The following is a 109,061-nucleotide window of genomic DNA, read 5'->3' as shown; positions in this document are numbered from 1 at the left end:
AGCAGAGACAACTCTATGTTTAATGATGAGGAGGTGGGGATATTAGCTCTATACTATCCACACTATCTCCTTCATATCATGACTCCAGTTTGCATGCTGTATAAAGAGGTAACATGTAATCCACATGGTGAACATGAAAAACACCCTAGTATTAAATGAACAATTTAAAATATTAATACCCTTCACTGAAAACTGGAGTCAGTCCTCTAAACACATCTCAACTAGAACACTAAGAACAGAAGGAATCACTGAACAGTACAGAGAAGCTGCAGGCAGATGCCATTTTTGCACGGCTGTTTGTTTACAGCTTTAGCTGTATCATTCTGTTGCTATAGATAACTGTCTTGCAGCACCCACATTGACACGCTTGTCTGCACCGTGCCTGGAAAGCAGAAAGCACAGGTACTGATCATATGTAGCTGAGGCTGGCACAGTGCTTAGAGTACTGAGCAAGACCCACCAAGAACTGCCTCAGCATGTGGCTGACTCCAACACAGAACAACTTTTGTGTATTTCAGTTATATTGCAGTCCCCTGAAGCAGCTGGAGATGGTTTCCTAGAGGCACTGGCAAGAGGAATGCTCCTAAAGCTTGAGTGATCAATTCATACCATGCATAGATAAATTAGTTATTACCACACAATAGAGGACAACAAGTAAGCCCACTGGCTAGTGAATGGAGTTTTGGCAACATAGCTTAAATAGCTCCAGGCAGCAGATGCACACAAGTGGCAAAACCAAGCAGCACAACTGGCTCAGAGGGCTGCTTGTGTATGATGCTGACCTGAAGTGAAAGGTTCAGTCGCTAGAGAACCACAGTGAGATGAGACCAGCAGAGATGTGAGTGAAGGCCAACACAATTATGGCTATGGACAGCAGATATGTAATAGTGAATGACAGATCAGCATGTCTGCTCTAATGCCAGTCTCTAGCAGGAAGCTGTTCTAGATCCCCACAAAAAAGAAGTACCTGATCCCCACATCTTCAGCAAATGGTAAGCACAGAGAGATTATCTCACAGGACCTGACAGAGGAATGGCCTCTGGGAAGCACACACACACCAAGTAGAAAAGAGAGTCACTGTGTCCCTGGGCCCACACTGGTAACAACACCTACCAAGACCTTGAGAAGGCTGTCCAGGTAAGTGAGTTTTCACGACGGCTATTGCATTCCCAGTTACCTGAAGCCTACAGCACGTTACACACACTACAGGCTTCAATACCTCCTCAGGCTACTCAGTGAAGCTACACTATACTTCAGTTCAGCTCTAATATATGACTGTGTGTGCATTTACTAAAGTGAACACTAAATGGTACTTCTCTTACCCTAATCAGTGATGATTATTTTAGTCTTTTAGCTTGCTGTTAAGTAACAGTCCAACTGTGATAAATTAATCACAAGTAAAGACAATAAGAAAAGTCTGGCATCAAAGGTAATGGTTTCAATGACAGAAAAACATCAGTATAATGTAATACCACCTCAGGTGTTCTCATTCCTCTTTTATATGAGAGTGTAGCTGCTGAAATTCAAATGCCTTTTAAAATAGGCTTTGGCTGAATAATATAGGAGAAACTAAGCTGAAAACTTGCTCTACAAACTGTTTCCCCTTAATTCATTCTGTCCAAATACTGTTGAACTAAACTCTGAAATATTTTGACTCAACTTTCTAGTACTTTCTGTCCTCCCACAGCAAAGGGCTCCTTTAACAGAAATCATCTCTCCTGTGTTTTGTATTTTTCTCTTTATGGTCGTACTGTTTCAGTGCTGCTGTTTGGACTGATCCAAGGAGTTTTCAGCAGCTCATGTCTTTGCCCTTTTCTAGCTGGGAGGCACACATACTGATTTATGGAACAATGCACCAAAATTTATCTATGGAATGGTTTTCTTTAAGAAACAGCTGGGAGGAGGGGAAGAGTCTTTGTAAAGGTAGATCAGAAATCTCAGCATCTTGGAACTTCTGTTTGGCCTCAGTTTCTATATACATGGAAAAGTAGGAAATAGCTTATGGAAAAGCAACCCAAAGTAAACATTTCAGATGTGACAAGTGGTATATAACAGTTATTTTTAACAATGAGGCACTATCTTTGAAAGACAAAATAGAACTTGATACTATCAAAATGTAATGAAAGGCACGCTCATAAGCAACTCTCTTCACTAGCTGTCTGCACTCTGTTTTACTGAGCCATCTTGGTATCTAAAGTAGGTCTGCTGCATCTCTTCTGAGCACAGGTCTCCACTTAGCGTCCTCCTTCAGAGATGGACATATCCCCTCGCATCTCTTTCATGCTTCCAGTTTTTTTCTGTTTCTTGGATTTCTTCAACATGTGGACCTAAAATAGAAAGTTTAAATGAAAGTGAGCAATTAAGTATCTGTAGTCACCTATAAGCAGACCTAAGGCAACTAACACAAGTAAAATGTTGGAACTGCAACAGAAAAGCGTTTAAATACAAACTACCAGAATCACCTATCCTTAAAAAGCTACAGGATTAAGTGACTTTTTTCCCATAAACATATATACACATGTATGTGGACATATACAGATAAGTGTACATATTTGTGTGCGTATATATTCATGTGCACACATATATATACACATTATATACAGATTAACACTATTAGTCACTAACCTGATAGATTTAAATATTTCTCACTGGAAGGACAAAGTTAGGCATGTTTTCTCTTATTTTTCTCTTTCCCCCTTTTTCTCTCAGGAAAAGAACAAAGTTTAACATACTGCAAAACATTTGAGGTGTGACCCTCTTTTTCACCCATTTTGACTCTGCAAAGGCCATTTTTCTGGTAGCCCTCCCAGTAGGGCTACACATTTTCCAAGATTGACAGCAGCAACCTGTTTCTGAGAGTTGAAAAGGCATCCTTAATGTAGCAGACAAATGTGTACACCACTGTGCACGAGGAGTCAGCTACTGCAAAATGTTTATTTCACAATTTCAGAGTCAACAGAGAAGTTAAATTCTTAGGTAACTGATGCTCTTGTCCTTCTACATATACATTGAGGTATGACTGTATATCACCCAGACAGTGACTACTCCAAATTCTCTTTTTCTCAGGCCCTCCTCCTCCGCTACTCAGTCATCCTTTTTGCTGCTCTCTGACAGACCTTCCCTCCTCCAGCACAACCAGCAGACTGCTTGCTACCTTGCAGATGGCATACTGCCATGGCCCTCATAACTGTGGTCTGTCTCAGGGCAAGCAACGCTGCCTGGAGATCTCAATGCTGGGTAAAAAATTTAAGTCATTAGGCTGAACTGTTTTTCTAAACACAAGCCTCATGTGAGCCAGTGGAGAGGGTCCTCAAATCGTCCTCTGCAGAAACTGCTATGTACCTATCCAACAGTTACCATACTGTGACAACAAACTCCTTTACAGTTAAGCATCAGAACACGATAGGCAGTAATATGATAATATCCACTGGAGAAACAAAGTCAACTTGCTAAAAAAAGATCTACAGCCAGTACCTTTGGTCCTGCAGCAGAAATTATAATCTGGCCAGGGGCCTGAATCCAGGGCTCTCCATCAACTTGAACTGGAATTGGCTTTAGGAGAGTTACACGAAAATATGAGCCTTGGGCTATACGGATGCCTGATCGAAAACCACCTTGGACTTGACCCTGTTTGGAAGTAAAAGCCAGGATATCAATCACCCCAATAAACCAGAAGCATAAACATTAGCTACACTTTTGGGTGGTTAGAATTTTACTCTCACCTGACATTTTAAGTTATTTTACTTAGAACTGCTTAGGCAAAACCTGCACAGGATGCCTTTACTGCAGCGTTCATTATTTTAAGTTAGTGCATGAAGACGAATGCAGATACCCCTGTGGGCTGCTGCTGGCAAAGTAACTTACACAATGAAGCCATGTGTACACTCAGGTTGGCCAAGGAGCATGCACTCACAAAGGTCTTGTTTGCTTTTATTTCCCCCCACCATAACATAGCAAACACAGTTTCTAAACACCTTGCTATACACACAGACCAGCACATACATCTGAAACTTGGGTCTAAAAGCACTTTATCAAACAGGGAGAGAGAGTTTTGCCAAACTCAACTCCAAATATATATATATATATATATATATATACACACATATATATACATATATATATATATTATGTACTCAGCTGAGTGTTGACTGTAAAAAGCAAAGCAAAGTGAACTTTCCTGCTACACATTCTCTTGGGGAACCTGTACAGACACCAAACATGGAAGTAAAAACCTTAATAGAAGATCACAGAACCAGAGCATGGGTTTGTTAACATTTATATTCCAGAGCAGTGGGTACACACCTTGTTGCTTCTAATTTCACCCAGCTTTTAAGGATCTCTACCAAACTACTACTTCTAATAGAATGTTTTATATTTGCCTTTCTTTAAAAGATCTAAATTACAAAATGGTGAAGTTCGCCAACACCAAAGATCAAGCTGCACAAACAGTTTTAAGCACCCACCTTTCCATCTCACTGGTTGTATGGGCTAGTTGTCTTTACTTGCCTGATCATATATACTTTTTCCAGCAGCAGTTTTCTTAGTATAATGAAAGAAATAGGAAGACAAAAACAAGCCAGCACCTCACAAGATTGCATCACTAATAGCAAGCCATTGTTAAAATATGTAATAATGGAAGAATTAAAATTGCACAAATTGAGTCATAATCATCTTTGCAGAGGGGTACACCATTTGCCTCACATAGCATCAGGATCAAGGGCAGTATCAGATTCTCAGAGACAGGTGTTGGAAAGCCTGTGGCAGACAATTACAAAAGCCACCTGTGTAGGGGAAATGACTGTGATCAGGTATAACAAGAATTTTCACAAATACACCATCTGTTTTTGTAATATCAGAATAAACCCTTGTTTTCATCCAAGAACTGTTTGGCTTTGACACCATGATATTTATATGTACCATAACGCATATACAAATATATATGTTTGCATTTCACATGTATGTATATATGCATATTTCTGGCCTTGGCCTTGGTTCGAAACCTGCTTAAGTTATGAAGCATTTCCCCATCCGCTTTTAATAAGTTCTTCACACTGCTATTACTTATTCTTACCCCACCACAGATTTCTTTGTTTCCATTCCACCCACTGTAGCCTGGCACTTCAACCTGGACCTTCACAGCAGGCCAGTATACAGGCAATGAGAGTGCACTGCTCTCTTAACAGGTATTACAGCTGCAGCAGAACTCGACACCCCAATCCCTTGTTCACAGACAGCTGATGCTGCCCATTAATTCTGGTTATGGTCTATAACCATTTCTGTGTGACACAATAAGTACCTGAATAAACAATGGTTAAACCTTAACACCGATGCATACTTCTTAGGACTAAGCACTTACAATGCACTCTTTGTTACAAAAGTAAACTTGTCTGAGAAAATGTATGTTTCCTCAGCTCTTAGGTGGGATGCCAACTCACCATGTGAACAACGCCTGTCACACCAACAACTTCCAGCAGCCCATCATCAATGCGTGGCTTCTCAAAGCGGTTATCACTGTCGGACCCCCAGAGGTCAGCTCCGGACCCCCAGCTGCATGGAGAGCACACCACAGTGACCTGTTGTCTGCCATGAGCACCCTGCCTAGCTCCCTGCTGAGGGTGGCTAGTTCCACAGGCCTCAAAAGCTAGACACTCCACAGTGTTTCTGCACTTCAATCCTCTGAAATGCTTCTAACACAATTTTGCTTTTTGTGCACTACTGACCCTCCTTAAGGCAAATCACTTGTTTATTGTTTTAGTGCATTGACTGCTCAGTACCAATTGGGATCTTTTCTCCTCCATAGTTCTCTTGTGCAGCGTACACTTGTGTGTGCGCACATGTGCACACATGTAAGGATACGTGTATTTGAATAAAAAGTTGAAACATTTTCGACTAAAATAGAAAGAAGTACAGGCAGTTTAAGACAAGAGTGGCCTTGGAAAAATAATCGTATGGCAGCACTAGTTACTTGCTGGTTTTGTACAGAAAAAGCCCTGCCTCTACCAACAGCACATTTAAAGAAACCAGGTTTCCTGCAGATTTGCTTCCTCCTTCCTTCCACAGCAGTAACTCGAGCTCCCTGCAGGTGTCAGGACAGCCCCACAACCCTGCAAAAGGTACCTGAACTGTGGGTTTTCCACACCTACCTGGGTAGCATCACCAGCTACACAGCACTGACCAGCTGACTGTAGGACCTGGACAGTGTCTAACAGTTGAACCCTGCTCAGGCACCTGGTCTCTAGCATGCCAGAAAGCATGTGCAAGTGATGAGCTCTGATCCTTTTGAAAGTCATGGTGAAATCCAGTGGACTGTTCAGTCTGGGGAAGGCTGGAAATGGTAGTGGGCAGAAACCACAAGCCTACTACCATGTCTGAAAATTCATGGTTTATGGGAAAACTGCTCCATAAGACTTCTGAAGACCTTTGGTAAGGAAATCATTCCAATTTACTGTTAGACACAGAAGAAATAGCAAATATACAGGGGTTTGCACTGGGAAAACAAGATAGTGGAGTGACACTGAGTTTCAACAGGGCAGAAAAATTATGTCAAAATGGTATTTAGAGCCAGCTCCTTAAGCACTATTGCAAAGGGAGCAGGTCAGGCAATAATCAAAAATACCAGTGATAATCATCTATTAATCTGGACCATTTAACATTTATTTGATGCTCAAATATCAAGCAGCATTTCCACACATAAAGCCAGACATGCATCCACACAGGGTCCTTCCTCTCCTTTTTACCTGGGTATATTAATAAAAATGAGTCCTTCAATACTTGGTAACTCCACCTCTTGCTGATCCACTTGAAGCTTTATGTCTTTGTGGAGATTTCTGGTATGACTTATCTTCTGCAGCCCAACTTTCACGTAAACTCCTTTGTTGTGAAACCTAGGAGCAGACAAGCATCCTGTAACTAAAAGGTAAGGCCCAGTGTAGCACTTTTCCTTCTATGAGATATGGCTGAAGAGATTGTCAGTTAAAACCCTCTCCAAATTCTTGTAGCTTTACTGCAGAAACAAAGCATAAGTCACAAACTGCTGCTTTATACACCTTTTACTTAAGGGATAATTTGTGCTGTTGAGGAATGTGGAGATCTGTGAAATTTTATTACAGAGAAATCAACCCTTCTTAAAGCATTGCCTGAGTGCAATGACTCTTCGAAATGTAAACTTCTGGGAAAACTGCATTTTTAATTATGATCTAGAAGTCCTAATGAAGCATTTTTAAATGTTTTCTCCAGCAGTGCTTGAGAAACCTTTGCAAGTCTTTGCTTCACATATTGCTCATTCATTTGAAATACACTCAGCTGCAGAAACTCAAAACCTGTGACAGAGCTCTAATGGCTCTAATTTTAGAGTAAAAAAAGATGGAGAAGACTTTATGGCATCCCCAGAAATATAAAAATATTTTAGGAATTATGAAAACAAATGTTAGTTAAACACACACAGTATTTTCTTCTATAATGGAAACCTCTTCATACACAGCCTTCAGGACAACCTTAAAATAAAAAGTGTAAATTTTCATTGTTTGGCCCTACTAGCAAATGGTGTCACTGGAATCCAACTCTGCAAAATCTCTTGTAGCATTATGTCTAAATGCTGTAGACATTCACGTGGGGAAGACAGACAGTTTAGCATGTGGGTTACAGTCAACTCTTCAGACAGAGACTCTTCAGTTCTTTTACATTATTACACTAGGAATGATTAGTCCTACATGCTAACAGTTTTAAACAGCACTGAATTAAAGGGACCTGACATAGCACCACTTAACATATATTTAACGTAAGCTTCTGTTCCAGACAAGACAGTAAGATGTGCCTATATTAAGATGGGTTTTGTCTAATTTGGATACAACTGGAAAATAATGGAGTATCAGTAGGAAACACAATAAATAGCCCCAAGAAGTATTTTCGTCGCATGAAGAAGGAAGCCTGCAGAAACTGAAAGAATACAACACAGTACCATAACTGCAGACATAGTCCTGAATTACACGACTTCAAAGAAACACTTATGGACCACTGCGGTCCACAGGATCAGAGACACTGAATACCACAACAAAGGATAAATCTGTCAGAGCTTAAATCCCATCACTCCGTTCTTGCATACATATTTATGTGTCTTATTGGTCTTAAGAGCAGGTAAGAACAAACTGATTTCTGTAACATTACCCCACCAATTCCTACCCAATGGTTCTGAAAAAAAAATAAAATTATGATTAAAATAGCCAGCCGAGCTGGGAAGGTGATGTTTGCATACCCAGCACTAGAGAGAACCATCTCTGCACATCCACACGTGTGACATGATCGGGGAGAAAGTGCCAGTGGAAGTTGTCAGTCTACTGATAGCTGTAGTCAATAACATACTAGCTTGCCCACTTTGGCAGAAAGAATAGTCATCTCCTGAAGCAAACCGTTGGGAAGGTACATTTGCAGACAGCAGTTTCACCACAGTCAATTGGCAAGGCAGGAAGGAGAAAGCTGTTCTTGAAACAGTCTCCAACACCTTATTTGTGCTGAAGTAGATCAAGGTCTGTATTAGGTGCGACCCATGTTGCAGTCACTGCTGTAAAGGACAATGCTGGGGCTGAGAGAGGAGAGCAGGGCGTTACCTAAAGCTCATCCATCCCCATGGAGCCAGTGATCCCCACATCAGCTGGGCTGCAGCACTTGCACCATGTCATCCCAGAACTATTTGGAAGGCTTGCTAGACTACAGATATGTGATTTCTTTTCTCATCAATTTCAGTGATTATGGGAAGCAGTAAGGGTTGAGGGCTGCCTTGGTTGCAGCGACCACGAGATGGTGGAATTCAGGGTCTTGTGTGGTAGGACTAGTAGAGTAGCAAGTAGAATTGCAACCCTGGACTTCAGCAGGGCAAACTTTGGCCTTTTCAAGCAATTGCTAGGGGAAGTCCCACGGGCAAGGCTGTTTGAAGGTAAAGGGGCCCAAGATAGTTGGTTGGCATTCAAGGAGTGCTTTTTCCGAGCTCAAGATCAGAGCATCCCGACACGTAGGAAGTCAAGGAAGAGGGCCAGGAGACCTGCGTGGCTAAATAGGGAATTGCTGGGTATGCTCAAGTGGAAGAGGAGAGTTTACAGGTCATGGAAGGAGGGGCTGGCCACTTGGGAGGAATATAAGGCTGCTGCTAGAGGATGTAGGAAGGCAGCTTGGAGGACTAAGGCATCCCTAGAATTAAACCTGGCGAGAAGGGTCAAGGAGAGCAAAAAGAGCTTTTTCAAATACATGGCAGATAAAACTAACACCAGAGGCAATGTAGGCCCACTGATGAACGGGATGGGTGCCCTGGTGACAGAAGATACAGAGATGGCAGAGTTACTGAATGCCTTCTTTGTCTCTGTCTACTCTGCTGCAGGCAGTCCTGAAGAGCCCTGTACCCCTGAGACCTTAGATGAAGTCAGGTCAACGGAGCGGTTTGCCTTAGTCGATGAGGAATGGGTTAGAGACCAGTTGAGCAATCTGGACATCCATAAATCCATGGGTCCAGATGGGATGCACCCGCGGGTGCTGAGGGAACTGGCGGAAGTCATTGCTAGACCACTCTCCATCATCTTTACCAAGTCTTGGGAAACGGGAGAGGTGCCTGAGGACTGGAGGAAAGCAAATGTCACTCCAGTCTTCAAAAAGGGCAAGAAGGAGGACCCGGGTAACTATAGACCGGTCAGCCTCACCTCCATCCCTGGGAAAGTGATGGAACACCTTATCCTTGGTGCCATCTTAAGGCATATCAAGGATAAGAGGGTTATGAGGGGCAGTCAACATGGCTTCACCAAGGGGAAATCATGTTTGACCAATCTCTTAGCCTTTTATGAGGAAATAACACGGTGGATGGATGATGGCAGAGCGGTGGATGTGGTCTACCTTGACTTCAGCAAAGCATTTGACACAGTCTCCCACAGCATCCTCACGGCTAAATTGAGGAAGTGTGGTCTGGATGATCAGGTAGTGAGGTGGACTGTGAACTGGCTGAAGGAGAGAAGCCAGAGAGTTGTAGTCTATGGGGCTGAGTCTAGTTGGAGGCCTGTAACTAGTGGAGTGCCTCAAGGGTCAGTACTGGGACCGGTATTATTTAATTTATTCATCAACGATTTAGATGAGGGAATTGAGTGTACTATCAGCAAGTTTGCTGATGACACTAAGCTGGGAGGAGTGGCTGACACGCCAGAAGGCTGTGCTGCCATCCAGCGAGACCTGGACAGGCTGGAGAGTTGGGCAGGGAATAACTTGATGAAATATAACAAGGGAAAGTGTAGAGTCCTGCATCTGGGCAGGAACAACCCCAGGTTCCAGTACAGGTTGGGGAACGACCTGTTAGAGAGCAGTGTAGGGGAGAGGGACCTGGGGGTCCTAGTGGATGACAGGATGACCATGAGCCAACACTGTGCCCTTGTGGCCAAGAAGGCCAATGGCATCCTGGGGTGTATTAGAAGGGTGGTGGTTAGTAGGTCGAGAGAGGTCCTCCTTCCCCTCTACTCTGCCCTGGTGAGACCGCATCTGGAATATTGTGTCCAGTTCTGGGCCCCTCAGTTCAAGAAGGACAGGGAGCTGCTGGAGAGAGTCCAGCGCAGGGCAACAAAGATGATTAAGGGAGTGGAGCATCTCCCTTATGAGGAAAGACTGAGAGAGCTGGGTCTCTACAGTTTAGAGGAGACTGAGGGGTGACCTTATTAGTGTATATAAATATATAAAGGGGGAAGTGTCACGAGGATGGAGCCAGGCTCTACTCAGTGGCAAACAATGATAGGACAAGGGGTAATGGGTACAAACTGGAACACAAGAGGTTCCACTTAAACTTGAGAAGAAACTTCTTCTCAGTGAGGGTGACGGAACACTGGAACAGGCTGCCCAGGGAGGTTGTGGAGTCTCCTTCCCTGGAGACATTCAAAACCCGCCTGGACGCATTCCTGTGTAACATTATCTAGGTGTTCCTGCTCCGGCAGGGAGATTGGACTAGATGATCTTTTGAGGTCCCTTCCAATCTCTAGCATACTGTGATACTGTGAAAAAGTACTATTATTGATTGATCTGCATGCTTAAACCATGACACAAGCAAAGGAGGAAAGTGCCTCTCCACACCTTTTAAAATCACAGTCTCACCTGAGATACAGAGATCTTTTTTAATTCTTGTTACCAGCATACAGGTGCTACCACAGCACTAAGCAAGGGTGGGAAAGGTACAAAGAAGTTCTGACAAGTGCGTTGCTCTGATAGCAGCACTGCTCTCCCTCCTGCTAAAGGTTTGAATAAGAGATATTTCTACTACCTCAAAATTTCACTGAACTCAACACTGCAGTTATTGCCAAATATGTATATGTAACGACAGCGCTTCCAAAAACTGGTTTGGTGCTCTCTCTTGGTAAGGGGGGGTGAGGAAAAAAGAAAAAGAAAACCAAACAAAGCCCCCAGATTCTGTGCCTGCAAGTTCCTGGCTAACTTAAGCCCACCCTGTGCCAGCTCTATGTCAAGCAATGTTGTTTGTGGATACCTGTAGCATTTCAAGATAATCAGTCATAGTGTAAGTTGGAAGTTATGCAATACCACGAGTCACCCTTCACCCCTGGTTTCCCAGGATTACCTGCTATTGAATTTCCCTGGTTCTTCTTCTCTAGCATGATGAAAGTCCAAGCTCAACTCCGCGTCAATGCCAAGACCACAGTAATTGTTCATCTGTACAATCTGGCAAAAAAAGAAAAAAAATCGTATTATTTCCTCCTTGCGTTCACAAATGAAGAAGTTCCAAAGTTTTCAACAAAAGCAAGGTTCGTAGATGACCCTCCCGAGACACTTGCACCCCGACAGACTCTGGAACACATTTTCCAGAAACACTGTGCTAAAAGCAAAGCTGTATGGACAATTGTTGACGTGTGTAGTCATTATTTCCAAAGTATCTGAAACTTCTAAATCTAATCTTTAACTGCAAGTAACAAGCATAATATGGAAGAAATAAAAACAAATGCAGGAATAAAACCAACCCACCTTCTCAAAGCGATTCTATGCAATATCTGCACAAGTTGCTCAACACTAATGCCACTGTTGTTTCTGGCACTGGCTATAGGTTTATCATGACATGACTGGGAAGATGCTCTTCCTTACTTTGGAAGGGAACAAGCTTATGCCAAGTGAATGAAGAAGTTGACTTCACCTACTCAGCTGCTTTTAAATGGGTCCCTATATGCCAATCTCCAGTTTCTCTGGATTTCAACCATTTCTGCAATTAATTCTTTCTTTGCACACCAGCTCATTCCATAGCTTTTCTACCCTAGCCCTTGACTCTCCCCACCCTTCCCCTTTAAAAAGCAGATTAGGCAGTCATGGCAAATCAACCCCTGTCCTGACCACATGAAAAATAGCTGGAACTTGAGCAACTTTAATCCTCCAACTGACACATAATGCCTAGGATTTTCAGTGACTGGACTATAATCTTGGACACCTGCTACCATACTACAATTTCCTACTTTCGTTTTGCCGCCCTTTGTCCAATTTCCTTGTTTTATCTGAAGATAAACACAACCACGATTCACACAAAGCTCTGAAGTTACCATCTATAACCAACATTTTTGTTTTCCTAAACAGAAGTAAGAAATACAGACCCAGGTACAGGAAAAAAAAAAAAGAAATAGAACAGGTGCCAAAATAAAACAGATGCCATATATGCAGGCACACAATAGGAGTAAGATGACATAAGGATTTATTTCCTCTATTTGCTAGCAACTCCTACTCATTTTTTTGAAATGTTGCAAGGAAAGGTGAGAGTACAGTGGTGTGGGGAGGAAGTGCTTTTTGGTTGACACTCCAGATTCATGAGCGTTCTGGGAAGTGTTTGGCGTTGCTTTAAAAAGGTTTTCTTATTTGAGAAATAAATTTCTTCACAGCTGAAGCAGATAGGTATGCCATTGTCGCTTGAATCTTTTCATTGATCCTCTATCAGACACTTTTTGCCAAGCAGCTATGAAGTGTGTTCTGCAGCCAACCAGTCCTACCAGAATAGAAGCACCAGCTCCAGATGTATGCTGTATTCACTAAGGAATAGCTCAGTAATGCCCAAGCTCAAAGACAGGTAAGCAGTAAAAGATGAAACTAGGTTAGTATCTATCTATCTTTGTGATTTCCACTAGAACAGCATTCCTAAGAATCAAATCTGAATGGTGCTCAGCTCACCTTTGGAGGTTCAGGTTCTGCAACACCATTCTCTGCACCTTCAGAGGGCTCATCTGCATCCAAAAGGATAGTCCAGCGGTCCATAAGAACATCATCTGCTTCATCCACGGAAACCAAAATGGAGTAGGGGTCCTCTCCACTGTAGCCAGCTCCCCAGCGCAAGACCCTCCCTAAGTCGTTACCTGGGGAACAATGAAGAACTCCAAAATATGACTGCATTTCTCAAGTCAGCTAGAAGCATCAAAAAGTGTATTCGCCCTGTTTCACAAATCAGACAGCATTAAGGTGCTCCAAATAAGTCACAGAAGTAGTGAGACTGGACTGAAAAGTTAACAAGCTGAAAAAATACCTGAAAGTTGTTGTGTTGCACGTGGGCTTCATATCACATATGAGAAAAGTTTTCATAGAATATGAAAAAACCTGTTTGTTACAGAGCTAAGAAATCAGGGAGCAGCTGAATTCACTGGTTTATAGCAATGGCTGACACACCTACGATTTTGCCCTCTCCAGCTCCTGCCCACTCACACACACCCATGCCACTCGTTTTTCCTTCACAAAGCAATGACTGACAACATTTCCTTGAAAAGCTGATACTGCACTGGCTTCCAAACACCAGCCAGAACTGAGTCATGGCATCCCTACTGCAAAACTGAGATGTCTGTCAGATGGATAAATAAAGACAAACTTTCTGGAGGACTTCTGCCCTCAGAAGAATGGTGCTTGCTGAGATTCTCACCTGTTCCTAAAGGTAAGATGGCAACTGAGGGCTCTGAGCATGCCAGCTTGTGCCTGATCTCCTCCAGTGCACCGAGGACCCAGCCGACAGTGCCATCCCCTCCGCACACCAGCACTCGGAAGGAGGGGACTTTACAGAACGTATGAAACCTCCATTGAGAAACAAAGCACAGGGTAAAATAAATGTTACAGTGTGGTACGGGAAAAGCAAGTCCTCTTAATATGCTACTTAAAATAACACATTATTACTGTATTTCTCCTTTCTCCCTGTACCACTACCATCAGTTTCTGGATCAACTTCAACAAAGTGAATGGAACAATAGGAACTTTTAGATAAAGCTGTCTAAAAAAGTGAAAAAGATGCAGCTAAGATTCATCACAGCTAGAGAGAAACTGTTAATCACTTCCTTCTTCTCCAAAGACAGACATCTAACTATTCATAATTTCAATGTGAACATCTGTAACTCTCTAAATTCTAGCAGAGATGTTGATTAGTGGTAGGGTTTTTTAACATGGTCAGTCATACGACTTATAATACATTTTCTTCTTCTCAGTCCTATTTTCCTGGTCACTCTTACCTTTTGCAGCTTTTCATCCTACGTACCTACATATGATGCAAATTAATCTTTATTTCCCATTGCACAAGAAGCTGTGAACAAGTGGAAGCATTTTGCCATAAAGCTACAGAAGGATTCCGTGGGCAAACCAAAATGAACTAATTACTGAAGTTGCAGCTTGAACTACATTAGAAAGACAACAGAATTATCCAGTTCTGACAAAAAGCTTAGTCTGTGCAACTTGTTTTCTCTTGCCTCCTGTGTAAGCTGCGTTTCTTAAACAAAAGCTTTTGTTCTGTAGAGTTGTCATGAGAGTTCTTTGTTAAAGCAGTGCTGAAGGAACAAAGTTACTCTTGAGTAGGCCACAACCATCACTTTCAGTTTTATGAAGCTGGTAACAAGTGGTGTTGATTAAACCAAGTAATTGGTTCCTGCCTCCCTACAAGTGCGTTATGTTCTGTTCCCTGTATTTAGAAATGTTGCAGCTGTGACCAGGCAAGCCCTGTTACTTCTGCAATTGTGGCCAAGTTTCAAAAGTCAGATAGAAAATCTTATTATAGTTTCCTGTTAGTTCCCATGAAACATCAAAGGAATAAAAGCAAAAATGACTCCTCGTGGGGCAGTGTGACATTTCTCTTTCCATCCCCATTCGATTACAGAATATTTTTATTTTTAATAATGATTAAATCTGTGTTGTTGTAAAGTACGTATCACGTTCCCAGGACTGGGCTCTATTGCAATTGACATAAGCATGTCTACCAGGAACTACTGTGCTCTCTTTTTGTTACAGAACCAGAAAGTTTAAACCTGTTTTCACAATGAGAACCAGTCAGGAGTGATCCACTCCTCTGGTCTTCAGGCACAGAACAGAAGCAATTTCAATCTTCCCTGGCAAGTGAATCTGATCCATCTTTAAAAAAAATAACAAAGCAAAACAAATAAAAAGCTTTCCAAAATATGATGACCTACCCAGGCAATGGGCCACCATTGGTAAGTTCAAAGACCTGATGTGGGTTTAGCAGCTTTCTAAAACTGTACAGCAGGTCCCGACCTTTTAGACCACCGCTTTTTGGATTCACAAACACAAGAATTGGGCAGCAGTTCTGTGGTATCTTGGAAGCCTGAAAGAAGACAAGGAAAAGGATTAGCCAAAATCATTACTAGGCAGGAAAATTACTACTACATCTAAGAAGTACCTCCTGATGCTTAGTAAAAACATACATATTAGATAAATAAAAGGATTCAATGTCCAGACAAGGGGTAGGTTCGCTGCTGATCTTACTCTTCTGGGAAGTGAAGTTTCCTTAAACCACTCCAACTACACAGTTGATCCTAACATTAAAACCAAAGTAGTCCTTCCCACATGCTGACAGTAAACACTCCATGCCAAACAACAGTGTGAGGGAGGAGGTACCTTCCAGAGTCATGTACAATTCAAACACTTCCTTGCAAAGAGATAATTTCTCCCCAGAAGAGCTGGAACATCTGTGTGAAGTTTCGTGGTCATCTTAGAATACGTACTAATTTACAAGGACAAAATATTGCAAAACCAGAGTGGTTGGGGCAAATACTGGCATGTCCCTACCCATGAGAGGCCAAAAGCTTCTTTAAAAAGTAAGTATTTATAAGTTTTAATGGGGAGGATTTGGTGTCCTTACTAATCCTTACACTTCTACTGAAGCTGCTGCTGAAAGGGCTCTCAGAGCATGGCCGTGTGACAGGGGAGCCTGGTGCCCATCGAGAGACCACTCCCCAAGACCGCTTCCTCTGCATATGGCAGAGGAAGGATATCCTGGGGTGCTCCATGGACTGCATGAGAATGATACCTGCAGCCCCACCGGAGGGCACCCAGACACACCCCTTGGGACTGGTTTTCAGTCAGCCAGCCCATAAATTATGCTGTAAGAAGATCTGTGTGTCTTCTACAGAGATCAGAGAATGCCGGCACACCTTTCATATCTGCCACAGCCCCTACCACCAGGAAAGTCCATGGGCGTTTCAACGAGCACGCTTCAAAACAGAAAAGTTTAACACAGTCCCTAAGTCGTGGTAATTTGTGTCTACAAATCGGACAGCATTCAGGGAACAGCAATTTGTCACGCAGCTGACAGGATGGACTCAGGGAACAGAACAACAGTGCTAAATATAAGTCAATTTAGACAAGAATGATTCAGGGGGCAGTGAGGCAGCAGCATGACTGCAGCGTGCAAACACGCAGAGAGATACCAACAGCTACAGAGGGGAGGAGACAGCACAGGGAGAGCCTGTCTGCTGCTGCTGCGAGCAACCACCAGAGCACAATATAAGGTGAAGAAAGGTGAAATCAGGGCAAATTAACAAATAACTTCGTGGGGAAGCAAAGTGATGTTGAGATACCTCAGACTACTGTCTACCTGTGATGTAATTTGGATGACTGAAACCAAATGTTCATCTGGGGTTTTCCAGTATTTGAGAGATTTCCTCAAATTCTGCCTTCCTAGAAGTGCTGGGTGCTAATCCTCTGCAAGCCATATCCTCCCAGACATGTGAAGATACCTGCAAACACACAAAAATCCTTCTCCTCTGTGTCACTCCCTGCACAAGCAATGCCCTCTGATGTTCAGCATGACTTGTAGGCACAAACAGAAAACACAGTGGGAAGAGGAACACTAAGCAGGTAACAAGGTTGATGATTGTCTTATGGGAAAGGTTTCACTGCTTTCAAAATAACTATCTTGGATAGACATAGGCTGCAAAGCTGTCCTCACAGCCTCCAGAGAAACCACGTTCACACCATACTGTGATGGCTGTTAGGTCAAAACACCTCTCACCTCCATGTTCAGTTTGTATTGGAAAAGGGGAAGCAGTCATTCAAAGCGTGCCCAACACACAACAAGGGTAATACATTTATTTCTGTCAAGCATATGGAAAGGATATTTGTAGCCAGAAAAGGAGGTCTAAGGAAAACAACTCATGCCACTGTCACAAAAGGGAAGGACTTTCTTGAGTCTTGCGTGGCTCAAGGATCCACACATCCAAATGAGTAGATTTCCTCCCCTCCAGCCATCACAGACATTACTAAAAACAGTAAGCAGAGCTCTAGTTTTTCCAGAAGTAAAGCCCTTCTTATTACTCCATCTGTTCTTGCCCCATCATCTGCCATATCCTATTACAAATGTTCCTCTGAAAATCCCACAAGCAAAGAAAGGCAGAGCAGCTCTGAAAGGAAACACCACATCCCTTTGGGGTAATGGGGCAACCTGTTCCCTTTCTGCACTCCTTGTTCCAGCTTCTAATCTGCCCTGTATTTCCACCTAAACACTTCCCATTTCTTCCTCTTCAAAGCTTTTTTACTACATAAACTTCATCCGCAGTCACTTCAACTTCCCGAAAAACATGAGCTATCTGAACCCTCAGGATTGGTCAAACGCCTGGAAGGTTGTGGGGCTTAATAAAAAAGGAAGTAAGGGGATAACAGAAAGAAACAATACTCAGTTCTGCTGCTCAAAGTAAATGAAAACATTTTCAAAGAAGGACAAGAGAAGAGAAACCAGTGCAATGTTCAAGTCAAATAAATACCTTACTTGAATGTGGACAAGAACATGATGACCTTCTTCAGGAAGTAAGTTTCTAAAAATACTGGTTTTGGACATCTAGAAGTGACATGTTGAACACATGTTTTATATTACTTGCTTTTACAGACAAGTTCTAATGCGCTGGGTTTAAAACCAAGTAACTAAAATAATTCACAAGGAACTGCAGGGAATCGCAATGATTCTTGAGATGTAAGCTCCAAGGCATTCAAAAGCACAGCTGTGCTTTGGAAAGTCGACTAGGATCTCACCCAAGTAAATATATATTGTTGCAAATACGTATTTACAGTTTCTACAAAACTGCCATCTAAATTTCCTAATTGTCAGTGTCAATATTGTGCCAGAAAAAAGTGAAACATTTACCCTGAAAGCTAGGACGACTCACAAGCAGCTGTGCAGAATGCCTGGGGCTAACAAAATATCTGTCTGTAGTGTAAACAGAACAGCCAAAGCACTCCAACCCATCCTTGTTCAAGTATCTTTTAATGTAAATCCCTAACTATACCTGTACCTGTTAGGACTAAACATGCCTATATAGGCTAAATAGAAGTATTCTAGAAAGTGCTTAAGCCTTACAGTTAACTTGCTTCCCACCACCACGCTTAATTACACTTAAAGGATTAAGAAACACTGCTGAGCTGCTAGATAAAGGCCAGCTTTTAAGAAAAACAGTTATTTTCCAGTGGGGGTTAAAAATCCTGTGACAGTTTGTACAGCAGAACAGGGAATTGCTTTCTGCAGATGCTCCACTACAACTACAGATGGCCACAAGGGTAGCGCTCTTATGCTGCTGAACATGTTTTAATCCCTCAGTCAAGCCCCAGTGGGGACACAGAATGAGTCTGTTACTGGGCAGAGGCGGATGTGTGACTCACTGCCTGAGGGCTCCCTTCCCACTTTGGCCCTGGCTTCAGTGGTCTGCCTGAGGAGTGAAATGTGCAGAGGGGTTTTGTGCTGGCTGGTGTTCAGGAAGGAATTTATTGCTCGTTTCTTAGAGACACATGAAGGAGGCTGTGTGATTTAGACACTCTGACAGTCACTGTGAATTGCTTAATTTGTCAGAATTAGCAAAGAATGGCTTCAGACTGGGGCAAGATAGTCAGTATCCAAACGAATACCCTTTCTGTTGAGTGTACTGTGTAACCGCATCTGGGCATGAAGCAGAACAAGGTGCTCTGTGCCACAGGCCGGCCAGCACAGCCATCACAGTGCATCTTCCAGAGTGGTGAAATCTCTCCAGGAACTGCAGATACCTCTGTGACAAGTAAGATCCAACATTTGCAAGCTGGCTGGCTGTAGAATCTCCTGTGTGCAAGGACTCACAACACCCTAAGCATATACTTCCTCCACCCTGGCCAGAAAGACGTCATTGCATCTGATGAGGAATGATGTGCAAGGTGTTCGAATGCAACCAGAGCAGTAGCTGGGTCAATAGCAGGAGAGGAACTGCAGCAGTGGAAGGAGGGTGAAAAGTAACCTTGCATGGTGTTTTGGCAAAGAGAGTCATTAAACAATCACTCTTTTAAGTTGAACACATTTGTGTGAGGAATCAGTAGAAAGAATGAAATGTAAACTTCCACACCCGTATCTACTGCTCTTGAGGAACCTAAATGGAGTGCGTTAGAGGACACTCCACCAGTAAGTGGCATTAGTGATAAAAACATAAAAACTTGTCACTTTCATGATGATACTGCTCTTGTAAAACTTGCTGCTCATTTCCCTTTGCAGTACCAGCAAACAAGCAGTTCTGGTAACTTAGCTTTCAGTTCAAAAATCCAGCCCTGCAATGTCTTTCACCTTAACATTTACTAAAGAGAAATACCAAACTACCCAGCAGCTAAACAGCTTTCTGAGAGACTGAATATTTTTTACACTCCAACAAAGTATTTTCATTTACTTGAATATTATGAAAGTGTTTAATTCTTAAAGGCCCAAGATCATGAAACAGTAGAATAGATCAACACATGTGATCACACTGATTGTTTGACTTTCTAATGCACAGCGCAAACTCATTCTACCTTCAAACTTTTCAGTAATGACAGTAAGAGGATGAATTGCTTCTGGCAGACCTGACCATGCCAGACTAGAACTGAGCCTCCTCCTTAGAAGGTATATGAGACAAAGAGCAAGTGAATCTCACCTCATGAAAACAAAGGACTAAGATTTACTTTTGTGCTTTTCTTGTGCTTAGGGGAGATTCTGTTTGTTTGGTTTGGGGTGGTGTTTTGGTTTGGTTTCCGTTTTTTTGTCTGTTTGGTTGGTTTATTTTAAGTGGCAATTTGGAAAAATCATTCATTAACCAAAACACTGTGGCTTTTGTTTTATTACCCATTCCTCTTCTAAGACTACACATTAGCCCTTCATTCCCATTCCTTTGTATTTCACTCAGAAGAGGAATGTGAAACAAAGAGTAAATGTAATCCTGTGTTCAGCTCCTGGTAGGTACTTCCTGGTGCTGTATTTAAATAGTTACATATATAAAGTATAAACAACGGCTGACAGTATCATATCATACAAGTATAATCTAGGTTGGAAAGTACCTTAGGAGGTCATCTACTCCAATTGCTATCCAATGTAGGGTCAACAAACACTCATCAGTTTCCCCTGGGTAATTAGTGAACGGTGTGGCCAAAGCACATAAAAACAACACTTGAAGTATTATTTAGATTAATTAATCTTGGCTTATTTCTGTGAGATGACCAGATACAAACAGCACATGCTGCAACAGAAACAAAATGCATATGCACATGTACAACCCCTCCCTCTCCTAACATAACATAAATTCATCCCTAGCAGTCCCTCAGTTCAGAAACTGCAGTTTGTGAAAAAAACTTGCATCAGATAATTATCCGTATTTTCCTGCCATCAAGAAGTTCACTTCCAACATACTTAGAGTCAGAAAACCAGACACATGTAATCCACAGAGAGGAGAATGTTCGATTTCACATACCATGCACCAAGTCCAGGCTTGTAATACATTTGCCTAAGCCACCAAAACCAAGCATCCAAAATCAGTGCCATCTTCATGCTGCCTTCTGTTTCTGGTAACAAACTCCGAAAGTAGTTTGGATGAGGGGGAATGTTTGTTTCTAGGGGTCTCACAAAACATAATGCCTACATGTGCACAGGAAGGCAGATACCATTTTTTTGGAGGGTGGATAATTTTTAATCTTGCCACTTTCATGTAGCACTATGACTAATATCTGCTCATACTAAAATATAATGTTGCCCTCAGAAAACTTTGACAAGCCTAGGACTCTTTAAATGGTAAAAGGAGAGATATAACAATCCAAGTCTGACTACTGAACTTGAGACCCTGCCTTCTAGAGTTGTTTCATAGCTCCTAGTTATTAGGTATTTTTAAGTTTTCAACTTTCTGTGAGGTTCTAAAGTCAAACCAAGACTCTAAGTTAGTTCACTTGCCATAAAGCAACTCCAGAATGCCAATAACTACAAGATAACACCTCAGCAGGAAGCAGCTATGGCTACACTCTCTTTTGGACAGAACCTACATCATCCTGGTTAAGAAGCACTTTGCTCAGTGAACCATTTCCCTCTTTTCACCCTGAATCTGCTTTTTTAACATGAAATCTACTATAAAACCAACTGATTCATAGGAAAGTGACTTTTAGTCATAAAAATTAAGAAATCAGAATCAAGCATGAATTAGTGAATGGACTCTTGCACTCTTTCAAAAGACTATTACTTTTCCTCTGGAATACACGATGCAGCATTTGAACAAGGTCAAAGTCCCTCTGCTACAGAACAGGGAATATGAAGATACTGTAAAGGTGAAGATTAGCAGTAGCACTTTACCTCATGGTTAGTGAGGAAATACATTTAGTCCCCAATACAAAGTTGTTGTAAGCATTTCAAGACATGCCAGCTAAAATTAGAACCCCACCTAACTTTCTGATCATTGGAAGAAATAAAGAAGAAAAAAGATTTTGTTTGGATTTTTTTTCCCATAGTTATGCTGTTGCATAGTCATATAGTATTCCCGACAACTCAACCATAAAGAAGTGGCTTAACTTGCGGAAGTGTATCATAAACACAAAGTACAGGCTCTCAAGTATTTTGTTTTATCACACTGCTTACAGAAGCTCACTTTATGGCTCCCTTGAATAAAATGTATTTTTATTTACTTAGCAGAAAAAGTCTTAAGGTGGTTGTTTTTCTTTTGAAGACATATTTTAAATACAAACCCATCTCTTACCACAACTTCAGGTATCACCACAACGTTTAGAGGCTTGTCATTGACAGTTGTATCTTTAACTAGCATATATATTCTTTCAGCTTCAGAAAAGCATGAAATTTCGAGTACAACAGCACCTGTAAAGAAGCATCAGAACTGGGTTTTTCTTATATATTCTATTACTATCAGAAAACCTGTATATCAATCACAGCAAAAGTTTACTCAGTTTACTCAGGACATTGTTCAGTACACGTTACTCTGCAGCACTTGTGGTTGTTGGTTAGCAGTGAATTGGGCTGTTTTGATTTTTAATCTTTCCTTCATACCCCCAACCACAATCTCGATTTTTATCAAAGCAAAGCACTTTGAGGACAAGAGGAACTGTAGCACAAAGCTACTGCATATCTGAAGACTTCCTCTGGGCTTCAGAAGTATGGCCTGTTACTCTCCATCATAACCAACAGATTGTTGTCCTCATGCAGAAGTGACAAAGGTACTAGGTTTCATTTTGTATCTCATTGTTAAAAATCCAGTAGTTCCATTCATTAACAATATCCCAGCAAGAATTATTACAAGCAAAGACTTGGTTTGAGAATCACTTTAAGATCTTTATGTTGGCTTAGGACCTGTATGGGGAAGTTGGGGAAGAAGAGAAGACAAAAGGGAGAAATGAAAGAAAACAAAATACTGACAAGTTAGTTTAAAGTAAGATATTTAGTGAGGAGGAAAACAGGGTAGGACAAGATCAAAGTGCATAATGGACAGCATATGAGATGTGAGCTGGTACCACAACCTGGCTGCAACCAAAAGCAAGAGAGTCAGGATGTTCTATTCTTCACTGGCATATAAAAGGAGAAGGCACATATGAAAGTTTTATGGTTTTCCTTATGACAAGTCAATATTTACTAGCCACGTGGAGACAGCAAATACACAAAGGAAGCATGCATCAGTCTTCAAAATCACATTACAGAAAGATTCACTTAGCAGTCATGTGAAAATTAAGCCTGCCAAAGGGTGTGAAACATCTTAAATATGAACACCTAAATGTACAAAAGAAATTCCACACTTCTAAGTTTTCCCAAATACAGATCTCCACCTGACCACTGCACTAAAGCTGTACAGAGCCACTGCTGCTCCAGCTTTCAGAAACCTCATCTTCAAGCTTGCTGAAATAAAGCTTGTAAAGCAAAAGCAGAACAGCATCTGAAAGGGTGAATGCAGAGTTAAGTGCGCTGATTTTCTTCAGAGGAGCCACTGAACTCCCACTTAAACTGTGCTAGGAAACAGTGATGGTATTGTGAAACCATCAAGTTCAAAAGCAACACCTAATTTTAGCATATTAGAAGTCAAAATAAAGAGAGAGTACTCTAAGGGCTTTTAACTGTTTGGTGGTGTTAGACTATTCAGTTGAAGTGCAACTTCAAACTCATTTTTATGATGAAATGTCTCCACTTTCTGGTACGAGGCATAAAGCCAACCTTTTTGTTTTCAATAAGGTAACACTAATCCACTGCTCGTTGTAAATACAATTCACATTTTACCTGAGGGGCTGAGACTAACAGACTCCAAACTTAGAGACTCTAGTACTAGGCTGCAGTTTTGAAAATAGGCATTGTTTGCAAGACTGAAAATCTTAATGCTTACCTTGTGCTTGATAAACATGACTCACAGATACTACATTTGCTGCAAAGGGTAAAAATACAAACATTTTGGTACATTTAGAGTAAATATTTAAAATATTTTTAAAAGTTACACAAATATAACATAAATAAATATTAAAAGTTACACAAATATAGGGAGAACCTCCAGCTAACACTTTCCCTCTCCTAAGTTTACTTTGCAAGTTAGAAAAGCTAAACTGATTTTCATAAAATGTGACTATGAATTCTTTCTGGCATTTGAAGTTTAATTCCTCTTGAAGTTACATAAAAGATTGGGAAAAATGCTTTGCTTCCTGAAATGAAAAGCATGACGCATTCCTGACACTGCTTACAGTCTACATTGGTTGAAAGAGTATTATGGAAAATCAGTTACACTTCTTTCAAAAAGAAAAACAAATTCCCTCAACTCAGTGCTTGTCTGTATGTGTGTGCACACAGTGCTCATTCTTCTCCATGACCAGGCACAGAGCTCATGAACAACATGGAGAACAGCCCACACAAAAAATGTCAGAGGTTAACAAAGGTGAAGAACGGTCACGCACAGGGAATTAAACTGCACTGCTATGATTTGAATGGTGTAAGGTACGTATGGTTCAATTCTAAGAAGTGATACTTTTCACTAGAGAAAAAATGGTGTGGTCACATACAACTCAAGTAATGTATTAATAATTCTGTGAATAATGAGCTGTTACATCTCTCATGCAAACATGACCATTTTAAAATGAATTAAGAAAGCCCCCGTGAGTGTACACAAGGCAGACTGATTATTTAACTAATGTTAAAACACTAAGAAAAAAAAAAGGAGCAATAGATGCTACCATACTTTATTTTATACATATGAATATATCTCAAAACACATACTTACTTTTGATAGCTAATTCAGCTTTGAGAATATTGGTGTATTCTTCATGAGAAAGTTGAGGTGGAAGGCCACCAACAAGTAAATTTACTCGCACTATGGATTTACTGTTTTCTGCAATGTAAAATCTTGTTTGATTCATCTGACGTATTGAAGTCTACCAAAATAAAGAAAAATAAATGATGTGACATTTGGCCAAAAGATACTGTGAAACAAAATCCCAAATAGTTCTGGACTTAGCAATCAAGTCCTCTAAGCCTGGAGGATATTTTGAACAGAAACAAGCTTCCATCTAAGCTGGTTACTTGCTTTTTCTGTAATAATGGGGATTACCTCCTTGATAGAAAGAAGGCTCATGTTACTTTTTGAGATTTACCTTTCTTACGTCCTTGAGTCTGTTAAGAATCAGCTCCTGATTGTCCAACACCATGCGCTGAACTGCAGACAGCAAGAACATTAACCATGTTTAAAAGCACTTCAAGTTATTATCAGGCTCAATAAACAAAAACCATTAAAAAAAAATTAGAGCACCAGAAACCAGGTAGGACATTCACAAGGCTACATTAACCTAATAAACCAACTTCATGATAATGCTCACAAAGAAAGCCAGTTATCAGGCCAGTATCCAAAATACAAAGATATTTACTTGGACGTGGCCAGGGCATCATCAGACTACTTCAGTGGCTTTATTTACCTCTCCATGCAGCCTTACAAATAATGAAGCACAAAGGGATGTGAACTTGGAGAACACCAGCTCAGCTCTTGCAGGGTCACAAACCTCTTGAGCAACTCTAGGCCTGTGTATTTTATAGTGCACACACATACCCTTGGACTATCTCAAGACTTGAATTGTTTCTTGTTTGGAGGCAGTGTCAGAGGGAAAGAGAAGGAAAAGCAGGGAGCCAATTGAACTTTACGATAAAATTTTATTAAGTACTGCACTTAAGACAATTACGTCAGTGTCCTGGGTTCGGCAGTGGCAGTCATGTTTTTCCTTTGTGTTGGCTGGTGCAGTGCTGTGTTTTGGCTTCCGGCTTGAGAGCGGTGTTGGTGAAGCCGATGTTTTCGGTTGTTGCTAAGTGATGTTTACCCTGACCAAGGACTCTGTGAGGCTCATGCTCTGCCAGGGAGGAGGGGAAGCTGTGAGGAAGCAGGGACGGGGCGCCTGACCCGGGCTAGCCGGGGAGGTATTCCATACCACAGCACGTCATGCCCGGGGTGGGGGGTAACTGGGAGTTACCCGGAAGGACAGGGGCTTCCGGGTGGAACTCGCTTTCTTGGCCGGTGGTATCGTATTCTCTTCCCTTGTTATTTTTCCCTTATCATTGTTGTCGGTGGTGGTAGCGGTGGTGATTTGTGTTGTACATTGGTTGCTGGACTGTTCTTGTCTCAACCCGTAGGAGTTGCACTCTCTCGATCCTCCTCCCCGTTCCTCCGGGAGCGGGGAAGGGGAGAGCCCCGGTGCGGAGGGGGGGGGGAGACGGACACGGACCTCGATTGTTGTCAGCTCGGCACCACTTACTGGGAGTGAGTGAACAAGTTACCTGACTGGGTTTAAACCACGACAGTCAGTTAAAGGCAGCTCCCCTAAACAAGCTTTTTGCCAAAGGGTCAATACCTGCCAGAAACCACTAATAAACTTTAGGTGATGATGAAGAAAGAGAAGGCAACCATATTCCCAGAGGACACCCAAGACCAGAACAATCAAACATCACTCCCAATGAAGTACTTCAGCATCATGTTGAAGTGCCATTTGTGAAGGCATTTATTGTTAAAAAATAACTGGGACTGTGTAAAAAGGGGAAAAAGCAGCTCCAGGAAGATCAGTTACAGACGTGCCTTTGGCCAATGCTCCTTTGCTTACCTTGCTTACTGCCCATAAGCACTTCCACCAATTTGAAATTCTCGAGGCACTCCGTCTGCCAAAAGATGCAACATGTAAATGTAGCTTCTGAATTAAATATAATTTTATCAGACATTTACAGTAATGTTATGGTTACACTGCACACACACAGAGCATGAAAAATTAAACAGTTTTAAACCAAGAATGATGTTCTCCTAAACCACTCCTCCTGACCCAGGAATAGTCATTTTACACATTCAGCCACACACACGATGTCAGGCTCCTCCTGTGCCCTTAACAATGTTGGCATCCTCACAGCCCAGTGGATTCATCCCAGGGTACTGAAAGAACTGGACAATGTTACCACAGGACCACTTTCCATCATTTTTCAGCCATCTTGGAAGTGTAGAGTCCAATAGAATGGAAGCTGGTAAGTGTTGTCCCAATTTTCAAGAAGGGTAAAGAAGACCCTGGTAATCATAAGCCCACCAATTTCACTTTAGAGTTTGGTAAAATTACAGAGACAGTTATTCTGGGTATTAGTGAAAGACACTAGAGAGACAGTGCAGTCATTGCCCATAGTAAGGGTCCACAAGGGGGAAAGTTCTGCTTAACCAACTTAATTGAATTTTATGACAAGGTCACCACCCATCTAGCTGACCAAGGGAATCCAGTAGGATATGGTGTTTCTGGATTTTAGCAAAGCTTCTGGTACTGCCTTTCACAGTATTCTGGATTACCTGTCCAGCGCATACCTAGACAAGTCTGTAATACATGGGTGAGCAGTTGACCTGATGGGTCAGGTGCAAAAGGTTACAGTAAATGGGATTACATCAGCCTGGCAGCCAGTCACCAGTGGGGCTCCCCAGGGCTCAATTTTAGGGCCACTGCTCTTAATGTTTTTATAAATGGTCTGGGATGCAGGAATTAAATACACATTAAGGAAGTTTGCCAATGATGCTGAACTAGGAGGAGCTGTGGACTCCCTCAAGTATAGAGACGCCTTTCAGGGAGAGGGACCTGGGGGTCGTAGTGGACAACAGGATGACCATGAGCCAACACTGTGCCCTTGTGGCTAAGAAGGCCAATGGCATCCTGGGGTGTATTAGAAGGGGGGTGGTTAGTAGGTCGAGTGAGGTCCTCCTTCCCCTCTACTCTGCCCTGGTGAGACCGCATCTGGAGTATTGTGTCCAGTTCTGGGCCCCTCAGTTCAAGAAGGACAGGGACCTGCTGGAGAGAGTCCAGCGCAGGGCAACGAAGATGATTAGAGGAGTGGAACATCTCCCTTATGAGGAAAGACTGAGGGAGCTGGGTCTCTATAGTTTGGAGAAGAGGAGACTGAGGGGTGACCTTATAAGTGTCTATAAATATATAAAGGGGGAGTGTCACGAGGATGGAGCCAGGCTCTACTCAGTGGCAAACAATGATAGGACAAGGGGTAATGGGTACAAACTGGAACACAAGAGGTTCCACTTAAACTTGAGAAGAAACTTCTTCTCAGTGAGGGTGACGGAACACTGGAACAGGCTGCCCAGGGAGGTTGTGGAGTCTCCTTCCCTGGAGACATTCAAAACCCGCCTGGACACATTCCTGTGTAACATTATCTAGGTGTTCCTGCTCGGGCAGGGGGATTGGACTAGATGATCTTTCGAGGTCCCTTCCAATCTCTAACATACTGTGATACTGTGTGATACTGTGAGATGTGGATAGGCCAAAGAGCTGGGCAATCAGCAGTCATATGAAGTTTAACAACAGCAAGAGCCAGATTCTCTACCCAGGACAGGATGATCCTGGTTATAAATACAAACTGGGGGAGCAGAGGCTGGAGAGCAGCCCTATAGAAAGAGATCTGGGGATGTGGGTTGATGGCAAATTGAGTATGAATCAACATGGTAGCCAAAGAGGCCAGCCATGCCCTCATGTGCATGAAGCACATCATAGCCAGCTAGTCGAGGGAGGTGACTGTCCCACTGTATGCTGCACTGGTGTGGCCCCACCTTGAGGCTTTTGTGCAGTTTTGGGCCCCTCAGTTTAAGAAGGACATCACACTAACAGAGTGTGCCCAGAGGAGGGTGACCAAGGTGGTGAAAAGCCTCAAGGGTCAGGCTGAAGAAGAGCACCTGAGGTCACTTTGTTCAGCTTGGAGAAGAGAAGGCAAAGGGGTGATCCCATCACAGTCAACATCTTCCTCCAGGCAGGCAGCAGAGGGGAGGTGCTGATCTCCTCTCTCTGGTCACCCTTGACAGGGCACAGGGAAATGAAGCAGCATCAGGGTAGGTTCAGATAGGACATTAGGAGAAGTATCTTCATTGGGAGGTGGCTGGTCACTGAAACAGGTTCCCCAGGGAAGTGGCACCAAGCCTGTCACAGTTCAAGGAGTGCCTGGATAATGCTCTTAGTCAGTACAATTTAGTTTTAGGTAGTCCTGTGAGAAGCAGGGAGTTTGACTCAATGAGCCTTATGGGTCCCTTCCAACTTAAGATATTCTAGGATTCTATGACTTTCTTTGCAGAGCAGTGGAAAGAAGTAGGAGAAAAGCATGATCATCTTAACACTGATCTCCAGTTTCCCAACAACGTAAGATTAGCAGTGTAGTTATACACAAGTGTATTTTAAATATCTCAAGACATAAAAAGCCATAAGAAAATATACTGCATGCCAAGAAACATTGTGTTCATGCTAGTAAATCTGCTTGACCCAGAAATACTGACAGTAACTTCCAGTACAGAGCAACCAGATGTACCATCAAGACTGCAGAAAGTTTTGAGCATCATTCCAATCACAAGAGATCATCTACCAAACATGAACAGCATTCACAATAACTGTGTATTGACTGATTATAATTTCTCTAAAGAGAAAAAACATACACACCCCACTTCAGGATCACTCAAGTGGTATATGGACATGCTTACTATCTTTCATTTACCTGTTTTCCAAGTAATGGAAGCACTTCCTTGATGACAGTCTGTGTAGTGCTATCCTTATTTACTCGTAGAGAAACATATGCCATTCCCACCCTAAAGAGAAAAGATATACTATTTTAGGACAATCATTTGACCTATCCTGTCTGTACCTTTTTTACCTAAGTGGCAAATTTTCTACGGGGATAGGCAGAAATCTGTATTGAAGAAAAGTTGTTCACTGAGGCTCACGGCAGATGCAATATTCACCCCACAGAGAAGCAAAGACTTTCATCTCAAGGAAATGATCATTTCAATTGTGGCAATTAATTTCTTTCTATACACAGAATTATCTGCAAGTCTTTCATAAAACCTGGCAATGTAGTTGCATTAGTAAAATGAACAAATGTTTAAATTTTTTACCACTGCTCTTAAGAAATGAATTGGTTACCAGTCAGTCTTGTTTCCACTGCTAAATATGCTTAAAATATATATTGTCTCAGTAGTAGATGGAACAGAGTTTTTTCCCTTGATTTTTTCCTTCTATTCTCATATCAGAAGTTACACTGAATTCTTCCTACTCAGTGTTTCTTCCAAACAAAAAAAGAAATTAAATCAAGCTTTCAAGTGGCATGTGTGTGTCATCATTTGTTTACAGATGGCATTCATGTAAAGCTGCATCTTCTTGGCTGAACACACGACAACAGAACTGCACAAGCTGTATGTTCCATGCATGTAAAGAAAAGCACAAACATGTCTCCATGCACAGAAATGAATAGTATGTATCTTCCTCATTCAGAAAAATAAACAGAAGAATCTTGAAATACAGAAGAATAAACTACATTCCGTTATACTTGTGCAACTTCAGTAACTGAAACACACTGGAGACTACAGACGACAACTGTAGCCAACGAGAATAATCTTGTGATAAAAACCACTCACTTCAGCCAGGCAGGATAAATTCTGATCACTTCCTCATCCTTTGGTTTGGCTCTGATGATCCAAGCTTCAGGAACAGATTCGTGGAATACTGAGCTCAAGTTGCTGTCCTCCACAGCATCGTTCCTGTTGATAACATCATCAGACAGCAGCGCCTGCTGTGTAAAGGTCTGAAGCTCATACTCCTGCTGGTCATCATTTATGTAGTATGCCCTCAAAGCAGCCTCCTGCAACACAGCAAGACAAATTAACATTTCCTTGAGAAGACACCATTAATACCTGTGTAACCACAGACATTTATAAATATCTTACATATGGAATGAACCTTTAATGCATGTTTTAACCACAGTATGGTGGATAAATAGCAATGGCAGCAAACAAAACGAGCAAAATTTTAAAAACAAATTTTAGTGGAATATACAAAAGAAAATTTGAGATATCAGTGGATTTGAACATAGCCCATGGTATTTCTGTCAAATGGTAGTCAAGTCCTACATGACAGATTGAATGTAAAACTTCAGTGCCAATAAAGCTATACTCACTGCATGCAAAATTAATTCAACAAGGAAAATGGTAAATTACACTTGGTTATGCCTAACAACCTTTGTGCACTAAGGGGATGCGGAAAATTAGGAACTTGTCAGCCACGAGTCTGTCCTGAAACCACAAACCTGTAAAGAAGAAAGGTAAGGCCGGTCCTTGGAAGATGCAAGCAGTCACAGGAATTTTACATCCACTACTGCCCAGTAAGTCAGCTATGAGAACTGGTATGAATCTGCCCTGGTATTATAAGCAGCAACCTGATAAAATGGGCTTTAAAAGCAAATAGTACTCCTAAATAAAAGTGTTTTCAGCACTGTTTACCATTTTCCTTCAAGATCTTTGACATGCAGAACACTACAAATATTTTCCAAAACTCCTGTTGATTTTGAACACAATATCAAGATAAAATCTTAATGACCCATATGTTTAAATTGTCAAATTCTGATGTAATGAATTCTTCAGACTCCTGGGCCAAGTCTTTGAGTTCTCACCATGCTTAATTCTACTGTGCACCACCCCCTACCCTCCCTAGGCTTTATATCTGCGCTCCATGGGGTCTCTGCCTAGCCCAGTAAATTAAGCTCTGTACAGAACATTTGACTTAGTACTGAGTCATGTTTCCACCCCCAGACAGAGGACTAGAAAAGCTAGGGAGTGGCAATAATGTGATTGATAATTCACTACTTTTACAGCCAAGGAGTGGAGGTAACCATAGGATGCTTCAGTGTTCAAAATGGATTAACTGAAGTGCAATTAACAGTGGCTGTCCAGTGTCAAACAACTAACACTACAGAAGAAGAGCAAGACCTAAGGAGCTGATTATCCAGTACTGCTCACATAAGTAAAGTTAAGACCTCAGAGTCACACAGGGAAGGAGAATGACTGCTTAATGTGTGATACGCTGTGGTCCCCATTATGTTATGGATATGTAGGCCACCACTTCTTCAGATGGTCTAAAATAAAAGTGCTACATGCAGAAGTCAAATTAGATTGTATTATTATAGCCCATTTACAAATTTTGTTGTTACTGAGTTACATCTGTAAAACTTTTAGCTCCTAACAATTGTAATGTACAGTCATGTGCCCCTTTATCACACTGGAATATCGACATCCACCGGGCATCTTACCACAACTTCTTCATTTTTTGCAATCCTTGGAACTGAGATCAGCCGAAATTGGTTGCGCTTCACGGCATCGTTCCCATCAAATATCTTCAATGTCTGTTTACCTGAATGAAAACAATTACTACATTTCAGTAACACACCCCTCAAATCATAAAGCTACCTGAATAGGAAGCATATAATGAAACTACAAAACCCCCTGCATTTAATCTACGGAACTGCTTCTTCATCACAAGCTTTGAGGCTGAATATTTTTGTTTTTGTTCTGTTACTTTTAATTTAGAACGAGGGAGGAAAGCAGGAAAAGTGTTTCAAATAATCACAGCTTTATCCTGTCCTTTGATGTAAGTGTTCATATATAACTATACTGCTCATGTTACCTCTTTTTCATCCTCACCATTCATGACTGCTTTTACTATTGACCAGTTCAACAACATGAAACCAAGACAGAGTGCCATCACCTTCAGAACAGCTCCCAAAGCACTGCAAGTTCTGAGAGCATCCTTCCGAAGAAAGTCTTTAAAATAGCTGGTGAGCTGTACAGAAACAGGAGAAAATGCAGGAACAAGAGAAAAACTACAAGAAAGAAGTACAGCAAATGAAGAACCACAACTCTTTGCTGTGTTTCATTTCACTAAAGCCTTATCAAATGCTCAAACCACAGAGCTCAAGTTGTTGCACAGACATCTCTCAAAGGGCGAAAAGTTAAGCGTTTTCAGGTTTGACTTTCGCAAACCTTTTGCAAACATGAGCTAAGACTCAAGTCCAGAACAATCCAATGTATGACAAGTTTCTCTCATAAACGTCCAGTATGTGTCTCCTTTCAGTCTATGGCAAGGAATTAATCAATCCAGACCAAAGAGGAGATTCCAACAAGACAGACCTTGTGTCCTCTCCTGATCACATGTTTATGAAGAGACCTGATGGGCTGTTCAGTTTTGCAGGTTCTGTCATGCACTTCCCACAGAGCCCATGCTGTACAACAGACGTGACTGTTATCCATGGTCAGAATTTGCCCTTTGTATTTGCAGCAGTGGACTGAACTGTTTACAAGTCACAATGAACTGTTTACTGTAACACTACGTTACTGACTGATCTCACAACAAATCTGTACAGCTGTATACATCATGAAGTAATAAAATCACTAGAAGGTATCACTTGAGGACTTGAAATGCTAGAAGTATTAACCGAAAGCTATGTACACCAGAGGTACTGTACACACAACAGGTTAATCATGCAGTTTGTTAACACACATTGTAAAGGAGAGATATGTCACGTGCTGGAATCTACTTCCATCCTTTTCTTAGAGCCTGGAAATACTTTGTAGTACAGCAGAAGGTACTGAAAGACTTTTGCTCTCAAATAATGGCATCTAGGGTCAAATGACCTCAATAACAAAGTACCATTTGGCATAGAAGGATTAAAAAGAAGAGCTGGAGAAGCAAAAAACCACAGCACTCCTAAGTGATGGTAGAAAAAAGCAAGCTAAAATCCCAGAAAGAAATGTGCATCATTTAGTATCTTAGTACTGCAGTGACAGATTAAAAGGGAAAGACTGCAGTGAGTAACTGCAGTGATGCTCTGCAAGCTGCCTAGAGCCTGAAACTCAGGTACGCTGTGTCTAATCCACCTATTACTGTCTCAGTGTAAATTCTGTCACTTCAAACAAAGGCAGACTGGTACAGAACTAAAGGTTCATCCAACACTATGTCTGAAAACAGTCTTTTAACATGAGACTCTAACCCTCAAAATCAAATCCTGCTACCTTCATTCTCTTTACCTTTATTTCTCATTATTCGGAGATGTGACAGCTACAGGCTTTGTTTTTCAATTTAGACTGGTCCACTTACTAAGCCCCTTCAAGTGTGAGAGCAGCGGGGATGCTCAGAGCTCTGCCTCACAGCAAAGTGGCCAACAGCATTCAGAGCTGCATTAGTAACAGTACTGCCAGCAGGCTGACAGAGATGATTATTTCACCCTGCTGAACCTGACACCTCATCAGGAGAGCTGTACCCAGTCCTATGCTCTTCAGTACAAGACAGACACAGATGTACTGTAAGGAATGAAAGGAGGGCCCAGGAAGATGATAATGGGTCTGGAGCATCTCTCAGATGAGGGGAGGCTGACAGAGCTGGAAGTGTTCATGCTGGAGAATGAAGGATCAGGGAGAGGGGTGCCTTATTGATATGTATAAGTAATTAATGGAGGGTGTAAAGGTGAACAGACAAGAGGCAATGGAAACAAATAAAAATTAATAAGTAAATAAAAAAATTACACAAATAAAAAAAACACCCAACAAATTACATTTAAACCTAAGAAAAAAAAAATTTCTACTGTGAAACTGTAAACAGGTTGTCCAGGGAGGGTATTCAAGTCTCATCCTCAGAGATATTCAAAACCCAACTGGACATGACCCTGAACATACTGCTCTGATTGACCCTGCATGAGATGAGCAGCGGGTTGGCCTAGATAATCTCCATACTGTCTCCTATCTCAGCCTGTGAAGGGGTACCCCTGTACAAGGGGTGCTTGTACAAAGAGAGGAAGATAAAAAGTTAAGATCACAGATTCACAACATAGTTGGGTTAGATGGGGCCTTCAAAGATCATATAGTTCAAACATCCTAACATGGACCTCTTTCACCAGATCAAGATTGCTCAAAGCCCTGTCCAACCTGAGCTTGAACACTTCCAGTGATGGGGCATCCATAACTTCTCTGGGCAATTTGTTCCAGTGTCTCTCCACTCTCACAGTAAAAAAAATTCTTATTAACTATGTTCAGTCCAAATCTGACATTTCCTTAATTTCAAAACAGTTGCCCCTTGTCCTGTCACTACAGGCCCTGGTAAAGTCTCTCTACAGTGTTCTTATATGCAACCTTGAATTACTGAACAGCTGCAGTAAGGTCTCCCTGGAGCCTCATACTCTTCAGGCTGGACAAACCTGACTCTCTCAGCCTTTCGTGAAGGAATGGACATTTCAACCCTCAGAGCCCATTCCTTAATCCTGTCAGGGTCCCTCTGGATGGCAACCCTTCCCTCCAGCAAACTAACTGCTCCACTCAGTTTGGTGTCACCCACAAGCCTACTGAGGGTTCACTCAATCCCACTTTCTGTCACTGAAGATAATACATAGCACTAGTCCTAGTATGGGCCCTTGAGGGACACCACTTGTTACTGGTTTCCACTTTGACATTGATGTGAAAGCACAAATGGTTTAAGCAGGAAGCAAAGGAACTAAAATCCTAAATGAAAGTCACATTGAAAAAGTTACTTCCTTTCTAAATAGTATCTACAACATGACCGATCTTCAGGCTTCCTGTTTTGCAGGTTTATTTCTGGCTCCTGTCAAGAAGAATGACCTTTGGAAGCACAGCTCTAATTTCTTCTTTCCTATATGACTGTTCCTCAAGTACACTTTTGAGAGTAGTTAGCTGAAACCATTTGCAACATCTGTTTAAGGAAAATAATCACACAATTTCCACATGCAATGTATACTCTTTACACACTGAGAGTGAATTATTCTACTAGAGAAGTCAGCTTGGGATACAAGATATGATACATTGGAACTTTCCAAGTATTTTTTTAGATATGAAAAGTACGATTACCAAGGTGATTTTACCTTCTCAATTTTCCAATTACCAACTTCATGACAGCGTCTGTTGTCAGGTTGTTTTAGTCATAAGGAACATTTAAATATAATCCACTCTCATTTCTGAAGGACCCTTGAAACGCTACCACATTGTCTTGAGACTGTACACTCACCAGAAAGTGTTCCACTGCTTTAAACCCTGCTGGATTAAGTGTAATTTTTTTAGAAGCAGATTTCTGTCAGAGTCATCTCCCTGGTGACTTTAGCATAGACAAATTTTAACCGAAAGACACACTGTGTCTTGAGCAACATTCTTTAGGGCTAACACGACTTGAGAAAGCACAGCAAATGCTGGTTACTGACAGCACAGCCGATGTTGAGTATGAACTTTCGTAACATTATCAAAATCTCTACTGTTTTCTCTAGCAATCCAGAGGGTAGACATCCATCTGAGAATAAAAACATTTGTCCAAGTTTTGGTACTTGTTTTTATTCAAACTGCCTTTGTAGTCTGCTCTTATTAGATACTAGCTGGCCTGAGAGAATCCCTAGCAATTTAACTGGAAATTTTTTTACAAGCAATTTGCTTCTTAAGAACAGCCAAATGTTGCAAAAAGTTGGCTTGGTTCTTAAAATAAACCGGTTTGCAAGGAGGGGTTTAGATCCGCAGACCAGTAGTAATGTTCTTAGCTCAAGTACATTCCTTAGCTAAATAGACAGGATGCTCAATCCTGCTTTCCTTAATGTAATCTTTCATACAAACCAAGCTCAACTGATTAGCCAAAAATCATGTTTAACTTCGTCATTGCCCTCCTCACAGGGGTCACTTTTACTCCAACCTGGTGAAAGATGATGGCTTTCTTGCACATGAGCTTCTGGAGACACATTAACAAAAGAACAAACAGCTACTTATTTGAATTTAAGTCTACATACCGCTACTTAGTATAAAAAATTTTTGCTAATATGCACCAGATGCAGATTAAAAATTTGGTATTTAAAGGAGTTACTGCCCGTTTCATAATACTGACAATTTATTGCTGAATGTATTTTAACTTTTCCTGTTTCATAAGACTATACAGTATCAGTTTTTCTCCTGAAATACACTTTTTTTTTTCCTTATCATGGGATACCGAGTTGAAAAAAAGCTTGTTCTTTATGCACATGCTATTCAGGGCGAAAACAGCTACAAAAAGGTCAACTCCAGGCATAATTTACAGAACTATGGAATTTGATTTGGGAGGCTAAGGTACCAAATTTTCCTGGGAAAAGTATCAACAGCATTTGATGAGTCCAAAGTTCATGTCCTTTGACTTCCAAATCCCCACAGATGGGACTTAGTTCTGAAAAGACTTATGTGCAGCTTGTGGCAGAGAGGAAAATGTTGCCATCCTGAATGTTTTTTCCACCACAGGCCTACACCAAACATATTGGTGGAATTTACTCTCAAGAGACACTGCTTTCCAAGGACCATTCTTACAAGAAAAACTTGTGCTATCCCTTTCTGCTTTCTGCTCTTCTTCTCTAGCCGGTGCTACTTCCACTGCTAATTCCCACTGCTAATTCCACTAATTCCACTGCTAATTCCCACTGGCAAATTTTGGTTTATTTCAGTATTACTATTCATAACCTACAAGGCAGCAATAAAACAGGTACGAATTACGTACTTTTATTGGTCTTGAAGAGAATCTTTCAAAATCCCGGACTGGTCTTTCTCTAGATGTTCCTCCACTAAGAGAGCCATTTGCAGGTGTTTCACATCTCTGAACTTGTTTTCCAAACATCTGCCATGTGTATCACCACTTGATCTAGTTTCACCTGTTTCTCCCTCCAGCTTTAGGGCTCGAAATCAATTTAAGTGATGTTTCAGAGGAACACGTGACATGCTTAGTTGTCTGTATGCCATTTTAGCTGAGTACAATGACTCGTTTTATGAAGGCCGAATGTTTCGTAAGTATCTTTAAAGGATGAAACTCTCAAATCCATACAAGCGGTCCTTGCTTCTTCCTGAAAAGTTTGCTCCCGCTTGCAGAATTACAAGGTCTCCTTCATAATGTCAGCAGGTTTTGGACAAAACATAAGTAAGCACTAAGCCGATGACTCAGGTTGATCTAATGCAAGGACATTTCATATTTCTTTCTCAGCAGGTGCACAGTGACCTGGCAAAAGAGGGGCTGTGGAAAATAAGTTTACTGGCAGCACCACAGCCCTCACTGCTCTCTCAGACAGGTTCCTCTAAAACCTCTTTCCAAGAGGTTTTATTTTGATGGCTGCATTTTGTCCTGAGGAAGATGGGCACATTTGGACTGGACAGTTAGCATGCAGCCAGAGTGCTGAGAGACACTCAGGGCAGGGAGATTCCCAGGAGAGGCCCATGCTCTTCATGTGTCCTTGTCTGATAAATGGGTTGCACACACGGAGAACTAGAAAGGCTGTTGAGCGCTCAATACACCTCCTGAAATATGTCTGTACACATATCCATTGGGCTGCTACGGAGAAACTGTACTCAAGCATCAAGACTAGCAGAATGTTAAAGCAAAGAGAATGCACAATCACAGAAACAACTCACAAAGCACGTATCTTCATGTCATTCTCAAGCATCCACAGTTAAATTTTTAATCTGGTAAGCACTGTCATAAGGACCCCTAAGGCAGAAAATAAATTAACACTAGCTAATAACATTTGCGAGTATCTCTCCATAGCCTCGTGTCAACAATGCTACAGAAAGACAGATTTTTTCCGTCTTTCTTCTGAATAGATTTTCCATAAAACCTCTTCATATTTTGCAGGAAGCAGTTAAGAGGAGGTGATTACTTCCCTGAAATAGACATCTAGAGCAGCCAACGTTTTGACTACCAACTGGTGTGAGACATCAAGGATGAGGGGGTGTCCTGGGTTCAGAAGTAGCAGTCAAGGGATTTAAGGGATTTAAGGAACAAGAAGAGGTCAGGCAGGCTGAAAGAGAATCAAATCAAAGGGGTAGCAGCACTGGGGACTAAATATGCTTGAGGAAGGAAGTGAACTGGAAGAGACAAGTTGGGGAAGAGCACAAAATACAACGTGGTTACAAGTGAGAACAACAGTGGGCAACATAAAGTGTCAGAACAGGCAAATGTAGGGGGTTGAGGGAAGGCGAGGAAAAGAAGATAAGCACAGTGGGGAAAGTGAAGCAAAATAAAAGTAACGTGATTTTTCATAACACTAATTTTTTTTTCTCCCAGTAGTTACAGGCATTTCAGCTAAAAAAGGAAACAGACAAACTCTTCCAGCACTTAAGCCAGTAGTTCATCAATACAGTCAAGCACAATCCTCTTTCTAAAATATCTTCAAACGCAGGTGAAAAAATCAGAAGAAATTCAACATGACACCAGGTACAGCAATTGAACTTATAAATGAGTACCTTGAAGTACCACTGAACAGAAGCTTTTGTGAGGAAAGAAGCTGAAGACAATCTTCCTCAGTCACTATCTATGATGGATTAGCCCTAAAATACGTAAAAGCTGCCTAAGCCTCACTATACAGCAGTGAAGTACCCCCAGCTTCTATTGATTCCTAGCAAGCAGTTAGGGAAGAATCACGTTCCCAGGCACATGATTAGGCCTTTTCACGTTCCAAGATCCCTGCAGATCAACACACAAGTAAGAGTTCTTAACTCATTATTGCAGGAATTACTGAGATAGCTCCTCTGGGACTCCTTTGTCCATATATACAACAAATCTCTTTTTTTTTTCCTTCCCGCCTCCACTAAGTCTCCATATTGCCGTGAAATAATGAAAATGTTTTCCAAAAGTTTGCTTTTGACTTCTAAATATTGACAGGTTACATTGTGATTGCATCTTAGCTGAAACCAATGAATTCTGTCTCCAGGAAAACAAGAATAATTTGTGCTGGTTGAAACCTAGTTGAACACCACAAAATGGACAGAAAATGCATACCCCTGAGGGGCACCACTAAGGAGCACTTTTAATTCCTTTCTTTATCTTCACCCGCAGCTGAGATCTGTCAATATAGAACAGTTTTATCAGTTACATATTGCTGGATTAACCAAGACATATTTCAGTACGAAAATGGACATTGGGGCTCAACTCCTTCCCCTGCAATACAACCAACTACACTAATGAGATCATCCACACGACGTTTATCCTACTATCTCTGTAACATTCAGTTCCCCTCTAATTGTTCACAGTGTAGACAAGTCCTTAAAAGCTGGCTCATGTTCTCAGGCACAAAGATTTACAGTCCTTTTCCAAATTTGCTCTGTACATCTGTTCAATCTATTATCTCAAAGTGTAGGGCTGTTTTTATGGTCATTTTATGCCTTTGGCTTCAGTATCTTGGTAGGCTAAGTTTCATGGTTAACTTAACACACTTCAGCTCCCAGAACTAAGATTTAAACCTTCTAACTTTACATTTCACTCAACAATTCTACTACAATAGAGAAGAAATAAAAAGGAATGCAGACCCTTAATTCTACTTTTCTCCTAGTTACTATCTACAGATTTTGCACCCTTTCCGATTGGCTTTTTTCCTACAGAAAAGCATGTCTTTACAAGTCAGTATTATTCTTTTTTCCTGACTTGCTTCCACTGCTTTTAAAAATAGGCATCTGTAAAATGCTGAGAGCTTAAACTAAGGAAAGCTACAATATTCTGGAATGTAATTCAAACACTCCTGAGGGAGAGAACATTAACATCCCAAAAGATGTGGCACATGAACTGAGTCAACACACAGATGACAATGAGCACCTCACTCTTGATTCATATTACATAATATTAATCAGAGACAGGTGGAAGGGGTCCAGCACGCTAAACATTGACTCTGACACGTTTAGTTTGATAGGTTATGACATGCAGAGAGTCACAGCACAACAACTGGCAAGTAAACCCAAAAATTTTTTTCAGAGAAATTACCAGAGAAGCCATGACCTGGCCTCAGGCAAGGGCATCAGCCCCATGGGCTGGGGGTGGTACCACTGAGTCCACAGGAGAAGCTCTGTGGGTCACCTCACCAGTTCAGGTAGTCACTTGGGTTGTGCGACTTTGAGATGCATGGGAAGAGCATTCTAGGATTATACAAGACTTGTTAGGGGTGGAACCAAAGGTAGAAGAAGGGATGGTGATTTTAAAGGATCAAATATGGGATAATAGAGGGATAAGGGGAGATAAAGGAAGCTGGTCACATGCAAACTGAAGCAGGATTGCAGGTCACTGTGACCCATGTGTACATAGTTCCAGAAACCAGACTGACAGCTGTTGCATGTTTTTCTAGTTCCTAATATGGATGTAGGGAGTTGAATGCCCTTAAATTGTGGTTGGCTTCATCTTCTGAAAAGTAACAGTTTGGCTAATACCAACCCCAGAAAATTCCACATGCATAAGAATTTAACTGCTAAAGAAGCAACCATCGCAGTATCACCAGGTGTCTTCAGGAAGATTGGCATCCAGCTATCTTAAAAGCAAAAGGCCTTGAAAAGACAAGCTTCCCTGCTCTTTAAATTGATTGGTTATTTATGGATTATTAACACTATTCTTTCTTTCTTTGATTACCAAGTTGAGAGAAATGATCTATTTGTCAGGGTTATGAACAGATTGTCACTTATGCAATCTACCAGTAGAAAATAGTGATATTTGTAAGACCTGAATAAATGCACTGGACGAAAACTTTGCACTTCAAACTGATACTCAGCATTAGAAAAATAACCACTTAATATTTTCTCACAAGGCAAAGCAAGTGAAGATTATATGAATAAAGACTGGAGTAGGTGACTATCTAGCACTTACTGAAATTCTGCTTACTTGAATCTGTTGAAATCTGGACATCTTTTGTTGATCCCTGTGTTGACCCATCAACATCATCATCTTCATCTGTGAAAACAGAAAGATTTTGAGAAAGGATTCTTGTTCATCTGAACTGGAGAGACAGGACAGAAGTGTCTGCCATTTAAGGATGGTTTCCATCAAACAAAAGAATCCAGTCAGAAAAGCACCTTTTTTTCTTCTGCCTATTTTCTGGTAAGAATTCATACTAGAAAAACAGCATTAAAAAAACAAACCTACACTGGCATTTAATTACAGTGAAGGCACACCTGAAGTCCTTCTACTATTAGTTTTAACATTGCAATTAATGCATTACATCCCTTTCTCAAGCTGTGATGTTTGCCTATGACCAATGCATATATGGTTTCCATTAGGTTTTAAAAAACAGATCAGTCCAAGAATTTCAGTAACAGCTTTCTCATCAGAATTATGGGGTTTAAATAAATATATATAATTTCAATAATTGAAAAACTTGGGTGTCAGCATTAGAAAGAAATTACTGCATTCCAGAAGAGGACTTTGACAGCAGTTCATTACTCTCACTAAAAACTAGGAGCTAACATGTCAGATAATAACACATAAAATACCTAGAAAAGATTAAAATAAAAGCTACTAACATTTACATTTTGCTTCTGTGAAGACAACATCCTGACTGCATTCTCATTCCTGACACTCAGGTTCACACAGTAATACTGGTACAAATCCAAACAGGGTAAATTTTAATTCTCCAAGGGCAGCAGCAGCTTGTAACATAAGCCAACCTAGCGTGATGATCAAATACTCTCACCCATCAGAACTCCTTGTCACTCCTGACTAGGATGCAAACAAAGCTCTCAGAAGATGGAAGCCTGGCAACAGTTTTATAAAAACTATGCCTTGCAATCAAGGGAGAAAGCAGGGAATCAAAGCAGAAAACAAGAGAAAAAATAAAATAAGTAAAGACAGATCTTCAGAGCAAAAGAGGTACTAGAGAAGTCAGAATACTGATGCAGCAAAACCTTCCAAACAGCAGAAATCACAGCATGTCAAGAAGGGAACTTAGCAAGAGCCCTAAACTGGAGACTAGGTAACTTACTGAATGTTTGGGTAATGCTTCAACTGACCACAGGAAATACTAACAATAATGTTTGAGTTGGGGGTTTTAAAATACAAAAGTCAGGTTGCAATACTTTTCCTTGTTACAGTCGACAAACAGGTTGGAGGGAAATTTAGATAATACCGTCTTTAAAGACACTGAAATGAAGCTGAATGCCTTCTGGAATTTCACTTCAGACCAAAGAAAATTAAAAAAAGAATATGTAAATACAACAATAAGAAATTAAAAGATTTTCTGATTGCTGCTAACCTTTTCCAAGTTCAGATGGGAAGAAGCTGACGTCTTTCTTTTATTACTCTTTCTCCCTCAGTTGGGATAGTAGAGAAATCTACACTGGTTTTGAAAAGCCACTCTCATCACAGAGGTGTTTACCGAATGATGGTGGTGAAGGTTAGCATTTACTTAGTGGCAAAACCTAATCCGGACAAACGCTCTCCAATAGGTCAATGATGATATGTTCATTCTCTGTCTATGACAAGTCATCTGCCACTTCCCAATCATCAGCTTAGGAAGAGCTGTCCCTGCAGCAGCTAACTCATCCAGGTGACAGCCAAGACTTCTTTCAACAATCTTAAGAGCAATGTCCTTCACCAGCTGTGGCAACAGGAGATGTCCCTGCTGCAGTGTGAGAACTGCTGAAGGGCCATGCCTGCACGACACAGCAAAACTAAGTTCATCCAGACTGTTTATTTCTGGTATTTCTTATGTTGGAAGCATTACGAATTCCCAGACTTTCAAGTACATGCTGTACTTTACCTTCCCCCACCAACAAGCAAATTCATTAAAAAGAAAAACAACTCGCTGTAAATGCCTCCTCTCTCCCTTTACAATTTCACAGGTCACTTCAGTGTATCTAGATTATACAGACTGAGGATCAAGCAGTTTATGCAATAGCAGGACTCCTGCTGTAGCTTTTGCACATGAGAACGCATGGCTCCTGCCAGGACCATCAAAACCAAACCTGTATGTTCCAAGAAGGAAGCTCAAGAGCAACCTGTCAGGCTGAGAAAAGTGCAGCTGCAAATACTTCCACGACCTATGTCTTGCCTAACTTTTATTTGCTTTCCTGTTCTATTCAAGCACCAAAAGAAAGGCTTTACAAGAACTTAATAATCAAAATATGGATTAGAAAATACTTCAGTGGCTTAAAAAAAAATTCTCATTCCTGAAGAGCTGCTAAACAAACATACACTCTAGATGGCAGCAGAATGTCACCCTGCTAAACACACGACTTCCTTTCAGCATAGAAATCTTAAAAGGGCAGATGCTCAATCAAAGAGGCAAATAAAAGCATCTGTACACATGATACACCAAATAAAAACAAACATGCATATCAGCAAGTGTTTGTAAGCAATGATAATGCTAATACAAATGCTTGGATATTAGGTTTTCACTTACACCATACTTACTGTTTAAAGAACAGTTTTCAAATTGCCCCGCACCATAAGCAGAAGTTTCAGCATTCTGTACACACTCTGCATTTAAAAATCTGTACCCTGTCCTAGAAATATCATAAAGTGACAGTATTGCCACAAAAGCCACTGAAAATTAGCAACCACATGCTTCAGTGAATTACAACACTACGTTAAACATACCTGTCAATTACCTGCAACTTTGAAAGATTTACCTGGTTCTGTCTGCAAATTTTCTGTAACTCGAAAACAATGCAGTTTGCTGAAGTTGCGAGAAAATAACTGCACACAGCTTGGAGGCAGAATCATATTCCTTAATCTTCCGAAAGTACATTCTGGTGCGACAATTACATAGCAAGCAGCATGAGCCTGTAAACACAAGCATCAGTTAAGAATGTAGTGAGACACAAAGAAAGCAAATCAGTTTATAACTAAACGTGCACTGGAATTGCAAAACCCAGGCTAGGACACATACAGACCTTTTGTAAATCACTTTCACAAACTGAGTGACCCATTTTTCACCCTTGATTTTCATTTGTTCCATTCAGTTTTTATATAACCAACAATTGGAAGTTTTAACACACGAGGAAACACCAAATACTGCAAACCTCCTCTATTAAAAACACAGCTGGTTTTGTACAGCTATGTGGAGAAGATTAAAGTTTTGGTCTCAAAGCCTGGATTTTCCATTCTATATGGATATTTACTGAGGAGGAGGTGTGAAAGGAAAGAAGGTTATACTGAATAGCTTGAAAATAACAATATCCTCTCACACTTGCAGATTCAGAGATAACACTGCAGTTTTATTCCAAAATATGAATGGCTAGTTTCCGCCTTTATACTTATGTGAGATCTTCTGCATTAGTGAATACACATACCATGTTAGATTTACTAGACTACTCTTAAGGATAGCTACTCCTGCCTCAGAAATTGTGGATCAGGTTAAAAAATACAAAACTAAATTTTAAAATAAAATGTTCAAATCATACCTGAAATACTGAATAACCTCAGGGTCTCATTTTAAATTATTATTATATAAAGTACCTCATCTTCCTCTAAGTGACAAATTAATGACTTACTATATATACTTTTCAGTTCCCACTCCAACTGGTGTAACTTTGCACTTTCATCATACTTCAATAAACAATACATTAAGTGGATGTACCAGCTGTCACACACACTGCAGACTGTGTATCAGCACATGAAAAGCTCTGACTTTCATGAGGATTACTGAAGGGTACCATCATCTTGCACAGGAACATGTGCAAGGAGAAACACAGAACACTGACAACTTAAACAAACCACAGCCACACAGGTTAAGAACTATTCTACGCTAAAAGAGAAATAATCATATCAGAATGGTAAGTCTCTGACATTGCAGAATTTGTGTGATTTGAAAGAAATTCTGATTTCACACAGGAAAAGTAAGGTTTTCTGCAGGTTTATAAGCAGAAATCTGTAATAATTTGTCCCTCATAAATTTTAGTTCCATTGGATTTATATAAAATTTATCTGTGATTTTGAGAATTGCTTATTTTAATCACTAATGAGGGGATTTTAAAAATATGTTTTCACATCTATCTCACAAATGTAAGTGTATAAATAAGGTTTATTTATAAAGTGTATATAAAATGTATCTATAAAGTGTACAAATGAGGTATATTTATATAAAGCATTTAAATACACATGGGCATACATATATATATGTAGTTCCCACAAATATATGCAACACCACAACATACCAGGATGCCACACCATTCACATCTCATGCCAGAGAGGACCTCAGAGGAGCCACAGGTTTTCTTGCAAACTTCACAACGTGCACTTGAAGAAAGGTTTCCCTCCCTCCAGTGGTGGTGATAGGTATCCTGGGGGAACACATCACAGTTTAGCGTTACACGAAACACAGAATCATACTCATAGAACAGTTTGGGTTGGAAGGGACCTTCAAAGCTCATCTAATTCAGCCCGCCTGCAATGAGCAGGGACATTGTACACTAGGTAAAGTTACCCAGAACCACATCCAGCCTGGCCTTGAATGTCTCCAGGGATGGCGCATCCACCACCTCTCTGGGGAACCACTGACAGTGTTTTACCACTCTTATCATGAAAGGTTTCTTTCTCACATCCAGCCGGTATCTCACCCCTTTTAGCTTAGAACCATCACCCCTCATCCTATCACAACAGGCCCTGCTCAAAAGACACACACAGAAGCATCTTCAACTTAACTTTAAAATCAGCCATTCAAACAGCTCTGAGGAAACAGCAACATAGACTATGACATTAAGTATCTTCTCAGTCTAAATAAGTACCCAAACAATCTTAAATTTCACCAAAAGTAGCTTATCCAACCATCAAAAAATTTATTACATAGTGCTTTTCTTCACAGTCCACCAAAAACAACATTCTTAAAAAAAAAAAAAAGATCCTGAAAGGTCAGTATTATGCATATATTTTACAGTGAGAAGCTAGGCAGTCTTGCCTCAGACAGACTGCAGGAAGCCTAAGGAACATCATGTTTGCCAAGGATGCAATGCAGCAAACAGCTCAACATATGGAAAAATAAAGCTTCACAACAGCTTCTGCAATGCAGATTTTTAAATAAGATGCTGATTTTTTTTATTATTATTTTAAATTAGGTATTTTATATATCACACAGACTTTTCAGCATGGCTTCAAATAAGCATCATGAATGCGCCTGAACTTAATTTCATTTTGCTATCTGTGATACGTTCTGAAGCCACAGCTTCCTGACAATAAGCACAAATGTGCTTTGATAATGGGCAGCATGTGAAAGGAAATGCCGAGGCTCCTCCCCCTCCTCTAGTCCATGTTTTCACACCAAGAAAGTGTCCAAGAATGTGTGACCACTTTCTGCTTCAGAGGCATCCACACTTACATGGTCCTGGTGCCCATCCTGGTGACACTGCCGGCAGTCACTGCAAGCAAACAGGATACAGTCTGTGTGCACATGCAGCTCACAAACTAAAAGCATGAAAACAAGAAAACTTCTTTAAGCTGGAAACCTACGGGTTTTTGCAGCTCTTCCTTCCCTCCCTCTCTCCCTCCAAGACTCCTCCACTACCTTTTTGCACCATCCTTCTTTCCTTAATGCTCTTTTCCATTCAGCAAAGACGGGCAATAAAGGACATTTATCAGCACCGTCCTGTGTGTTGCTCCATTTCCTTTGTGCTAAACTGATGCAGCAAGTATAAGGAAAGGCTGAACTAATTTTGCGCACAAGCACTTGCCATATTTCCTCCAATACAGCATGTTAGATATGTAACAACAGTTTGGCTTATTACAGCTTCGTCTCACAGTTTCACAGGGATCGCTGCCTACTCAAATATAACTGTGCCTGAAGTCTACTTTGATTTTATGAAAACCAAAACAACCTGAATGTTAGAATTATTAACAGAGAGCTCTCCTTCTACATCCAAATACCATCAAGTCTTGAATGTAAAGTAATATCTTCCTGAAACAATACTCTATTCCTCTTACAAACCCTTTTCCAAACCCTGCTGCAGAGCAAGCAGGCACTTCATGAGTGGGTTCAAAACAGCAGACACTTCTCCGCTGCCTAGCCCATTCTTTATATCCCTGGCGCTTTCAGAAGCACAAGGAAACAAGAGATGAGTTTGAGTCCCCAGCCCCAGCAAAGCAGGGGACATCCCTGCCAAAACAGCAGCATGGAGGTAGCACACCCCTCCTGCTCACAGCCAGGAGTCCTGCCTCACTCACAGTCCCCAGATAAACAACAAAAAAAACACCCTAAACCAATGAAATCCAACAAACACCAAAAAAAACCCAACTAAAATATGTCAATACCTAGCTTCATTACTGCAAGAGTTAGTTAGGAAAATTCTCTATGGACCACACAGACATGAATAGATGAAAAAGATCCTCCTCCAGCTGCTTGTGTATACAAGTACTCTGGGAAGGCATCCGATTTTTTGTTGAGTACATTAAAATAAGATGCAACATCAAATTCTTCAAATATTTTTTTCTGCTCTGCTCAAATAGGTTATTGTTTCAAGCACATCACAAAAATTTGAAGACTGTAAACTGAAAATTGGGAGGTGGCAACTACACACATTATCTGAAAGCATGTTTAAAACAGTCTTAGATTACACAGAGAAAAAGACCTTATTTTGAAATCACCCTCTGGGCTCTAGGAAAGGCCATCGGCACTAACACTGTCTTATTCTAACCCTGAAGAAGACCATGATCACACCAAAGCAAAGCCTGTTTTAACAGGGCTTACTAAGTCAACTACAAGCTTTCACATACAGCTCCCCATACTGCGCATCCTCACTGAGCTGAAGAACTTCTCTATGAGGTGTGACACAGTTCCTCATCAGCTCGCATTTCTCCATATTCACAGACATATTTTACAGGTTTGCCAATTCAGCTATGAGGCAAGGTAGATGCTTTGAGTCATATCCTCACTAATGGTAAAAGTTTCTGTAGACGGAATTATGGCTTCAAGCAATCGACAAAAGCATTGGAGTTTTTATCGTTACTTCTACTAATACAGGCACACACTGCCTTTTGCTGTATTTTGTAAGAACACAGAAGGGTTTTTTCAGCAAAAACCTCTCTCTAAAGCAATTAGTAACTGGCAGCAGCATATGGAGTCCACACATTGTAATTTTTTGCTGATGAAGCGTATGTACTTATCTCACCAGGGGGTAGTACAGATGCCTCACCATGCACCCACAGCATTTAGTATTTGTCTGAAAATTTTCAATTTGCTTCCAGGAAATTTTTCTATTGTAAGATGTGAAGAGTACAAACCAAGTTATTTAAATTATTTTGAAAGTACATCTAATGATGTCAATCATTTATTTAGAAAAGGTAATTTCATCTTAACCCTCTTTTCTACCTTAATTATGGCAAAGTTTCATGGAAAAGTTCTTCAAATTTCAATATCAGAAGACAGCGTCATAACCAACAGTAGACTTGTACTATTAAGATGAGTCATTAGAAGTAAGAAAAAAAGAAAGTTCAACATCTCCGTCTGGATTTTAAAGCTCTACAGCTTAAAACAAATTCTGTAATTATTTTTGAAGAGTAAAGGAAGAATCTTGTGCACTGTACAAACCTTAACTGTCCTTTTTTAGCCACATATGGGAAAAGTATCAGAGGAACAAGTTGTAGACTTACTAGTATTCAGAAAACGGGATACCAAACAAGTCACACTACACACAACAAGAAAACTTTTTAGTCCATATGAGGAATATAATTCATAACCTTCATCGAACCAGAAAAGAAATAAAATGTCCGGGCATTTGTAGTAACTAAATATAACCACAATTTCACGTGCTTCTTGTTTAAGAACAGTTAAGTGGAAGTGCCTGAAACGATAAATATTCCCTTGTAATGGATACACCACTAATACAGAAGAATTAAGAGAGTAAGTACATGAAAGCAAAATTTAGAAAGCTTTAACTAAAATAGATCACTTAACTAACGCTATTTTCAAGAGTTTAAGAGGACACAGCTAGCAAAAATTTTCTTTTCAAATCTCTCTTTTTTTTCACATGCCGTACAAGTTCTGAGGCTTATTAAGACAGATCACCTGAAAAGACTCTGTGGCATCTGTAGCTCTTTGACCATCCCACCATCCCACCCAACTCACACAGTAACTATATTAAGTGACAGATTCTCACTAGTCAGAACATAGTTTAGGTTCATTATGCAACTCATCAGACAAAGCAGAAACAAAACCACTGCACCATTAAAAGTCTAAATGCCCCAATCAAAGAGAAATGTTTCTACTACTCATACACATGGGCAATCAAATAAGACATTATATTTAGCACAACAGCAATTTTGAAAGCATCCCTGCAGAATTGGTTCTTCTCTCAGTAAAGTATCCTTTTTTTTTTTTTGAACAGTTTACAGGTAGTATTTCTTTAAAATACTAAATTCTATTCAGCCTCACAATATCAGCTGAACAACAAATACTAGATATTCAAGACAGAGCAAACAAGGGAAAATTAAGGAGTTGCCCCACGTCAAAATCAGTCACGTACTGATGCCAACAGATATTTCAAATAAAAATTATGGTGTTTGGGTGATTTCTTTAATTATTGTTTTTTTCACAGAATCCATGTCAGAACTCAGAGCAGTGCTATTTTGATAAATAATATTTTCAAATACCTTTCAATTGAATGCACCTCATCCGTATTACAATCAACAGATATCTGAGGCCAGTAACACTGAAAAGTTATACCCCAGTCTTTTGTAGAAAGGGGGAGGTTTTAGAAACATGAATACCTGATGACTGCCTGTACCAAAAGTTTCCACTGGAAACAGAAATAAATTACTTCAACAGAAGTCTTTCTTTTGCCATAATACCCTCTCATTCATTGCACATCTGGGGCATGGATTCATTGCACACCATCAACACCACAAAGTAAATTGGAGGAAAGACGAAAGAGCAAGGTTTGACAAAGACTGTAGTTTACTGAATGCTACTGATTTATTATTCCTTGATTTGACATACACATTTCCATGAACAATGAGTGGATGATAAACAACCCCAAAATCACTCAAATACAGTGAGTGCATTTGTGTGTGTGTGTATACATGTACTTTCAAGGTAGGCAATGTAAGCAAAGTGTGCATTACTGTCTAACACATAGATGGCTAAACAGGTAAGGTTTTCGACATTACCTTCGCATCGAAGGGCAGGTGATTCTAGCGACTTCCTGCACACAGTGCAAAACTTTCTTTTGTAATGTCCTGGAGACCCAAAACAGTGTGCAACTGGAACCTGCCAATGAAGAATGCGTAAGTTATCATCAGCCACAACGTTCATAGTGCCAGTTACAATTCTCAGAAACTGTTTTATCTTGCAAGACAGGACAGGATATATACAATGTAAACTAACTAAACTTCAGAACGAATATATAGGCATATCATCCTTTAAAAAAAAAAAATCAACCAAAAAAACACTTAAAAATATATTTGAAATACTTAATATTTTATTTTAAATAATAATCTTTGAAAGTCTGTCTAAAATTCTTGGGGTTTAATATGTAATGTATATATTTTTAAGTGCTGGTCAGCTTCTTGATGATTCACAGTGCCATGAATCCAAAGGTTTCCTTTGGGTTCAGTGCTCTGTGACTTAACTTGGAATCACAGTTCCTCTCCTAGGTATTCTTAATTGAATCGAGGATGACTGAAGAGTTGCATGTGTACACAAAATACCCCAAAGACATACTCAAGACAATTCTTAAAAGCTCAGTGCTGCCACAGTCAGTACTGTTGCTCAGTACTATGCCTTTCACAGCATCCAACTTGCTGATCAGGACAAAGGCAATGGTCTCCCCTGTGCCTCATACTAAACAACCTGTACTTCAAGAAGGCACCATAAAGTAAGCAAGATTAAGTTTGCTAGATGTAACACAAGGAGAAAGGGACATGAAAGGAACATTGCTGAAAGTTTAATCAAGAAAAATCTGGGTTACCAGACATGAAGAACATCACTCAGAGCAGCTGACCAATCAAGCAGAGTCACCAGCTCACTTCCCAGCAGACCATGCTGTCTGGAAGAACCCTTGGTCTCTGACTGACTAGGAAACTGCCTGTCCAGACCCAGGCTCCCAACCATGCTCGGCTGCCAACCTGCCTACCAGAACATCCTGCCTCCAAAATCTCAGAACTTTTACTTTATGTATGAGTTCAGTATTTACCCCAAAACTTTCGAGTCCATCTCCTCCTCCTAACAACCCAATCTGAAATTTCCATCTCTGCAGCCTACCAACTCTGACTGACTGACACAAAGTTCTTGGCTGGCTTGCATTATTTAATTTTTTTTAACTGGAGTACTTATATAATACAAGTTTATAAAAAGAATGGGGGGGGGGGCAGGGGGAGAAAATGTACTGGAGAGTCTGGGGAACTTAATCGAATTATCTCAGATTAAGTTCAAGGCTCATGATCCCTGATCACTTTTCTTGCACTTTCATGCTACTTCTTCAGAGGAAAGGAAAAAACAAACTTCCCTGTACAGTAACATACAAGTTACCTGGCTCAGCTATTCTGGAGGTGAAGTGCCACAGCAGGTTTCTCACTCCAGCCACTCCAAAAATAAGAGAGAAGTGCAATTCCCAGCTGGAGGGAGAAGGCCACTTGCCTAAAATTCACCCCACGCAATGAGTTTCAGTGAGGAAAGAGACAATGAAAATGGCTACATGAACACAGCCCCAGCCAGACACAGCAATTGTGATGAGTACTAAAAAGCCCTAGCAGTACCTTTTTCAGGAAAGCTTTTCTGCACATCTCAGCCTGCATTCAGGTTTCAAGCATCATCTTCGAGTCATCTGCCTGCCTTACTCCTACCACAGTGCAGCCAGTCATCCCCTCTTGACATCAGACACAGAGACAACCTTCTTTAGCTCTAGAGTGGTGAATAGCCTGCTCTGGACACTCAGCATGAGTACCCAACCCACTCAACAACCTGTGTTTGAAACACAGAGAACTCTTCTTTCCCTGGCCATGAGCCTGGCTATTGTATCTTACACCTGACAGGAAAATGCAGACTTTTTGTTATTGTCACAGAAGGACTCTGCTGAAGAAAAAGGACACTCTAGATCAAAGGATCAAAGTAGAGTTTCATGACAAATTGTATTTGTTCTGTGAAAGACTGAGAAAGGACTGGCATGACTTACTCATGGTCTGACTGTACTTATCTAGAAGACACAAGAGAAGGAGACAAAGTCTAAATTCTGCAGTCATTCAGACCCTGGTGGCAATCCTCTGAAGTCTCAAGTCACTGCCAAAAAGAAAAGGGAACAACTGCTTGGTTGAAATGTTGAGTGGGAAGAAAAAAAGGGGTAAACCAGAAAAAAATCTCTTCCTTCAACATCTTCTTTTCAGAAACAAGCCAAGGAAACTTTGCTTATTATGAGTGGTCTTTCTAACCTGTCTTAGAAGGCACAGGTGCAAAATCACTGCACAGCTTGGTGGGAAATGGAATGGGAATAAGATGAAGAGGAAAAAAGGTAAAGAGCGAATACAATGTCACAAACTCATCAATTGTACCATGTTTCTCCCAGCAGCTACCTACATTTCTTTTGCTGCTGAACAACAAAAGAAGGGTTCTTAGTACCCAATACATTGGAAAAAAAAAAAAATCAAAACTCAGACCAGGAAAGCCAGAGAAGCAGCGTGTCAGAACATGAAATGTTACATATTATTCTCTAGTTCAGATCCATCTGTGTAAGTACAGCAAAGACACATAAGGTGGCCTACAAAGTTAACAACTGATGAGAGTTTAAAACTACTTTTCCAGTACAACTACTTAAATTACTTTATGCTAACCACTAAAATTGATGTCTGAAGAAAAAGAAAATTTCTGCTAGTAATACCATTAAATAACATCTAAGTGCCCTTACAGTATTCATCAGAAGCACATCGACAGAAAATACAGTGGTAACACCCCAGCATAAGCTCCAGAATGACTCTGCACTCATAAACAAGATACTTCTAGTTTCTATTTTATTTCCTGCCACCCCTCAAGAAACCCAGAGCATTACAGAATGTAACACATTTCTGTAAAAGTCCGTATCAGCCTGCAATGACATTCGATCCTACCGAAACCTAAAATTTAGAATCTAATCCCTTCAGTGCAACCTGCAAGGGCATAGCAGTTCTAAACCATACTGAAAAACCAGCAATGAACTGCTTTTAACATCCACACTTGGGGAAAGAAACAACGTAAATGTTTTCTTCTGGTAGTGGCTTTCAAAATTGCTCCTCACCCTGAAATGCCACAGGGTATCAAACATGGGGCCAACAGCAGATCATATTTAAGTGCTCTTCCACTGAAGTGGAAGCACCATGTACGTACAAAGCAGCTAAGCTACCACCCAAACTTTCTGGTTTGTGGATGGAGTCAGGTCAGGACAAGTATTACTGGTCGGCAACACTCCGTATACCTCAGCAGGGAAAAACACAGCTATAGAAGGTCTATACTTCATGCAGCTCCTCCTGCTTTTCTACCAACTCAGGCAGATCTTTAGCCTGAATCCTGAGCCAAAGACTCAGTATCTGAAGGGGACCTATAAGGGTGCTGGGGAGGGACTCTTCATTAGGGACTGTAGTGATAGGAGAAGGGGTAACAGGTTAAAACTTAAAGGGGCAGTTTAGACTGGATATAAGGAAGAAGTTCCTTACTGTAAGGACGGTGAGAGACTGGAATGGGCTGTCCAGGGAAGTTGTGAATGCTCCATCCCTTGTAGTGTTCAAGGCCAGGCTGGACAGAGCCTTGGGTGGCATGGTTTAGTGCGAGGTGTCCCTGCCCATGGCAGGGGCATTGGAACTATGTGATCTTAAGGTCCTTTCCAACCCCAACTATTATATGATTCTATGACTTCCAGTTTCAAAGCGGAAAGAAAGAAATACAGATATCCCAAATGACAGAGTGACAGCTTCGAGGTTATCTCTGCCCATGGCACAGGGTTGGAACTAGATGATCTTTCAAGGTGCCCTCCAACCCAAACCATTCTGTGAGTCTATGAGCTGCTGCCTTGGGCAGTCTTAAAAAAAGACCAATGTACTAAAATCTTTTCCTAGGCCTGTGTCTAAATATTTTGCTCATGTATCTCCTTCTCCATAATATCAGAGACTTGCACTTGGCAGGACTTTGGAAAACACTGGACAGACTGAGGAAGCGGGGCTGCAGAACTGTGGAGCTGATCAGCTTGCAAGCAGGAAAGGGCACATATAAATAAGGATACAAACACTCTCACAATAGAACCCAAAGGTTGAGTAAATGGAATTTAACTTGAGGTCACTAGTTTTACGTTCAAAAATACTGCGGCATTTTAAGGGCAGGCACAACCAGCTTGGAAGCAACCATCTTCATGAAATGCACGGCATCTTTCACAAAGACTGCTCTCAACATAACACACACACACAAAAAAAATGCTGATACAAATTTAAATGGTGTTTATGAAATAAGAAAATCTTCTATGGATTCTGATGTTTCCAGTGCAAAGTACTTCCTTATCTAATGTTCCTAAGGTCCACTGTGACACAAAAAAAACCTTTGCTCTAGAGAGGTAGATACAGTGATGAGATCTGAATACACCCCATGATTATTCTGTGCAGGTTAATCAAGGGTCTAGACCGCACCCTTCGAGAGAAGCTAACAACTTTGTGATAGAACTTTTCCCAGTATTGACATATTTTCAGTTACTTACTTATTATTACTCAGTAATCACAAAGAGCCCTTTCATTTGCTTGAAACCTCTCTGCTGTAGTTGCAACAGATTTCTGCAACTTAAATACACTGCATGCACTCCAGTAGAAACTCTATTTCTACTTTTCCATTTAGAGACAAGGCCTGTCAATTACTCATCAGTTGTGTCCAAATTGACATTCTTCCTCTGAGCACTTGATATATCACTTGTTGTTAAAAAGCAGCTTTAAGTATATACTCCATATGGAAATTCTGAAAATAGACAAGAATAGGAAGTTAAATGGTGTCTCAACATAATATTGGACAGAAGAGATGAGGAAATCAAATACTTAGTTATCAAAATTTTAACTGGGGCTAATGCAAGGGAATAATGCACACATGCATATGCAACCTCCCTATATCCAGGAATGTTTTTCTCCATCCTATAGATCTCTCTGATAGGACATTAGGCTTATCTGTAAGCTCTCAAAAACCCTTAGTGATGGGAATTATACAGCGCATTCAGTACCATTTCAAATCAGGAATACCTGATACTTCTCCTAGTAAATGAGACTTATGTAAGAGCTTTCCACTGCAATTAAGAGTTGCTTGGATTAGAATTTTTTGTACTGGAAAAAGAAAGCAATATGTAAAAGCCACTCCTTGCTTTTATTGCTACAGAGGAAATCAATGTCCATCTCCATTTAACAAGATAAAGATTCAAAATTTAAAGCAACAAACACAGTGACATCCCATACCACTTCTGAACCTGAAGAGTCACTGTTTCAGCTCATCTGGGAGTCTGCAGTCTACTAGGCAGTTTGCATCAAGTTTCAGTATTGCTAATAAACTCTCCTGAGTTTATGAACTACTGATTACTAGCCCTTCCCTTTAACCCTGGGGTTAAAGGGATTATCACTTTGAGGAGGAAAAGGAGGAAACCTTGGTGCAGTGCCAGGATTATGAGCAAGTGGTTTTACACCTCATTTGGCTTCTTTATTATGCAACAATACAAGCAACTGCCTTGCTGAAACAACACTGGTAGGAGTCAAGAGATGGGCCTCTTGGTGAAGGTGGTCAGGGCTACCCAGCAAGCACCATACACAATAGCTGGGGTTGGAAGGAACCTTTACAAGCTGTCTAGTCCAGGCCCTCTGCAATGAGCAGGGACATCTGCAAGTAGGTCAGGTTGCCCAGAGCCCTGTCTGACCTGACTCTGAATGTTTTCAGGCATGGGGTATCTACCACCTCTCTGGGAAGCCTGTGCAAGTATTCCACTACCCTCATCATAAAAAAAAAAACACTTCTTTCTTGTATCTGACCTGAGTCTCCCTTCTTTCAGTTTAAAACCACTATCCCTTTTGCTATCACAAGAGGCCCTGCTACAAAGTTCCGCTTGGGATCCATCTGTTGTTATGACATCTTGTGAAAAACACTTATACCAGCAAAGCCTATTTATCATGAACAAATAAAATGGGGAGAGAAGAACTTGACCAAACTTGTCCTCATAATATATAACATAAAATGGAAAAATTTTAAGCACATATTTTGTGAAGCAGATTTAACTCAACCACCAAAAAGACATAACAAGAGCAGCAGGATAAAACATCCTTTGATTGATGTACACTAAATATACAGTAATTTGAAGATAAGATGTAACCATAATATGCCAACCAGCTCTTCATTAACACTGCATTTTGGCTTGTCTTCTGTGACAGTCTGTGGGGAGAAGCAGTAAAAGTTCAGCAAGCATTCACTGCAGCATTTTTTAGCCCTTGTTGACATAAAACCTCAAACACCTGCAACTGCCACCAAGGAATGATTTTCCAAAATTGGATTCTGATTTTTTTCTCCCTAAATTCTCCAGAACTCCCACCCAGTCCAACAACATCAAATTCTCCTTCCCTGCTTGCCAAGTTCTTTCCCCACTGTGAAAACATCTATGAGCCATTTGCAACAACATTCCTTAAAAAGCTAATTCTCTGAGGCAGTCACACAAAAATCCAACAGACATTTCTGACAGCTGAATGAGACTGGATTTATTATTTCAAGGCAAGTGAAGCCAATAACCAAACCTTGATGCTCTTTGTCTTGCACTTTGCTGGACCTTCCCATTGCTTCTTGGGCAGGGAAAGAAAGTAAACAAAAGAGAGGTTGTGTCACAGTACATAAGTCCTTCAGCTGCAGAAAAGTGAGATGCTGCAGTTGTGCATGCAAAGCATGAAATGTCCGATAAAGAGCAGATTATCCAAAGGGGATCAGAGGGGCTTACTCCAGCCGCTAGTATCCTTTTTTCCTCTCATCTACATTCAGTTCATGAGGAACCCACCCAAACAACCACCAGCACGTAGCTGAACCCAGCAGGCAGAAGGAGAAACTCAGGTCAGCAGGCAAGGGCAACACCGGCTTGCCCAAGCAGGCACCACAAACTTCTCATTCACTATCACAGCTCACAAATGCAGGCTCCTCACTTTCTGAAGTACAAAGCCAAGTTTTGTTTTTAACATAGAAAGCTCCAGGCAAAGCTGATGACCTAAAAGAGCATTTTTCCACTCTAGACAACCCCTCTTCAACAATAAAAGCATAGAAGAAGTCATGAGTAGCCCATCAACCCTTTTTGAAGTGGGAATGTTTAGAAACCATTATAGAAATCCACCAACATAAAAAGGGGGAAAAACAAGCATTGCAAATGCCTAACTTCATTAAAGCCACTTACAACGTAATCTCATTTCCATTTAGTTTTCAAAGAACAGGTATATAGAAAACACGCTTCTAATACAGCTTCAATTCCAACTTAACAAGGGAAAATAAATCTTTCCACTTCACAGGGAATCAAATAATTTTTGTTTTCTCTGTTATTTTGTTTGGGGGGTGGAGTGTTTTGCCTTTTCCTCCACCCCCTTTTTAGGTTTTTGGCTTTTGTTTTTTTGTGGTTTTGTTTTGGTTTTTGTAGACAAGTACCTATGGGAATTTAGGGAAAAGAGTGTTTGAATTCAAACAAGTTGCTGATACCTTAGCAGTGAAACAAATCATATGCCCTGCAAACCATAAAAGCACCACTTGTTCAGAAGACTGATCCATCAAGTCTTGTTTTGAAACATCGTCACCTGGATCCAGTCTGGAATACTAAACATAGGTGATAATGATCAGCAATAGCGCAAAAACATTCTTAGAGCAGCCTTGAGAGAACTCGTCAAGAAAGATCTGACGCTGGATGCAGTCATGGTATGCTTGTGAGTCTCTAGGCCTTTTCTTGACCCCAGGAAGGAAAACCTACTCTCAGGAATAAAAGTTTCCATGAAACATCTGCTGAAAAATTATTCTCTGACAGTTTGACTTAGTGTCAAATAATACACACTCTAATGATCTTTAACAATTGCAGTCTTCTCTAGATAAAATCCAGGAGATTGAAAACAAAAAAAAACTCATTTCTGAGATACACTAAGTACTGACATCCTAGAAGGAACTATCAGGGAAAAAGTCCCACCAGTGTTCTCTCCTATGTCAGACCTTTTAATAAATAAATAATAAATAATCTGAAAGGAGAACAGGGAGATTACAAAAAATAAACTTTCCACACATTCTATGAACTATTATAATTTGCTTTTTGCTCTGTTATGTTTTTTAAGCAAATGCCAAGTTCAATATTTACTTCGACAGAGCCTGCACACAAAAGGACATCTCCCATATGGCAGACTTCACTTACACAGTAGACAAGGATTAATGCAACTTGGATAACCATGTCAAGGACAAGACAATCCAAAAAGAACAGTACAATCCTGTAGTTTCAAAACAATGATTACAGGCTCAACACAGATAACGCAGAAGATGCTTTGCAGCTGAATACAGCAACACTGAACTCCAAACAGCTTTGAGGACTCACAACACCATTCTGATAGAAGAAATTCTACTGTGCAGGAATGACAGTTACATTTTACGTGTAAATAATAAACAGATAAAATTCATCATTCAGGCAGGTAAAGAATGAGAATTGGCAAAGGAACAAATGAACTACACTGACATCCACAACTGATGTAAGTGGAAACACTAATCAGTTTAAATGCTAGATTTTTTTTACCATGCAAAAGCAAATGCACAAATACTATTTTGAACTATGAATTAAAGTTAGAGCAAATTCACAAAAGCAGCAGTCACAAAAGCTTACAATTGTGACACTCTGAGTTAAAAGAATGTTTCCATTTGTAACATCCCCCCAAAGGACCTTGCAAAGACATCTGCATCATCCGACTTACCATTTCTTTTCCCATACTGCAATGACTGATTGCTCGGTCTTAGTAATAGCATTTCTCACTATCTCCATCTCCTGCACCATGGGTTCTAAGACTTAGAACAATATTTATTACCATTTGACTGTATCAGATACCTTTTTGTTATACCTCTCAAGATGAAAAGTATGTGGGGAAGAGGAACTGTGTAACAAAGCCTAACCGCATTATTTTCTAGACAAAGGAATTTAGTAAAAATTAGTAGCTGATTTGTATCCGGTTTTCTGTAACTTGAGTTACTCTCCTGTCTCACTCCCTACATAGGTTTCCACAACGTAAAGGGACTTATAAAGCTTTTTAGGATACAAAGAAGGGAATCAGCTTCCCTTCACAGGTTTCCCAGGTCTACACAATGTGTTCCCATAAATGTGCCTTTAGTCAGCAATGTCTGTAATGCACATGATCCTGCCATGTCTCATTTGACTTTTGCATATGGCTACTTAAGGTATTCGTAGTGTTTTACTACTCCTCTAATAAGTTTCTTATTGCCTTCCTTTTTTTTGCTTTACTGTTATACTTTCCCAAGTGAATAACACCACTTTGGTTTTTCCTCAATTTAGCTTCTTAATACCTCAATTGCATCTTATAGATGCAACTAAGAAGATAATATTTTTTTAAATCCTATTTATTTTTCACACCCTTTAAAAGCAGTCTCTTAAGCTTCAACTCTTATGAGAGGAAAAAGTCACAGGGCATCTGAAATCAAGCACTTTATTAATTACCCAAATAAATAAATTTGAAATATTATCATCAGTTGAAGTCCTCCCTCTGACTTTTTTGCTTTGAAACCCTATGTAATGACTTTATTCTCTGGACACAATAAACAAGCAAATTCTTAACGTGCAGCAATCAATAGAAGCCAAACATATCCCCTTCACTAGGCAGAGAAGCTTTAATATTTTCCCAGTAAGATGAAATCACTGTAAAAAATCTGGTGACTGTACGTACAGCGTTCTTCTTTAGTATGACACACAGTGTAGTTTTCTGAGAGCACTGATATCAATCAGTCACCCCACTCCGTTGTGGGCTTCTAGGTAATGACACACAAGTCTTACATACAAGTAAGAACATTAAGTAACAGCTAAAGAATGTCAGTAACTGTCTTTTCGAAGACAGACTACCCACAGCTCCCCATAGCAGGGATTTTTCAAAGGAAATGTAACTTTCCCTTTGAGCAGTTATAAAAGTCTCAGTAGTGACTAACACAATTGATTTAAGCATTATGATATTAAGAAGCCATCATGGTACTACACCATAAATTTGTTCTATTATCCCAAGAAAAAGACAAGGCAGTGCTTGTGCTTACTCACCCTCACAAGGCTGGGAGCAACACATGAGCATGGTATCTTGATATTCTTGAGGCACTTTTCATGAGACATGAAGTTGCAAACTGCAGAAATAAAATAAAAACCTTGAGCAAACCTTCACAAGCAAGAGACTTTGTGAAAAAACAAACAAAAAATAATACTGAGTCAAATACAGCTAAGAACGCATCTTTTAAATCATATTTTATCTCCCCTACATTTGAGAGCGTACACAACTGTCACACTTCTTGCTGTGCATGAACTCCAGCTCATTTTGGCTGTGGAAAAGGAAGGAGAGTTTATACCAATGCACCACAGGACTACAGCAAGTTATGCCCTCCCAGAATCCCTCTCCATAAGCACCAGACTGAGCTCTTGAATTCCAGAAGAAATTTTAAACAGTCTGAAGTTAAAAGAACAGCTGTTTGATGTAGCCATAGCAGAGAGAGATGTTTGAAAGTGAATTATTCTACAGACTGGTGCATGCAACAGGAATAAATGGGAGAAAAACAACCGTACTGTTACACACTGAGCGTAATGGATGAAGGAGATGAAATTAAAGGGCACCGGTTGCATGCAGCTTTGAAAGCCAAAAGCAACTAATTATCTCTTTCACTGTGGAAGCAACAGGTTTAGAATTCAGCCCAAGCTCCACAAAGCATACTTTCAAGCACGACAGCGTTTGAAAAAAAAATCATTTCTCATAGTGGTGATATTTTCCACAGCTTATTACCATGGATTTACATGGTGTTAAGCTGTGCAAAGAAAACAAGGGATTCTTTATTTCATTCCCCCCCCCCCCCCCCTTAATTAGGAACTTGTAACACATGCTGCTATGTCTTTAGAGTCCTCCTTCTTTCAGAATTACTCTCTTACCATTTCAAGTGTGAAGCCTTACACAGATGCTTAACACCTCTGCCAGTGCCTGGGCAGAAGATCACTTGCCAGAGGTAACTGTTGCTGTACAGAGGATGTTTTCCCATGTCTCTGCTTTTCAGAAGTACACTTACCACTTCCTAAGTTTCACCAGCAACTGAAAAAACTCCATGCATTTCAGGTTTCCCATTCCGTAGACCACTGCCATTACTGACTTCATGTGCTAGTGCCATCAGAAGACAATTTTCCCCATCTCCCCTTCTTCAGCTCAGCGACTTCTGGTTTCACATTCCTGCTTCTCCCATGCCAACTCAAGCACTAAAATCCAAGTCCACTTCTCTATGTGGCTTACTGCCAGACCATGCAAGGTAACCCTTCCCTTTGGAGGCCCAAAAAGAAAGATGATCCCTTTCACACTGGCCCTGTCTTAATCTGAGCAGTAAGCAGATGTTTGTTTTCCATTAGCCTGCAAGTCAGAGAAGAAAGCAGCACTGCAAGTCACTACAGCGTACAAAGATGTTATTCATCACCCATGGTGTAACACAGTGATTACTGCACTGATGAAAGAAAACAGGAATGGAGCAAATCCAAACCTTTTAATGGCTGCTATTAAGTGTTATGTGCATCTTTAAGGTTAATAGGGTTCCTGGCTAAATCGGTGGAAACAGTTAATAAAGGGATGATAATACAGAATCTGAGAGCTACAAATGCAGATGTCCAACACCTCTGAAGGTGGTCACCATGGAAGAAGAAGCACAGAGCCCATCAGCACAGAAGAGACCAAAGAGAACAAGTGATTGACTGGGCAGAGGAAAGATGCATCTTCTGCTCTAAAAAAAAGGTACGAGCCCACATGGTGAATAGGTGAATTCTTACCACACTTACGTAATGTTATCACAACATGGATGTAGATGGACATAACCTACTCTCTCCTCAGGTCTCCACAACACTTCTACTGACACTTTTAGGTCAGCTGGTTGCTGTGAGAGCAGGGCTGCAGAGGCTGCAGAGGCTGCAGGAGAAAACCTACCTGCCCATTACCAGCTAGTCTGCAATCTACCACATACACCCTGCCACTGTCAGAAGACATCTGCCCCAGCCATCTGTTTAGGCAGCCTCTCCACTGCCTCAGAGGTGCTTGAAGCTCAGGTTCACCTGGCTAGGTAAGGGGGACTGCAGGCAGAAACATGGTGACAAAGGCTCCCATGGGAGCCAACCCACAATTGGTGACGATATGAAGCTTCAAATATAAACAGGCAACTGTCAAAAACTTCATAAAGGAGAGCTAGTCAAGGAGAAATCATCAGTGACTAATGAAATCAGTGAAATGGTACTGCTTTCCCTCATTTTTCTGGTTCACAAGCGGGAAGACTGAAAGAATAGAGCAATGCACTACATATCGCTCCCAGAAATGTTATGACCTGCAGAAGCAGCAGGCACTTTAAGCCCACAAGACAAGTATCTCCAAGTGGCTATTCGCTTTTATTTCAAGTGTGCACACAGTAACTCAATACACAAATTAACCAGGCCCTGCACAAACACCTCTGGGAATTCAGAGCAACGGCCATCAGGCACCACAGGACTGCTCCACATCTGGCACGAGGGACAGCTTGACAGCAGTTTCTGCCCATAAGCCTACACTTCCCAGAACACATTTTGCTTGACTTGGTGATTTAATAAAGACATGTATGTATGGCAGCACCCAGTGAACATACAGTAGCTCTCCAAACTACACTTCTAAGAAAACGGAAAACATCCCTCTTCAGCCCTCCCTAGGAAGGCAGGAGATAAAAAGCTGGGCATCACTCTTTAACTCATGAGCTGTGCAACACTTACTAGCAAAGCAAGGGCTGTTTTCACCCTCCAATATGCCACACTTTTTCCACACCACCCTTTTTCTTTCTGTCCTCAAGACAGACTTCAAAGCAGATCCCAAAAGTGGAAAGAAGAAAAGACAGATTATGTGCTGTACAGACTCTATCAATGTATCAGTGACCCATGTAAATATGGCTGGGTGAGAAACGCTTACGAAATAACCAAATTTGACACATATTCTTCTCCCACTTTTGAAAGGGCACACAGTCCTGAAAAAGATGCTAGGTGTTGAAAATTAGTTTTGCTTGCTCTTTGAGGAAATACTTACCATAATTCAGTTTTGCTGCTTTTCAAACATAAATTTGTAATTTTGTATTTTAACATGTAAGTCTCTTTATTTATTTTAACTTTAACAACTGTATTTCTAAAGTAGAGCTACCAAATTGATCTCCAAGGAGGATCATGGAATGTCAACACAAAGACCAAAATAGATTTGATCCTCTCCTGGAAGTGTAATCAGTTTAACACACAACTCACTGTGGACCTATTCACATATGCGAGTTTTTTGACAGTTACACAGTGGGCAAATATTTCCCTAGACGCATCATTACACCTCTAACTTCATCTTTTGCCTGATCTGCAAAAGCTGACTCAAGGCTCATCAACTTGCAAGAGTATCTGCCCCCCCCCCCCCCCCCCCCATCACTTTACGTTCATCAACAACAGGCAGTCAGATGGTAGATCAAAATGAATTCACTTAAATAGATTTGTCAGCAGCTGATGTCCAACATGAACTCTCAGCTCATTACTGGCCTTTGAAGAGGGGGTGTTGGGCTGTTAACAGGAGAGTTAAGTAGCAGACACCCTACTAAGATTACTGCCACAACTCCACTTGCAACCTCGATTGAGTTCGTTGCTTCCCTCTATTGCTTTTGTCTGCAACCCAAACCCTAGGCCTGCAGTCAGTGTGGTTTTATTTTAGCATTTCACACGCCGTGAATGCCAGCTTTCAGTTCTGGAGGGAAACTCCCTTGCACAGTAACCTCAGTTATGCCTGTCTTCTGCTAAGATGCTCAGAAAACAAGACAAAAAATAAAGGCTGTGGTTATAGCTAGCAACTGACTCTGGCACTGGACCACCCTTTGGGTGGCCACAAGAATGTTGCCTACCTTTTGTTGAGCACATGGAAATTGTACAGGACAAAAAAAACCCAACCTTCTACACAACAGGTGTCTGCAAGTATTATAAGTGTTCTAGATGTTGCCTACCCAAACGCGTCAACCTTAAAAGGTTATATTTATAAAAAGATGGAACACAGTAGATGGAGAAACACAAAGTCCTCATGAGGTATCTAAAGTGCAACTTTACTCCTCCTATCCTGAACTGGAATGTGCCTTTGCACTCTGCACATATTTTACGGTTAAAAATTTGAAGTATTCATTTCAGAAATTAAACACATTTCTAAATAGCTTCCTAGACCACACGCAGGTGGTACAATTACATTCTCCCCATCTCCACCTTTACAGAAACTTTCATTCTTTACCACAAACCCGCACACCCCAAGATTCTGTCTCCTCCTTTTTAACATGACAACCTTCAACTCATTACTGCATTTTATGTGTCAAATAAAACTCATCTGTATTCAATTTTTTCTTTTTCCATCTGAACAAATCACAGCTGCTTTTTCTGCAACATTTTCTGCCAGTTGAAGGTGAGCAGGTCTCTGAAAAACCCACCACACGTTTCCAGAATTAACAATGGGAGGACTTCAACAGGCCACAACTGCCCTAAAGATTAACTGCCCCTAGAGAGGAGCAACTGTTTGAAGAGAAGAGGGACACAAAAATCCAGCTCCTTACTGGTGGCAAAGGATAAGATCACAGATGTGTACCTTGTGATAACTCCGGTCAGAGCCCACATTGCTAGTGGATAAATCCAAGAACCACCAGTCTCCTGGCTCCACGGTGGTGAGTACCCAGAGTACAAATCTGATGCTATTTCTCCAGGGAGCTGTTGTGGTTAAGCGGGCTCCTTGGAAAGGTGATAGCACGGACATTTTTTTCCACTACCATGTGTCTGGCACAACAGACAACTGACCTCGGCAAGAAATCAGAGCCATCAGGTTTAGCAGCAGTCTCAGGGCAGCACAAAATGCACTTTCATAGCCTTGTGCTTCATAGTAAAGGTGACTATGTTTCAAATGCAGCAGCTACTATAGAAAGAATAACTCATCCATTTACTCCAAAGGGGTAATTCACTTTATCAGGGTGAATTTTTCAATTCCTTTTCAATACTTTCAGTAATTTTCATTTTCATTAACTCCAGCAGAGAGCATTAGAGTGCAGTACATCTGACTATGTTGTCTGAAGAGTTAAGGTCAGGCTCCTGGGTTGTAAAACAGCAGGACTCCTTTCAGCTTGCTAAAGCACAGCAGTTTACAGAAGCCAAGATTCTTTTACTTTAAATCAATACACTAGATCATAAATTACACCATGGAACATACGTCTTGCTTTTATCAAACTGAAAGAATAATGTAGGGTAAATTATACCCTCTGAGAAGAGATTAACATTAGTACTTCTAGCAACATAAATATTTCTCTTGAACAGACACAATTATTACAAATCTTTGTTCCGTATGTCACCAGCTTACACAAGGCATCAACAATATAGAACAAAAGGGAGTAATTAAATTTGCCTATGCTACATCAAGCTAGCATGGCAACCTGTTCAGTACTTAGAGGCATTTTCTCTCCCCAGAGTCAGAGCTATTCTTTAGAATACAAATGTTCCTCAGCATTACAGAATGTTTGCCTACTACAGACACCAAGCCTAAGAATGCTACAAATTCAGCAATTAACAGAAAAGTCTTGGCATTTATCAAACCAAATGACTGTGGGAATTCAGAGATCTCGCGTGATTTGCACCTGAGAAGACACCTGCTGGGAAGGAAGAGATGAGGACATTACAAAGCCCAAACAACATTCAGAAGCATTGGGATTTCCATCCTTTTCTTCTCTGATCTGCAAAACAAAACTCATTTCAAGCAGAAAGAGAGAAAAGTAGTAACAACCCTGTGGAGGTGATGTCTAACGTTCACATAATTTAGACAGTGTGCTATTTCTGTGACACATACACTGTCAAAATAATCTCTACAAGAATATTTACTACTTTGGGCACAAATCTCAGTATGTCCCTGAAGTAACTGTAATGAATATTACTTTTTTTCACAGAAAGCTGGGCAGCAAGTGACCTCAAGAGCTCAGGTAGTCTGTTCTGAAAGGGGGATGGAAAGGGGTGGGGGAAAGAAAGGAGAAGGAAGAGGAAAAAAGAGGGGAAAAGGGAGGGAAATGGGGGATAAAGAAGAAGGAAGGAGGGGAGGGAAGATCATACTCATTAAGTGACAAAAATATATGTTTTGTTGTTTTTTTTTAAGAGCACTGGCAATCACTGCTAGAGTAAGTGAAAACAAGGCTTCCTCTTATTACCCCTCTTACTAATGAAAGGGATGCAAGTATTTGTTCAGTCCAGCCACTTTACCCAGAGTTACCCTGAAACACAGCAGGACCCTTTGCCTTCTGGAGATCAACAAACCAAGCTGCTTTAGTCCAGGACCTGTAAAGGCTTCCAAAAATTCCTATTTCAATTGCCAGTACCCATAGCGATGTCTTCGCTTCCAGCTTGGCTCTGCTGGAGCTCACAGTCATGAAGCAGCAGCACTGGTTTATAAAGAGGCTGGTTATGAGTCCTTAGGGAAGGAAGATGGGTACAGGAAAGCTGAACATGGAAGAATCAGCTTGCTCAAATTAGTTTAATGAAAGTACACCTAGGCACACCATGGGAAGGATGCTCACTGCAGAAGGCATAGCTACTGCAGCATGCTCCAAAGACAGAAGGAGGAAGGACAACTGCCTATCGATGGACAGAACAAAACAAACAACAAATCTAGCAAAGCCAGGGAGTAAAGCAAAGCTTCAAAGCTGTTATGCAAGACAACAATAACAGTCTCTACTTTCCAAACAATGAATCAGTGGGACTTAAAGGGCATATCAGCACCGACAAAACTCAGGCCAAGTCAGTCTAACACTACCAAAACAAAGTTTTATTTTGGTCAAAACTAAGTAGATTATTTCCTCCTCTCTTCCTGCTCCTCCATAGCATGTGACTGACATGACACAAGCCAAAATAACAGGCTTGATCTGATTGTGCCTCTGCCCTTTAGGGGCTTTTTCACTCACTTCTGAAGCCCTGCAAGCAGGCTGTTTTGTTCAGCAGGCCTGCCTTTGCCTTCAGTGGAGAGATCCATTGATAATTAGAAGACAATAGCTTTGAGGAAATACCCACAGGATAAGCAGTCATACACTGGAGAAAAATACTTTTAATCTCAGTGTTTTAAAATTATTATATAAAACATACTGTTATTGAACTGCTTATGCAGACAGGACCATTCCAGCTTGTGGAGATGCTATTTTCATGAGTAACTTAAAAGCAATGCTCTCCTTTCACTGGAAATCTGTGGGACTCAACTTTTACATTTGCTACACAGCTTTGAGCTCCTTCTCCATTGTAGCAGCTTGCCAACATAGGACACATTCAGCTTTTTTCTTTAGAACCATGATCACAGGCCATCCTGAATACAGTGACTATTCCCTGAAAGGAATGCTGGACACAGTACATGGACTTTGCCAGCTTATTTCCCAATTCAGCAGAAACATGCAAAGACCTGTGTGCAATACTGGTGTGCTCTCTCAGAGAAAAACACAACCTAGTTTAAGTTTAGAAGTCTGTTGTGCAATGCTTGCTAAATGTCACCAGGAAAGCTGTCACTAGAAGCTTTGATCTTTCCAGAACATTTTGAACAACAGCAAGACAGGAGTGGAAAAATTTCTGAAAGCTTTAGTAAGTGAGGCATCAAAACCACCCTCCTCTCTCACTGCCTTGGGCCTTAGTGGACTTACAGTTCAGTGACACTTTGTGATCGTCTTCTTCCAAAAATCCAGAAGAAATAAGAAACCCGTTAAGGTTTTTCAAATATTTACTGAGCATCCTTATAGATTATTTGTACTTACCAGCTTCTTTCTCCTTCCAGAACTCTCTGGCCTTGCCAACTTAACCAGCCATACCTGCCTCTGCTTTAAATGGAGATACCAGCATACACTCTGTCTGATAAAAATGAAGTTTTCCCCTGCGCAATGTGGATGGTGGTGTACTTTGTATCTCTAGAATGGTCTACTTGAGAGCAAGCTCTATTTATGGGTATAGATACCCAAAAGAATGTTTTTGTAACATCTGAGCTCTATAATTTCAAGGCAACACATTTGAATTCCTATTCATTTGTATTTCAGATACGCTCCTACGAAATACAATAGCAACAAGTCAAGTGAAAACAAGACAAGCTACTGAACAATGATAAGAGTCAAATGAATTAAATTATATATTTGAACCATCAATCATAAAAGCACCAATTTCGTTACAACAGGTTTGCTAAAATGTTGGTAGTTTTACAAAGACCCTGGCCTATCCTAAGGACCTCTCACTCTCTCATCAGCAAGGCTGTAAATATTCTGATGTCTTATGACAAACTCTATCTTGTTTCTCCCATCCTCCATGGTACAGTAAGCCCAGAACTGAGAAATGAACTAACAGAACCCCACCTGTCAGAAAAACACCCTCCCCATCCTCCCATCACCTATGAAATGAAGATGGGCACAGAATTTCAAAGGCATGGGATTTCAGCACAGAACAGGTCCACAACTTGAAGAGCTTTTTCTTCCTCAGACAAACGGAAGATAGCTAGTGTCAAACCTGCATTCAAATCCAGAAAGCACCAACACCTTCTCTTTTCTTGATTAGACCAAAGAAAGGACAGTGCCCTGTGACAAGGCATTGGCTCGCTGATGGAAAACCAGAAATCTTGAAAACAGCTGCATCAGGAGAGAGCTCAGCAACTCATCTCCTGGCAGTTTCCCTAGAAAGATCCTCCAGAGCAAAAGGAATCACACTCATGATGTGGAGTTGCACAAGGAGCCTGGAGGAACACAGTTTTTGCACTCTGTCCACCGAATTTGTCTTTCCACTGCTAAACACACTACTACTGGTTGTGTTTGCACACCACAGGGAAGTCAGACCCACAATGCAAAGGTCACAGACCATCGGGATGGCTGTGACTCTCCTTCCAGCAAAGGAGAATATTAGCAGGCTGGCAGGGATCCTGAAAAGAAATCATCTCTGAACCATAGAAATCTATCTGAGGCCAAACAATTAAGTACTCTAGGAGCTCTTTTGTACAGGCTACAGGATGAAGGCTGCCCATGCAAACTAGGTGCCAGACCATGATACATAATGATGTTTTTTGCCAGATCTTCCAGTCTGCAGCCTTTACACAACTAGAAAGGGTCAAGCTGGTTTGAAGTTTGACATAAAACCTCTCATCTGTACCTGCAGTGAAAACCTATAGCTCCTAACAACCTTGAAGGGAGAAAAAGAGAGGACACCAACACCACCCAGCTCAATTTCAGCAAGATGCCACAGAGGTAAAAAAGAAAATCAGGTACTAGATACCACTACAGACAAGCTTCTTGAAGACCACTTCAACATCAGTCTTTTTCCCTGGCTCTGTCTTAAGCTGGAACCTCTTCAGTCTTCTACTGCAGATTACCCATGCAATCAACTGAACCATAATGAACAGTGGCTAGAGCAGAGCGGTGCCAGCTCTGAAGCATCTGCAAGGGCAGAGAAACAAGCAATGGTTAAAAACAGGAGAGTGATAAGGAAGCTCCAGCTGGACCAAAGAACTCTACTGCAGAAGGACATGTACACCAGTGTCATGAATGCTAAAGATATGGTACTTGAGTCCCTGCAGCTGCTGTCTGCAGCAGCTTCTCCAATCCACTGTTTTCAGGGTGATGCTTTACAAAGAGTAACTTTGTCAATTGTTTATCAGCACTCTCCAGCTGACTCACAGTGAATGGTCAAAACAAAGAGCTATAGCTTACAGTATTCAGAACAGAATAACACAACAAAAACCACAAGGCAATCTGATACAGCCCTCAATTTCAAGGAAAAATCCACCAAAACAACTTTATATTTACTGCAAGCATCTTTGAAACTTTTACCATGCTTAGGCCCCCCACATAAACATTGCAGGTTTCCAGGCCTCATATATGTGGCCTTCTGCCTCACTATCACTAGTTTTCCAGCTTAACGCATACAGCTTCACACAATGTCAATGTCATACTTCAGTAACTAGTTTCTGAAAACTCAGGTGGACAACAGAGATGTCTCCTACAAAATCAGTCCTGTTAACACTTCTGCAATTTTAATTATATACAAGCGTCCCCACTTATAAAAGGGAGATAACAATAGCATATTTTGAGTTATGAAAAAGAATCTGAGTTACACATAAATAAACAGGATGGGCCATAGCAGAAGTTAATGAACAGCAGGACTTCAAAAGCCATGGTGGCATTTTGGCAGAAAACTTTGATGCCGACACAGTTCCCTGGAATTCCTCACAATACTCAAAGATTTGGAGACATTCTCAACACTATAGCATTCAGAGCAGCTCTAATGTAGTCCAGCCCCAGGGGCACACAACGTACACCACGTGCATGCAGTGCTTTAGGTGGGTAAAACCACAAGAATTCCCTCCAAAACACTCTAAGTCCCTGAATGGACCAAGGAAGGAGAAACAGGCAGCATTTCACACAAAACCAACCTCCTCCACTCAGCTATGTAACCAGTAAGCAGGAGGGTTGCAATGCCTCAGAGGTGCACTTCCTTCCACCTTGTCTCTTAAAAGCTGAATACAGAATATTAAAGTGTAATAAAAATCCTGAGGAGACTAGAATAAAAACTACTGCTAATCTTAGCTACAATAGCATCCACATACCTCCATAACACAGTTTTAATTTCAAAAGAAACACTGAGTACACTCAAAATGTAGGACAAATTCTTAGTATGTGCAACCCCAAGGTAAGTATTCTTTCAACTTGTGTAATCTCAGCATTATCTAGGGCACCTCCACACTTTCTAGAGCCACAAAACAAAATAAGTGAAGGGGGAAAAAAAACACCAAAACAAACAAACAAAAAAACACCCCAGTTGCCATGGCAACCTCTATTGCTCACTCCTATAGAGCTTCATTTCCAAGCTGCACCACAGACAGAACTGTACAAAACTATAGAATCTGAGCGAAAAACAGAGCTGGAAAGAAAGGGATGGAGGCAGGCAGAAAGCAAAGTAAGAGGGTCCTGTGCCAGCTGGGTAAGTACACTCAGTATTTGCTTCAACGTGGTTGCTGTGAGGGTATTGACATGGTCAGGAAACCAAACGCAAATGATTCATACAGTGATGAATCACAGGAAAGTAAAACACTCGCTAGGCACTATTTCCAGAAAGGCTAGCAAACTGAAGGTGCTAATATCTTGTGATACCCTTCTTTTTTAACCACCGTTCTTAATTTTATTATGAATTTCAAGCCTTATAAGATTCCTCTTAAGAAAGGGTATTTCAATTCCAACACTTAAGCTCGAGACACTGATGAGACTCAGGACTATACTTAACTTGAACTTCAGGAATAGGGTCTTTCACACAAGTTAGACAATATATAATTCAGAAGGTGAGTGTTTACATCTACTTGGAAAACAGAAGCTTGCAATGTCACCACATACACCAATTACGTGCGCATGAGAACTTCCAAGATGTAGTAGCTCTGCCCACAACACAGCAAAATTCAAAGTCTACTCATGAGCAACTAGAAATCATTCCTAAAAAGGAGCTGAATGTTCACAAGTTTGTTGTTTTGTATCTGGCTTCACATTTGGTGTGTTTTGTTTTAATTGATCAGACTGGCAGGGCAAGTTCTTCTTAATTTATTATGTAACATAATCAGCTATTCATTTATACACAAAAATTATCCATCAGATTTGAAAAGTCACAGCAGTCAGGTGAAGCTCCCAACAACCGGAAAAAGGGAAATATAACCCCTATTTTCAAGAAGGAGAAAATGGAAGAGCCAGAAAACCACAGACCAGTCAGTCTCACCTCTGTGCTCAGCAGGATCACGGAGCAGATCCTCCTGGAAACTATGTTAAGACATACGGAAAAGAGGGAGGTGGTTGGTGACAGCCAGCATGGCTTCATTAAGGGCAAATCCCACCTGACCAATCTGATGGCCTTCTATGATGAGGTTACAGCATTGGCGGATAAGGAAGGAACAACTGACGCTCTCTACCTGGACATGTACAAAGTGTTAGACACTGTCCCACATGACATCCTTGTCTCTAAATTGGAGAGACATCAATTTGATAGCTGGACCACTCAGTGGATAAAGAACTGGCTGGATGGCCGCACGTAAAGAGTTGTGGTCAATGGCTCAATGTCCAGCTGGAGACCAGTAACGAGTGGTGTCCCTCAGGAATCAGTGCTGGGACCGGTCTTGTTTAACATCTTTGTTGGTGATATGGACAGTGGGATTGAGTGCACCCTCAGCAAGTCTGGCCATGCCACCAAGCTGTGTGGTTCAGTTACCTCACAGATACCCTGGAGGGAAGGAATGCCATCCAGAGGGACCTTGACACGCTTGTGAGGTGGGCTGATGCCAACCTCATGAAGTTTAACCATGCCAAGTGCAAGGTCCTACACCTGGGTCAGAGCAATCCCAGGCACAGCTACAGGTTGGGCAAAGAAGAGATTCAGAGCAGCCCTGCAGAGAAGGACTTGGGGGTGTTGGTCAATGAGAAACTGAACTTGAGCCGGCTTCAGTGTGTGCTTGCAGTCCAGAAAGCCAACCATATCCTGGACTGCATCAAAAGGAGCGTGACCAGCAGGTCAAAGGAGGTGATCCTGCCCCTCTACTCTGCTCTTCTGAGACCTCACTTGGGAGTATTGTGTGCAGTTCTGGTGTCCTCAACATAAGAAGCACATGGAGCTACTGAAGCAAGTCCAAAATTGGGACTGTTCAGCCTGGAGAAGAGAAGGCTCAGGGGAGCCTTCCAATATTTGAAGGCAGCCTAAAAGGATGCCAGAGATGCCAGACTCTTCATTAGGGACTGTAGTGACAGGACAAGGGATAATGGGCTCAAACTTAAACAAGGGAGATTTAGGTTAGATATAAGGAAGAAGTTCTTTACTGCAAGAGTGATGAGGCAGTAGCAGAGACTGCAACAGGCTACCCAAGGAAACTGTGAGTGCTCCATCCCTGGCAGTGCTCAAGGCCAGGTTGGACGGGGCTTTAAGCAACCTGGTCTAGTCTGAGGTGTCCCTGCAGGGGGGTTGGAACTAGAGGATCTTAGGGTCCTTTCCAACCTAAACCATTCTATGATTCTATATTTACCAAAGCACACGGAAAGGGTCTTAAGGCTTCCCATGAGACCGTATTTAGACAAAAAGTTACACTAAGCAAAAGTACTGCATAAGTACAATATATCTCTATTATCTTTCCAGACTTGTGAAAAGGTAGGGGAGGAGGATTTCACTTTTAATTAACTATTTGTTCCTCCTGAAGAAAAAGTGCTTGAATGAAAATACAATAGCTTCAAGAAATCTCAAGGCACTTGTCAGAGAGGAGTTACTTGGAACAAAGAGAATATAAAAGGAACAGAATAAGAGGGGTCAAACCAGAATGGACATGAATATACTTAGCTATTTTGAAGGGTATTTAAAACATTACAGTATTTTTACCTTCTACTTCAGCCTATTTCTGAAAAAGCATTCAGCTGGAGAAGTCTAATATCCCCAGCTGCTCTTGGGAATATGCAGCACTGGTTAACTTCTCTTCTTCAGAAGGGAAACCGCAGGCATCCAAGTCAATGCACAGAAAACAAAACAGGAATCTTTTCACTTGCTTTTAAGGTTACACCTCTTCTTTCACACCACCTCATTTTCAGTCATATGCTCAGTTTTTCACTCAGCATCCTCTATTTTCAGAGTTAAGTCTCCTCAGCATCTAGACAGAGGGTTGGAGCATCAAACATAATTGCAAACACCATTTTTCTCAAGTTTCAACCCCTTCTAGAATACAGCTGTTGGGACTACTTTTTGGAAGGGCTGCTATTATCACAAAATGACAACTCTCACGCATTCAGCGTAGACACACTACTCACATCTCATGGCACAACTGTCCCAGAGCAGTACTATGTCACCAATATAACTGATGGCATCCATGGCTACCCAAAATTCATGCATCAACTTGTGGAAGTGCCTTAAGAGGTTTAAATTCTCCAAATATTTGCAAATAATCTAAGAAGCTTGAAATCTCTTCCAGTCTTCCCTATCAACACTCTTTTGAGAAAGGTTTAACATGAAAAAGCAGTTTTTCCTAGGTCATGCCACTCAGGCCACACCTTTGTTTCAAATCTAACAGCTGCTTTCCATAGTAGACACATTCCAGGCCTGCTAGTCCTGATCATTTTCCCATGCAAATTTATATGTGTGATGATTTATACTTGACTCTAGCATCCTAACTACATTCTGATGAGGATTTTTCATCTCACAAAGAGCATTTTTTATTCTGAAAGACAGCATCCACAGCCTCAAACAGGACCAGCCTTTTTACTTGATGTTCAGATCCTTTCTTCATGCCCTCTTCATGGTTAGAGGAATCTTAGCAATTTCCTTGTATTCTTTTGCCTTCTTTTGAAGCTCTGAACCATGCAATCATTGCAGCACTGAGAAAACATTTGTTTGAAACACTGAAGAAACTGGCTAGTGGAGTATTCCTACGCTCACTGGCTAACAAGGTGTACCAGTTCTTATCTTCACACACTGCAGAGAAAGTACTGCAAAAAAAGTACAGACTCATTTCCCGAATTACATCATAACAAAACATTAAAATGTGACACACTCTGCTGAAGAGAAAGCAATGCAGTGAGGAACAGAGATTTTTATTTTTTTTAATTGCTACATATTCTTGCACTTAAACTGGAAGTCCTATTTCCTAGCCACTGTAATCTAACACAACTCTGCATGACAAGACACTGCTCTATTTTAACACCTCAAGTTCAAACCAGTTGGCTTCTCCCAAACACATCTGTTTACCAAAGTATAAACAATTTTTCTAGCAGTCCTCTGTAGGCAAAATCTCCAGGGACAGATGAAATTGTGGTCAAATACAGTAATTTTTTTTCTCACTAGTAGTTGCTTTAGATCTTGAAGAACATTATTTTTACATAGCAAGTGGCATGCTGGAGTGCGTTCAGAGAAGGGCAGTGAAGCTGGCGAAGGGTCTGCGCACAAGTCTGATGAGGAACGGCTGAGGGAACTGGGGATGTTTAATCTGGAGAAGAGAAGGCTCAGAGGGGAGTTTACCGCTCTCCACAGCTGCCTGGAAGGAGGCTGTAGTGAGGTGGAGGTTGGTCTCTTCTCCCAAGTAACAAGTAATAGGTAACAGCCTCAAGCTGCTATTAGAAAACATTTCTTCACAGAGAGGTTGATCAGGCATTGGAACAGGCTGCCCAGGGAAGTGGTGGAGTCACCATTCCTGGAAGTGTTCAAAAACCATGTAGATGAGGCCCTCAGTGACATGGTTTAGCGGTGGGCTTGGCAGTCCTGGGGTAACAGTTGGACTCGATGATCTTAAAGGTTTTTTCCAACCTAATTGATTGTATGATTCTATGACATTTATGTCATACAAGTGCTATTTAAAAATGAAGCCAAGCAGGTGAGCAATAGAAACATATTACATTTGTAATCCTAAACATACTTCCAAGTAAATCAGTCATACTCAATTTTAAACTGCAAAACCCCAGCAAACACATATAAAAATACAAATACGTGTTTTTCAAATGCATGTATATATATGTGAATATATACATAGGAATATATACAGACACAGTCACATACCCACATTGTTCCAGAGCCAAGTGAGTGCAAATATTTATATAAAAACCAGGAAGTGAAATATTGGGTTAACTTTACTCTAGCAAATAACAGACTAACAGAAGTGAGACAAGAGTTGGTAACAATATGGTTTAAAAGGAAAAAATATTGTGGTGGTACATTTAGGAAAAAAAAAAGTACACTTCCACTGAATTCCTAATCACACTGTGATACACAAATGTTAGGTTTTGCCCTCTGCTTGGGAGCACTTCTGAACAGGCTTCCCTGAAAACTGAAAGGTGCTGTATAAAACAAAACAAATCAAACAACCAACCCCAAACAAAGAAACAAAAACCCAACTGAACAAAGAAAAAAAACAAACCACAAGAAATAAACAAATGATAAAACATGAGGTGATCATCACATATTATTTAATCCTTTAGAAAGGTCGAAATGCTATACATACCTCCTGTTCTTTCCCCATTGGTGCAGTCAAATTAAATGCACGAATGCAACTTAGTCACCTCTTTTCAATAGGTACTGCAAAAGCAGTTTCACCAAGGGGATTTTCCTGAGCCACATCAGGATGGGCTTAATAAACATTTAGCCTAGAAGGAAGACAGTTTGAGGTGATGAAATGCAGTGTCAGAAATAACTCTGGAAGAAACTAGTGACATAACCAAAAAGCAAAGTTCAGCCAGGGTCAGCCTGATTCAAAGATAATTCAAAGCTGCCACCTAAGAAAAGAACAGCAAAATCAGGATGAGAACCAGGTTTCTACAGGGTCCTAAGCAGAAAAACAACATTATGAACAAGTTATAGTAATCAAAGAAGAGAAAACAGACAAGCAACAAGGACCCTGCCTAGGGGAACCCACTGGAAACAACACAGCAAAATTCCTTATCCCTAGACTTAAGAGTTTAGAAGCAGGTAGGGGAAAATCAGCAGAAATATTCACTACAAACTGCCGAGAATAAGAAGTCAAAGCCTTTGTATATCATCCTCCATGGCACTACAAGATCAGCATCTACAGTTAGATGATAAATGCCCATTGTACATAATGTGTACCTTGTTAAAAAGCAATTGTCAATGCAAAGTGATTGCTTAATGGGGTTATTTCACATGGAAAACTCCAGGATACCTTCTAATGTTATCAGTAAAGCACTGAAATAAAAGTAACACCACTACTCAAGAATACTGTTTATAACTAAAACTGAAGGACAAGAGAATAATCAGAGATTGTGTTGCTGAGATGGATGTGCTACATCCCATTTTAAAACAAACTTCTACACCTATAAAGTAGGAACGCACACCATCTCTAGAGAAAGGAGATTTGTTACCAAAAATGTACTACTTCCCAAAAGTAAACCAAACCTGAACTAGAGGATGCATTAGCACACAGCTAATACATGAAAACGTCACAGAAAACAGGAACAAGCAAGTACTTCTCCACTCATGAAGTACTGAGGTCACTTTTGACTGAAACACTAGCCAATTTTTAAAGAAAATGCTGTAAAATGGCTCAGTACAGTGCTTAGAGACTGTTTTATGGGAAAAACTGTAGAGTTCAATGTCCTTTGTTTATAAGAAAGAAATAACTAGTCTGTCATTTATCTCCCACACAACTACAAGAAAGAATAAATGCATTTTTAGACCCTTAGCACAGCATTGCAAGAATATGGGCCACAGGAAAGCTACACAGAATATTGAAAAATTTTGTGCAGGATGGAAAGAACCTGAGGGTATTAGACATAGAAGATGGCTGAGGAACACCTGACTATATAAAGTCTAAGCAATATTAGATGAAAGGTCATCTAGGAAGGAAACCTGCAGAGTACCAGTCACAGCCACTCCACATCATGAAGAATTGATGAGCACCTTCTTTATTGCTTTTGTCATTTATTGCCAAGTCAGACTGAGGCAGTAACACAGAGCAAAGGCTGGTATTGGATTGCTGGCTTTAGCACTTTCTGCGGTAAGTTACTTACTACCTAATTGAGTTTCTGGACTGAAATCTAGGATAACACTATCAATACAAAATAGCTTCCAGCTACAAAAGCTGTGCACATCCTTGCAAAGCGCCCTGTCCTTTTCTCTGCATCACCAATGGTGAGAACATCTTCCTCTGAAGCACTGTCACAGGGAGACATGAAAAAGAAAAGTGTGAGTTCTCTTGAGCACAAAATGGATTATCCTTCAAGTCCAGACCAGTAACTAAGTTTCACTTCTCAGGGTGTCAGTCAGTGTCATTTTTCCCAACACATTTCAGCTTGACGGGAACTGAGGTAAGTTTCTCTGTCAGGGTTTCTTCTGGGGAGTGTTTCTGGTGGGGTTTTTAGGGTTTGGGTTTTTTTCCCCCCCTTTCTTGACAGCCTTTATGTTTGCTCCCAAGACAAATTCAGTCACATGATTCAGTGTAAATTTAAAACGCAGTAAAGGCACCTCCACTGAACATCTCAACCACAAACTCACCCTGCATCTCAACATCAAACATCTTGTAGTTGCACGGAAGGGCCCCAGCCCTGACAAGGAACCCACTAAAGAATAAAGCCAGCAAGTCTTGAAAATTCAAACTGATTGTACAATAGAGGGGAAGTTTTACTGCCACTTTACTTTCTTGCAGCTTCCATTTTTTGTTCAAAATGCCCCAAAAGCAAGGCAAGCTCAACAGATGAAATAAGAATTTGTTTTCCTTTTGAACTGCAAGCATTAACACTTTCTGAAGAATCTCATACACCATCTACTTCCTTCAAAACTGAGCTGACAGAAGCCAGCAGGGTCAAGGATGTTCCAGCTGGCTGTCCCAACAACAAAACTAATTAGACAGGATGAGATTTCAAGGGCATTGTTCATCACCCCTTTTTTCCCTGCTACTATTTCCATGTCCTTACAAAGACAGACTCCCTGTTAGTCTAATGTCCAGCTTTAAACTAAAACACACCTTCCCTGTCTGGCTCCAGTTACTGAGAATAGTCGTTACATGGAACAGACTTTCTAAACACATCCAGAATATGCACCTCAGACCACTGCAAAGATGCTGTCTGAAGACCTCTAGGTTCTGCTATACTGACAAAGCACAACATGGTTTGCCCACGTCTGCGACATGCCTGTATGAATCACAGCACCTTTTGGACGTCTTGCTCAGTCAAAGATTTATGGCATAAATGCAACTCCAAATCACTATTTACATTTTATTCTGGAAAAGCAGCAGTGTTGTCAGCCAACATCTAAACCAAATTAGGAGAAATAAGGGTTTCTGCATCTTGGATAAGTTTGGAGGTTCTGCTTGGAATACAAAGCCTAAAACCCAAGCAAATCACTTTTTACTATTACTATTTTAATAATTACTTACCACATTTACTAACAAATCTGCATATTATTTAAATCCTTACATTTTACCTGTGGCTAAAAGAAACTAAACTGAGTTAACATTAGAAGGATTTATAGCATTGGAAATATTTGTAGCTCCCAAAATGCACTGATTCATAATTCTTCCTACATTTTCTAAGTCATTTATGGGAAAAAAAAACACCAAAACCACACTACACTGTGATAAGAAATGTATTTATTGGTGGCAAAAATAAATACCAAATGCCAAATCAAAATATCTGCTATTATTTCTGTATATGGAATTGGTTCCTCTGTGCACTACCAGTAAGAACTCAACTTAATTTCTTACACAAACTTAATATATTTAATATTTTTCATTTTTAAGATGCACATAAACATGCACAGAAATGCCGTCTCTTACCCTGCCTCTTTGTCCCCAAGCCTGAGGAAATTTAAACCAAATCAAACCTGAAATTACCAGGCTTTGGAAAGCAGAGGCAATACAAAAGAGTAACTGTTCATGGTACAATCCAGACATGACTTACTCTTTCACATACACACACGCTTATCAAAGGAAGTGACAGCTACAAGGAGTAAAGTGTCAAGAAAAATAAAGAGTCATTTACAAAGGTTTTATGTAAAACAAATTTGCAGGAGGAAGGAAATAAAAATATAAACCACAGCTGCAAGCCTGGTTAACAGAGGTTACAATAAATAAGTGCACAAAAGCTTATTAATACAGTGACATCTTCAGACCCAACTGGACACCTAATCCACAGAGGATGACTACTGCCTTACCTGTAAAATTTCACTCATAAAAACGTCCTGTCAAACTAGCAAGAGTGCTGCCATTATTCCCAGGAGTACCTCCTGTGCTGTACAAACTGCTGGCAAGAGCGGCACTGGCCCTGAGCTGAAGAGGGAAGCAGTACCTTACTCTAAATCTGAGAGATTAGATCCAGGACACTTCGTGCCTTGTACGGAGAGTATCAGAGCATCTCTTCTATCTATTTTCCAGAGTTCACAAGAAGAAAAGGGAAGGACCATTTATCTTGGCATGCACTGACAGAAATGTGTTAAGAATTCATTATACTTTCCTGTATTTTTGCATATGCCAGCCTGCTGAGTGTCTGGTAAGTTTACTAAAAAAACGCATAGACCTATCATTCACATACAGAAGATGCCCCTTTCCAAGGGTCAAAAAAGCATGATCACAATTAAAACTCAAGTCCAGGTCATTTAGGCCACACAACTAGTCAAAATAATGATGGGCAGGTGCTTCCCCCACCCTTTCTTTAACTGACAGATCTTACCATCAGCATGCTCAGCTCCCCTCCAAGTTTGGGAACTTTCCGTTTTGATCAAGAACAGCTTCAGGCAACTTCAATACAAACAGCATCAGGAGACTGAACACCAAAACCCACAGATAGTACCACTGCAAATTCACCTAGAAAAAGGCCCCTTGATGGCTTCATCTTGAAGCCTGTGGGTGGGTTATCAAAAGGAATCCAAATAATGCCAACATTAGCTCGGCTGTAATTATACCCACAATGCTTGTCCTTGGGGAGAAGAAAAAGGAGATAGCAATTATCTACCAAGTTTTTGCAGTCTACTGCAAACATTTCCTTCACTAAAAGCTGGGTGGATTATTTTTCTATTTTCAATCAGCCTGGCACTCCTAGAGATCACCCTTTTATTACTTGCTAAAGAACGATGATCAAATTCCATTAGTCAAAGCAAATGTGACAAGGAAGTAATTATAAAATGGAATTTACTTAAAGTATCATTTGAGAAATCATAATAGCATTTATTAAATAACTCTGAAAGAAGGAGCTGCCAAGCTATTCAACAAGGTACAAGGGTGTACGTGTGGCTGTCAAAAGCAGCCACCATCAGCAAGTGACCCATCAGGTATATCTGAGATTTGTTGTTTAGCAGCTGAAAAAGACAAACATGACACTGAGCATAACTGGTTGAAAACAGACAGATGAACAGTAACAAAAAAGATCAGCTCTTAATCCAAAGGAGACATGGACATTATAGAGTTCCCCTCCCACAGTACACCTTACGCAGACTAAGTGTGTTTTTCTCCCCCCCTCACACATGACTTGTTTGGGGTGGAGGTTTCACATTTAGGTTTAAAAGAGGTATCTTAACAGTGCAGCTTGCAAGTGCCTCATTAGGTCACAGCCACTAGACAGTGGTGCTAACAATCCTCACCCAGAACTCAGCCTGAAAAGCCAAACGGGAAAACAATTCCAAACCACAAAATGTCAGTGCAGTTTTCAAATTAGGAAGACCCTAAATTCAAGTTACAGCTGGGCACACCTTTACATACATAGTATGTGAATGGGAAAAAACTGAGGTAACCTGGATGGAAACCTTCGGCATCTTCTTACTTGTTAACATACCAAAGGCACTCAGCCCTTCAAGTAATAAAACTGGCACCTTTACCCACTTTTGTGACTCCAGTAATTTGCCTTTTTTAAGGCAGTAATATATAAGCCTGTAAAAGACTAGCCTTGCATGTTTTGACAGAGTAAGAAATTTTCACTTGAATTTGGGGCTTCTTTGCTGTTAGGGGATGCAGTGACTTTGTGCCATGCAGACAGAACAAGACATCACTCAGCCAAAGTTTTAAGCAAACGTAAACCCGTTCCTGCCAGACTTCTCTGGCAGCACACAGGAACATGACTTCCCACTCAACTTAATCCCGCACCTTCTTCACCCACAACGATGACAAAAGGCAGGAGCTATTTTAAGAACTGCAGGGTGCTTGTCTTACAAACACAGCCTGTTCAGAACCTGAACACCACCTGAACAATGAGGCTCTTGTACAGCCCAGCTACTTCAGACGTAGTCTTGCAGATGCAACCCAAGTCAGGTGGGCTGCATACGCTCAGGAAGACATCAAGGTGTTCTGTCAGGGAACAACTCAAAACTGCCCAGTGAGAACCTTCTTTTCCTTGCGACACTGCTTGGTTTTGCTGCGTCAGAATAAGCCATAATTTCATCGTCTCCAGGAACCTCTGCTGCCGTAAGGGCCAGCAAGGAGACCTAGAGAGCCCTTCTGCCCTCCTGGGTTTAAAAGGTTCAAACCCCACACACCTTGCGGCTCCTCCTTGCTATCAGGCATTTTGGCAGATAAGGGAAACCTTGAGATGGGCAAGGGCAGTGCTGGATCACAGCAAACACTGTTGTCACCACACAGGTACCGGCAGTGCACACCTCAATCTTTCACTACTATTGTTACAATTTTTACCATTATTACCAGAAGCTTCATCATTATCATAGTTAGATATTACTATTATAACTTACAACTATTATTGTTAGGCTTGTGACTAGTGCTGTTAGAAATTATTATTAACACTTATTACTAACAGTAGTCTACTAATAGAATTTTTAGCATCAGTTGTCATTAGACTTTATTCCATTATTACTAGTACTCCTATTGTCAGATTATTTTAGCAGAATGTGTTATTTTCAGGCTCTTTTCACATTACTTACTACTATTACTACCATTTTTACCAGCAGTATTTTCGGATAATTCCCCCCCCCCATCTCACCCAGGACGCGGTTGTCGTCCCCGACCGGTCCCCCACGACAGACACCCGCTCATGAGCACGGCGGCGGCCGGCCTGTCCCCCGCTCCCCGTCCGGCAGCCCTCGCTCCGTTCCTCCGGCCCGCCCGGCCCCCCGCAGCGCCGCCGCAACCCCTCACCCTCGCACTGGTAGCCGGCCAGCCCCCAGATGAAGTCGGTGCAGTAGTGGCAGAAGGTGGGCTTGGTGAGGGTCACCCTGCGGAAGCCGTGGCCCGGCGGGCTGCTCCCCCCCGCCGCTGCCACCGCCGTAGCCCGTCCCCGGCCGCCCAGCACCGGGCTGGAGGCCGGGCTGCCACCGCGCAGCGAACGCGTCCCGTCCGCCATGCCCGCTCCTCGCGGCGCGGCACCGGCCGCCGCTCGCCCTCGCTTCCGCCCCAGGCGGCGGCGGCGGCGGGGGCGGCGGGCTAGGGACGGGCGGGGGCGGTGCCCATGAAGGCCTCTGCTGGCGGCGATGCGCTGCCCCCTGCTGGCAGCACAGCTGCACCGCGCAGCCCGTCTGGGGCCGCGGGCTGCAGCTAGCGGCCGTCCCGCGGGGCACCGGCCGGCTGCCCTGGCCGGGACGTTGACGCTGAGGTGGCTGTTCCTGCGGGAGCGAGTTGCCCCTCAGGAGCGGAACAAGTAGGTGGCCGGGCATTGGAAGGCCGGGTCCGCCACGGCAATGCCGGTGGAACTCATCACGGGGAGGTGCGGACACCGCAGCGCCGGGCCTTCTGCTGGTGACAGGCCCGGAGCAGGAAACGTCGAGGAAACAGAGCTGCCCGTGAGAGGGTCTCATTGCAAGGAGCATCGGGTTCGGTTTGCAGTTTAGCACTGTGAAGCTTGAAAAGACGTCCGGGTTCCTACTGTGCCACTGTGCAGGGCAGTTTCACTGCCCCAGGCCCCTGCAGTTCTGGAGCGCACAAAACTCCATCTCAAGTTTTCTCATGATGCACTGGCTTGCTATGATTTTACCTTCTGCTGTCAACATCTCTGCCTCTATGGGAAGAACAGATGATGGGTTCTGCCCAGCAGTCTCTCTCTTCTATATCACTTTTGTGCTATGTGTTCCCTTTAACACCTTCTTTCTAGTTTTGAAAACATTTACACCCCAGGATGTTTCCTCCTCTGCCTGTTCATTGCCTGTTATTACAACAGGCAAGGTACCATGGCCGGAGCAGACTGCAATGAGAAAAGGCTATGCCTTTAGATTTTGTGTTTATAGATCTGTGCTGTCCACATCTCCACTTAGGTCCTAGTTCTCAGTTTCATATTGAGTGAGAATATGAGCTGTCCGAAATTTGGACCAGATGACCTTTGAAGGTCCCTTCCAAAGCAAACTATTCCATCAAACAACACACATAGGTGTGTTCATTAAACCACAGACAAGAAAAAAGCAGTTTAAATTTTCATCCCTCACTCTGGTTTGTTTGTATTTTGGTGAAAGGCTTAATAAACCATCCTGCTGTCTTGAGACCAGCACTGAAATCCTTCTAAAATTTCTTAGCATCTTCTAATCTTAAATTCCACTAATCTTACTTTACATGTCTTTTCTGTGCTGTTAATATGAACTTATTTATGATCAGGAGTAAGAAAGATTTGACCAGTTGAAAGAGAAACATTAAAAATCAGAGACTAAAGAAAGCTTGGTGTGTCCTTTTTTTTGTTGGAGGAAGAGTGAGCAGTTAGATACAAATATTTTGAAGTATTTCTAATTGGTCCTACAAACATACATAAAATTCTATAAAGCTTTATGGAGCTCCAGCTATACAAGAGAAGAGGGAAGCAGAGTGAACCCCCTTGCTTTGAAGAGCTGTGCCTGCTGAATGCACAAATGAGTGTATGCATGCTGAATGAGCCAAAGCCCATAAAGACAGGTCCCATCTCCCACACAGTCAACCCCACTTTGGTCTTTGTGGAAATCTTAGAGCAAGGCCTCTTGGAACACATTTCTAGGCACGTAGAATCATAGAATACCAGGCTGGAAGGAGCTGCAAGCATCTTCTGGTCCCAACTTTTCTAGGCAAAGCTTGATCTAGACTAGATGTCCTAGCATCCTGTCCAGTTGAATCTTATAAGTGTCCAGCACTGGGGAGTCCATCACTTCCCTGTGGAGATTCTTCCAATGGCTGGTTGTTCTCTTTGTGAAAAATGAGAACCTGGCAACGACCAGGTTCAACAGCATCCTGGGCTGTTCAGGAGCACAGGCAGTAAGCTGGGAGAAGGGATTATCCCTGCCTCCTCAGTGGTCATTAGAGTGTTGCATCCAGTTTTGGCCCCCAATACAGGAAGCACAATGAAAAACGGACCAAGTTCAGTGGAGGGCCACCAGGATGGTCCGAGTGCTGCAGCACTCACCCTTTGAGGAAAGGTTGAGGGAGCAGGACTTGCTCAGCCTGAAGAAGAGACAGCTTCAGGAGGACCTCATAGTAGCCCCTTAGTACCAACACAGAAGTTTTCAAGAAGATGGAGCAAGGCTCTTTACAGTGGTGTATGCTGGAAGGACAAGAGACAAAGGGTGATGTGGCTTTGAGCAGGGCAGTTAGTCTAGGTGACCTCTTGAGGTCCCTTCCAGACTGAGTTATCCCACAGTCCTAGGATTCAAAGTGTTACACTAAGACATTTCAAATGTGAACGGACACAGCAAGACTATATCTGTTAGCAGTCTGGCTATGTTGTCAGTTGGTATGAGCTGATACAGTTCCTTGAGTTTTATCTCTCTGTGCACCAGGTGAGAATACAGATGTTCACAGAATTCAGAGACCACAGGTATGTTTAAATCCCTGTTGAACACAGAGAACACGAGACTGAGACTAAAAAAGGTAGAACATCTGCCAGGCTGTCTGCTTGCCTTAACTCTCACATAGTCTACTTCAGTGCTTTCAAACAAGCTGAGTTTGACTACATTATGACAAAAGTTATAATTAGATGAGAAGTGCCAGTGGCTTTTTAGATGGAATTCTGTGCTGTTAGCCAGAATTGTTCTTAGAGACATTCATCCTTGTTCAGGGCTGACAGCTCAGTATGGTAAAACTGTGATAGGTTGTCTGGATCAGGCTATGTGAAGGGGGTCATCCTCCAGACACTGTAGTCAATGCTCAACTTATATTCAGATCTTCTTTGGAACTTGTTTCAGATAGCTCAACATCATGAACAGTAAAAGCACATTAGGGGGAAAAAATATCTTGGTTTATCCTAAAATAATTATATATTTTCCTGGATAAATATTCTGGAGCATTTCAGTTTAAAAGATTTTGTGGAATTCCATTAAGGCTTTGATTCAGAACCAAGATTCCCATCTACTCTAGCATGAACTACAGATACCCATGAAGAGATGAAGAGGTAATTTCTACCCTTATGCTTCCATCATAAAATACAGAGCTGGTAGAGATCAAAGGATTGTGTTTGTTAAAGGCTTGGTGGCTCTTCCAGTCTTTCGATATATATAAATAAATGGATAAGTATATAAAATCATGAGATATCCATCATATCTGAATGGCCTCTTTCAAAAGATGTGCGTAAACCTCCAAGCTGCAGTGAATATGAAGGGGATTTTGATCATGCAGAAATTTTTGCTTTGCAGGCTGATAATTGAAAGGTGGAATAAAAGGGAACAAACTACCACTTCTTAGAAGAAAGAAGTGGCACACAGAAGAAAACAGGCAAAATTCTAAAAGCATCCATTTCCTATGGTTTGACCAGATCAGTAAAAAGGGTCAAAGTGTGATAGCTCTGAAAAGATAATTTACTTAGTATTATACCCAAATAAATATTTTGCAGTACTTCTAGTACTTGCAGTGACCTCAGCAAACTCAAGTAATACAACTGTAGGGCAGACAATTCAGGAAAACCCTTATTTTTGCAAGTTTCCTGACTTGGTAGAGGTGCATTCTTTAAATCAAGTGACCTTTACACCTTGGGTCTTCTGAACATTTTGTAACCTTCTTGTAGTCTGTGTATCTAGGGAGAGGACATACTGTGACTTCTTAAACGCCTTTAATACCACTGAAAATTGCAAGTTCTGGTACATTACCCCCAGGTTATGTATAGGATTAAATTACTTTTATGTGCTGTCAATATCACATCACATATTTTTACCCTTTAAAGTAATACAGTAAATTGTATCAGTGCTTGCTTGACAGTCAGTACTATGAAAGCCAGTTACTCAACTCTTTCATGAAGCAATTTATTTGCAAGCAAGCTGCAAAAAGCTGACAATAAACAACCAGGTCAAACCAGGCACAGGGAGGATTTTATAGGGTTGTATAAATGCAGGAATAGAGGGTGGAAAGCAGGAGGCACGCTGTTCTCCGTGGCGACCAGTGAAAAGGTTGAGAGGCAATGGACAGAGACTGAAATAGAGAAGATTCTGAAGAAGGCTTTTTTCACTCTAAGAGTGTTTCTTTCCCTACCACTAGGCACTGAAAGAGAGGTATGATATAAATTATGTGTGGAGGTAGAAAAGGAAAGTTTAAAATAAACTGTGGCTGTTATGAATGAAGAATTTAAAGCAGTGCTTTGAATGTGTCCTGGTTGGCAGCCAGAAGAAACAGTGGGCTATCAGGGCAGGTGGGTTGGTTTAAACAAGTGCATCAGTATTTGAAAATTGAGGGTTAATCTGGTAGAAATGGCTCAAGAAGTATCAGCTTCCTAGGCAAAAGCAGTTTCAGACTTGTACCTTTTTTGCCTCTTCATAATTAAAGTTGTTATTACCTAATTCAAAAGCAAATCCTGATGTTCATTTAAGTGGGATACTGTTTTGGGATGGGGGTTTTTGCTAAAATTTCACAACTGAAGAGACACGGAAAGCATTAGATGACATTTGCGCATTCTTTGGCCATCAATGGCAAGCAAAAGAGAAATGCAACTTCTCATACCTACACTACAAAAAAGTATTAATAAAACATAGCATTTAATTAGTTTTGGTTTTGCTCCCTAGGATCAGTGTGTCTTACTTCCTGGCGGGGAAAGAAAAAAAAAAAGTCTTTTAAAAAATTGTTCTGATCACAATAGAAATAAATTAAGTGCAGACCTGTTGGTTAAAAGCACAAACAACTACTTCTGAACAAGAGAATCAAAAGCTCAGATATGGACAGCCAACACAAAGTTCTGGCTCAGTTCCAAGCTATGCAGCAAAATAGCTGGTATGTCTTTCAATATTTGATTTGATTCTTTATATAGCCAGATTAAGATATGATACCTTTTTGGATAAAGTTTATAATAAAGAACACTTTGTTAAAAAAAAAAAAAAAAAAAAAAAAAAGAGGGAAATTAGAATGTCTATCCTCTTGAACTCCACAAAATAATGTATTATCTTATATATTAATATTTATACATAAAATATACCACTCCACAAATGGATAGAGAGACTTAGATCAAAAGAAAGTGATTCAGTCTAAATAAGTATGTCTCCTGTGGATAAAAACCTACAGAGATAACATCAATTAATATAACTGCAGCTTAACAAAATCATTATAGTCAACACTAGTAAGTATTTAAGAAAAAGGTGGAGACACTTATCACAGAGAGACAGAACTGCAGAACTCGTTACACTTCTTGCTATCTCAGGATCTTCTCTGTTTCTGGTAACAAAACTGAGGCTTTTAAATAATCATAGCAGAGCTGAAAGAAAAAAAACTTATTGTGTAACAACATAGCAAGGTCAAGAGGCCAAAGTGTTACATCCAGTCAGCTAGCAAATATGATGGTATGACAGGCAAGCTATTTCAGCTCCAAATACACTGATTTTTAACTTTTAATAGCTTATTTCCAGCTCCTACATTTTAACACAAATAACTTCCTACAACATAAGGAATATGCTCAGAGTTAAGGAATGATTTCTCTGGGAAAAAAAAAAAACAAACCAAACCAAACAGCAACAACAAACCAAAACCCAAACCCAACTAGGGTTTAATTTATTTATTGTAAAAGATTGTTAGTTTATTTAATCATGTTTTGTCTCTGGGCCTATGGAAAACATAAGCAGTTCTTATGGAATAGCTAACTCAGTGCATTCTGAACTTCAAAATATGCAGAAACACCCACATACAGAATTGGCAGATTCCACACTGGAATGACAGATTTAGACTTGGAAAGAGTTCTACACACCGAAAATTTTTTTACATGTAACACAGGTCTGATGTTGGTAAAACCACATTGCAGCTTCTCTTCTACACTCTAGTTATGTATCAGAAACCTGGTATATAGAACACCATTAAATAAAGCTGTGGTTCTCACAGAAGAGGGCTCTCCAGAGCTCAGAGCAAGGACAACCTCAAAGTTTGATCCAGCTTTGTTGTTAAAGGAGGTCTTGCTTTCTCTCAGCAGGGCTACTCACCTGCTCTATCACCATCTTATGAGACAAAACTTCCCAATGTGTAACTCAGTTCAAGTTTCTAGAAACAGTGTCCTTTTTCCAATTCATGCTGCAAGTAAAACTGTTAAAAACCTCCTTGTGTGCTCTGTGACGTAGCTGGACAGGACCAGCATGCAGTCATGGATGCAAAGCAGAAACTTTCAAGGTGTGCAGGGCAGCCAGAGCCTCAGGCAACAGTGTGATATCTCAGAGTGTCAGGCAGGGAAGGCAGTGTGGCAGTGGCACTTACCTCTGCAGAGGCTGGTGTCCTTAAATTCCCCATGGGCCAGGGGAAACGACCACCTAACAGCAAATCACATTCCACAGCTAAGTTAACAGAGATCCTGTACCTGCACACTGCAGGATGAGGACAGGCACCAGCACCTCCAGCACTAAAGCCTTGATGGGCCCAGAAGCAACCCCAGGAGAGGAGCTGAGAGCATCTCCGCACAGCCTCAGCCCAGGGACCCACCTGCAGGTATCAGTGGGCGCAAGGCTGGTTATGCAACAGAAAAGGCACTGGGCCCTGCAGTTTCCCACTGCAGCCCAGTGGCATCATTAATTCTAGGCACTGTAGTCCAGCCTAGCTTTCCCTCAGAGACCACCAAAACAAAGCTGTTGCCTTTCAGCCCAGGAATTTTCTTACAAACCACTCCACTGACCCACAATGCTGCTTGTGGCAAGACCTCTGGCTTCTAAAACTTTAAGAGGCTCAACTTACCAACAAATACTTGAACGCATCTTCACAATTATTCATTAAGAAGAGTTTCAAAAATCAAAGACACACTAACTACCTGCTGTTTGCCAATTTAATCTTAGGTTAGTTTCCTATGGAAAAAAAAAACAAAACATGCTTTAATGCTTTCTTTCCATGTGTTAGCATTACTTTCAGGTTGAGAAAGCAGACTTCAGGGTAGGATCTTAGGACAACTTGCCATTTGCCTGGGATGTAGCAGGAAGAAAAAGAATGTGAAACAACAGTATTAAAGTAACAGGAGATGCACAGTAGGTACTCCTCCACTAATTGTCATGTGAATGCTTACTCCAGAACTAGGGTTCTGTATCCTAGGTAAGTTTTCACTGCAAGTGGATTAAACTGATTACTGCCAGTGTAATTTTTAGCGTGCAACAAGATCGTCCAGATGGGACTGTATGTGGAATAGTCCCTTTGAGCATTACTCTCCAAATAACACATTAACACTATCTCCTAAAAGGTAAAAATTACAAGAGCTGCATCAGGCCAGTAGTAAATGCTTTTTGGAGGTGGACATTTAAAAAGATACTTAGCCTTAGTATATGTTGAAAGTACCACACAACTAAACCTGGCTGCTCAGGAGCTGCTAGCATAGCGAGCATGACTGAAATATCTCACCAATGTTGAGTAAATCCATTTTCAGTGGTTGTGGTTATTAAAATACTGCATTAAAACAGAAAAAAAAAAGTGAATGGGATTTCACTGATGTAAATGAAGCATCAAAAGTCTGGTAGCATTCAAATTAACATTTCACAGTAAGTCCCATTGAGTAGGATGCTCTTGGCATAACCACAGCTTTTGATTAAGGTCTGTGGTGAATAAGGAAGTCTGTTCACTGAAAGATCAACAATGGAGGTACTATTTTCACACAGAGCAGTAGCAGAGGATTACCCACTCTTGTGGCATCTAAATGCTGTGCTAAGGAACAGGATGAAAAGAAACACCAACCTCTGGCTTCTTCACTATGTTGTCCTCAGCTGCTATGTTCAGCAGGTGTGCTATTGGCTAGTGCAACCACTAAAGTACATCATAAGGCTTAGTTGTACAGAAAGATTTGGACTATTTGCAAAGGGGCAAAAGAAGACAACTTTCTAAACAGAAGTCAAGGTCCCTCTGGATGGCATTCCTTCCCTCCAGCATATCAACCAAACCACACAGCTTGGTGTCATCAGCAAACTTGCTGAGGGCGCACTCAATCCCCCTGTCCATGTCACCAACAGAGATGCTGAACAAGGCTGGTCCCATCACCGATCACTGAGGGACACCACTCATTACTGGTCTCCAGCTGGACATTGAGCCATTGACCACAACTCTTTGCGTGCAGCCATCCAGCCAGCTCTTTATCCACCGAGTGGTCCATCTATCTAATTGATGTCTCTCCAATTTAGAGACAAGGATGTCATGTGGGATATCGTTGAATGCTTTGCACAAGTCCAGGTAGATGATGTCAACTGCTCTACCCCTACCCATCAGTTCTGTAGCCCCATCATAGAAGGCCACCAAATCGGTCAGGCAGGATTTCCCCTTAGTGAAGCCATGCTGGCTGTCACCAAGCACCTTGTTGTTTTTCATGTGCCTCAGCATGCCCTCCTGGAGAACCTGCTCCAAGATTTTGCCAGGCACAGAGGTGAGACTGACTGGTCTGTAATTCCCCTGGTCATCCATTTTCCCCTTCTTGAAAATGGGGTTATATTTCCCTTTTCCCAGTCACTGGGAACTTCACCTGACAACCACGATTTTTCAAATATGATGGAGAGCGGCTTAGCAACTTCATTTGCCAGCTCCTTCAGGACCCACAGATGGATTTCACCAGGTCCCATGGACTTGTGCAAGTTCAGATTTTTAAGATGGTCTCGAACCAGATCCTCTCCTACAGTGGGCCCAAGGTCTTCATTCTCACAGTCCCTGCATCTGCTTTCCAAGGCTTGGGCCATGTGGGCAGAGCATTTGCCAGTAAAGACTGAGGCAAAGAAGTCATTCAGAACCTCAGCCTTCTCCAAATCCAGGGTAACCAATTCTCCCTATAGCTTCCGGAGAGGGCCTGCATTGTCCCTAGTCTGTCTTTTGTTTGCTACATACCTATAGAAGCCCTTTTGTATCAATCAAAAGTTAAGCCTACTTTAAATAAATAAGCAGTGCCTATTTTCTTCTCCAGAATGTTTGATCAAAAGTCTGTTCTCTCTGGCCATTCAAAGCTACTCTGCTTTGTGTCTGGTAGCTCACAAAATATTTTGCTGATTCACACTATAGCATGTGAGAGTTTTTGGCAAGTCAAGGTCTCAGTACTGGTCAGTTTTTGTTGCTGATGAAAGAAATAATCTGGAGGATATATAGTAGATTAATATTTGTCAGGTTTTCCAAACAAGCTGGAAACCTGTTCTTTCCTGTTCTTTAAAGAACCCTCTGACTTGATTTCCTACAAGGGATAAGAAAAATTCCAGAAACTAAGAGAGTAGAACAGAAAACCTATTTCTCATTCCTTGATAGCCTCAAGCTGTAACACAGCAGGATCAACAGACTTAAAAAAAAAAAAGGAAAAGAAAATAAAACCTTGCAGCTGTAATCTCTATGAACGGTTTTTAGTCCTGCCCTTATTTAAATCTCTTCTTCATGTATAAACAATAAGGTAGAAGTGGGTGCACCTCAGCTGGGAGGATCACCCGCAATGTACATACTATAATATGGACGAGTGAATGGTGAAAAGCGCTGAAAGCTCCTAGGTAACAAGGCTAAATGCAACAATAAGTGAGTGGATGGGGGATGACTGCCTCAAGACTCCTCCTCGTCATTCCCTGGTGCAAGCCTACCTAGGGCAAGACAGCGCAGTGCAGAGATGCCCAGATTACTGTACCTGTTCCAGAAGAAGAAGCTGTTGAGCTGCCTCCAGGCAGCAGTGCCCTAAAGCTAACTGGCTCAGCTAAGATTTAAGGCATAAGTTCTACAAACAGTGGTCTCCACAGCCTTGAACAACCATCACTCATCTCCTCAATACAGTCCACCCTGAGCAGTGGAGAACAGCTGAGGAATTAACCTTACATTATAATAAATAACCTATTAGAAGGCCCTCTCAGTGGTGATCTCCAGCTTTCTGTAAGGGGCCTGAACCTCCAGGGCTCCCTACAGACCTCTGTGACTTGTAGCCTGTTCATTGCCTGACCTAATTCTTCTAAATGGCTCACCCGTTTTGGCCAATAATTTCCTCTAAATGCCCAGACACCAAGCAATAAAAAATTTCCTTTAAATGCCAGTTAATGAGAAATGGAAGATGTCTTCATGATGAAGTTATGCAGGTACTTAAGCGCTCTGCTGGATCAGGCCTTTGTGAGCTAAACTATAGGCTCACATTTGATTAGATTTTCTGAGTGTGATAAATAAAATAAGATGCATCTCTATGACAAAAAAAAAAGAAAAAAGAGAGATATGTAAAATATTTTTAAAGCTTCTATGTTTCTCAGGTGGCATGGTGGAGAGAAAGAGTCAAAGAGAATGCTAAAGCATAAACTAGGCCATGCTTGTGTAAATTATACTGCCATTTAATGACTCTCTACTAAAAATTCTCAAGCAAGTCTACTTCAAATATTTTTAAGGTCACATATCTTTTACTAGGCCTATCTATGCATCAGCAAAAATTGCTGCAAGCCCTTCTGGGCAGCACTTTAGAAATAAAGGTAGACCTAACCATTTTGGCCATATTTTCCTCACCAGTTTCTGCTCTGTGAACATTTCACCTTGGAAAATTAAATTAGCATTCTGTAATAAGTGAGGTCAGTATGATGCTTCAAGGCAAGCCAAGGACGAGCTTTATAACTGTACTATCAAAATGCTATTAATAAAAAACCACATGATGCCTGTGTTCTCCTATGGATTGAAAAAAATATCATCCATTAAGTTAAAATTTCAGATACCCTTTCATTTTTTCTTAAGGTCACAAAGGCGGCAACAAACCACTTATCTCTTGCTGTTAACTTGTATAAACTATCTGCTATCATGCAGTGCTCCACTTTAGTAAATACTCCAAGGCTTCTTAAGAGAATATACAGATGAGTAGGATTTCTGGGAGGAAAAAAGGCAAAAATTTGTGGCTAGAATATTCTACTTTCACAGCTGAGTTTTACATCGGTGTCTTAGGTTATTTTTGTTTGGGTCCACAGGGTTGTATTTATAAATGCATCTTACATTAAGCATCTAAATTTATTCCTCTGTTTATATATAGTTCCCCTCACTGTGGCATCCAACAGCTTCATGGTTATCCTCAGGACAATCCATGTTGCAGTAAGTACTATTACCTCCTTCTGACAGATTGGAAGCCAGGCATACAGGAGTAGAATAGCTGTATTCTTGCTTTTAACGGTCCCAGATGGAAAGGCACAGAGGGGGAAACACAGACAAAGACAGGTTGGAGGCCCAAATCAGAATCTGGGTGAAAGATATAGAGAAAGCAAGAATACAAAAGATTCTCCTATATAGGTATACATATTTTATCTCTTTAACGTAAACTGAAATCAATATTCTCTCAAGTAATAGGATTGACAGTTCTCATCCTTGTATCAGGTGTTGAGTGTGTAATGTTGAGAGTTGTAATGCTCTGTTACCTCTGTGGTGATGTAACTGTCAGATAAGTCATACTTTACATTAAGTGTATAGTTGTGAACAATATTCCTGTTGAAAGTAATGTTAATTAGTGTGAACTTGATTTTCCTAACTTAAAAAGTTCTTAAAGCATCTTATGCCTTCTCCTGTTGCATGTTCTAAGTTCGTTTAGCCTTTTATTTGTTGTTCTTAATGAGAATCATCTCCCTGTTCACACAGAGTCATGTTTACATGAAACACCAAAGAGATCATTGAGTAGGAAATCCTGAACACCTACTCTCATCTTTTGTGTTAATGACACCCATGTACAGCAAGAAATCTTTCAGGATCCTTATTCACCAATTGCACACTGACTAGTAATGCTAACGAAATCTAGACTTCAGCGTGCCTATTTGAGGCACGCAGTGGGAGTTCAGTGAAAGTTATCAAATGTCTCGAAAAAGTCCCTTTCTGTTATCAGGGGTAGGTTGGTTGGTGTTATTTTTGTTAGAAATCCATTAATAACCCATATTTTTTTCAATGTAGTGCTGAATCAAGCTCTGATTTTAACACATATATTTGAATTACTTTACATGTACAGCACTTTATAAATCAAATTGTTTAGCAGTTTTTATTTAAGAAGGTTTTTTGTTTGTTTTCAAAGGCAATGGAAAAACCGAACAGTCTACCAGTAGATACACAGTAGAAATCTCAGACACTGTTAATCATATTGCTCCTCAGGTAATTGTTACTTCCTAAAACAATGCTCTGTATGTGCAGTCATCAGACAGAATAGCGCTACAGCCTTAGTGAAGGCTCAGGTTTAGTTACAGTAGTGTGTTTATTTATCCTTAATCACTCATCTGTTAAAAGGTAAGAGTTTCTTCCCATACTAGATTTACTTGGCAGTTGTTTTTAGGTATTTTGAATGGCCCTGAATGCTGAAGTACAAGAATCAGACTCAGAAGTACTTATAAGACTCAGATGAGAGACTTCACAATAATACAAACATAGTATAAACTTTGTTTGCATTGCTTTGTTATTCTACATAATTTGCCTTTTTACCTTAGATCTATGTTCTTGGTGTCTCTCTTTTGCTGTGAACCTGATGTCTACAGCCTGGAAAGTGAAAATAAGACTGCTTATTCTTTGCTTTTTATTAAGTGAAATAAGAGAACATATTATTCCTATTTGCACATTTGATCAGGTCATTTAAAATGTATTCACTATTTGGCATATTTGTGAGAAATTATACTTAAGAATTAGAAAATCACTGGTAAGGGATGCTGCTTCCTTCCTGATTACAGCCCTGTCATAAATGTAAATAATACCAGCATTTGCAACTATCTGTTGCTTGTTCTTTTTTCTTAAAATAATAATTTAAAAATATATATATATATATAATTAAAAAGAAAACCTACCCTGAACTACCCTGGTAGTTAGTAAAGTTCAAATTACTTTTGCCTGCTTATATGTAGTAATTTCCTACCTCCCATGGCTCTGGCCCTCTAGACAATTTACCACTGCAGTATTATATCTCTTTAGGTTTCAGAATTCAAATCCAAGGCTCAACTTCAAAGCTGTGAAACAACTTCATTTAATTCCTAAACTTAATTTATTTCTGTTTAAAGGCTCCTTATATAAATGAGTTGTAATGGAAGAAGTCAGATTTTTTGGTTTTTCCTGGAAACATACAGAATATTATTTCTTTAAAATTCTCTGATCTGTTAATGCTGCTTTAAGTGGATAAAGACCACGTATCTGAACCAGCTCCTTAGTAGTATACTAAAATAAAGTAAATCACAGTTCTAACATGAATATTGCAGATTATGTGTAAACCAAAGTAAATAGAGTATTAGATTTGAGGACCAAAGTAAGATTCAGTTATTCTTATTGAGGTTCCTGTCTTCACTGAACTTGTATTGGTTTAGTTCCTATCTGTGGCTTTCAACAGATTTGATCGAGTTTAACTGATGTAGCAACTTTAATGCAGGGTGTGTGTCTACTCCAATCTTTATCTGAAATCAAATTGCTAAACATTATAAATCTAATTTTTCAGGATAAAAGAGCAACCTGTAATGAAGGTTCCCTTTTAAGGACATGGATTGGTGAGGATGCTATTCCTTGTAGCATCCTGGAGAAGTAAAAGTGTGAGCTAGGATAAAGTTAAGTTGTACAAGGTAAATTACAGTTTTGTCTTGCCCATCACAGCCAGGCTTTCATTAAAAAAAGGTTATGAGGTGTTCCTTTATGTATAGTGAACCATGTAACTGTACATTAGGGTACAGAATGTATTTAACTTTGGGCTTGTTATCTCCTCATGATGGGTATTTCTTGGGAATTATCAGAAAGACTGCATGTTGACTGTGCATTGAAAGTGGTGAGATTCAGTCATGCTCTTTATAGTTGTTAAAACTAGAGAATGAGCAACTCATACAGTCATTCTATTTCAGACCTTTTCAGAAGGTTTTCTTTCTGTTTTGTTTTGTTTTTTAATCTAGAGATATTAAAATAAATAAATAAAAAAAATCCTGAAGAGGAACTCATGAAATTGGCTAAGGAATTTGATAAAAATCTAGTAGAGCAAGATGCTGTTCAGGAACAAGAGAAGCTTGGTCATGACTTCATCCAGACTGCCTCAGAGTTAAGTCATTCTAAAGATGAAGCAAATAGGAAGAATCTGAAATCACTCCTTGGTGAAGTTTCTGAAACAGATACTGCTCTCTCCCTGAAACCAGTTGGACAGAGCACTGGCACCCCTGCTGCAGAGCCCTGTCAATCTACCAGTCAAAATTCTGTAGATCTTGAGGCTGAAGTAGCCCTTCATGCTCTTTTTGACTGCTCTACCCAGGAGTGTAGTGAACAGTTGAGCCAAGGACTATCAGATATTTCTTTAAATAATAGTTACCATGAAAATAAAAGCACGTTGGAGTAGGAACACCTTCCTGAACAAATTAAAAACACTCAACATTGTAATTCAGAGGCATACAAATACTCCCTGTGCACTTGGAAGTGTGAAACAGACTTACACACACACTTACACGTAAACACTATCAAGTCCAGAATTTTGAATATGAATTTGTTTCCACATTGCAGCCAAAATGTAATTTAATACAAAAACAGTGTTATTGTTTCTCTTTTCTATTTTTGTAAGAAACCTCCCTGCTATTTAAGTCAAATAACCCCTGGGTTGTGAGCTATGAAATTCACCATCAACTTGCTTCTTATAAGTGAGAGCACTCACTGGAATAGGCCCCAGGGGATGTGGGTAAACCAAATTCCAGATGTTAGGGCACAGATAATTACTAGTCGGTACAGGGAATGGTAGGTTAGTGCTGTAGTGAATGCTCAAGGCTAAGTTTACCAGTCACTAAATGCATGACAAAGAGCATGCAGTAGGAAACATACCTCTTAGGCAGAGGTTAGCAACTGTGTACAAGTTCTGCAGGCTGGTACAGCTGCAAAGTGAAAACAGAGGGCTTAGACTGGCCACATAATATATAATACAGCAGCCTGTGCTCCAGAGTTTGTTTCTTCTACAAACTTTTTCCATTAGTTTATCCTCCGCTCCATCAGATTAATAACATTTTCTGTCAGAGTGCTGAGCTCAGAAAGGGAGCAACTGCAATACAAACTGTGAACAGCACAATGTACAATAACCTGTGTGCAAGGTTATCGTACATTGCATACACACCAACAGTTTAAAGTATGTTCTGAATGTGGGGTGTTTTAGGGTGAGCATGCCCAATAATTTAGTCCAGGTAAAATCCTCTACACCATTTCAGCTATGCAGAGAAATACACTGGTGGCCAGCAAAGACTTCTGCATTTCGTCCACATGCTTCTCAACAAGGACGGGAACTGCCCTCTGACTTCTGTGGTGCACACAGTTTTTCTAATGCTCAGTACAGCGACTATAAACTGATCAGAGATTATCCATGTCTGAAGAAATTCTGCAAAACTGTTATGCAGTCTGGTGTTGAAGGCACAGTGCTGACAGCCAAGTGTCAGCAGTCTTACTAGTCTCGGTCTATGCTTTGACTTTGGGTACATAATCCAGTTCTAAACTCCCTTTTCTTCAGTTCGTGTGGCAGAGCCAGACAAGTGCTTTTACTCAGCAAAAGAAGTATGTGATTCCTGTGTAACCTGTGTGAATTCTGACTCAGGACCAGAAGCAGGATCTGAACTCCCAAGCCAATGTCCTTTTACTGGTAGTCAATGACACGAAGCCTCCGCTAAAACCCCATTTAACCAGCAGATGGCAGAACTTAAACCTTTGTTTTGATACTGAAGCTTAACTATGAAGCCCAGTAAGCATTTCTGCAATTACGTGTATTGAAGACTCATTTGAAGAAAGGCATTTAAATAAATCAGTGCTAAGACCATAAGAAAATTATAATATATTTGTTAACATATGCTGATTAGAGTATTTCCTTTTCAGGATGCATAATTATCTAATTGAAGATAGAGAAGCAGGAGGCCCCCACTTATTTAAATAACCAGAACCCACTCTGGTATTTCTAAACAGTCTTCTTAGAGACACTATTACTGTTACAAATGACAATTCAAACAGCTTAAAAAACCCGGGTGTATGTGACTAGTGATGAAATGAACTCTTTGTGAGCTGCCAAACCAATTTATTTTCCTGTACTCAGAACAAGCTGTAGCGCTGAAAGCTACCACCTCATCAGTTCCCAAGCCCGTTCACAGGCGGCTTCCTGGAGTGAAACACTTTTACTGAGTGCTGAATTCATTTTAAAATACTAATTTTTATCACATTCTGCAGAACATAGTGTGCCATATGATGTACCCTTAGATGCTGCTTGTGGGAGCACAGCACTCCAGAGGAAACATCAGGTGATTTCATTACATTGCAGATAGCCAGTAAAAGCAGGACATGTGCAGACTGGGCTATGGGAAGACACTTCTTTGGGATGATCACTTCAAAGGGCAAATAGCTCTAAGCTGACAGCTATTGTTTATAGCTTCCCCCTCACCTAAGTTCAAGCCCTTTTTAAGGCCAATTCCAACAATCCTGTGATTGCTCCAACCTCAGTGATCAGCTGAGGCTTCTTGGAAGATTACCACAACACAGAAGTCTACCAATTGCTGTATGTTAAGGCTTTACTGGGTGTCATGAGCTGAAATCGTCCCTTGGGAATCCAAAGTATTTTTAATTTCCTGATATGATCAGAATGAGTAAAATGTCTTTAGAGCAGGACAGTGAAGTCAGCAACTGAACAGACATGACAGACTCCCCGGATTTCTAGGACACTGCTTGGTGAATAACCTCAAAGTACACACTGGAAGGAATTCGAGGTTAGACCAAGTCTCTTGCAAATGGATTTACCCAGTAAGGCAGAAAGGACAAATACTGACACACAGTTCCTCACCTGCTGTGAAATAATTTAATCTAAAACTCTAAAAAACAGGAACTCACAAGCCCTGGGACACTCATGACTGCAACACAAAAGGCATTGTTATCCCATTTTGCATCCATCTTCAGTGCAAGAACTGAAAGTCATTTTCTTTATCCCTGATTCAGCACAATAAAGCTGTTGGACATTCTTGTAATCCAATATTAAAACTAAGAACCCATTTCATTAAACATCCTCCCAAAAAAACAATGGATCTACTGTAGTACTCCTAGCAGTCTTGGGAAGGACACAAACCAAGAAACTTAATCATCTTCTAAGTAAACCATGTTACTGTAAACTCAGCCCTACTGACAAGAATGACAGCCTCAAATACTCATGTTGCAAGCACCAGCTTGCGATAACTTTCAGACAGCATTACCATAAACCTTTGAACGAAAAGCCTATCTTCCAATCCCATCCCTTACACATCTAATGGAGATTTTTACCCTGAACAGAAAACAGGCCAGCCAGGGAAAGATTTTTAATGGCAATATAAAAGTACAGTATTTTGTAAATAACAGGACGTTTAGAGGCATCAAGTCAGAGAATAGTATGTTCAACTACAGAGAGGCCCTAGAGGTCTTAATTGTACCAGTGAAATCAGTAAGTGTGCCAAAGCCAGAATCTTAGTATTTAGTTTAAAAAAAAGCACCCTACGCAATGTATTTTGTTTGCTAGACCCTGAGATCCTACCACTGATTCCCCTTGGTCTGCAAGTTCCAGCTGGACATTGCATAGGACAGGAGGATCTGCCAGCACAGGTCGGTGTGCAAGAAATCCAACCCACCACGAGAGCCATCATGGGCATTTTTTAGGTTTCATCCTTCATTCCTAGCAGAGCAAAGCACTTCCATTTTCACTCCTTGCATTGGCTTGCTCACCTGAGACCTGCTTCTCTGGGGCAAAGCCAGCAAGTAGCCATTTGCTCTTAGTCTGAGCTTTCTTCAGGGAAGAAAAAAAAAACAAAACAAAACATTAGAAGTCTTCCTCTCCTCAAGTTCCAACTCTTAGTGTTCAGCAAGTCTCTGAGCCACTGTTCTCTGAGACCTTCTCCAGCCTTGTAAGACACATCCACATTCTTTCCAAGAAACTCCCCCTTCCTATTTATATGATGATTTGCCTAGAATTTCATACTTTTTTATGTATTCAGGCCCAAACCATACAGTCATGGGCACACTGGACATTGTCTAACACCCCATAGCACTCTGCTGTGGCCATGATGTCCATGAGATTGCCTTGGACGTCCTGTACTCTGACGTCATTCTTCAATATTGACGTCACGATATTGATCTTGACCAGTTTATAAGTAACCAGGTATTTTTGATGACAGCCAGGGCAGTGGGCTCTCCCCCAGCCCCGAGGTGCAATCCAAGGGCCCTTTCCCATCACACTGTGAAAGTAAGCAGCTCTGTGTCTCAGGCCATCCTGAGACCCATTTGTTTCCCACTCCTGGCCTCAAGAGGCAGGACCCTGGGACCCCTCTGAAGTGGAGCAGGAGCATGGCTGGGAGTGTGCAGACCGCAGGTCAAAGCACACCACAACCCATGCCCCGGCGCCCGTCTTACAGGGTCCAGCTCTGCCATGGCTTGGTCCCTAACAGAGGCCTGCCCTGACCCGGCCTCGGCCCCGCTGCCACCCCGCTGCCCACCCCTGACCTGGGGCCACCCCTTCCCACGGAGGACAGCCCCCTTGTTTCGCCGTCTCACAACAGCAGCGGCTCCCCGCGGGGCCAGCCTGGGACAAGGCTGCTGGCAGAAAGGGGAAGCGCAGCCCGCCTGGCTGGCCAGCTTGGCTGCCCTCCCTCGCTTCCCACCTCCCCGGTCGGCCGCCAGCCGCCATGCCACCACGGCCGTCCTCGAACGATGGGGCGGAGCCACGGCGGTCCTACCCCTTTCCTCCCCGCGCTCAGCAGTCCCTGACGGCGAGCAGCGGCGGTTGCCTTTTCCTCGCTTCCAGTGAGTGCAGGCCCCTGCTGCCTCCCTTCCTCCCGCACCCCCACAGCTCTGTGGCAGCCGTTCGGGCGCCTCAAAGCGGGTTCACCCTGTCCCGCGGCCGCTTTCCCTAGCGGCGCTGAGGCCTGCCAACCGCCGGGAAAGGTGCGGGGTTGAGGGGCGCCCCTTGGGAGAGAGCTCAGGCGGGTGCGGGCCCGGGCAGGCCAGGCCAGGCCGGAGTTGCGGTGGGACCGGGGATCCTGAGGCGGCGGTGCGGGCGGTCCCGGCTGCGGGGTGGGGAATGGAAGGGCGCGCCGGTGCGGCGGACGGGCGGGCGGGCGGGCGGCTTCGTGACACCGGCCCCGGGCAGCGGCCGTGGCAGCGGGCCCCGTGGTTGAAGTGTGGGTTTTTAACCCGCGCACAGCAGGAGCGGGAATTGGCTTTTGCAAAGTTGAGGAAGGAGGATGACTAAACTATCTAAAGGAAAAGAGCGGGAATGCAAGAGAAGTTGTGCTGCCCTGTCTTCATCTAGGCAAAGCTTTTTCATTAATTCTCCTCCAAGAACAACTCCAGCTTTGTCGATATTTCTGTAGTAACTAGTAGAGTGCATTGTGAACGTATCAAGCCTAGAGAAACCCTGCAGTATTGCAAAAAACCCAGTAAAACTGCAGTATAACTAAGAGAAGGGGTGGAAGAAAAGCATTAGAAGGTGAAGCCTCTGTTTAGGTTAAGTGAACAGGGTTTTAATAGTTTTGGTGTTTTGCTTTGGGTGACAAAATCATCTGGTTTACATTCATGGCACAGACAGCAAGTGCGAGTGCTCCATAACAGTAACAGTTGTGGAGATTGTAGCATATATGCAGGTATTTGCCTTGTTATTTTACCTGGCTGAGGATTGGGGCTGTGGAGATGCCTGGTTTCAGAATCTGGATTAGGTATATGTTAGGCTTAGTCCCTGTGAAGCTGTTCAGTATGTTGCCATGTTTCATAACACTGCTATAGTTCCCTCTTATTTTTCAGCGGGAGGTTGCACTTGGATACTTGGCTTCCACCTCTAAAGTTAGCTAGGCTTGGGGGGGGGGGGGGGGGGGGGGGGAAGACAGGTCTGGACTTCAGTATTCTTCAGTATCAGCAGGAAACTTGGTCTAAACCAGATGATTCCCTCTCCAAACAATTGGAATTGAATTAATATCTCTGAACACTCAGTGCTGTTCCTATTGTTCAGACTGGCTCTATCAATCCACAATACCGAAGTAAAGGAAGACCACCCTAGAGAAATATTAACACTGGAATGTTTGTTTAGTATTGCTTTGCTTAAAAGCAATTGTGCTCCATCAGAATGTCCCAATCAACTTCTGGGGATTGTTACTGCTTCAAAGAAAGTAAGAGGAATTTAATGGGCATAATGTAGGAAGTGCAGCTGACTCTCATGCCTTCCAGGATCTGTGGGGTGTGTGTGAGGAGTTACTTGGAAAATTGTCTATACTTTTCTCATTCTGGGCTTTGTAAGATAGAGGAAATTTCTGACGAGGTTTTCAGTATATGAAGGATTCTCATTACTTAGTGGTGCTTTGTAGCGTGTATCATGCAGACTGCCGTATCATTCAGACTGTAGGGCTTTCAAACTGAATTTTTGTCATATCATGTTTGTAATTTAATTGTAATAACTGCAGAAAGCCACAGAAGAAATATTATTAACATTTAAATAGTAAGAATAGCAGCAGATCTCTCTTGATATTTATTTCCAACATAGATTTTCCCTATAGGATTTCACCACATAATAACTGGAAATTTTCTCCCTCCCTGAAGTAACAATCCATTTGAGATCAGTGGAAGGCTATGAATTGAAGAGTGGTCCCTTTTTTTCTTTTGAAACAGAGAAAAGGTAGGCAAGAATCTTAATTTCCAGTCTGCTCTGGCTGTGTGAATAGGAGGTAAGAATTTTTTAGGGTGTTTGCCTTCAGTGCTGTTTTAAGGGAGTGGTTAGTTGAGAAGATTTCCTCTAGGTATTTGGCACTTCCTTGAAGGAACTGGGACATCCCGCAATTCTAGGGTGAGGAGTCCAGAAACTTGTGAAAGAGGGTGTTTAGTTTTATTTTTTATTGTTGTTGGGGGGGTGGGTGGAGGGGTGTTCAGTTCCCCCTAGCCTTTTAGTGGAAAACTAGTCTGAAGATGCCAGTTGGACTAAAAGTGTTTTGAGAGAACTGAACTTGCCTCCCCACAGAGCTTGGCCTATGAACTCTGGTTATCAGCTAGTTGGAATTGTCAGATATGCACTTGTTCCGCTTACAGACTGAAGCAATGGGTGTTTGCATTCATCTGCTTGAACATCTGCTTGAACAGTTGAATAGCTGCTGAGATTGTACGTAGCAATTTTTTTGTGATAAAAGTATCTTTCATTATTTCCAGAGCACAAATTCAGAATTAGTCTTGAAATGGCATAAAAAGTTAGGACTTTTCCCCCATGATGGCAGATGTATTTCACAACTGTAGTAATCCTCTCAGCAGTTTTTCATTCTGAAAGGACTCCTTCCACCTACATATCTTTGATAGCTCTGAAGCAGTTCAAGATGCACAGAGGTGCAGAGACAGCACTTTACAGAGCTGGCACGTTGGTAACAGCATGAGTAGAGGGCTGATTCACAATACTCCTGCTTTTTTTTCCCTTTCCCATGCACCTCTTCAGTGTTCCTTCTCCCCTTCGCATGAGCCTTGTGAAACAAACAGACGAACATGGAGATGTCTTTTAATCCTTCCTGCTGAAGTTGAAACCAAATTTCAGACCAAGCCTATGTACACACAGCACTATCTGTATTTGACTTCTTGCAGCACTTACATGTTAACTTGCCAGTGGGAACCTGTTTCTATGTGTTATGCAGGATTTTATTTAGCTTGTTTTTTACTAACACTGAAAGCTGGTTCTTTAAAACTGGTCTATGCTGCATATTTGTTAATGAACAGGTTAAGACTGCTAGCACAGGGGAAATGAGCAGCAAGTATCTGCAGAGGTAGGAAGTAGGTTAAAGTTCACTGTTGCTCTTTCACAGGGAAAAAAAAAAAGTAATCCAGGGCCTTATTTTTATGTGTTCTGTAGTCTCCAAATAAGCTTCCCTGTATTTTCAGACATAATACTGCTCATTTTCCTGCAGCAAAAAGAAAATTAGTCTCTACTTTTTAACTAGGCTATGCAGCGGTGACTCTGACGTAGTGTTCCCTTAACAATTACTTGCGCCTGTTTAATTAGGTTCTGGATTTTGTTAACTGTAAGGCTAGATTGTGTTCCAGAGGCTGTCTAAGGATACGAGGTATGTGTGCTTGCCTGAGTCACCAAGAGCTGGCGAGATGTATGCAAGAGAAGTGTTTTGACTGTCACTTAAGCCGTGCAGTGGCTAAGTCATCAAAGTAGACTTCTCTTTAAGCATCTCTGTGTGATGATAGACTTCTCTGTGTAACAGAGAAACACATAAGATTATTTCTCAAATCTCTGTTAGCACTAAAATCTCAGCACTGACTGCTTACAGCACTGTGTATTCTTATAAGGTGGCCTTACCTGTCACAGGTAGAGTAAGTGTTAAAACAGTAAGAGCTTCTCTTAACCAAAACAAGAAACCTATGTTTTGCAGCAGTAGTTGTCTTCATCTGTTCTGCTTGCATCCAGGATTATGTGTAGATACGTTATAAAACAGGACTCTGCTTGTTGTAGTAGTGTTGAACTCTATCCAAATGGTGGGGCCAGGCATGGACTGGGAGGTGGTCGTGTTTTTTGTTTGTTTTCTTGCCAGAATTTTTTGGTGTGTTTGTGGTGGTGTGCTTGTTTACCCCATAGTTGTTTTTTTTTCTAAACTAATTTGAATTATGGATTGATTCAGTTACTGAGGGTTTATTACTGTAGACACCTGACTGATATTGGAAAAAGTTGTTTTTCCATAATAAAAATGCAGACTTCTGGCAACATGTTTAACTTGGATATTTTCTCCTTGCTTTTCAAGCAAGGTAGGCATACCTTGGAGTATGCTGCATTTCTAATAGCACAGAAGTTTCTACATGTTGGATCTGCTTAGGGATCTTTGTGACTAGGTGATCTATGGGTTCAGTAAATTGGAAGCAGGTATCAACATCTTTAATTATGCCCATTGCTGAGTAGAATGTGAAACTATGAGAAAAGCTGTGTAAGTTTCAGACACTCGTTTTCTGTTGGGGAACTGGGCAATAGCTCTCAGTTTAAATGCTGTTCAGCTGTATATAATTCTTGGTAATGTTACAAAATGCATGCTCAGTATTGTCTTCATGAATTTGTAACTTGTTAATCTGCTGCTCTGCTACAGCTCCCCTCAGGTTTTCTAGTTACTTGCTTTTGCTATTTAGATGTGCTTGTCACACACATACTTGGCATCTAAGTGCAGATACATATACATACATATATACATAAAACATCAGTCGAGTAGACAAAACTAGGAGAAAGAATTTGGGGAAATAGGAGGAGTTATGATAATTGCAGTAGGAGATTGTAAGGTCAGATTCAGCATGGGTGGAAAATGCTGTATTTTGCAGGCAAGGCCATGAGTGTTCCCTGTGTCCTCTGCCTTACCACCAGATGAGGGCTTTTGTCATAGCAGTCCTGCCAGCTCACCTTTCCTTTTCCCAGTTTTCAGTTGGAAGCTTCTTCACAGATTTCCTGCAAGAACTGGCAAGGCTGAGCCTTCCCCCTTTTGTTGATGGCTGACAAAATACTATCTTTGCTTTGGCTGAGTTTAATCCTTTCTATTATTTCTAGCATCTGTTAGTGTGTTGGAATTAAACTGCTTGTTTTCTGAGTGTGTGCGTCCCAGTGGTGGTTCAGAATTTACCCACTCTCCAGGAAGAAGAGCTTTTACAACTACTACTACATTTTAGTCAAGCTATCAGATACTTTTTTTTATTAGCAGATGCTTAAAATGAACTCTTAATAACAGAGGCCTCTTTGTATAGTTTGGAAGACAGCAACTAAGAAACTAACGATGTAATACAAGACAGTGGTGGAGACCTGTTCTTTTTCCCTGAGTGAAATTAATGTCTGTACTAAAATGCTGAGTGACTGTGCCTGTTCAACTTTATGGCCTGAAGCTTAGACAGAAAATGTTTCATACAGAGGCATTTTTTTCTTTTTTTATTTTTTTTTTTCTGCAGGTCAGACAAGATGAATCTGTGTCCTTGTTTTGTCCTCAGGCACTTATGTAATAAGTATGGTTATTACTAATCAGGAGTTTTTGTCAACATTCATGTCATGTACTACAGAAAGGGCATGATTTGCTACCATATATTTTAGCAGAAAAGTACTCTTTGTGCAAAGGTTTACTGTTACTCTGGATAGTTAGAGTTGAATGGGCTCCCTAAAAAAAACAAAACAATATTGTTGCTGGTATTGATCTGGTACAACAAATGAAAATAAGAGCAGTTGTGTATTTTATTTTATTTTATTTATTTTATTTTTTATTTTATTTATTATAGTGGTGTGAAATAGATTTTTACTTTTAGCCTGATCAGCTGTATTCATGTTTACCTTCAGCCTTTCCTGCAACTCTAAACAAAGTAGCTAATATGTTAAAGTGACGTCTAGAACAGCTCTGGTGTCTTGAGGTTCTCTCCTAGGTGTAGTGGGAGGCTAAATAGCACATCTTTTCCTCCTCTGCAATCTGCATGAGGTAATTTCTGCAAGTGCAGAACTACGGGATGTATCAGGATGCTTTCTTAATTCCATTCATTTTGGTAAAATTTCAGCTTGTTGCTATTGTTCCAAGTCACACTGCTGCTTTTAAAGGGGTCTCAAGTACAGTCTAAGACACACAGCCAATCACGAAGGTGCTTTAAATAATACCTCAATTACTGAACTGAGTCCTTTTCCAATAGAAGGTGTTGTGATATGTCTAGTGCTGAATTCATGTTGGATACTCAGAAAGGTTACATCAGCTTAAGATTTGAAATCAACACATGCAACTTATGTTTAAATCTCTAGTGAATAGGGTGTTTCTTTGTGTAATTTTTTTTTTTAAGAAAAGCTATTTTAAGTTATGTACTTGAATCCTTTTTGTGGACCTCTTCACAAGATTTTAATATGCTTCAAGTGTATTTGATTTAGTTGATTAACTTTTAAGAGAAAGCAAGGAAAGAAGAGGGTACAGGCATCTTTGTCCTTCTGTCCCCTTAGGCTTGTGCATACTTCTGTGTCACCAGACACCTTCCAAATTCCTGTATCATCAGTCTTCAGGCTGCCATAAAGACATCAACCCCGGTACAGCCACTACTTTTTTTGTGATCTTTTGTTGATATTAAACATCTGAGCTGTCATGGTAAAAGCTGAGTTTACTGACCCATTCAATACAGATGAAGAAAGGAATGCCGTTGTACTCAGGTTTTGCTAGTGCAGATGTTTTTTTAGAGTGTCACGATGTAAAACTCGTACTGCCAGACGAATTTGAACCCCTTCTGTGTTAACATCTAAGGTATGAATCAGCTGTTACAGCCAAGGGTTCATTCTCTACTCTGAAGAGCAGTTGTTGCATGCACAAAACCCAGCTTCCTTTTTTTTATATTTGGAAAGTTATGATCTTGTCCAAGTAAATTTGCCATGCTGGTAGTCATGGTTAGAGTCCTTCTGCATTGTTAGAGTCCTTTCACTTCTCTGGGGTGGGAGAGAAGTGGAGCTGGGGGAAAAGAAAGCCAGAAGTCAGACTTGTGATGAGCTGATATGCAGCCTATGAGTGTATTCGAGGCATGCTCTCAAAAGAGGTGGAGGTAGGTGACACAGTGCCACGCAGCTGTATTGGTGCAACAAGGTGAGTGGGAAACAA

At 41.1% G+C, this 109,061-nt stretch overlaps 1 protein-coding gene across 2 annotated transcripts; it reads right to left on the bottom strand.

The window, feature by feature from the left end:
- Positions 1 to 1,721: 1,721 nt before the first annotated feature.
- Positions 1,722 to 83,625, bottom strand: DGKQ (diacylglycerol kinase theta). 2 transcript variants are annotated; one of them, XM_061468742.1, is made up of 23 exons: positions 83,353 to 83,625; positions 60,801 to 60,880; positions 50,689 to 50,788; positions 46,907 to 46,992; positions 45,750 to 45,875; positions 44,223 to 44,376; positions 41,464 to 41,547; positions 32,102 to 32,202; positions 30,435 to 30,658; positions 29,519 to 29,609; positions 26,614 to 26,668; positions 25,126 to 25,187; positions 24,756 to 24,906; positions 23,874 to 23,912; positions 22,251 to 22,366; positions 15,432 to 15,583; positions 13,907 to 14,055; positions 13,171 to 13,352; positions 11,588 to 11,688; positions 6,738 to 6,884; positions 5,436 to 5,547; positions 3,475 to 3,627; positions 1,722 to 2,327 (listed from the first exon to the last, which is right to left on the bottom strand). In XM_061468742.1, exons 1-23 carry the CDS (start codon positions 83,555 to 83,557, stop codon positions 2,235 to 2,237), a joined length of 2,763 nt encoding a protein of 920 aa, XP_061324726.1. In that variant the 5' UTR covers positions 83,558 to 83,625; the 3' UTR covers positions 1,722 to 2,234. The 2 variants fall into 2 exon arrangements, with proteins under 2 accessions (XP_061324726.1, XP_061324727.1); XM_061468743.1 differs by having other exon boundaries at positions 41,479 to 41,547.
- Positions 83,626 to 109,061: the final 25,436 nt, after the last annotated feature.

Source organism: Pezoporus flaviventris, unplaced genomic scaffold (genome assembly GCF_033815535.1).
Source record: "Pezoporus flaviventris isolate CSIRO_AGI_PZ_B2104156 unplaced genomic scaffold, CSIRO_AGI_Pfla_v1 ptg000050l, whole genome shotgun sequence".
Lineage (NCBI taxonomy): Eukaryota > Metazoa > Chordata > Aves > Psittaciformes > Psittacidae > Pezoporus > Pezoporus flaviventris.
Note: the sequence above shows the minus strand (reverse complement) of the source record. Positions and strands in the feature narration are given on the sequence as shown.

What these genes read in the sequence shown, in the direction of transcription:
- DGKQ (XM_061468742.1), bottom strand. Translation starts at nt 83,557, where the DNA reads ATGGCGGACGGGACGCGTTCGCTGCGCGGTGGCAGCCCGGCCTCCAGC. An exon ending in TTCAAGTAAGCAGAATTTCA is followed by an intron (nt 32,203 to 41,463) that starts GTAAGTGCTAGA and finishes GTTTTCATTCAG; the next exon opens with GTAAACAGACATTGAAGATA. An exon ending in TGACAGGCGTTGTTCACATG is followed by an intron (nt 3,628 to 5,435) that starts GTGAGTTGGCAT and finishes ACTTCCAAACAG; the next exon opens with GGTCAAGTCCAAGGTGGTTT.